The sequence below is a fragment of the Hypomesus transpacificus genome, chromosome 23 (assembly GCF_021917145.1).
Source record: "Hypomesus transpacificus isolate Combined female chromosome 23, fHypTra1, whole genome shotgun sequence".
In the NCBI taxonomy this organism is placed as follows: Eukaryota; Metazoa; Chordata; class Actinopteri; order Osmeriformes; family Osmeridae; genus Hypomesus; species Hypomesus transpacificus.
Genome location: NC_061082.1, coordinates 16,227,418 through 16,344,971, shown reverse-complemented (window position 1 = coordinate 16,344,971; position 117,554 = coordinate 16,227,418). Strand labels below are relative to the sequence as shown.

At 45.7% G+C, this 117,554-nt stretch overlaps 6 protein-coding genes across 13 annotated transcripts; 3 read left to right on the top strand and 3 right to left on the bottom strand.

Moving 5' to 3' along the window:
* Positions 1–18,439: 18,439 nt before the first annotated feature.
* On the bottom strand, positions 18,440–70,003 carry lmo7a (LIM domain 7a). Of its 8 annotated transcripts, none has more exons than XM_047047381.1 (31): positions 69,793–70,003; positions 69,435–69,535; positions 63,799–63,869; positions 62,020–62,089; positions 56,262–56,368; positions 44,592–44,622; positions 43,921–44,034; positions 42,035–42,248; positions 40,965–41,214; positions 34,972–35,001; positions 33,986–34,100; positions 32,928–33,073; positions 31,521–32,157; positions 30,412–30,723; positions 29,818–29,932; positions 29,049–29,210; positions 27,215–27,396; positions 26,987–27,050; positions 26,609–26,665; positions 25,364–25,389; positions 24,808–24,915; positions 24,211–24,303; positions 23,067–23,434; positions 22,744–22,800; positions 22,412–22,467; positions 22,057–22,215; positions 21,403–21,601; positions 20,803–21,120; positions 20,117–20,225; positions 19,355–19,457; positions 18,440–19,229 (listed from the first exon to the last, which is right to left on the bottom strand). In XM_047047381.1, exons 2-31 carry the CDS (start codon positions 69,504–69,506, stop codon positions 19,207–19,209), a joined length of 4,368 nt encoding a protein of 1,455 aa, XP_046903337.1. In that variant the 5' UTR covers positions 69,507–69,535; positions 69,793–70,003; the 3' UTR covers positions 18,440–19,206. The 8 variants fall into 8 exon arrangements, with proteins under 8 accessions (XP_046903337.1, XP_046903340.1, XP_046903339.1 ...); XM_047047384.1 differs by having other exon boundaries at positions 27,215–27,312; XM_047047383.1 differs by lacking the exon at positions 22,744–22,800 and having other exon boundaries at positions 69,793–70,002.
* Positions 70,004–70,275: 272 nt separating this feature from the next.
* On the bottom strand, positions 70,276–74,480 carry uchl3 (ubiquitin carboxyl-terminal esterase L3 (ubiquitin thiolesterase)). Its single transcript, XM_047046807.1, has 9 exons — positions 74,327–74,480; positions 74,063–74,074; positions 73,535–73,663; positions 73,224–73,380; positions 72,790–72,875; positions 72,535–72,582; positions 72,249–72,324; positions 71,879–71,937; positions 70,276–71,049 (listed from the first exon to the last, which is right to left on the bottom strand). Exons 1-9 carry the CDS (start codon positions 74,366–74,368, stop codon positions 70,966–70,968), a joined length of 693 nt encoding a protein of 230 aa, XP_046902763.1. The 5' UTR covers positions 74,369–74,480; the 3' UTR covers positions 70,276–70,965.
* A 6,048-nt stretch (positions 74,481–80,528) lies between these two features.
* Positions 80,529–83,179, top strand: LOC124485900. Its single transcript, XM_047047785.1, has 5 exons — positions 80,529–80,705; positions 80,830–80,866; positions 81,035–82,256; positions 82,507–83,128; positions 83,173–83,179. Exons 1-5 carry the CDS (start codon positions 80,695–80,697, stop codon positions 83,177–83,179), a joined length of 1,899 nt encoding a protein of 632 aa, XP_046903741.1. The 5' UTR covers positions 80,529–80,694.
* Positions 83,180–86,520: 3,341 nt separating this feature from the next.
* LOC124485897 lies at positions 86,521–92,341 on the top strand. The gene is made up of 11 exons (XM_047047783.1): positions 86,521–86,571; positions 86,914–87,009; positions 87,486–87,659; positions 87,799–87,850; positions 87,941–88,211; positions 88,336–88,372; positions 88,541–89,762; positions 90,013–90,817; positions 90,995–91,103; positions 91,861–91,957; positions 92,223–92,341. Exons 1-11 carry the CDS (start codon positions 86,521–86,523, stop codon positions 92,339–92,341), a joined length of 3,033 nt encoding a protein of 1,010 aa, XP_046903739.1.
* A 9,412-nt stretch (positions 92,342–101,753) lies between these two features.
* LOC124485893 lies at positions 101,754–103,964 on the bottom strand. Its single transcript, XM_047047779.1, has 6 exons — positions 103,764–103,964; positions 103,573–103,624; positions 103,212–103,482; positions 103,051–103,087; positions 101,823–102,882; positions 101,754–101,776 (listed from the first exon to the last, which is right to left on the bottom strand). Exons 1-6 carry the CDS (start codon positions 103,962–103,964, stop codon positions 101,754–101,756), a joined length of 1,644 nt encoding a protein of 547 aa, XP_046903735.1.
* A 5,160-nt stretch (positions 103,965–109,124) lies between these two features.
* On the top strand, positions 109,125–113,102 carry LOC124485389 (tripartite motif-containing protein 16-like). Its single transcript, XM_047046979.1, has 6 exons — positions 109,125–109,958; positions 110,835–110,930; positions 111,207–111,440; positions 111,765–111,924; positions 112,099–112,158; positions 112,286–113,102. Exons 1-6 carry the CDS (start codon positions 109,359–109,361, stop codon positions 112,810–112,812), a joined length of 1,677 nt encoding a protein of 558 aa, XP_046902935.1. The 5' UTR covers positions 109,125–109,358; the 3' UTR covers positions 112,813–113,102.
* Positions 113,103–117,554: the final 4,452 nt, after the last annotated feature.

Genomic DNA, 117,554 nt, shown 5'->3' with positions numbered 1-117,554 from the left:
TGATCCTTGTCAGTGTATCACTGTTGTTTGGTTGCAGAGTTAAAGGCCACAGACAGGAAGGAATACCTTTCCTCCCTGACTAGATGAGGACAACTGTGCAGAGCGTGACCAAAGCCTGCATCTCCTCTCAGATTGTTGACTCTGGGTGAAAAGTGACGGTGCTAGCTGGGTAAACATTTACAACAATTTTAAGATTCACAGTCGGTGCTGGGGGATGCGGTTTGAAAATCAAACTTTAAATAACATCCGCATTAAATGATCTGATTTATACACAGTGATGTGCCACTTGTGCCAAACATACAAATGTTTATTTGTCTCCACAAGGCACAAGTCAATTCAATTATTCAATTAGTGGAGACCCAATTACCGGTCTCTGCTTCCTCAAATGTCACACACAGCTCACTGTTCTGGATTTGATGGACCACATGCTGTTTACTGTTGTCAGATTACAATACTCTGGATTTTTGACTTAATACGATATTGTAATCATAACGCATTTGCTGAATAGACTCAGTTGAAGCAAAATGCTTGCTGTAATTCAGTGATCTGATTCTGCTTATAGAAGTCCCTGGCAGGAGCAAGCAACCTCATTTGTATATTGTCGTTTTCACATCCAGTGCTCTTGTGAAAACTTTGATTCAAACCTATCTTTGATAGAGGACAGACTGGTGACATTGAAGAACATACTTTGTTCTTTACACCAATATTTTACAATTTTTTTTGATAGAATGACAAAATGTAAAATTATTTTTTCAATTATGTGTATACATAGACACACACACTCATACTAACAAACAAGCACCATATAATCCACATTTAATAAAAGTCCCCCCCCACACTGCTCTAATACTGCCCAACTGCAATAATATAACAGTATCTCTTCACAGTAGCCTATAGCAAAACATGTAGCAAATGTAACTATGTGGCAAAACAATCATTCATATAGCCTCCTTAAAGTGCTAAACCTACAGTTTAGTGAAGACACTCCCTTATTGTTTTAACCATCTATTGCAAGGAAATGGTACCACTCCACCAAAGACAAATGTATTTTGGAGGGGAAAACTTCCTGTCTTGGAGCAACTAGCATAGCACAAGAACATACCGAGAACATAACAAGGCAGGAATACCACACTGGACATGAAATCCAATAAAAATAAGTGCGTAGCTTTTTCACAAGCAAAGTCACAGAGACCCACGGATTAGCATGTATAACCAGTCGAAAACCTTCAGAGAAGACAAGGAATGTAGAACTATGCAGGCTATAGCTGGAGACTGATTCAGATAGATGAAAATGCTTTTCACATAGCAAGTGAAGTCACAAAAAGTTTGCATTGCAGAGCATTACAACATTTTGTAATAGCGACAAAGACAGACAATATGGAGGTCTGGGGATGGGGGTGGGCGGCAGCAATTCCACAAAATATAGGTTCTTACTTTTACAGCCACATTTGCAATATATATACAGCTCTTTTTCTTTTCTTTCCAGAGGAAAGTCTTGAGTGAGCAACAGAAGGGTTCAACTTGCATTGGCCTTTTAAATTGAACCCTTCTGTTCCTCACTCAAAACTTTCCTTCTCAACTTTTTGAGAAAGGAAAGAAAAAGATGAAGTGGTCTCTTCATTTTTCCCATAGCTGTATATAAAACAACAGGGCATGATGTGTAAGCATGTGTGTCTGGGTCTGTGAATACATGCAGTGTGGATGTGCAGTGATTGCGTGGGTGATGTCAGCTGATGACATGACGTGCACAGCCTGAGTGCCATGCCTGAACTAGCTTTGCCTATTCAAACAAACGGATAGACAGACGGATAGACGGAAAGAAAACATGGGAGAAAAAAAACCTTTAATCCCTGGATGGCTCTTCTAGTGGCCTTAAATATAATCTTATAAAATGGTCCCATACATGTCCTCTGTCTCTCTGGGCCACTATAGAGAGAATTGACACAAAGTCCAATGTCCAAAGTTTGACTTGACAGAAATTAGGTCCATTAATTTGTTGTCTTTATTCAAAAGTAAATTGCTAGTAAATACCAAGGATCTGCGCTCAAATTGTACACAAAAGACTTTCAATTGAACTTCACAAACATGTCATGCCACAGTCAAAAGACTGTTTGCCACCATTCCAGCCACCCTCCCTAGTCTTTGGAGCCTGTGGAGCCTACCTCTTTGTGGCTCCTTCATCGCTCCTGTTCCTGAATAATAATTTGAAAAAAGTTAATTTTTTATTTAATAAAAGGGTTTGATCATTCATGTCTTGAGCAATGAAATATTAAAAGTGGGAGGCAGGGTAAGACAAGTGGCCGATAGCACTTTGAAATGCAGAGGTGCACTCACCTAAAATAGCCTCATTAAAATGATTCATCTGAAAGAATTAAACTTCTGCTATGATCACACCCCTGCTATGATTCCATGCTTTTTGACGTGGGCTTGCAACTCTGGGGCGTGATAGCATATCCATGCTGATGTCAATTACAGTTATAATTGGACACGTCTAGTAGTAGGCTTTTTGACTCCCTTCTAACAGTAAGTCATTAGAAGGACAAAGATTTTTTTTTTAAGAAGTTAGGAACTCAAAATAAGGCAGTTAGTTGATCAGGTCTCATATCATCAGCTGATCCTTACAGTGATTGTTCTAGGTCCTACAGAAAAAAGCTTCTTCTTTCAGCATAAACTCCTAGAGGTATATCTCTAAGCAGAATTGATGTTTCATCCCTGGAACAACCCAGACCAGGGGTGTCAAACTCTATTTCACAAAGGTTCACACTGGGAAATGAGAATCACATCAAGGGCCAGAAATATATAGTCAAATATCAAATCAAATATGTGTATGATACATTGTGACATGTCCCATATAGCCTTCTCACATACAATTTGGTACACATCATGCCGTAAAAAACTGGCCATGGTATTTTAGCAAGACTGACATTTGCAAATGCTTGCCAGTTGTCGGTGCATACAATGTTACAAACTATTAGCATACAGTTTTTCTCTCCCTGTAAATGACCTCCCACATTGTTTTTCCTCTGCTCTGATGAAACTTGCCTTTACAGCTCCATGACTTTGAGATTTGGCTTGAATAAACATATTTTACTGTATATATATGTGCATATATTGGATGCCTCTCTCCAGTTCGGTGACTTCCTGAAGCCTCTTTGTTTCCTTTCCATGTCTCCATATCTCTGCTGGTTTGTGGTTTCAAAATGACGATGCAAATTTGTGCCTATTCTTTGAAAATGGAAATGGTCTCATGGCAAATAAGACTCCGGGGCTTCTCTTTACACTCGGTAAAGAAGTACTCAGTCTCCCACCTGTCTTCAAGTTGTCTGCCTTCAAAGTCAACTTTCCTTTTTGTGCTATTCTGTTAGCTAACTTGCAGGTGCACTGGAGGTGCGCCCATCTGTTTTGTTTGGTGTTACTGTGCAGACCACAGCTAAGCTAGCTACAACTCGACGGGCAAAAATGTATTAAGAAGCTAAATTGATATGCGGCCCGGATAGAATTGTGCAAGGGGCCATTATTGGCCCATGGGCTTTGAGTTTGACATGTGATCTAGACTCTTGGTCATATTCAGTGCATTACTGATTCAATGATGTTGTGTACGTGGCTGGAAGCAGGCGTGCTGCTGTCTTCCCCCACCCCCACCAAGTGTCTTTAGAGCTCCAGAGGGGAGAGAGGAGGGGACTCTTTAATAAAGCCTCACCCCTGAAGGGAGCCCGGAAGTCAGTCTTTCCCCTCCAAAAAAGCCAGCTCCTTCTCCCCGGGGGTCATCCACATCCTCCACTCAGATAAGACCCCCCTCCTCTCTCTCCCATGGCTGAGCTTGCGGTGTGCAATCGGGACCCTAGCTGGTTGAACCTATGGGGTATCGATCAGGTGTTGATTAGGAAGAAGCTGCTCAAGAACAAGGGGATCAGAAGAGCTAAGAGGTCATGCTGCACCTGCTGAAGTACCCAGGATGATAAGGCTTCCATTGATTCTCCATCAAAATCAGTTCCTTGCTTGACGTCCCCAAATGCCAGTCACAGATGTCCTACTGTAAGCTGGTAGAGATTCTGCTTAACAACACAGGAAGCATACGAGGCCAATGGAAATGTAATTCCCATAAACATGAGGAAAATAATATATAATACAAATACAACACCTGCTGTTTTTTTAATACCGGTATCCAGGTGAAGACATCCACAACAAACAAATAATAAAATAAAATACAAATTGAATCATTACCACTACTTCTAATTTACATATAGATTCTCCAGAGTTTCAATAATCAGTCTGTTTTACTTCCTCAGCCTTTCTACTGTAACTCATTACTATCTGCTGAGCTTTCAGGGCAGCATCTCTCAACAATCTGCTAGCCTCATCTGGAGGATCCATCTGATTCAACTGTATCTGAAACACCATTAAAGTTTTACTGGCTCAACCTCAGAGACCCATGAAGCTGGCTGCTTTAGATCATCACAATGAATCAAGCTGCAGATGTATAAAGGCCTAAGCCCTCAGAAATCAATCGGTGGCTTAAAAGAAACAAATTAGTTCGGACCAAAATGCAGGCGAGAATGTTGGTGCAGCCACAGCCCTGCGGTGGGAAAGCTTTGAGACAGTTCATTCATCAGTCTCTCAGAGAGCAAAGCACAGCTGGCTATCCAGGATAAAAAGCCGTTCAGGAAATTAATTTGTGGGGAGTTGCAGAAATGTTATGACATTTTGATAGGAAGCCCGTGCAGGAAGGTGATCATTTGTCTAGTGGTGGCCTGAGTGATAGGACGATCCATGGAGCTGCATGGAAACACATCCTCTTATCTGTCAGAGGAAGCTTTTGGTTTCAGAGAAACCTTTTTAATAGAGACTTTGAGAGACTGACTCACTCCGTGAATCTCATTGGTGAAATGATCCAATACTGTTGTGGTAGCCATGGCAACAGTAAGCAGCAGACTACAGTTTTCGTCAATATGTAACAAGACAGGTACTACCGGAATGCAGGAGGTAGGTGCATTGGTCAAGTCATCGATATTAGAGTGGAATCTGGATTCGTTATTGTCATCATTTAGAGGTTACAATTAAGGATGCTGACCTGCTAATGGAGATTGTAAGGGAGAATGACATCTTTCAAGTGGCACTTTCAATTTCTCAACACACCATGCCTCTGTAATTATCATGCCCACGGTGTCAGGTAGAGCACTATGGCATGCAATGACATGCAGGACAAAATGGCCTTGATCAAGAGGTAGAAGGTAGGTACAGTACTTACTTCTGTGCATTAGTCTGACAATGTTAGCCCCTTTATGCCACACACAAGTTCTTTCCCCTTCAGCAAACACTGGAAAAAAAAGAGACAGATACTCTAGGAAATACACATTTGGGTGATGGAACATGGAAACTGCACACAACTCTATTGCCTAAGATTACTGTATATGTCAACTGCTAAACTGATCCACCTTTGTGGATCACTAACAATGGGAAGAAACAACACATACCAGTTTTTCTGTCGTCTTTTTCATTCTATTCTTTCCTGTCCATCCATTGCTCTCACTCAGTGGTGTGCTCTATGTGTGTCCTTCTCCCCTGCAAGAGAGCATGCAATCAAACTTGGAGAGAAGAGGAACTCTACAATGGCTCTACAACCACCTACAGGAGACACTCATGCCATTAGAAACGTAACAAGCCAAACATTTCAACAACCTATCTGTTATCTCGGCTCAGAGACTCACTCCTACTGTACACTCTCCGGCAGGTGGGAGGATTTAATGTCCAGATCAGAAACAGACCGTAATAATCAGTCAGGCTGTAGGTGGAAATCATTTGAAGGACATCTAAAGGTATGGCCTGCTGTTTGATCAGAGTAAACCACAGATACAGGACACACACGAGACACAGAGGACACAGATGCACATTGCATCTGCTCAGAAAAATACACGGTATTATGCAAAACTGCTCAGTTTGAGCCCCCTCAATAAAGCAGTGTGTGTCAGCTATAGTTTGGACCTGGTCCTCAAGATTCAAGTCTAGCCTGGTCCTAGCCTGTTACTCTTCAATGGGCAATCATGGGCAGTCTGTGACTTGGAATGTGCACACTGTATGCTCATCTGGGACGAACAGTAAGCTAAACTATGGAGGGGAAGAGGGAGCAGGGGAAAAGGGAACTCCCCCAGGGAGGTCTGTTTCAAAGTGAGCTCCACTCACTCTCCCCCCCCCCCGGCCTTCCAGTCATGTATGAATACAGTAGCAGCTGGCACAGCAGACACACATACGCCTGGCACTGAGGGGGCAAAGACCTTGAAAAGTTGAGGGAGCTCAACTCATTTGTAACCTTAACCATCCACCGTGCTTCAGTGGAAGCTGATCACAAGCAGTGTTTGAGTTTGTTCCATCAGCCAGAAACTGTTGAAGCAATTGTTTTCTTTTCCTGGGGTTAAAGAGACGACCTCCTTCCTTATGAACACTGTTTTCATAGTCCAAGTGGAAGAGGCTAGAATAATAGAATAATCCAGAATAATCAATTGTATTGATTAAGCACTTGGGGTCTTTGAGTCTTTGAGAGAGAACTACCCTCAGCCAGGTGTGAATACAGAATGTCGGTGCTGATGTATTGACAATCCGCTCAGACAAGACAGGGTGCATACATTACTGGAGAAAGAGCCAGGGTCATCATGCTCTGTTGCAGAGAAAATGACTGTAAATCGTCGCAAACAAAAGAGTGAACTCGCTTTGCCTCTCTAATGGTACAAATCAAAGAGAATAGCTGACACAGTTCCCAAAGGAAATAAGAGGCTCTATCAATACTGGTGTCCTCTTTACCTGAATACAGCCTGTCGAAGGGCCAGTCCATCTCTCTCTTCTAGATTTCTTTGCCTCAGCACTGATACATTTAGCATGCTGTACATGGTTTATACCATTGTGTTATGGAGACAGGCTTTTGGAAGGACGTGGTCATATCTCTGTTAGGGTGATGCAACTCAAGCTCAGAATGCAAATTAGTAAATTTCCAGCTCATGAAACACTCTGGTTCCATGCCAACTGATTGCTCTGCATTCAACCCTTTTCACATCAAATCCTTTATTCAGCGTATGTCCTCAATTAGTTTGACATGTGATACATTGGCTTCCATCTCATTCAGCCAGTCCACAGCTCGATCCAAAGCTCTTGGAAGGAGAAGAAAACCCATACCAAATGAACCTTCACCACCATCCTATTGGGTTCTGTTGTCTATGTACAATCTATTATCATTTAATGTGTCTCTCCATAAAACAACATTACTAATTTTACTGTATAAGTACAAGGTAACATTCAATTTGACTTCATGTAAAAGAAATTCTACAAAATGATCACTGACAATATGGATATATTGGACACAATACAAAATATGTAGACACTATCATTATAACTCCAGCCAATGTTAAACTAGCATTGCTGTCCACCATAATTCAGTTCACCATAATTCAGTTCTTCTGAAGAGCCGGTGGGACCGTGAGTGTAGGGAACTTTTATTTTGACTCACCTCTGTCACCTTTCTCCTGGGGTGACGTCACGAGAAGGGGCTGGGTTGGTTTCCAATTAGTTAAAGTCGGGACAGGCATGGAGATATATAGACCTTGGGTCCCTATGCCGGGAGCGTGCATTGCCGATTGTGGAGTGTAACCGTGTTCTGGAGTGGTGTCTGCAGTGACGCGGTAGCGTGGTATTGAGCGATGGATGCCGACAGGACCGCGTTGAGCGCCTCCTGATCAAGTGAATCAGTGCACCGATTATTTTACTGACAGCATATAGACGCCAGGTGCAAGACGCGCTCGGGTGCAGCGTTTAGACCCCGGAGAAGCTATAGCAGCACGCAGCTGTACAGCATTGTCGGCTGTTGTTCCCTTGTGTTTGGTTGTTTGCATGTATGTACGGGTGCTACTTTTAGAAGTTAAAGATATTAGTTTTTTCCCCTCTAGCCTGGGGGCCCAGTGGTATATCTGTGGTTAGGAGGATACTGTGAGCCACAGGTTAGAGGGTTTCCTTTTTTTGTTTGTTCTGTTTGTTTCGTATCTGTCTCCCCTGTGTCATTCCCCTCCATCAATACCCTGGGTATAAAATGGGCCCTAGCCTAGATTACAGTACGACCAGTTTTTCCTCTTTTTGTTCTGAACTCCGACATGGAGTGCAGTGTAACGCAGTGAAGCGTGAACCCCCTTTTTCTTAATGTGCCTAAGTGGTGCGCGTGCAGTGGTGTGGCCAATGAGCTGGTAGTGTGTGTGCCCTTCTTCACGTGTGGCATTGGAGCCTGGCCCCTGCTGGTCTGGGTGTTAGTGGCTCTGGACTCTTGCCCAATGGCTTGGCTATTCCCCATGAAATTCATTGAATGTATTGTCTATGTATTGTCCATGAATTGATCTCTGACAACCAAGTGACACCTTGTTTTAATGAGAACCATGAATAAAATTTATATTTTATATTTTTTTTCCAAAGAACCTGTGTTGGACTATTATTGGGACGGAGTTCTCCTTGTTCTTGCAGGGTAGCTCAAGGGGTGGCGTAGTCTAGTGGTAGGCCTAGCGAGGGCCACATGAGCATACCATGCTTGTTCATGGATAATTTGCTCCCCTAAAAAATGCAACGTCATGTGTGAGTCAAAATGATGATCAAAACGTGGAATACTTCAGTCCTGAGATAACACACATCCTGCCAAAATACACATCGATAGATAGGCAAATTTACAACAGTTCCTCATTGTCAGATTGACATGGCCTTTAAAGGCCTCCAAGGAGTGTTGCATGCCAAACGGCAGAAAAAGATTATATTAGATTTTGGAAATGTGTGTGAGTGTAGGTACAGGAGATACGATCTGATTGGTTCTCCTGTCTGATGACAAGGTCATGCTGTTATCACCTTACCATCCGCTGCAAGCCCTGTCTGTTAACATTTGTTTCCATGACAACAGGGGAGTTAACCAAAAAGTTGAAAAAAGCAGTTTCCGTTATTGTCAGGTCTACTTTACCTGCATACAGACTAGCTAACACAAAAGCCTTCACACACAGACAGTCTTTCTTTTTTGTCTGGAAAATTACATAAAATAAACAACATAATTTCAGTTTTCAAACTTGTAACCTTTCAAAACTTTTTTATTAGTATCTTGGAACATTATGTAAGCATTACGGAGACATAATCAAACAGACAAACTAAACGGCCATGCTTGTGTTAAGTGATTGGACCGGGCACGTCAGACTACAGATGTTTCAGTTTGAGGTTTGTGTTGATATCTAGAGGATTAGCGGCCCATATGGCTCTCCATTAGAGCAGATAACCTGACCACAGGGACAGTGAGCGACCTGCACTCACGCACACAGTCCCCAGCATACAGCACTTCTGTGTAGATCCCTGGAGAACCCAGGGAGACTAACACTAATGTGGTAGATCCACGTGGCCTCCTCTCACTGCTGTGCCTTGGTCTCCACTCTTATTGAGGCACACACATGCACACGTCAACCTCCAGACATACATTCTCACACCTTCCCACTCGCTCTATCTGGAAATTCTAATAGCTTTACTGCCAGGAAATGCTCAGTAAATATTGTCAAATATGATATGATATGTCTCTCCCTCTTGCTGTCACATGCACACACACACATGCACACAGCTGCTGTTTTATCCTTTATTCCACCTCCTTGTCTGTCCCTGCAATGGTGATATGACCTGGGCTTGCAGCCAGTAATGTTTTGGACGGGGACCAGAACAGAGGATTTACATAGTATTTGTGCATCTGAATCTCTTACAAGGATGATGGCAGCATTCTCCTGGCCTGAATGAGAGGAACGCCGTGGAAGAAATCGCAAAAATCATGAAAAAAAATCCTAATCAAGTCGTTTTTAACGAAGTAATCTTCAGCATTTCTCTTAAATGAACATCTGTGTCCAATGTATGAATTGCTCTACTAAAATGTATTCAGTTGTATCTCAATACATTGACAAAAGTGCTTTTCCAAGTATATAACCTTTCTGCAGTTTATTAACCTTCTTTAAATCAGATTTCTCAAATACAGCTTGCTTGTTCTAAGAAAACCGTTATTTACATTTACATTTATTCATTCAGCAGACGCTTTTGTCCAAAGCGACTTCCAAGAGAGAGCTTCACAAAGTGCATAGGTCACTGATAATAACAACAAGATAGCCCCACAGCATTGCGGGTAGTCAAAAACAAGAAGTACATATTGTGGACAACCAAAAAATAGTGCTAAAGGGAAGAAACCATAAGAGCATGTAGTTAAACAAGTTAAAATTACACAACATTGATCTCTAAGTGCAGGTGTACCTGTAGGAAAGCAATAAAAATAGGATTAACTAAAAAAAAAGAAGAATACAACAGTTTAAATCAGCTACCACTAACCAACAAGAGCAACAGTCTAAGCAAGAGTCATTGTGAACCTTGAGGAAACTAGCGTTGGATTCAGCAAACCATTCCTAAGTACCATTGTACTCCCGGAACAAGTGCGTCTTGAAGTTATCCCTTTCTTTGCTTCAATGTGGCAAAATTAGAAACTTCAAATTAGGTTTTTAGCAGCTGTCTGTATGTTGTTGTGAATTGTCTGAAGATGTTAGCCTTTTTTGGCCTGTGTGTGTGTGTGTACACAAAGAGAATATGTGTGTGTGTACACAGAGAGAATGTGTGTGTGTGTACACAAAGAGAATGTGTGTGTAAAGCCAGTGAGTCATGTTCTTGATGCTTGGTGCCATTCCCCCGCATGCGTTCCGAGTACCCGGTGTAAACATTGGAAACGTTAAAATGTTGAATCCGAGACATGAAACGAAGGACAGATTAAGATATGTCATCCTCCCTTTCAAGTCCTGCTGTGATACAATTCTAATTAGCAAGAGCAAATTTAGCTGGGGAGGGAGATGATCAAGCTAGCAGTCAGCGCGTCACACTTTCAGCAATATGTGTTAACAAGGACACTTGGTCTATTTATTCAGACACATAGCTAGTAGTGTTAGGTTGCTAAACTTCAACAAACTCACTAAGGTAACTGACAGCAATGCAGGGTAGAATGCAAAGAAGCACTGTAACTTGAACATGAACGACAATGTAAGTAACACAATGTAACCCTGTGAGTCACTGTAGCTGGGGGAACTAAACAGCCACTGACATGCCCCTGTGAGCAGTGAGCTGTCTGTCTGGTGAAAGTTAGTATGTATAATCATCTGCATATCCTCTCCCAATCTCTGCGGTGAGCAGTTCTGCTCTGCTGAGGGACAGGAATTGACACTACAGGGATTTTCACTTCCAGATTGGCTCTGGTCGGAAAGAACAGAATGACAGGCGTGTTTTCCACTGAGTACATGACCAGCAATGACAAGATCTATTTCTAGGTGGTGTATCATTTAACAGCTGTTCATCCTCTCCTGAAAACCCCTTCACATGAAAGAGAGATTGGGAGAATCAACTCAGAATCAGTATTCCAGTTCAGGCTCTGCCACCAGGGTGAGGGTAAGAATGAATGTAGAGCCTGAGAACTTGGTCCCTTGTCACCCCCAAGTGTGATAACCTACTGAAGTGTATCAGGGAGCTCCAGCTGCCTACTTAGCAATGCTATCATTCCTCAGCCATGCTCAGCTTCCAGCCCCTCCCTCATTTATTGTTACCCCCCTCCCACACATACTGTACAAACACAAGTGCATTGAAATGCTCAAGATATTGTTCCCGCCTGATGTCGGTGAGCGGACAAACAAAAACTGATTGGAATGCTAGCAAGCCGCGAGCAGGAAATGACATGTTGGTTTGTTTTGATTCCACTGTTCTGATTCCATCCCAGTCGTCTGAGTGAGGCTTCTTCTCCTCTCCGTTCCTTTATGAGTGTCTCCTCACTTTTACACATCTTTCCTTTCTTCCTTTGCCCTGTCTGGGTCCCACTTGTATTCTCCTTTCCAATCCTTTTGATTCATAAACCTGGATGAATATTGTTTCGTCTTTCTTTTTTTTTTACCAGACCAGACAGTCCCCTCCAGCTCTGCTGGGGCTGAAAAAGTATGTCCTTATTCTGAGAGAGCCCAGCATGAGCTGCCTCCTCCAACAAAAATGAGAGACGTGAAGGTGAGACCTGAAATGAAAAGGATGACCAGCGGAGTAGATAAGTGAATCCATAATGATCAGAAAAGTGGTCACAAAAAAGGCTCTTCACATCGCTCCTCACAGTGGAACAGAGAACTGTAGTTATGAGCACTTTTGTTTGCACTGTTCGCAGTTGTTGACAAGCAGATACCGAAACGTGTAGCTGAGGCTTTCAGAGAAAGATGATCAGTGTCTGTCATGTTCTGCTGTCTTATCTCCTCTGAACGGGCTTCAGCCTATTGGCTGCCTCGACAGGATTACCAGTTGGCCATCATAATGGGGTAGAATTAGAATCCAGATAAATTCTTGATTAGTTTCACAAAAGGTCACAATATATCTTCCTCTCTGAGAGGTTGGTGAGTTTCTGTGAGTTTGATTTCTCATTGGGGAATGTGAAAATGGCCTTTCAGTGCAGAATGTGACACCCAAATGACAGGGTGAACGCATACAGACATTAAAGATGTTCTACATGGACAACATAGCAGAAAAGGGATGCCAGAGGAAAGCTTTATTAAAATGTTTGTAAATACCTCTAAAGTAAGAAAATAGTCTGACACAATGTGGGGTTATAGCATCCTGCAGTGCAAAAGTTTTTCTTTACTTCTTTGGCAGAATAAAACAGTCAGCAGCATAAAACAGTCCTCTGAAATTATGCAATTTCATTAAACGCAATGTACATGCTGTTTAAATGGAACTTGCACAATTTAAAACCCATTTAGCACTTTTATCCTGATACTTAAAGTACTTGCAATCATGCTCTCCAACCACATAGCTCCTTAATCCAGCTGCTATGCTCATATTGAAGAGCCAGTGGAAGACAAACAAATTGTGCTTGCTAACCATGGCAACAGGTCTGGGGAGACTGGGGAGACGGGGACTAAATATAGAATCAATTCAGATTGCGGGTGAATTAGCTAGCTGACATCCAAACGTCTCTGAACAGGGAAAATGTGGTAAGTTTCTTTCAAGCTACAGTAGATTTTTTGACCAGGGGCCAGAGGGAATATTTCCCAGCAGAAGTCAGGCAGCACGTTCATTTGTTTTGGGAGAGTGGCTTTAAAGGGTGGCAGGGAAGACAAAATTGATAGGTTCTCAAAACTTTTGGACCCTACCTTTAACTATGAATTTATGATGGTCTACTCATGTTCGCTTGATTGTATGTATGGGACCTTGGTACTTCACAATCAAAAGTGTCTCATCTGACGGAAAGAGCTTGATAACACATAAAGAAGAAATAAACAACCTCTTTAAAATCCATTCCAAGATCAAAGCCTGACAACTGCTCCTACATTAAATGTAAACAGTGATGGATAGGTTTACAGCCCAACACAGCAACACTAGACTTTAAAACTGACAGGGAGCTCTCTTAACTATATATACTGTATATGTACTTGTGTCTAAGAGATCCATTCCTAAAAGAGAAAACCAACCATTCCCAAATGTATATGACTGTCCATTCATGCCATGCTAACTGTACACTGTACACCAAACCAGATGGAAGTCCCCTCAAAGCTTGTTGGGATGCTTTCCTCATTACCACAGTGCCCTCTACCTGTCCACCTGAAATACTGTCGGTACAGGCTGAGGAAGACTAAAGCACCCTAGAACACATCATGTGTCTCACAATTACGTTAGCAGGTAAGTCAAGAAATTAAATTATGATGCAAAACAACCACACATCCTGCTTCATTTGTAATTTCTTTGATTGGGAGCAAGTACAACTTGTTATAGACTATAAGAAGATTCCAAAAGCGTTAAGATATACTGCTATGGGTATTCATGTCTGCAAGTCCAACTGTGTGCAATCTCTCACAGGCCCACCAACAAGCCACACTGCCTCTATTAAAGCTCCATTCCAACGTGACATGTGAGGCACTGAACAAGTCCCCCAAAACATCCCATCAGCACTGGTCATGACCACAATATGTTATTAATCTCACATTGACAGTTGCGCTATGCTCAACTTGGTGCAACTCAGGCAGACCTAGTTTGTTTTTTAAGTGCCTAGGTCAAAAAAACCTCATGGGCCTCTGTAACAGCCAAGACACATTTTGAAGTTTTTAGTCTCTCAGAAATCAGGGTCTGTTTTGTGTCGGTTTTTCATGTTTGTCCACTGTTATGATCCTCTAGTTGGCTCATATTTACGTAGGGAGGGACAGGAGGGCATTGCAAAGGCTGACCACACAGGGTTTGTCCCAGGTAAGTTTCCATTCTATAATGTGTGCCTGCTCTATCAACCCAGTATGGGGACAGAGCAGCCATCTTGTCCATAGATGCTGGAAAAGCATTCGATCAAATAGAGTGGCCCTTTATTTTTGAATCACTTCAAAGACTTGGGTTTGGGAATTCCCTTAAGACGCTCTGTATAAGAGCGTCTGCTAAATGACTAAATGTTATGTGTCAAAATGTTGTATCTCTTCCCTACATCCTGTATCCTGACTTATAATGATAAATCTGGACTTAGTGATTTGCAGCCTGGGGTCAGATAGGGGGACACTGTCTCCTTACTCTTATATCACCCTAGAGCAGGGGCGTTGTCAGTCATGAAGCTCTACTGGGCACATCAGGCCCCTACGCATATCCCTTTTTTTTTCTTCCAAGCTTGCTGCGCACAAGAAGTGTGCAACATTATGCACTATAGAAACTCCCCTTGCGTAACCCCACTATCCCCTTGCGCAACCCCCACTATACAACAGTTCAAGGATGTAAGTTTGATATTGCATTTTTTTTTCATTAATTTGAGCGAAAATACATGTTTTATGTAATATTGATGTTATTATGTTTGACTTAAAATAGGATGATCGTTAAGCCTATTATTTAGAAACTTCTTTAGTTCCGTAATGTTTTCTTAGTCTACCTCAATTCTGACTTGCGTGCCGACACCCACAATCTGTGTGCGCGCTGCAGTGGCTAGCAAGCACAGAAGAGTGTGCGGACATGGAATTCTGCGGGCACGCATCACTTGGGTTTTCAGATATAAACTGATTTTATTTTACAAGCGTTGATTTGGATACTGCGTGTGTTTTTTCAGGGATTAACAACCCAAATGAATACACTGACTAATAGTAAATTGTTAAAACTCAAACTTTAGATTTTACAGGGGCACATAGGTTGCGACATGAACACAATTATTGATGTCATTATTTATTAATATTTAGGTAGGCTACATAAAATACAACCCTTTTTAATGCACTGCTGTAACAAGAAAGAACAGACTAAGAATGATCCAAGCGGTAGGCTTTTTTCACAGGCAGGCAGTCAAGGTACAAGCATAAATCGGTAACAGGATCTGTAACAAATAGGCCAAATCGGGACTCGGCATTGCGATTGCCCATACAGACAGGTGAGCAGGTTTTTAAATGGATGTGCTGGCTAGCTTGTTTAGTTGTAACTTGTTTAACTACATGCTCTTATGGTTCTTCCCTTTGGGACTTATTTGGTTTTCACAATGAATGCTTCATGTTTTGGCTACCCGCAATGTTGGGACTATCTCGTTGTTATGATCAGTGTGACATATATGCACTTTTGTTAAGCTCTCCCTTGGAAGTCGCTTTGGATAAAAGCGTCTGCTAAATGCATAAATGTAACATTTAATGTAGCTAACTAAGAGAAAGACAATTTTTAAGGTGGATTCTTCATTCAGTATAGCTGGAAGGTTGTTACAATTGGTGCTATGTAGACGACACAAACTCGCAACCGTAACAGTTTATAGCCTGTATAACAGGGATTTGATTTCCATTGCTTTAGGCATCATCAAACGAGGACTTGCTCTACAACCTTTCAATTGGCAGTTCACAAATACGTTTTTGGGGTATAGGCCTACTGTCATTTAGAAGCACATTTTTGAATCGCTTTTACAACTCACATACAACTAGGTGAGCAGTGCAGACTGCACATTGAATCAGCTTATTTCAAAGGGTTTTCTTTATAGGGGAAATCCTGGATACCTAACAGAAACATAATAAAAAGTGGATATTAGATTAGTGAATTTTGTAACATAAATTAATGTGTTTACTGATGCAAAAGCTCTGCCTGGACATTGCAAATGTGCACAAACTCCAATAAAACCACATCAACTAACTGTCATTGGTCGGGTTTCCCAGATTCGTTAAGAAGCTCCTAACGCTAAGATCTTCTTAAGAACGTTCTAAGAGCGTTCTAGAGAGCCCTTAGAACGTTCTTAAGACGCTCTTAGCGTTAAGAGCTTCTTAACGAATCTGGGAGACCCGGCCATTATCACCAGTTGCATCACGGGGATGGATAGCTACTGCATTAACTATAATTCCAGTACTCACACCATAAAATTGCTTTTTAGTCAAGTGTCCAATCACTTTTGGTCCCTTAAAAGAGGCTACATGTTAAAGAGCTGTCACTCCAAAACCCTGCCTTCAATTTGGATGTGAATACCCTGTGAATTCATTCTGAGAGACTGTACTTGTATTCATTATGTAACTGACTTGAATATGTTTTGGTAAACAGCCAAACATATTCAAGTCACAGTTACATAGTAGATACATATTTATATGCTATGCACCTTACTGTAGGTAACAAAGCCACTGAAAAAACGAATCACCAGCTGCATCACGGGCACAGCACTATCTATATATTTCCAAGAATCTGTGTGTGTGTGTCACCAACTTCCTAAACATTGACAGCAGTAGTTATGTCAAAGACAAAATCCCAACTGTGGAGAAACCATGCCAGACTTACCCAATCTACAAGCTCTTTGAGCTCCCTCAATACACACCATATCTCGCTTTGGATGTCTGTTTACTACTGTTACTCTGTATCCACTAACCACCTGAAAGAAGCTTGGTCCACTAAACTGAATTTTGAGGTGTCTGACGACATTTGAAATGAAGGTTTGTCTCAAATCCAAACTTGCCTGATTACTGGCAAACTGATTCAATTCAAAGTCATCCATGGACTACGAACAATGAACAATTGGAACTGATGCTGTGCATGGTAGCGGCAAAGACAATTATTCCAACAGATCAAGAAATCACCTACACCTCTTTGCTTTCAGAAATGGCTCAACGAAATGATCATAGTCATACAAATGGAGAGAAACTCACTCCAATATAAAGCAGCCAATAGATTTTTGACCATGTGGAATCCTTTCATTGACTGTCTCAAAGATAATTGTTAACTATGTTCTGTAGTGATGGAACCCTGTATTCTTGAGATGCTTGACTATGTCACTTATTAAATTGCTTGGAACTAAGTCATACCATAGATAGCTGTCTAGCAGCGTATCTTTCTCTTTTGTGTGTTTTCATTCGTATATTGTTGTATATTGTACATTTGTACTGAATATAAATATGAAAAAATAAAAGAACAATTTATTAATAAAACAACTTCTGAACATCAGTTTCTATTTACCTCAGACCTCTTTGTGACAGCCCATCACATGGTAAGTGTGTTGGTTCGCTACATAACTAACATTACCCACATCGATATTGATCAACAGCTCCCAAGCCATAACAGTAGCTAGGAACCATGAACGGTGCCAAAGAAATTGAAGCAGAAAAAGTTGTATCTAAAACTTGCCAAACCAAATTATATCTCACATTGTGTGGTACCCGTTCCATACCTAGTGTTATTAACAAAACAATGCTTCATGATGGGGGTGTATGCCCATGGTTAGGGGCTTGTTCCTTAAATAACTTACTTCTGCTAATAAAACTACAAATGTAAACACATCATTAGCCAACTTGAACAAACAGCACAAAGAATCAATCGACTGACAAACAGAAGATAGGAATGTATTTAAATGAGACAGACATGGAGACGATTGGTCGGAAGACGTCACGGTAATGATGATGGTTTATACTGATGAGCCAATCACAGACGGACACCTGGAATCAAATGAGAGTGATGGGAGAAACACACAACTATGAACACAGACAGAAATATATTGACACATAAACGTGGCCAACACAGTAGCTCTCTTCCAACTCATAATCCTTCTCAACACAAGAGAGAGAAAGACAGGCGGGGGAAGAGCTGAACAGCCTCCATCACGCTCTTGTGAATATCTGATATTTATGTAGATATTTCTTTAGACAACTGGAATGAGAGCCCATCGTGGAATAATCAAGTATAATGCATGCGTTGGATTTGAAATATGCATGACAAATTGGCTTTGGAGAATGTGGAGGAAGCAGGGTGTCTGAGACCCATTGAAATTCCACTTATCAGAACAGAGAGATCGAGACAAAGAGAGAATCACACAAACACAGAGAGACAGTGACAGACAGAACATGGTAGAGTGAGACTGCCAACAAAAAAATATTATGATTTGTATCATACAATGTAAAATTAAATGTTTGCCATTAACAAAAACTCAGACAGATGGGGGTCACAATTTGGTTGTTTTATTTACAAATGTTATTCAACAAAATGTACCTCTACGCCATACGGTAAATATATGATAGATTTCCTCTCTGGTAACAACAAAAACAACACCAACTGCTGCTCAAACGTGAAGGCATCATTCTATTAAGGAGAAAAACCAACTCCCACAATAAGCGCTCTTCAACCAACCACAAGTATTTAAATATCCTTAAATTCATTTGATCTACAATCTTTTCCCCAGTCACAAACGAGAAGGCACATTCATAAAAATGACGAGATAATCTTATAGTTTAACATAGGCGACCTGACTAGAGTGTGGATCTGGACAGCAGAAAGGAAGCTAGTGACAGATGAATGTGAAGAAGCAGGACTGTCCAGCCATTCTTGCATGACCCTACATGATAAGCGATCTCTCTGGGAGATTACAATGAATAATCTTATTGATGGGATCCGTATGTGTGTACAGCTCCATTCTAAAACGTTGACTACAACTCGCCGGTGCATGCACGTCCCTTATACTTTATACGAGTAGATTTGTAATACTTTGATATTATAAACAAGTTAACTTGATATCAATCTCACCCTGTCACACACAATGTAAAAACAAGGAATACGTTTCATTAAAGACATTCGGGCCATTGTTATTGTCAACGCAGGTACAGTATACCGCTGAGCTCAGTTCCTAGAGGTGGCCGGGCTTGTTGCCATGGCAGCAGTGACTATGGGTTGTCAGGACAAGTCTCTTCCTGGATGAGCTGCAGCCCGGGGAGGTCACATGGAGGTGGGCTGTCCAGCTGCATGGCCAGGACAAACCAGGGTGTCAGCACGGTGACTATCAACACCTCCTCACACGCACAGCCCAGACAGTCCATGTATATACAGTATATGGAGTCCAAAATGGACATGAATGCATACTCACTTTTGAAGCGCACGTAGCAGGAGTTACAGTAGAGTTGTTTGTTGCGTATTCTGACCTCTGCCCCTGCTTCTGATCCTCCCAGGTCGCACAGACAGTCAATACACTAAAGTGGTCATTAGGGACAGAAGGGACGGTGTGGGGGGGGGGAGGGGGGGGTACAGGAAAAGATTGTCGGAGTAGGGGGAGAGGGAAATAGAAGGCTCTGTTAGATCCTGGTACTACTATTTAGCCCCTCTCCCCTGGGACAGACCTGAGCAGCAGTTGGAAGGGTAGGCAGGGGGGTACGAGGTATACACATGGGAGGAGCCAGTGGGTAAACATCAGCTGCTGATTGACAGGCAGGGGGACCAATCGAATGAGAAACATTGACAGCTCAAGCCTTGACAGGCAGGAAGCACAAAGAGAAAGTTCCAACCCCAAGATGGAAGAGCCAATCCAATTCAAGCATGTACCACATGTCAGAAAGCAACAAGGTATTAGACTATATTGATTAGATAGATAGACTACATTGACCAGTTTGATTGTTTTGGCACAAATGTACAAATGTTAGTTTCAAGAACAATCGCAAAAGTGTTGTTAGACATTAGCAGAGTTATTCTGAAGCAGATTTGACAGAGAACCACTCTCAGGTTAGTACAGTGATGGAGGACCATGTTAGCATTGTGGCAGTCAGCCACGATTAGTTTGGAAGGGACAGGCCACGAAGGATGCCTTGTCTCCAATCAATGACAGGACAGTCTGGTATGACCCATGACCTCTCACCTTAAAGCAGCCCAAATGATAACAGAGCCCCAGGGACTCGATGATCATGGCTGCTCCTTTGCCCAGCGGTGAGTCACACAACGTACAGATTTTCTTGCCACTCACTGACCTGGGTTACAGAATGTAGACTTGGTGACTAGACAGCCTCACACACAGCTGCTGTACGCATGCACACACGCGCTTCATGTACACACACACACCCTCCACGCGCACACACATACACAATACACACAAACACACCACTATTGGTAATAAGGCATTGCCTGGAGGATAACCTTTTTCATTGGTTAAATGCATGAAGCTCGTGTTTTAAATGTAACAGCACTAGTCGAAGCAGCAGCAGCACAGCTGGATGGTTTGGAGTGTCTTTCCCCCAAACCGCATAAGTTTCCATTGGCACTTATTTGCTTTTCACAATGTATGCTTCATGTTTTGGCAACCCGCAATGTTATTGGGGCTATCCCGTTGTTTATGATCATTGACCTAGGCACTTTTTGTTAAGCTCTCTCTTGGAAGTCACTTTGGATAAAAGCGTCTGCTAAAAGAATACATGGAAATGGAAATCTAACCCTAACTCTACCTGCATTAGACCTTCAAAACACGATCAGGGGCCAACTTGTCACAACTCCATTTTGATTGTCTTTATGTGTTGGCACAAGCATCCCCGTCCTGTGATTGGACGTTACCTGCTGCGTTGCTGCTGGGAGGGCAGGTGATGCTCAGCCGGGGGCTCGGGAGACGTGGCGGGGGAGGTGGGGGAGGAGGAGCGCTGGGACCAGGAGGACGAGGGGTTCCCTCCGCCCACTCTCAGGGAGCTCATGGAGTAGGAGGAGGGCAAGGTGGCTGACCCGGGGCGAGCCCAGCCCCCAGCCCCCGCTCCTCCGCCACTGGCAGACATGGCGGAGTGGGGCCGGCTGTAGTTGGGGATGGAGGAGGTGCTTCCTGGGGTCCATGAGGAGCGCCAGGAGGAGCGGGGCGCGTCCAGGTTGTCCAGGGAATCGCCTCTGAGGATTCAAAACAGCGTAGATATGAATGCTAGGTTGATTTAAAAGCCGATTCAAAAATGGGGACCGAAACTAGATTCTCATTTGAACTCAACTTTTTATCTTCTCATCTGAACTCAGCATTCACAAACCAGGATATCTGAGGATATCTGAGCTCCAAACTTGAGGTATCTCTGCCATCCAAGCATCTTAGAGCAATTTATCTTTGGAACACACGGTTCCCTTAATCCCACCCAGACCTCACAGGCCAGCAGTGGTATGGCTGTACCCCAGGAGGCGTACCTGCGGATGGGGCCAGCCAGGTCAATAAGCTCCTTGCTGGTGGTGGTGCTGGTGGATCTCTGGCGGATCCAGCTGTTATCAGTCAGGAGCTGGGTCTTCTTTTTCATCTCCCGCAGGATCTGCTGTCGCTCGGCCTCCGCCTGAGACTGGTTGTCCCCTTTCTTCCCCCATGAGGCCTCAGCCAGCCCACTGCTGGTCACTGCAGCCAATGAGAGAAGAGGAAAATACCAATGAAACGGATGTGACAGTTGCTGTGGCCAATGAGAAGAGAGGACGTTAAATCGTTTCCTGTGTTGGAGCCTCTGGATGCAGAGATGAGAGATTAAATTTGGAGTGAAGAAGTATAGGGGGTTTGCTGGTCACTTTCATTTGACCAAAATACATCATTCAGAGCACGTCAATTGACAAATAGATTAGCCGACTGATTAGAAAGCAAGCCTTTTCATTGAAAGGGAGAGTGACCACTTGGATCGAACCATTGATCCATCCAGGTTCAATCACGACTCAATTCACGGTTCAATTTGACAAACTGCACAGCGGGCTGACTGATTGGTTGATGGGTCCCGTATTGACCAAGAATGGGAGGGGGGGGGGGGGGGGGGGGGGGGGGCGGGTTGCGGGGGTCTCGGGAGCCCCAGGGGGGCCGGAGCCAACCTCTCTCTGGCTCCCTGTATCTCATGGCGTTGAGGATGTCCCTCCTCTCCAGCTCCAGCTGGGACGCGGCCCTCTGGCCCTGGGCCCTCCTGTCCTGCTTGCGCCTCAGCTCCTCCTCCAGCAGCCTCTGGGCCATGCCCCCCGGACGGCCGGAGCGGCCTGGGACAAGCCCCGACACCAACACACTCTTCAACACTGAGCTACGTTACCGGTCTACACACACAGTCGTACGGCCCCATAGCCCAAACACGGCCTCTCTTGTTCACACTCATGCCTTTTCTTTCTCTCTCTCTCTTTACAATTGATCACAGCAGAGGGAGGGTAGTCATTGATGTTGTTATAGAAACAGGCTGACCTCTAGAATCGGCATGGTCCACATCGTCCAGGTGGGGTGTGGATTTGGACTTCACCCTGTCAACATCACAAACACTGACTCCTTTAATCATGTATTAACACAATTTATGTATGCAAATTGAATTGAATATCCATACACATAGTACATTTTCTGTATATAGAAAATATACACAGTGAAATCTTCATTTAAATGATGGACAATATGAGAGATCATTACTATGCATGTTGGGGTTACAGTAACTTCATTTGAGTGGTTTAGACTGGCATGGTTTAGAATGACAAACAGCGGCAGAATGAATAGAAAAACACACACAGACACACACACACACTGACCTGTCAGTCATGGACAGCTCAGGCTGGACCTGGGCATAACCATAGGAGTCACCTCCCCTGTGATGCAGCCAGAGGAGGATGCAGACAAGCACATGATGCAGACAAGACAGGCACACAGACAATATTAGACATTAGTGAAGGCAAGCAGGTAAGACACACAGGCAATCCATGCAAGCAGACAGACCAATTGTGAGTGTTACATACTGCGACACAGTCAACCGGGCATGTTTCAGTTCAGAGATGGAAGATGAGTAGATAGGTTAGAAGTGTCGACAGTGATTGACAGGGTGAGTCTCTGCTGAAACTCATGGTGTCACGCTGACCTCTGGTTCTCCTGGTCCCGCTCCCTGTCTTTACGCTGCTGTTCCTCCTGACGCCTCCTCTCCTCCTCCTGCCTCTTCCTCTGCCACCTCAGCTCCTCCTCCTCCTTCCTCCTCCTCTCCTCCTCCTCCTCCTGTTCTCGTCTCTTCCTTTCCTTCTGCAGGCGCTCCAGCTCTCTCTCCTCCGCCTCCCTCTTCCTCCTCTCCTCCTCCTGCCTCCTCCGCTCCTGCTCCTCCAGCCTGCTCCTCTCCTCCTCCAGAGCCCGAGCCTCCTCCTGCTCCTCCCAGGGGGGAGTCGTCTGGCTGGGGGGGGAGAGGGGAGAGTGAGGGCTGATGCTCCTGCTGTTCTCCACCTCCAGACTCGTCTGTGCCTAGAGGGGAGGAAGAGGAGGGAGAGAGGTAGAGGTAGAGAAACCAGGGGAGCGAGAGGGGGAGAACAAGGGAGAATGGGGGCACCAGGAGAGACCAGGGGGGAGGACCAGGGGGGAGGAGAGTGGGGAGGAGAGGGAGATGGAGGGGGAGGGAGAGAGAGAGAGAGAGAGAGAGAGAGGGAGAGAGGGAGAGAGAGAGAGAGAGAGAGAGGGGGGGGGGGAGAGAGAGAGGAAAGTAAGACAGAAAAAGGTGGATTGGAAGTGTGAAACACATCTTGACAGTCTTGTCAATGTGATTTCATGGCGTGATATCCAGCTCTCTCTCTGGCTGGAGGTTGAAACGTGGAAATATCCTTGACACATCTCAAGTAAATTCAATCCTAGCACAGATGGGGACAGATGACATTATACAACGATATCGTGGCCCCTTGAACAATCCCTTCCAATGAGTGCCTTGGGGGCAGACCTCCAGGTTTAATGTACAGTAGGTCAATCATCCTTTCAATTCAGCATCACTGTGCCATAATATAAGACAATTCTCAATTCTGCTGTCATCTGGCCTAGAAATGGAAATATGTGTGTTTGTGCCGAGCGTTGGTATGGTGTCTGGTGGAAGTGTGTGTGGGTGCTGTGTACTGTGTGTGGGGGTGCTGTGTGTGGGGGTGCTGTGTGCTGTGTGTGATGGTGCTGTGTGCTGTGTGCTGTGTGTGGGGGTGCTGTGTGCTGTGTGTGGGGGTGCTGTGTGTGTGGGGGTGCTGTGTGTGGGGGTGCCTCACCTCCTGCTGGTGTGTGCTGCCCTGATTCACAGCCTCTTGCTGGGCCCTACGCCATTCCTCTTCCAGCTTCTCCTGGTCTCGCTTATACTTCTCCTGCACACACACAGGCACACACACAGGCACAGACACACACACACACACACACAGGCACAGACACACACAAAGGCACACACACACAGCCACACACACACATTAGAGGTTTGACAGACTATTCTGTAGCTTATGCTAGAATTCTGGCATGCAGCAGTGTGAAGATGTTCAGACAGCAGCAGTAGTGGGGTTGGTAATGTGACTCTCTGACGCATGAAACATAGACAGCTCCAGGCAGGGCCCATCTGCTAGAGTTAAAACAACTAGACACACTTCAAGGAGTGTGTGTGTGTGTGTGTGCCTTGTTAGGACATTTGACCTTTTAGGTCTATCACACAGGAAGGAGAGAAAATAGCTTTGTATTATTTTGTCATTAATATTAGATGTCATTCATCGGAGGCCTTAGTAATAAAAAAAACTGCTACTTAAAAATAACCAGTGGCCCTTCTTGAATGGTTTGAGCTGTGGTTGGACAGTGTGTGACCCCAGGTCAGTTGGCAGCGGTACCTGCAGGAGGACCTCCTGTTCCCTTTGCCACTTCTCCTGCCTCCTGCGCTCCTCCTCTGGGTCCCAGGACCAGCGGCTGGAGGACGGAGCGATGGGGGGAACGGCCAGCTGGATGGAGGAGGGGAGGAGAACGAATGCCATGCAATCACAGAAGTGTACATCCACACCCGATTACATACACAACCGGGAATGCCTTCGACGGGGTGAGACGTTTTTCCGTCAAACGGGATCCCACGCATCGTGGTTAAAGTGAGCAGACTAGGCTTCACTGAAGAAGACAACCTCAGTTGTTTACCTTAATGTGATTTTGAACAACTGGGTTTGAGGAATGTCTCTTCCCTGTACTTGAGGGTAATTGTTCAGTCGGGAGCTAATAGCGCTGGACGGCAGCAGCAGTGAACAAGATAAACATGTCACTCTCAGTGGGGGGCTCTGTCTGGCCTGGGGGGTCGTCTTACAAGCTAACTTTACAACACTGCTCTTTAAGCTAGGTTTGACCTTTGTCAGGAAATAGGACTTTGAGGACTAGTTACTCGAGCAGGAGTTGGATACTTACATCGGATATTGCAGACTCGGATCCTCCTTTGAACGGAAAGCAGAAGGATGTCAACAACAGACCTGACAGGTTTAAACACAGATGTCGTTCACACACACACACACGCACGCACGTACACACGCATGCACACACTGACACACAACAACAAATTCAAAATTCAATAGGCAACACAGAAGTAGGCAAAACATGCAAACATACAAGTAAAATTGATTCGTTCACACAGCGCACACGTGCAGAACAGCAGGCAGTCAGACAAACACAACACCAGAGCGGAATTTGAGAGCGCAGCATGCGTAGGAAGACCGTGAGGGGCCAGTGTGAGAACCCTGGACACCGTGCCTACACACGTCACAAACCTCACTCAACACAACAACCACCTCAGACAGAATCAGGGATTCGGGGTTCAGCTGGCAAGGTCCTTGACCTGCTGGCAGGCCTCTGAATGACGTTGCCTCTACATTAGGCGTCATAGGTACAAGGACTGTGTTTGACACGATACCCAATTGACACAGACTTAATAATGATAACCAATCATGTTATTCAGGATGGTTTTGTACTTATTTACATTGTTGAAAGGGACTGGGATGTATTGACCTTAGCATTGTTATCAGCTAAATGGCTGCCTAGCAACGGGGCTTCTCAGCTGCGGTCTCATGCATCTGAGAGGGGACTATGTGCTTCAGGGGGCGACATGTCAGAGAGCCAGGGCCCAGCCGCTGAAGAGAGGTGTCACAGATCACAGCACAAGTTCAGCCACAAGTTTACCACAGAGATAGACCAGAGCACTGACGCTTGGAGCTACGCAGCCTGGGGGGGGAGGGGGAGGGGGGGGGGGAGGTGGCAAAGGCGAGGAGGAGGAGGAGAAGGGAGAGAGCATACAGGGGTTACTCCAACGCTGGTACAGTACACGGAACCCGACAGACCGAGGCAGCCCGGGGCCAGCGGCCTCTGTAGGCCGTGTGCATACAGGTCCTCATCTCAACCCTCCTCGTGTGTCACGGTTCGTTGAGCCGCTCTACCTCACTCTGGAGGGGAGGGGGGGGATTTGACCCACGCATCAACAAACCGTTATAGGGAGCCGAGGTTGGGATGAAAACTTGTATAACACGACAATCTTTTGAATACAGCAACAGGAAAGGCTGAAGAAGAGTGATTATGGAAGCATAGACAGATTAGGCCAATAACATCTCTCCACCAATCACCAATCACCTGGACACGGTCGAGGGTCTGTTTTTTTGGTTTTACCTTGTTCAAAAAACTCTGATCTCCGTTTTAAGTTTTTCAAAGAAATGGGTTCTGACTCTACGTGTGAGAAGGTGAAGACAAGAGGATAGGAGAAGGGGAGGTTAACACAGGGATGGAACAATTCTCACAGAGCTTACAACTTCAAATACCCCAGACGTGGACACATCAGGATCATTTCACACAATTCTTTGAAATAAGACTTAAAGGTCTCACTTATTATATCAAAAATATGACATTCCACAATACCATCAAAACGCCAACCCTCAACACCCAGATCAAAACCAAAGCCCATTTTTTATGCTCCCTGACAGCTAACAGGGTATTTGACAGCCTATGACGATGGTTGAGGTTAGTTTTTGATTTTGCTATGCTCTTTACCTTTGTTCCTCAGGGGCACAGGTTGGTCACGGAAACCGCCATTAACTCCATTGTAGGCCATGTCCTGATGGGGCAGAGCGTATAAAGTTCACTGAAGATGAATGGTGCATTCAAATGAACCAGTGAGAGAGTGCGTTGGATATGCATTGCTCTACAAACGGCAACCACACACTAGAACCGAGGCCTCCTTCACCACTTTGAATCTGTATATAACCGAGTGTCGCTCACAATGACTGGGTGGCTGGGGACCTCCTTGGCGTTGTGGGTGGATATAGAGGAGGTGAAGTCCAGACTGGTGGTGTTGACGGTGGTTTTGTCGGGGCCACCTACAAGTGGTGGATGATCCATACTGGTCAGATTGATGATCTTATGGCTTTTAAACGGCAGGGAAGGATGGTCTCTGTCCCAGTCTGTCCCGGACGTACGGCAAAAGAGTGGTGTGTGTGTGTGTGTGGGACAGAGATAGAGAGAGAGACAGACAGACAGAGAGAGCAGAGAGAGCAGAGAGAGAGAAAGACAACAGAGAGAGAGAGAGAGAGAGAGAGAGAGAGAGAGAGAGAGAGAGAGAGAGAGAGAGAGAGAGAGAGAGAGAGAGAGAGAGAGAGAGAGAGAGAGAGACAGACAGAGAGAGCAGAGAGAGAGAAAGACAACAGAGAGAGAGAGAGAGAGAGAGAGAGAGAGAGAGAGAGCAGAGAGAGAGAGAGAGACAGAGAGAGAGAGAGAGAGACAGAGAGAGTGTAGAGAGAGACAGAGAGAGCAGATAGAGAGAGAGCAGAGAGACCATTTGAGACCGAAAGAGAACAGAGAGAGGTGGAGAGCGAGAGAGACGGCATGTTTCGTATGCGTGTGGTTTGAGTGTGTGCGAAAGAGCACAGTATTAGGAGAGTTCAGAGTACATGTCTTCTGTACGACCGCAGTGCATAGTTGTAGAGTGGTTAAGCCGGAAGATGAGGAGGGGTTATGGTTATGTTTGTTACTCTAGAGGACAGAGAAGGACAGAGGAACCACCTTCCACAGCCATGCAAGACTAAACACTTTTGCAGAAACACATGCCACAGCTTCACCCTCTAGTCCACAAGGTTGCTGGGTACTATTTTTGGTCAATTTATTCCAAACTTGAAATGTACAGACAAGTTTACTGCTGAGTAAATAGGGATGAATGCATTTATTTGTGTTTTGGTGAAGTAGCATTGATACAACATTGGGTAATGTTGGTGGGCTGAAGGACTATATGACCCTGGGTTAGTTCTCCACGTAGTACACTCCCCATAAAGACACACAGGGGAACACACACACAGAGGAATAGACACACACAGAGAAGAACAGACACACACACACAAACTGAACAGACACACAGAGGAACAGACAAACACAGAGAAGAACAGACACACACACACAAACAAACTGAACAGACACACAGAGGAACAGACAAACACACACACACACACACACACACACACACACAGAGGAACAGACACACAGATCCACATGTACAGACAAACAGGCATGAATTAAGAAATTATGGAAAAGAGATGGGAAGAGAAATAGAGGCATCACAGAGACACAGACTAGCTACTGGACTCCCATTTCATCCCAAAAGAGAGAGAAAACAACTTGGGTGAGATATTCAGTTGGTCATTAAACTGTCTTGGGGATATTAGGTAACAATTCCACAACAGTTTACCGACCAATCCAAAGGTGTCACAACATCTTAACAAGCTGGCAACGATAAACAAAACTGGCACTCTTGAAAAACAACATTTAATTGACTCTCAATCTTTAATTTCTACCTCCCTGTCTCCCCCCCCCAACACACACACACTCTCTCTCTGTCTCTCTCTCTGTCTCTCTCTCTGTCTCTCTCTCTCTCTCTCTCTCTCTCTCTCTCTCTCTCTCTCTCTCTCTCTCTCTCTCTCTCTGTCTCTCTCTGTCTCTCTCTCTCTCTCTCTGTCTCTCTCTCTCTCTCTCTCTCTCTCTCTCTCTCTCTCTCTCTCTCTCTCTCTCTCTCTCTCTCTCTGTCTCTCTCGGTCTCACACACACACACTTGCCCCCCCCTACTCACGGTTCTTGCCGTGGCGTCGTAGGTCCAGCACCAGGCTGCCCTGCTGCAGGGCGTCCTCCAGGCTGCCCTTCCACTCAGGGTAGCTCATGTCTGACACCTTGTGGCCGCTCACCGCCAGCACCTCGTCGCCCACCTGCAGCTGGCACTGCTCCGCAGGGCTTCCTGGGGAGCACAGAGGGCAAACCGAGGGGGGGGGGGGGTGTCAGGGGTCAGGGGTCAAGGTAGGCGGAGAGGTGGAGCAAGCAGACGCCGTAAGGGGAGATGGTCAACCAGGTGGACAAAGTTGACTGGCCGACAGAACGCGTCGGTGACTTCTACACCAGGAAATCCCCCGCAAAGTAGATACATTGGACGAGTGTACATCTGGAGTCCAGTGTAGACACACACAGTAGGATAGAGACAAAGAAATCAAGATGGAGACAGTGAGAGAGACAGAGTTAGAGAGAGAGAGAGAGAGAGAGAGAGAGAGAGAGAGAGAGAGAGAGAAAGAGAGAGTGACATAGATAGAAAGAGAGAAAAGGCTAAGGCCCAGCAGATGTGACCCAGATAAAAGCTGTCCTACATTGGGCCAACATATTCTACACTGCTGCTGGCTCATTTGGAGAGAGACACGAGGGCTGCCATACCGAACACTCTGATAATCCTGCAAGATGGACCCAGGGCCTCTGTTATAGCTCGGTGTGGATGAGGAGTTCCAAATGAGACTGAATGCAATGACGGGGGATGACTGGATGAGGATTATCGGAGGATGGATGGATGAGGCCGTTACCTGTCTGGATGGATGTGATGTGGGCTCCAGTGGAGTCCCAGTCGGCATGGAAACCAAAGTCTCTGCTGCTGTTGGGCTTCTGGTTCAGACTGATGCGCATGTCGCAGAAACTCTCCTATGAACACACACACACAGACGCACGCATCTAGATTTCTATCATGGTTCATCCCACTCTAGTGACATTCCTCCACTATGTAGCTGTGTGTGTAATCCTAGCTCTAGTGTTTTCCGTCGTGGACAGGCTGGGTGGACGGTGTGTGTGTGTGTGCATGTCTGGTTGGTCCCGCTCCTGAGCTAAGGAATGGAGAAGCTTTGTTCTGTTGTATTAATCATTCATGGCTGTCAGACAAAGGGCCTGGTGTGGATCATCCAGGCAGGGTAGGGCTGGACTGTAAACACCATGGGAAAGCTACAAGAGCTTACTACTACTGCTACGACAACTAGGTAGGTTTCTGCCGTGCCGTGTCACACAATGCTCCGGTCAATGGCGGCTTTTGATGCCAAAGCTCCATAAATCATGATCCCATTCTGGCCGCGCGCCCCATCTTGATTCCAGGTTGTGTGTATGAGTGAATTACGACAACGATACAGTACCTGGTTGGCGTCCTTGGGGGGTGTAGGGCCGACTGGGACTGGAGTGGGAGACCCGGCCTTGGTCTGGGGGCCGGAGGGGTCCTTCGTGATCTGGGGAACCACGGGGGAAACACTCGGTATAGGGGTCCCACTCCTCTCCTCCTCCTCCTCCTCTTCCTCCTCCTCCTCCTCGTTGCTGCTCTGGGCTGAGCTGGAGCGCGCCTCGTCCTCAAAGGTCATGGCTTGGCCATAGCGGCCGAGGACGGGGATGGAGGGCGGAGGCTTGCTGGCGGTCTCCGGCTCGCCGTTCGCGCGCCTCAAAGACTCGTCCATCTGGGGGAGGGAGAGGCGGGATGGGACGAGGCACGCTGGATGACAGACAGGCCTCGCAGGAAACGTCCGCGACGCTCTTTGATTCGTTTTAATTCTATCTGGCTTTCATTTAGCACTCTATACAATGGAACGCGTTCCCTCTATGTTAGAAGTCAGAGAGAGTTTCAAAGGTAAAAAGCATTCCTGGGGGAAAAGTCTTGAGTAGCTGCAACAGTCTGGCTGCAGTGTAAAGTAGATGATGTAACCTCACAACGTCTAGACTTCACCCGCTTCACACTCTGACCGTGGAACAAACACTTAGCCACGAACGAGCGCCTCGATAATAAGCTCCAATTTGACCCCATCACTCTCCACGGCAACGGCACTAGACAGTTAAGTGCAGGCCGGGGCCGGCAGCTTTCTGTTGTGAATAGCAAGTAGTATTAAAAACACATCGGATTCATTCATTATTCACTCGGGATGAGCCTGTGAGGTGACTATGCTGAACTCAAGGAACTGAACAGTACTCTGCTGTCCAGGGGAGCATAGTCACAGCAGGCTAGCATCCTTTCCTGGCCTGGCCTCTAGACAACCTTCAACTACCTCGTTTTCTCGGAGACACGTACTGCATGCGGGAGAGTTGTGAGAGCAGTGGTTCCTAATAAAAGCCTCGATAAGCTCAATGTTGTAATAGACACCATCTTCACTAATGAGCAGATAGGAGACAGACAGGCAGATAGCCTGCCTGATTGTCCTACAGATACGCAGAAAGACAGAGAGACAGACAGGCAGAGCCGGTGGTGGGACCTGGTACTCACGGTGAAGGCTCGGGGCAGGGAAGCGATCCGGGTGGACTGCGTCCCGAAGGGCCGGGCCGTGACGACTGAGGTGAGGCGGGCGCTATCCGATCTCTGGTAGCTCCTGGGGAGAGAGGCGGAAACCCGAGACACCCCGGGAGGCATGCTGGAGCCAGGCTGGGGCGGCTCATCCAGGGGGCGAAAAGAGGGGGTCTCCTTGGCCTGCCTGCCCGCCCAGGGGAGCCTGGACGTGGGTGCTTGGATCAGAAGGCTGGGGGTTGGGGCCGAGGCGTCCTCCTCTGTGTCGACCGGGCTGCTGCTAATCTCCATAGTGGCTGGGGGCTTGGAAGGTTTAAAGATGGAGCTACGGCTGCTGGCGTTAGGAAGGTCCGCCGTGACCCCCTTGGGCACAGCGGGGGGCGAGATGGCCCTGTCGGGCTCCGGCCCGGGGGACGGGGGGTCCTCCCTCGGAGGGGGCGCGGAGCGCGCAGTGGGGCGGCCCTCGGCTGCGTACGGGGTGTCGATGGTGTAGCTCCTGGTGGGGAGAGTACGGGTCCGAGGAACAGGAACAGGGGCCGGCTCCTCAAACACGTCCAGGTCCAGAGAGGTCAGGGAGCTGAGACGACTGCTGAGAGAACTCTTGGTGTCCCGGTTCTCCCTGGGTGGAGGGGGGGGGGGGTTGAAAGGAAGGGTGAGGAAGAGAGATAGATATGGGGGTGGGGGGATGGGAGAAGAGTGAGGGATATTACAGAGGGAGGAGTAGAGATGGGCGAGAGGGGGAGAGGTTAAAAAGCAGTGACAGGAGTGGGGGGGGGTGAAGGCAGAGTGGAGAGAAACAGAAAGAAAGGAGAGAGGGGAGCAGGGACCGCACGTTGAAAGGGGTAGGAGGAAAGCGGGACGGCACAGAAAAGCAAAAGAAAGAGAGAGGGGGGGAGGCAGGATCCAAGCCACTATTACGTTACATTTTCACACTGACAAAAGAGACAATTAGAGAGACTTGGAGATCATTCCCAGGTGGGTCACCAGCAATCTGGCCTCACTAGTCTGACTCTCACCAGGCTGCTGTACAAAGTCACATCCTCATTGACAGGTATTCACTGGAGCAGCTAATATATACGTGAATATATATGAACGAAAATAATAAGTAAATGTGCTAATCCTCTTGCCACAAGTGTGACTGAAAGGTATAATGTGTTGATTACAATATACCAAGGTTTATCAGGTGTTCTCCAAGCAAGTCATTTGGCATTAGGGATAAAAACATTGTCGGTGTCATTCAAACACCGCGTCAATAAAAGGAAGTGAATATCTGTGTGTGTCCTCGCCTACAGATGTAGTAAATAGGCTAGACAGATGACTGTACCTTTTGCTAAAAGCAGACCAGGTGCCTCCTGACTAACACTGCATGTGTGTGTGAGTCCTCCTCACCTCTCCTCCTGCATCTCTCTGAAGGTCTTGGACCTCCTGCTGCTGACCCCAGTCAGGGTGGACTGCTCGACTTCCTCTCTCTCCTCCTTCTTCTTCACGATGTCAGAGTTCACGCTACGCCGGCGGTTCTTCCATTTGGTGAGGTCCTGCGGAGAAACCAGCCAAGGTCAACCAGAGAGGCAGCCATCTTAAAAACTCCTCTCCACTCTGTCCATCTCTAACATGGAGGAGAGGGGGGATTCTGGAACACAGGATGGTCAATTGCAGAATGAAGTAAATGGAGTAGAAAAGAGAGAGGGGGGGGGGGGGGGGAGAGAGAGAGAGAGGGGCGAGAGAGCAATACATTTGAAGGTGTCCTATTTGTGTGTGTTTGGCTCCTCCCAGCTCAGGTCTCTTGTGCATTGGGGTCCATGTGTGACCTAAATGCTGCTTTAAGAATCCGTCACTTTGCACTGCAAACAGTGAAATACCACTAGCGAACACACACACACACACAGAGCTATTCAACTACCAACAGGTGGATATTAACTCACATGTTTGTGAAAATGAAAACTAATTTACCTGGCAATTTGAGTTCAGCAGGGTTCCTCAATGCGATGACATCTCTTGGTCATCATTACAACTCACTGAGTCTTGGTGATTGGTGTCACCATTCAGTTATTACATCATGTCTATTGATCTTACTGCACATTTTGTCCAGATCCTCAACCAGCCCACCCCCTAGCTAGAGGCCTCTGTGGGTCTGACACCAGTATTTGTCCTCTCTGGTCCTTTCTTTTCACAACTAGAACCAGCTCTCCTTTTTCAAGTGGCCACAGGCACAGAACGAACTAGAAAAACAGCTCTCACAACATCATCCATGAACTCTATAATATGGAGTTATGGTTCCTTGATACATGGATGTCTAATCTCTAGCATGTGCATTCCTGAGTGTTTTTACATAGGGATGACCCCGTTTTTTTTTAAATCTCTCGTAGTTACTACAACCCCTGCACCCTAAGGACATCAGCACTACTTGAGTGAGTGTGTGTTTGGGTGGCTGTGCATGCAATACTCACATCCTGCCACTGGTCTTCGCTCTCCTTCACCTGCTCACGAAATTTCTGCAGCTCCTCGTAGCGCACTTGTCTTACACTGGCTGGGTCCACCGTTATGTCACTCATCGATTTACTCCTGAAGACGGGTGGACACACAGAGGAGGAGTTAGGAGACAGACTGGGGTCAATCCCGGTCCAATACTATAACTGAGCTACCTTAAATGAACATGAAACAGCACCAACAGGCTAGCTGGTACTGCGTGAATTACAATTACAGCACGAACAATGACAATGCTTTGTGCACACGAGGCAAAGGACACTGGCGTAACAACAAAAGTCGGATTAGTAAAACAATTTAGAAACTAGTTAGCTTACCAGGTGTTAGTAAACCAGGATAACACACATACCCAAGTTAACCACACGTGTAATGTCCACACAAGCTCATTCAAGCAGGCAACGTAAAGCAGTTTATTCACCGGTTAGGGACAACGTGTTTTGATATGGTATACTCTCCTGCCGTTCCATCCAGCACATGCACACAGTGAAGCCACTCAAAAGCATTTGGGCGTGGCCTTGTATTCATCCGAGTTTACTCACCTGCTTCAGAGGCTAACTCTACTGCACTACTGGGTCATTTGCTTCCTGAGTCAGGCTATGCTGTGGCTACAGTACAACTACATCGTCATACAAGCCAGTGGGCCGTACAGTATGTTTGGGAAGGATGACCAAGCGTTATTGTTATTGTGTGCGGTGCAGCAACACTTTGTTGCTCTGTCAATAGTCCTTTGTGGAGAGCTGTCCCACCCCCCTATTTTGCCTGGCTCCGTGCCAGACAATTCACAGCTATGCCCGGTGTCAGCGTTTAACAGCCAGCCAGAGAGAGAGACAGAGAGAGAGATATGGTGAGACAGAGAGAGGGGCAGGAATACAAAAGCAGTGGGGTGCAGCCGCAGCCGGGTGGAGCAAATGGGAACATGAAACATTCCTCGGACTGCACGTCAACTCACCCTTCACTAGCATCGGGCTTACGGAGAGCTCTAGGGAACCAGAGAGAACGATAGACAGGGCAGACCTCAATCAATACTGCACAACACCACAGAATATCTTGATGATTACTGTGAGGTTGCACACTTTTGGTACTGTTCGACTGGCTTCATTGTGGTCGCAAACTAAACGAAGCACAACCCAAAGCATCTCTGTATAATATCTTCATATGAAGTACAGGAAAAACTGTGTTTGAAGAAGCCCTGTGGTGGGGTGTTATACAGTATTAAACAGTTGGGCCACATAGTAATGGCCTATTTAAAAGTTCATTGAAATGAGTAGGTCATGGTTGAGCACAAGCTCCATTGCTGATCCACCCAGACAGTAAAAGCCCACCAGCAAGTCAGATGGTTTTTGCCCTTTTATTTGAAGACGGGGTTGGAAGAGCTCATTCTGTAAGGCCTCTGTATCAACTTTCCGTGATGGCTGGAGGTGTGTGTGTGTGTGTGTAAGTGAGAGTGTGAGACCGACACAGAGAGAGCGGGAGGGAGGGAATCACTTTAACAACAGTCCCTTTTCTAGAGTCAATGGGATGATGTCACTGGAAACTTCATCCCTCCACGTGTGAAGGATTTAAACCCACATTTAAATGGACCCTGTGTGTGTGTGTGTGTGTGTGCGTGTGTGTGCATGGGTGTGTGTGTGTGTACACAGAAAAGGAAAAAGTGTTTCATGATTGCCCAGATTACCAGGCAACAACTTATCATCCAATCCTCACTGTGCTGTGAAATATGGAAAACACACAAACCCTCGGCCTGTCAGCGACCTGTTAACGCTGGACTCTCGGAAGGCGGGCCCTGGGTTGTGTACCGAGTGGCTGACAGACCTAAACCTTCCTGCACCAGCGTCCTCACAGCCCTGAGGATCCCATGCAAGTAGGAGTCCCTAAAGTGAGTAGTACTACCACGTAGCTCAAACCCTTATGTAGGTTGCCACAGTAATTACAGGCCAGCTGTGGTTGCTACAGTGCAGGTGCTTAATGTAGGTGGCTCCTGCTATGTTTAAATTAAGTCATATCTGTTACACTCCATCACAACCACAATCAGTCTGGGGAGGTTTTTATTATGCGACGGATGTTGTACAAGCAGAAAACTTTTAAAAATAAAACAAAAAACTAAACAAATGCAGCTGAATCCTATATTAAAAATACCTGGTTATTAATGCTAAAGGCATTTTGGTAATTGCCATCGACAACAGTTTTCATGCAGTTTATTAATAAATAACACTTCAATAGAAATAGCAGCAGGAAGACAATCATTTGACCACCAAGCAGAATTGTTTCTATCTGGGGTCTTGTATAGTTAAAGGTTTCAGAGTAATGCTACCAAAATGTTGGCGGTTGGTTACTACTGTGTGAAGGCAAAGTTTTCCCACTTTACCTCATTTGAAAACAATCTGCCGCAAATGCCCCAAATCTGATGTAACAATAGATATTTCAAACAAGCAGCAATTCCGATAAACCCATAACAACGTTTGGTGACAGCTCCATGTCCTTTACTGGGATGTAGGGTGGACTTGTCCAGTTAGGATGAAAGGCACCTGGTTTGTTCAGAGGAGAGAGTGCTTCGTTGTAAAGCGAGATTCCCTCGAGTGAGACTATAGATAGCATCTTCCCGTGGCACATCAACATGCAGCATACAGGTCGGTCACTTCAACACTCTTCTGACGCTTTGGCTCTGCGAACCAAAAGACACTTGTGTGCTTTCAGGCTAAAAAGAAGGCAGTCAGAACGGAGATGGAAAATAAAACCAACACAACTAACACAAGGTAGAGTTTCGATGATAAGATAGCTAGCAAGCCAGGCTGCCAGTTGTACCCTGGTCTCTAGGAGTTAAGGAAGGCTAACCTCTCCACAAGTAGCCTCTTCCTAAACCTCTGCCTGCTCGCCTCTCGGATTTCTTGCATCTTTTGCAGGTCCCCCTCGCTACAGGAAGTGGGCACTGACGGAGTCATCTGATTGGCTGACTTGGCTAGGGGTGACCCCTGACCCTGGGCCCCGACGCCAAACTTCCTGAGCAACATGTCGTCTGTTTTCGGTCTCTCCTTCCTCTCGTTTTGATCTTCGGACGCTGCTTCCTGGTTCAAAGGGCACGGGGGGCACAGCAGTCGAGCCTGCAAGGAGGGGGGCAGGGCCCAGGGCTCCGGGACGTGGAGAGGCATGTAGCGCTCAGGGTCTCCAGATAGGGGGCGCTGTGCCTGCTGGGGGTTGACCTTGCGGTACACGACATCATCTCTCTGGATGTCGGGCAAACGGGGTCTCCTGCTGTCGCCGGGGCGAGAAGGCTGGGTAACGATGTTGACCTCTGGCTCGGGGGAACAGGCTCGGCTCTTACACACACTCGTTTTTATCAGAGCGAGTTCCGAGTTGGAGTGGAAGGCCAGGGTCCTCCTGGCAAACATGTCGTCGTTCTCCAGGTCGGGGAGGACGGTGTCTCCCACCTCCCAGGGTTCGGGGGCCTCCAGGGGGTCCTGGCGTCCCAGCAGAGCCCTCCGCTCTCCTCTGACCAGCCTGGGGCCCGAGGAGGGGTCCACTCTGGGGAACACCAGAGGGGCGCGCTCTAGCAGCGGAGTGGGTGGTTTAGGAGTCTGCTGGGGGGCAGTGTGTGGATGTGCGTGAGGACTGCAGGGTTTGGGCGGCAGGAAAGAGGAGGAGGAAAGAGAGGAAGGAAGGTGGAGATGAGTGCATGCAAGTGAACCGGAGAAGTACAGAGAACTAGAAAAGTAGGAAAAGGTTTTTTGAAAAGGATAGCAAAATAGTGTTTTTATGCTGTCTTGTTTGAAAAATGCATCAAATGGGAGGGGGGGGGGGGGGCGCACTCAAACAGGAAGATTCAGCATATATGTCTCTTAAATAAATATAGTCCAGTGCTCAACTACATTATGTACTAAATATGACTAGGCTAGAAAAAAGCCAAGTAAATACACATAATCCTTAAGCAACAAGCAGCTTTTTGGTGCATGTTAGGGCGGTGTTAATAGCATGGCCACGTGACGTCACCATTAGTATGTCAGGGAGTGGCTGATTGGAGCATCCCTCCTATGACGTCAGGAGGTTCTAGAACCCTCCAGCCACGTCAGTCGAGCGGCTGTATCGACCTTTGAGCTGCCGGGCGGGCAGAGCCTTGCGGTGCGTGGGGGTGAGGGAGGGAGGGGCCAGTGGCGGGGGGAGGAGGAGCAGAGGACAGCCAGGGACTGACATCGCACTCAGAGTCGTCTGAGGAGGAGCCTGACTTCTTTGTACTGCGGCCGTGGAGGAGAGGGAGGGAGGGAGGAGGGAGGAACAGGAAAGAAAGAGAGAGAAAGAGAGAGAGAGAGAGAGGGAGAGAGAGAGGGGGAGGGAGGGAGAGAACAATGAAGAAAGAAATAGGGAGAAAAAGGAAGAATGGGAGAGAAAATTAGGGAGAGACAGATGGTTGGATACAGAGAGTGTAAGAGAAAAAGAGAGGAGAGAGAATCAGTGGTCAGACAGGTAGAAACACCTCAGAGAAAAGCAGTTCCCAGAAGAACAGACCCAACTGACCCACTACAGATTTAGAAACGACAACAGAATAACATGCATCGACCCAGAACCAGAGGCAACCACTAAAGAGAGTAGGTTAGTCTATTGGTAAGCAGAATTATACATAGTGTAATAGAATGAAATGGCTAACCAGTTACAGAGGGGACCTAAGTTAGCTAGAAGCGTGTGACTGTCAGCTCCAGTGTAAGAAGGAGCGGATGGGTGAGTGTGTGTCTGTCTGTGTGTGTGTGTCTGTGTGTGTAGTTCAGTCCTCAGCCAGGGTGCCGGTCCACACACCTGAAGCCCTGCATCTTCCTGTACCAGGGCCGCCTCTGGGAGCCCAGTTTGATCTTCTGGATGTGCATGTCCTCCTCGGGGGTCCAGAACTTGGGCAAGAACTTATTGTAGGGCGCGCTGGCGACGGGCTGGGGCGACAGGCCCACCTTGCGGGCGTACAGGTCGTCCTGGACGGGGTCGGCGTAGCCGTCTTCGTCCTCGTCCTCGGAATCGTCCCACAGCTGTCGGAGGAGGCTGTCCGCCGACGCGGGGCGCCCGTGGTCCAGCCGTGCCGAGGCGTGGCGCGGCGCGCACAACGCCGAGCTGCTGCTGCTGCTCGTGAGAGACGGCCAATCAAATCACTCGAGAGAACAGGAACGGGAGGGCGTGCACAAACCAATCGCAAGCCGGGGAGCATCTCGCGATTGTTCTTTGAGCGCAGGCAGTCTCCGGGGAGAGCAGAGCGACACATTAGGACACACCGTCATATCAGATCGAATCAACATCGGAAAGAAGCAAACAGCTCGGGCATTCAAAAAAAAGGACACTGCAGACCAAACCAAACAGAGGTGAGCAAACAAAAACAAGCATGGTAGCCCCAAAGAAGACCAACCAAAGAGCCCAGAGAGGAGTCCAGGTTTGTTAGAAGCATCACGCTGGTGAAGGCCCGAGGGGCCTTGCACGTCATGGGTTACGCTCAACGTCACACCAAGCAACAGAGGGAGGACAGAAGCACGCTTGTTCGTCACGCCTTCCTCTGTTGCTGTGTCTCTGTCATTCTCTCGCCAGGCAGCAGGCTTATCACAAAGCTCTCTCCTTCTTCCGCTCCGCAGGCCTGACCTGAGGAAGGTTGATGTGTGACCAGGGGGGGTGCCGGAGCTTGCGGACACCCTGGGCCAAGTGCCTCCTCCTCCTCCGACCCTACCGCCCGAGATCCCCGCTCCCCCCTCCGGGAGGCCGATGGGCACTGCAAAATTTGTGGGCGGGGCGGGGGAGGGGCTGTGGAAACGCCGGCTGGCGAGGTCGTCCAGCACCAGGTCTGGGTCGGGCCGCTCGGCGTCCGAGTCGCTGCCGCTCTCGTACTCGTACGCCCGCTGAGGGTGGGCGTCCGGGGGCAGCCCGTTGCCCCAGAGGTCGGCGCTCGGCCCGGTCTCACTGAGAGCGGTGGAATACCACGGGTTCGCGGTCACAGATGAACGCAATCGCAAACGTCACAAACACACACACACACACGATGGGGGAAAAAACAACCGGCGTGTACGTGACCGTACCCCAAACACACATGGCCGACAGACAGTGGGAGGAAGAGAGAAAGTGTGTGAGGAGAAAACCGGGTAGGAGTTAGGCAGACAGTATTATCACGACTCTGATGAAGTCTCCTTCCATGAGGTAGACAATGCTTCTACTGGCGGAAGTTCCCAAAGAACGTGTGACAAGGTGTTCATGCGGGTAGAAAGGATAGAACATGTTGGAATCACCATGGTTTGGATCCAACCATCCTGGCCGGCGGGAACTGTCTTTTCTCTTGTAGAGCTTTAGCTAGCATAATCTGAGCTCTACACTTTTGAATACGCCGCTAAGATTGTCCACAGGATTTTGACACTACTACTGCAAAGACAGTTGTGTGGTTCTGGAGGTGTTTGTGTGTTGTATACAGGTGTGTGTGTGTACAGGTGTGTGCGTGTACAGGTGTGTGCGTGTGTCTGTGTTGTATACAGGTGTGTGTGTGTTGTATACATGCGTCTGTGTTGTATACAGGCGTGTGTGTGTACAGGTGTGTGTGTTATATACAGGCGTGTGTGCGTGTGTACAGGTGTGTGTGTTATATACAGGCTTGTGTGTGTGTGTACAGGTGTGCGTGTTATATACAGGCGTGTGTGTGTGCCAGGTGTGTGTGTTGTATACAGGCATGTGTGTGTTATATACAGGCGTGTGTGTGTTATATACAGGCGTGTGTGTGTGTGTTTACAGGTGTGTGTGTTATATACAGGCGTGTGTATGTGTGTGTACAGGTGTGTGTGTTGTGTACAGGCGTGTGTGTGTTATATACAGGCGTGTGTGTGTGTACAGGTGTGTGTGTTGTATACAGGCGTGTGTGTGTTATATACAGGCATGTGTGTGTGTGTGTACAGGTGTGTGTGTGTACAGGTGTGCGTGTTGTATACAGGCGTGTGTGTGTACCTGGTGAAGGTGCCGTCCTCCTCTGTATACTGGGGGCCCACCCAGCTCCTGCGGTTGTCTTCCTGGCGCTCGGCCCGTTTCTTACGCAGCGGGGCGGGGACGTAGCCCGAGGACTTGTCCTTGGTAGGCAGGAACTGGTTGAACTGGGTGGCTGACTTGGGCGTGACCACCAGCGAGCGGCGGTAATGGAGGGGGTCCTTGCTGTCGGCCATCTTGAAGAGGGAATCGACTTCGGCGTCACTGCAACAACCTGGAGGAGGGGGAGGAGAAGCCCTCTGTGACACTGCTTGGACATAGGACGATACAAATAAACTGTTATTTGAAAGGGGAGGGAGGTAAGGTTGAAGAGCATGTGAGAAGGAAGGAGGCGGGGGGAAATGGAGAGGGAGAAGGGGATGGGAGAGCATGTGAGGAGTAACAGGACGGGAGGGGAGAGGGAGACGCAAAAAGAGATGGGAGAGCATCAGTTGAGTAAAGGGAGACGGGGGAAGGAGAGTGGAGTTATGGAGGGACAGAGAGAGGGAGATGTGAGGTGAGGGTGGGGCAGTAGCAGAGAGGCGTGGGACTGGAGGCCTCAACATGACAGCGCTGTGTGGAAGCTCCTGGAATGTCTCCCACGAGGGGTACAGCCTCTCACTAATTACACTGACCCGCTCTGCCCCTGCCCTCGAAAAACAAGCAACAAAACAATATTCTCCAGCTCTGGTTGACAAACACCTATGAAGCATGTTTTGTTCACGTTTATCAAGATGAAGTTAATATAAAGTTATAACAAAAGGCCACTAGATGGAGATAGGCATGAGTACACAAACTGATGCAGAATTCCATTCGTTTTCACAAAATATATAGTCACACACACCACACACGCACACACCACACACGCACCACACACACACACACTCGGACCAAACGCACCAGAACCAAACCAAAACACAAAGTAATCCATTGACAGTAGTGCATGTTTGAGCGCTATTGTCTGTGTGCATGTTCACCAGAGTGCGCCGATGCGCGCGGAACTTGTGCATAAGGGTGTGTGTGTGTGTGTGTGTGTGTGTGTGTTCCGCCCCTACCCTCGCTGCCGCCTTTCAGAGTGGTGTCAGATGAGATACTGGGGGGTCGCGAGCCCTCAGAGTCGAGACTGTCCAAGGAGTTCTCCCTCCTGTGTTGCCGTCCTCCTCCTCTCAGGTAGAACAGGTCCTCTCTCTCACAGTACCAGCCGTCTCCGAAACCACTGTCTCTCACACTGCTGCTGCCACCGCTCTGGCCCACAGAGTCCTCTAGTGCCTGAGACACACACACACGCACACACACAAACACTAGTGAGGTTAATCAATAGAGATTCAGTCATTCGGCTCCTATGGACTGTAACGCACACACACGTGGGTACGTGTACGTGTAACAGGTTGCGTTGCCCGTCAGTGTCGCTTCCTCCCCATAATTCCCCGTGCTGGTACTCGAACTCGGGTCCTCGGACTCGCAAAGGTTCCCACCGCCTTTACAAACACTGCTCTAACCAGCTGCGCCACCAAAAAGCCTGCTCTTCAATGTTGCGGTAGGGTGGAATTTATACTGAGGATTGAGTTATACCAATTCAAGTGGGTTGCATAGGCGCGCACACACACAGAAACTAATGAGGTGTGTGTGTGTGTTTTGTGTGAGTGAGAGTGAATCTGATAAATTGACTATCAACATGTCTGTTCGTGTGAATTCTAGTATTGTCATGTCGTGCATTCCTTCAGCCACTGTACACAAACAAACACACACCTGCTGCCTATAGCCGGAAAATAATGTGTGCAAGTATCTGTTGAACATGCAGATCCCACAGCTCTCACGTCCAACCACAGTTCAGTCAAGACAATCACGTATTAGATTTGAGCATTTATTGTTACATGACATGGACATGTAGATTTGACTTTGGCGGAGTGGATGATCTAAGGGAAGCACTCCCTGCCTCCTCGATGCAACACATACATACATGACATATGAGGCAGGGAGCAATAGAGATATAATCCCCCTGTTGGATAGATACACAGACAGCATGGGGGAGAAGGGGACGGTGGAGGGTGGCAGCAGCACTGATCATACAACGACCGGGGTGAGTGTGTGCATATCCGCGCGTCTTTTAAAGACGCCTTATCGGACGTGGCCCAATGGATATGCGCTGCTACATGGGTGTGGTAGTGGGTGGAGTAAGGAAGGTGGAGTAAGACCCCTTACGTCCCCGATAACGCGCGCTGCCCGATTGCCCTGCCAGAACTAGCTGCGCTCATGAGCCCATCAGCCAGCTCTAAGACATACCCTGTCAGATGTACCGTAAGAGCCAATGGGATGCAGGGTGAGCAACAGTGCTCCTCGTGAACCCGGCCTGTCTCTGACTCAAACATGGGGCCGGTGCACACATGAACCTGGGACGTGTTGCAACTTAACCCGTCTTTGTCCCAAGTCCTCTCGCCTGACTGTAGACAAAGTGTAAATGAAGCTGCCAATTCAGCATTGGCACGACGTGGATGTTGGGACGGGAGTGGTGTGTGTGCTAGTAAAGAAGGGCCTGTTTTGAAGCTTGTACTGACACTGTACCCCCCCCCCCACCCCCCCACCCCCACCCCCCAGGAGATTAAAATAGCCAAGTCAGACAATCCGATCATGACTTAATGTGTATACTATAGCTGCTGCCTAACTGGTGAGTATCTCAGGGGCCTCTCGGCCAATCCGGTTACATCGTTGACATACCAGGAAGGATAGAGAAATGTAATGGGTGGGGGTTGTTAAAGGGTTTCATTTATACCCGTTTACACAGATTACAATAAACATGTTCACAGTTAGCTACAATTGGGTCAAATAACAAGGTGAGGGTGCACCCATGTGTGTGTGCGTGTGTGAGAGAGTCAGTGTGTATGCACAGAAGTATGTATGAATGTCTTTTTGTACAGATGTGTGTCAGTGTAAGTGTGCTTACCTTAGAAAGTGCTATGCCAAGTAATCCCTCAAAAGCCTTTAGGTTTAGGTAAGGTCCATGATAGAAAGGGTCGTTGTGTGCAGTCCTGCCAAGCCAGTACAGGGTGATCAACACCTGAGAGGAACCAGGTAAAGCAAAACATCAGACACCCTTCAACAACACAGCTCCTTAACACAGCTGAAGAGCAGCATGTTACAGGGGAAATGAATTACAATTCCAAATAAAAGTCCTTAACAATGTTAACAAGCCTTTAAAACTCCATTTAAGTTGACTGGTTAGTACGGGTTTGTGGGCTTGGATGCTGTTGACCGGTGTGTTTGTATGTATTGGTCTTTGTTCCCCGTCTCCATCCAGAACATTCTACTCTACTGCTGCTGTGTTCACTGCTACATATTAATGTAACACACAGGGCAAATACAAACACTGCAAACATCCGGTACAAAACCACCACTTAATGTAAACAGCTTTATCCATGTAAATAATGCTCAAACTATAATGATGTGGACACACACAGACTGTGAAGTAGTATCAAGACCTGTGTCCACAGAAAACCATACAACAACCATTTGTTTTCACATGGATCCTTCAGACTTGAGCGAACACAATGAAGGGTAGTGGGCTATGGCGGCCGATTTCACCTTTCCAAATAAAAGCGTAACTTTTCCACTCACATTTTTCAGTCTCCTGCTGGTCTCTTGACGTCTGTGAGGGAAAAGAGAACAGAGGGGTGAGGTGTGTGTGTGTGGTTTATCCCTCACAGCCTAGGAAAATGACAATAAAAGAATGGAGGGCATGTTAAGGTCTGTGAAAGAGCTGGAAACTGACAGCACAATCCAGGCTACTGCCAGGATACCCCAGAATCCTCTCTCACACAGAGCATCACAAAGGCTGAGGTCACACACACACACACACACACAACCACACAACCACAACCACACACACAAACTCACTAGGTCATTGGCTCTATCGATTATTTAGTAAGATGGCTGACATTGAGCATCTCACAGTTCTCAGACAGACCTGGCAGGTTCACCTGGAGAACATTCCAGTGCTGCCAGTGTCTCTCTCTCCATGAGAGGAGAGCCTGTTATATTTATGATGGTTTACAATTGAAAACATCCATAAAATGACTTGGTGTCTGAAGGTTAAAGATTTAAAAAAGACTTCCTCTAGACCAATCATTCATAACCAGTACAGTAGGAATCTAAAACAGATTGGAAGCAGGTTGCAGTTTCGAATGTTTGAACCCTCCCAGGGGTTCTGTAAGAAAATAAATGACCTCCACTCATTTTGTCAGGTCTTTCTGCTGTTGTGAAACTAGACTACACACACACACACACACACTTCATATGTCACCTAGGCAAAGGGCAGTGTACCTGCGTGTTTGAACAGGACTTTAAAGCACTGATAAAGGCAGCATGTTAGCATGATAACTACAGTGACAAGACAGATATACAGCCTTGTTCTTCAACCCTGCCTGTCCTGTCCGTGCTGCACATTCCACTCCTCATGCTGTAACACAATCGCCCCATATGCACACCTCTACCCATAAGCCTTTGCTCCGGTGTCCTTTAGCCCTTCCCCAGCATGCAATGCGTCTGGTGCAGCTGGTAGCACCTGCTGAAATTCTTGCGAACATTCCATTCTGACACCCTATCGCCATGCCAACCTCCCTCCTGCCAATCGATCCGGGGCCTGTTCCATAAAAGCCGCTCAAAAGAGCTGGGATTAGTCCCAAACCTGACTTGAATTAACCTAACAAGTCAGTCGGGTCTAAAGCAGTTCCAAAAAGGAACCTATTCTAGTTCACGCAATACGACTAATTCAAGTCAGATTCAAGAAGTCACGATAATTGTAGGTGCACCCTATTCTTAAGCAACCCGAGAGTTAGAACATGGATCATATCGATCCACCACGGCAAAACGCAATGCTCACAACCACTGACTTCTTCCCGAAAGAACGTTTTAAGCCGCATGCTATGACAGCTCATCCACCACTTTATCAAAATAAAATGACACGCCATGATTGTCATGAACGATAGGCTACGTTAGTCGAGGTATTTTTTTTATTGACCTTCTTCATTGATTTAAAAAACATACACCCTCTAAACACATCTAAATTTACTTTTTAGGGGCCAAGCAGCAGCAAAGCTGCTGTGGCAAGTATTGGAATTGTTAGTTTTTTTATGATTATACTTAGGACTAGGAGTCTATGGCAGGCCATATAACCGATTGGTGCGAAGTTTTGAAATTTGGCACGCTGATTGGGAACGGTCTCCTGATTATTGTCACCAACTTTCATGTCGACCACTGAAGCACTATAGCGCCACCCAGGGGTCAAAGTTGGAGGTGTGTTTACATTTACATTTAAATGTTGTGATTTAGCAGACGCTCTTATCCAGAGCAACTTACAGCAAGTACAGGGACATTCCCCCCGAGGCAAGTAGGGTGAAGTGCCTTGCCCAAGGACACATCGTCATTGGGCACGGCTGGGAATCAGCCACCTGACTCCCCTGTGGCGTAAGCCCATTACATTTGAACCGTAAGACCGTTTTTCTTAAGTGAAGCATCATTATAAACTATTTTGACAAAGAGCATGCCAAAGCGGATGTAAGGCCTCGTCTCTGCGACGGTTTACCGTATGGGGACGAAACTTTGGAAATGTCATCTAATCAATTTCCTACAACAATCACCTTGATATGTCAAAATATGACAGATTTTCATACAGCTGTTTATACTTGGGTCAAATCTGACAACGCTAGCTACTGGAGAAACGTTTATTTTTATTTTTTATAAAGTAACCGAACACAGCATTTCCCAGCAGTGAGAATAGCTCACTGGGATAAGACAGGTTCCTTTGAAACACAAGGTTGTAGGATCGAATCCAGCCACAGTCATCAAGCATGTCGTGATAACGGATTATCTGTTCAGCGAAGCCCAGTATGCCACAGTAACTGTCTAGCAGTATAATCATAATGATGACGTATTGTTCTCAGAGGATTTATACTTATGAAATCTAGCCAGCGCATCGGATTTCTTGCATCAGAAATTCTGAACGGTTTGACCCAAAATCCCAAGATTGGGGTTTACGCCGAGTCGTAAAATATTACGCTTTCCCACGTCTGCCAGTTCGGATTTTGTCTCAAAATAACATATATAGCTAACGCATCGGCTCATCGTTAGAAAAATCGGTATACGTCTTTTGCGAAAAGCCGTGAAGGTAATAAAAAGTTTTGGGGTAGCGGCACCGCGTTGCCAAAAAGTATAATGCGATTTCCAAAAAGCTAATATTTTTCCATATCGGATGCTGCTTGGCCCATTCATTGCTGCTTGCAGCTATATTTTGACATTGTTTTCAATAAATACTATTAACCAATACATTATCCAGTAGCTTATTTTTTTTACATGTTGTTTTTGTCTGGAAAATGGAGGATATATGTATGGATTTAGGTTTGTTTTGTAATTGTAGGCTACTGTTAACTATTATGTAGCTACGATAATTATACTTGAATAATCTAGATTGAGATATGTAGAATCAGCCTAAATATTTCATATCACAAAATACCATATTCATTCATATAAGTTCAAAGTAGGCTGTGTAGGTTTGTTCTTTTATTTAAGTAGATTTTCTATAAATGTACATATTGAACTGATAGTGGTAACAAAATAAAAGGCATCACGCCAGAAAGTATGTGGTGAATCATCGTTACCTCGTAGGGTCAGTGTTACAGGAAGGTCTGGTGAAACAACAACACGTGCTAAGGCTGACAGTGACCAGGCTAGTTTCGCAGCATAAGTTGCCATAGTAACGGAGTTCGAACTACGTTGAGCTGGCTATATGGAACCGAATGAACTGGAAATAAATCGGACTAATTGACATAAGCCTGGTTTATTCGGTAAACTTTCATGGCGATTAAAACCCTGTCTGATTCTGATTATTCTGATAAACTCGCTTTATGGAACAGGGCCCAGGGCCTGATGCCAGCAGGTGCAAACGTGAGATAAAACAAACAAATTGGAAAGTGAATTATAGACTTCATGGGAATTGAAGAGGTCTGTCCTTAACCACTGATCATTTAACAATAATTAAAGGTTACAGCCAATGATTACTTTATTACTTTTATACTGTTTGGAATGCTCTGAATATAATTAACAATGTTTGAACTATACTCTACTATATTAACGCATGAGAACATGGAACGTCAGGGCCATTTCTAGGCGCCCTATCTAAAGCCTAAACAAAAGCTATCTAGCATGCAGTGTCCTCTTTCTGTGCCTGCAAAGGCTATGTTGATTATCACCCCCCTGACCTTTCTTGTGAGAGTAAAAACAAATAATTGGGACACTATTTAACTGCCCTTCATTCCTGTATTCACTGTCCAGTCCTTTGAGATGCTCAACTTGAGTGTATCAGACACTTGTACCTTATAGATCTATAATAAATAAGTTGATTTTGTTTAACTTGTGCTTGGCGATTCACTTCATTGACTTGGTACTTTGACAGCAATTGGGTACTATCAAATACATCTTCAGTATTTATAATAGAGATATAAATAAACCTTCAATTGTGAGGTTTGAGTCTGAACTGTGCCTGTAATAAATAGCTTCAAATATTCCTCCAGATGCTATGAGTCATGTTCTCAAGGCTGTTTGATCTCAACATCTGAAGTTTTGAGGACTGAAGTTGTATGTTCGCACAGCGCTCATTTGTGTGACGTCACCACGGCCAGAGCTCTCACCGACATGCGTCATTTCACACCAGGCCGACTGAGTGCGCTGGCGAACACGAGGTGAAAAGGGCGTCCGCCCGTTTGGCGTCTCTTCCGATTTATTATTCCCATAAAAAAAGGTGGTGGAAGGATAGATGGATGGTGGGAGGAGTCAGGACATTCTCTTTCCTCTCCCTCTCTCTTTTTAGTGCGGCCTGGAACAAAATAAGTCACAAAGTCTACATTTATAGAGGGGCTGCTGTATAGCGGGCGAGGGAGCATGAGTGAACAAAACAGAGGAGAGAGCGAGAGAGAGACAGACTATTTCTGTCCTAAGTACCACAGGCCTTATGGTTGGGTAACGCTCACTTCTGAGTGACTGGTAGTGCTGCTGGCGAGCAGGGGCACACAGAGGGTCTATTCTCTTGGCCTCAGAGCCCCCTGCGCTGTGCTGCAGCTTGCATAAGCTGAGCCCTCATTTGAAGCCAGGCAATCAGACACATCTCTGGGAGCATTACCGTGTGGACGTGTGGCGTAGGACCAAAGGTTGTTCTCAGTCTGGTTCCGATACGTGCTGATCTGAAGGCTATGGGTGGTAAATGCTGATGGTTCTCACGCAGAGACACTGGCATGAGGAGACGGGTGGGGCGTTCAGAGAGTTCGCCTGTCGTTTGTCTCATCCCACACACGATGGGGGAAAGAGCTGCTGCAGTCATCATGTGAAGACGATGGGGACAAAGCACAGTCTACTGGGATTCTTTATTTAGCGCTTCATTCCGCGTTAGCATTAGCATGCCCTTCATTCCGCATTAGCATATTGAGGGTGTTTTTAAGGTTAAAAAAAGCCCTGAGGGAGAAAGCTGCGGATGTGTGAATACAGTTTAGTAAATATATAGCTGTCAGTATTGTATGAGGGTTACCTGCTCTGCAAAAACTCTAGACTACGGTGGTCATTACAGTAGCTTAGTTGTCTGTCTGCACTACAATTATGTGGCCAAATAGCAGTTAGATGACTTAACTCGCCTATCTTGCACAATAATCCTCAAACAGTCCCTCTGCATACAGTCAAGAAAATCATCAATCTCAACCAAGTACAAAGGTTCCATAAATAATCTTCCCAAATCCCCATGGAGCACCTGGCCTGTACCATGGTAACCTGCCTGCACCTGTGCACACTGGCATTTAGTAGGCCTTGGATGATGCCCAGCCAGACACAGCACACCTAGAACAATAGAGCTAGAACTAGCCTATAGCTAGAACTGAAGACGTCTACAGAAATGAGGCGATCGAACCATTACAACTAAAACGGGGACAGGAGAGCTAACAGTAGAACATAATCAACTAGAACAGAGTTAGAACTATACAATTATTAGGGGTGGGGGAAAAGAAATTGATTCACATTGGAATCGCGATTCAGTCTGCTAGCGATTCAGATCGATTCACAAATGTATGTGAATAGATTTTTTGGGTGATTTTAAAAAATAAACCTTGGAAAAATCGTGAATCGATTTTTCGTTTGAATCGTGTCCTCAAGAATCGATTCGAATTGTGAGGTACCAAAAGATTCCCACCCCTAACAATTATAGTAATCCAACATTACTACTTACATCACACTTACTGTATGTATGAAGCCACATTTGAGCCATTAGTCCTTACTATGGCAAATGAGCCCACCCCAGCCAGTCCTGCGTAGCCTACCTGATCAGACACCAGAGGCGTTGGAACAAGGAGCAGGGTGGACCGGGTAGGTCAGGTCCTGGGACTGTCCCAGCAGCACTACACAGCCCACAGACAGAAACAAGACCCTGGCCAACAAGCTCCAAAAGCCTGTAATGGGTTTGCAAGCATACCTGAGCAATGCGAAATGCCACATGGAATGTCCCAACGTCAACGTTCCTCCCGACTTAGTATGTCACACTTCTCCAGGCCCCGTCACACAGCATCAGTCAACCATTATGAGGAAGAGGAGAAGATATCCCTCCACGCGACATGCTGTTGTCACACACACACAAGAACGCACAGCAGATCTAGAGGCTGATCAGCTGTGTGTGTGAAGGTTGGAACCACTGAGATAGGATTGTGTACTTGTACTTATCAGAGACACCACAATACAGCTACTGTGAGGGGGACAGACTGGCAACTGTCTCTCCCTTCTGTCAGCAAGTCAGCCAGCAAAACGGTCAGAAAGCCAACCACAAAGGCTAGCATTTCTTTCTGTAGCCTAAGCATGATGCCGGGTTGAGCTGAAAAAAACTGTCAGCAGTGCCAGCCTGCAGGACAACTGACAGTCAGCCTTCAATATCAGTCAGACAGAAAAAAAACAGTCACCCGTAACGGTCAGCCAGCAGGTCTGCCAAATGGAGAGCAAGAAGCGCAAATGCCTTGTGTTTCCAGTTTACAGCCTGGGCAGTAACCATGGAGGGAGCGCTGGAGACTTTATTGACCAGTCACCATCATCACTCATTTGGTTTCACAATCTCCTCACAGTTCACACACTGGTGTTCATGTGGAGCAAACCTTTAGCTATTTGAGAATGTGTTGTCTAGGTTTTTTTTAAGACACTCCCTCAGATCCCCATTTCCATGCATGTGAAGGGTGGCGTTACCTTGTCAGAAAGTTGAAAGCTCTAGTTTCACAGGACCGCTCCTAGTGCCATTGTTAAGGTCGAGTTGTTAGAATTCCTCGAGGGCCAAAGGGTTTGCTCTACCCCCTGCTGTTCCCTTTTTGAGTAAAGAGTGCCAGCCGCGTCAATAATTTGCTCTGCAAAAATGTGTCTGGAAATGAGACTTTGGAGCTTTGGCCCATGTTAGAGACTAGAGACTGAAAACAGTCCAGTCCATCTCAAATACAGTCTAGTCTGATAACAGTCCAGTCCATCTCAAATACAGTCTAGTCTGATAACAGTCCAGTCCATCTCAAATGCAGTCTAGTCTGATAACAGTCCAGTCCATCTCAAATGCAGACTAGTCTGATAACAGTCCAGTCCATCTCAAATGCAGTCTAGTCTGATAACAATCCAGTCCATCTCAACTGCAGACTAGTCTGATAACAGTCCAGTCCATCTCAAATGCAGACTAGTCTGATAACAGTCCAGTGCATCTCAAATGCAGTCTAGTCTGACAACAGTCCAGTCCATCTCAAATGCAGAGACTAGAGGCTGCTCACCTGCGACATGCCGGGCATAACACAATTATGGATGCACTTTCAATTATATCTGTCTTATCTCTTATATATCTTGAGGCTATGTGAACCCTTTTTAAGAATACAAAATGTTGAAATTCATAAAGGGGGTGGTATCAGTTCTGAATAGGCATAATGTTTTCCTTTCTCAAGATTGTTTTGTGGATGATGAATAAAGGTTGTGAACGATGATAAGGGTTACAATATCAAGCTTCAATCAATATCAACTCTTGACTCCATACTTTTATGTGATTCAGAACTTTAGCATTGGTGTTGTTTATCGCCAAAAGCTAGAAATCCACCACAAGTAAAGCCCCGTTAACCGGGATTACAGCCTGGATCCTAAACAGGTAGACTTTTTACCAACACTTTACATTCAAGTTAAATTAACTACCAGAGCAAGACCTACAGTAAAAACATTATAGGTACATATAAATGTAATTAAATGGTATTAAGTGTTTGTGGTGTACTAAAGAGTAAAAAGGCACAATATGGGGTAAGGATGTAAGTGGATGTTGTCCTTATTATGTTGTAAAGGGGCAGATGATGGTTGTATTACCAAACCAAGATTAATGTCAACTTCTATGGAAAGCTTAACCTCCCCCAAGGGATGTGAAATAAGTGTAACTACATAATATATTAGTAGTTACTTATATAGTATATAATAGTATAACAGTCGTTCCCACGTAACTACAATGTTGTTTCTATAGCCATTGTTATGTAGTACATGGGGTAGTCAATGTAACTAATGTAAATTTGTTGCAGTCTATTTACCACAGCCAAATACACTGGAAGAGGTGTGGGCTGATGATTCAGTATGAATTCTAGAATGTTTTAAGTTCTAATAAACAGTTCAAATAAAGCCCTTTATCTGGAAGAATAGTAAGCTGGCAGGGTTGTAAAGGGTGATTCAAAAGCAGTAAGACTTGAATATATTATTTGTCAGCTGTGAGTGGACTGATGAATAAAGTCCAGAGTAAGCAGTAAATCACTATTCATTTATGGAATTTGATTTATTATGGTTTCTGTGACGCCCTAGAGAATATTTAACCTATTGTGTCCATTGTTTTAGCATTGTACAATGAAGCTGGTTACACCTACTAGGGCGGTGGAGGTGAAAGGAACCTTCCAGAAGTTTCTAACAGTCCTATGGGCACAGTCATCTTCACTCTGCAACCTTATGACTCCCTTTCATTCTTTCTATTTCCGTCTTTTCCTGTCAATCTCTATATGTCTGTTCATCTTTCGATCCTTGGTCTCTCCCCTCTTCCTGTCTGTTTCTCTCTGTCATTATCGCCCTGGGGCGTTTGTGAGGCTGAGCAGTGATCAACAGACACTTGTTGGTATCATCGCTCTCTTTGACGCTCTCTTTAGGTATCATCTCAAACTCAACCTCTCCCTCCTGATACTTCATGACAATTTTGACTTAGAGAGAATGTTGAGGGAGACTGAGAAGTAAAATAGCCATGAACACCAGATTGGGGGCAGGGGGGGTACCACCAATACTCTATCAACGCCCAGAGCTCAAAGGTCAAACTGAACTCCATATACCGTATATGGTTGTTGAGAAAACATGCTGCCTGCCTGTGAATCACACTTCTGATACAGGCCATACACTTCCCAGAAAAAGTTGCAACAGTGTGATCATTGTAAAAATGCTTTTAAACCAAGGTGGCAAAGCTACAATATACTGCTCCGTACTAAGCCAGAGTCTGTGATGTGGCCAATATCGAACCAGCTGTGAGTTAGCGGCAGGAGAAATCAAATCAACCGTAATTCCAGAGGCCTGCTTTACCTCAAACCAGCGCCCCACCTAACCTCGAGGCTGCCTTCCGACATCACAAATAGGCGTTATATTATTAACCACAATGTCATTAAGCGTTCCTTGACGACTCTGCCCAGTATCGAGGACGGGTTGAACTAGACGATCCGGCTCCCCGGCCTAATGCAGCATACCGAGCACATGAGAAGAGGTCTGTAATGATGGTACATCTGCTGGGAGCGGACAGGCAGGGCACAGCACCTGTCAGACTGGCTTTGGAGTTGGGGTGGGGAGGTCGGACGCACATTAGAAACACAGGCAGATGAGTCCTGGACAGGAGAATCCACCCCCCCCCCCCCCCCCCCCATCAAATCAACTTAACATTTATTTGTGTAGCCCTTTTTACAAGCAATGTCACAGAGAATCTTGTTTACCGGGCCGTTTGCTGTTAGGCTGAGCAGTGGTGACCAGACACAAAGCTGAAAATCAGCCCTGAGGAACTGGGGCTGATCACAGCATGATGCTGCATCTCTTCAGGTCACTCCCTGTGCACGCTGCTCAAAGCCTGTCCAACCCACCTCAACTCTCTCTTTATCCCACACACACAAACAAACACACACAAACACACACAAGTGTGACCTGGCCTGTCCTAGGAGACAGAGAGAGAGAGAGAGACAGAGAGAGAGAGAGAGAGAGAGTTGACACATTCTAAAAAAAGCCTCACTCCCATGAGTGCTGTCACCATGCCAGTCCATCCAATGTCAAAGAGTGACCCCCAACCCCCAACCCTCTCAGGTCCTAATTATAGGCCACCCAAGCCACCCTGGAGAGAGTCTGGGGGCAGGGTGCACAAATGGAACACAACCACATAGCAGTCATGGTGATAACCATTTGTTTACAGGGGCCTGCTATGGAACAGTGTGTCAGGCGTGAAGATAAGGGGGGGGGGGGGGGGGGCGGGGTCTCTGGGTTTCTTATTGTTTCTAATAGAAAATTCCTTGGAAGTGGAAATGTTTCGGCCAATAAAGATGATTCTGATTCTTTCCCTTTTAGCCAGAGTGCCTACCTGTCTGCTACACAGAACGAACACCTTAAATCCCCTAATTGCTCTAGATTTCCCTACACTCTGTCACTTTGTCTTGTTGCTATGGCGGTTGAGAGGGTGTGCCATGGTAACAGACAGCCAGAGCTTGCTTCATTGTTGTGTGTAAACGTTTAAGTGTGTGCACGTACCTGTATGTGTACGCATGTGTGGGTGTTTGTATTAGAGAATTTGGGTACATGAACTCAGCCAGGGTGGATCCTGCTATAAAAATGGAGGTTGCAACACTTGGAGGTTGTAACACCTTATCATAAGGAGTGGTGGATATATCACATACTTGGATCCTTAGACCATGCTAAATGACGCATTTCTATGACAGACAAAGAGAGAGGAGGGAGAGAGAGACAAAGAGAGAGAGGGAGAGAGAGAGAGAGACAGAGACAGAGAGAGAGAGACAGAGAGAGAGAGCGAGAGAGAAACAGAGACAGAGAGGGAGAAAGAGAGAGTATGGTTCGTGCTCCAGCATCTCACTCTTGTTCAGTCTTGCGGCAACACTGAACGCACCTCCCTGGAGAGAGCTCTACTGTGTCCTGCTCCTGAACCGTGAGGGGCCGGCCGGCCCAGCATTGTGTCCCTGTGTTTACTGCCGGTGCGCTCTGAGAGCTCAGGCCTCTGTACAGAGCTGCCATGTTGAACATGTCAGTGCGGATGGGGTGTGTTCACCGAGAGCAACAGTCCTGCCCTTACCTGGCTGTCTCCCAGAGACACACCTGTGTGAAAACTGAACAGGTTATTCCACATACCGTGTGCACCCCGGTCCACCACACACAGCTGACGGGGACGAGACAAAAACACAGAAACTATAAACACCGCCGTGTCGTGGCTAGTTATCTCACATCTCACACACGGTCACACATGCACACTGCACTCTCCCACAAACACATCCACACCAGAAATGTCACGCCCTGTAGCACAAAACCCTCACCCAGTCTGCCCATCACTGCCAGGGAACAGGCCTTCTCTCCTCCACAGCAATTGGATAGGTTGCGATTTGGCTATCAAAACCAGAAGCCAGGGACCTGAAGCCTGTTCCATGTTCTAGACTGAGGCAGGGGTTATTATGACTGTCCACCGCTAGAGCTCCATCAGGTCACAGTGGCCTTGCTCTTCCTCTTTTTCCATCTTCCACCGAGTGACTCTAAAGCAGTCTGAAGCGTCCCTGTACACCCCTCCCTGTGATCATCCACAACAGGTGCACTCGTTTCTGACCCTCGCAGGAGTCAAGACTCCCAATGCCGATACTTCTCTGCAATAGCAACAGAACATGTCTAAATGCTGACCCCCAGTCCTCAACCTCTACCATGCACGCAGTACAGTATGGGAAGCCACGTGCTTGGGGAAAAATAGTAAAAGTTAAATTTAAACCTGGGGGCGTTGGAAGGACAAGGTTGTCTTTGTACTGGTCTACACAGACATGGAATGGGGCTTCATAGTCAATATGAGGTGCTGGCAGAGTTGTTATAGAGACAGTTAAGTTAAGTTTCCCACATCACTCCTTCACATCGGTTCTTGTTCCACCTGATTGGTAACGATGCCATTCAGATGTAACTGTCATTTGGATCTAGATTTTGGGGGTACTGAGGACTTACTTGATGGTGACTCTGCTGGACAGGTCTTGGAGGTCTCCGGGGTGAAAAAGTTGCGCTTCCTTTAGTCCCAGCTTCCCGCAAGCCCTCAGGAAGACATTCAGGTTGTCCTGTCACAGGAAAACAAATGAACCGTTCAGAGAGAGAGAGAAGGGTTGTCCACCTTCAGTCAAAGTATAGTCACTCTCAACTCCTCTGGCAGAGTCACAGTCCACAACTCACTGCATCCAAAGTTCACAGCGCTGGGAAACTGAGAAGGGGCGGGAAGAGCGTGTGTGTGTGTGTGCGTGCGTGTGGCTAATAAAAAGGGACACAATCCTCATACACACTCATATGGGTAGGGCTGCGTGACAGAGGGGACTGAACGCTCTAAAACGACCTGAGGGAGTGTGTGGGGGGCGGGGACAGAACCCAAATGAGGTAGAATGACATCAGTGCTAACCACAGGCCTGCCTCTCCAACCAAACATGGCCTGGGTGGGCTGGACCCAAATGGGGAGGAAGTACGCTGCCTGGCTCGCACACTCTCACTCCCCCGCACACCCTAAAACTGTCCTTTACCGTCTGTCACCCTTCCTTTCTCTCTCTCTCCCAGGCCCCTGCCCCCTCTCCCCCGACATACACACACACAAACACACCACTCCCTGCCTAGCCCAGTATTGGAGAACACCTGTGGAATTTGCAGGGTGGTTTATTTTGGAAACCGTGGTTGCCACGAAACAAGAGGCTGGTATGACAGAAACCTACAACTATTTCCCTCCAGCAAGTGAGTTGGACGCATGAGAAGAATGAATATTGCGTCGTCCAAGGATCATATATTCCTTGCTTGGCATAGTTGCACTGATCTTCCCAGAATTCGCTGTCACTCCCACGCTTTTACAGTCGTGGCCAAAAGTATTGGCAGTAATAAAGTTAGTGTTTTGCAGTTCAAGTTTTTTCTATGTTTCTATGGAATACTGGAAAACAATAATTCTAAATTCCATTGGTTTTAAAAGATTAACTTTTTTAAAGATCTGCTCTTAAAATCCAATCAGAATGACAGAGTGATTTCACCTGACTAGAACTAGTTCACACTTTCCCATGTGCTGATGATTTGATTTGATTAAATTATGTTAGCCAGTCATTTTATGCCAGGGCCCAAATACTGTGAAATGGGGGGTTTTGTGATACATTTCATTTTGGGGGGGCCAATTAAGCTTTTATTTAAAATCCATCTAATCACTCTGCACAATAATTGAATAACAATGTGAATCAACACCACAACAACTGAAGCAGCAAACTTTGTAAACACAAAATGCATGTCAGTGCAAATACTGAGGGCCGCGACTGGACATGCATGAGTACGCCCACAGATGTGTGGCAGTTGTAAAATAATTGTAATCCAAAAATACACTTTACATTTGCATCTTGTATGACACTACAAAACATGCTGCCTGTACCAGAAGAACTACAGAATGGTGCATCATGCTTACTCTCTGGAGGCTAGTTTGTCCATCTGCATGACACATTGGGGCCGTGCACACACCAACACATCTCTATGTAATGACACATGGGTTTCAACATGGCTGAGATAATTAGAGGGTAGCTGTGTCTATATTTAACAGCTAACATGGCCATTAACAGATGGCAGGATAGAACTGACCTCTCTTATCCTGACAGTTTCTCAGGCCGACAGCCTTGCTTGGGTCTGGGGCAGTTTAGTGACACCCCCTCCCTCCCAACCCACTGTCTTCCTGTGTGTGTGTGTGTGGGGGGGGGGGGAGGGGGGTTGGTGCAACTTGTACACTGTTAATCTACTATGGTAGTCAGGGTTATTGTGCTTTATATAGTTTCATCAACTTTTTATATGATTTATACTTTTTATATGATTGTTGCTAAACGTTATAACATCACATTTATATGGACCAAGATGATGTTGACATAATCGGCCCACAAATATCTGTTCCAACCCGGGTCAGATTTTCAGAAATATAAGAATGAGTTGGAGTAAATGTGTGTTCGGACCCTAGGTCTGTTTAACAGTGAACCTCTAACAGGTGAAAGTACCTGTATAAACATAATACAAAAAGTAGGTTAATCAAATGAGTTGATAAACTGTGATAAGCTACTCCTGAGCTAACCCCTTACGCTTTTAAATTCCTGTATTATATACTTATGACATAATTCATGGATGTAAATTCCTAAGTGTCACCTACCTTTACAGTGCCCAGTCAATAACAACTGCCATAAAGGTATGTGGAGTTAGTTGCTGTATCGCATAGGATAGGTGAGCAAACAACATGTACGCAAATCCACCTCTGTACCTTTCTAACAGGTATGTGCCCAGAGATTTAGTGGACATCTTTATCGCACTCTCTCGCAATAATTCTTGTGAGCTTATGTCATGTGAACCGTCTTTCCGTAGAACACATCAATCAGTTCGGCTCTGAAAATGAAAATAACACAGTCGTGACCATGTCTACTTTATTCCGTAAACCTAATAACATAAGTCATCGGGGTCACGCCTATTCTACTCATTATAACAGTCAGTCAGAGGCCCAGTCAGTGTGTGAGCATGCTGTAGATAATGGTCCAGATGGAATGTCCAGTTAGCTTTGTAGGGGCTGCTTGTAATCCTGGTAAAAATGCTCAACCCGCCCTGATGTTAATCCTCCTGACACGACCATCGGGATCAGACTAAGAAAGTTCTCACACAAACACATGGGATGGGAAGGCTCTGTTTGTCACACATCAGGAGGGGACTGGATGGTTGATGCCTCAGTGAGGCTGTGTTTGACTCAGGACCACCCTTACTTGTCCAGGAGAGGACATCTGGTGAGAACGAGCTCGCAAAGCTACAGTGTCAGGATGAAGAGAATACAACAAGAAAATAAATATATAAATGTCCGCTCAAATTGAGTTCACATTATTAGGATATCCATTTCAAATCTTCTGTCGGGGTAAACTTTGGAGGCAGTCTGCGACATTGCGAGATGTTTAGTTCTCATAATGGGTCACGGAAATCTCTGGTTTGGTCACTGGCGTCTGTAACAAACACTGTAAACACTGTAACAAGCTATGTTCAGGCAGCTTTCGTAGCCCACAAAGGCTCCATGTACGTTAAAATAAACGCAGAGGCCCCCGGTGTTTATCTATTTCCACCTTGTGTTTCATACAGATTGTGATACGCTCACAGAAGGGTATATTATGCAGCAGGAACATCCAGCACTCATGTCAATTACAGAGTATTTACAGTTGGAGCTGAGGCCTATGGAGTCATCTCTAAGTGCAGCCCCTCCAGCCCTCAACCCAAAGGGCCCTACTCTCAAGTGGTTGGGGCCCCTGCCACAAAGCCACAGGCCCTCCTTTCCAAACTGGTGGAAACGGAGCTGGAGCGATCTTGGGATCCAAACCCACAACCCTGGTGAGCCATGACAGAGATGGAACTGGGAGGGATAAATTGACATGGGAAATATTCCAATGTATACGTCTGAAACCCAAAAATGGATCCCCAGGAATCTAGAGGCTATGTGGATAAATATGAACATAGATTGTTTTTTCTTTTTTTCTTTCAATTTCTCCCTCCATTTAACATCCTTTGGTTTGGCCATAGTCTGAACCTGGCATAAATTTACAGTGGCAAAATGATTCGGAAAATCGAAGCTGATAGGACAGACCTGACTGTAATGGCAATGCGTTTGTCATTCTTGAGCTTTAACAAGGTGCGCTTGTAAAGAGGTTTTTGTTCAGACAAGACTAAATTACTTCCAAAGTCAGAAACAAGAGAGCTACTGTACCATTCCTCGTGTTCTCTGTGCTATGCTGCAATCACACGAGAAGTTTACCCCGCCAGAACAAAAACTATTTTCCCACCTCATTCTTCTCCGGGAACGTTTAGAGAATTGCTCCACAGAACATGCCTCAAGTCAAACACAGAGGGAGGAGGGAGACAGAGTGAGGGAGGGAGGGAGAGAGATAAAAGAAAAAATATGAGGAAGAGAAAAGGGGACAGAGATTCTCTATTTGCAGACAAAGAAACAAGACAGAACACTAACTATTTATATAAAACAGACACAGGCCACAACAGACCATAAGTTGCATATTATTTGTCTAGAGCTTTTCTTCTCTGGCCTACAGCTCTGGGGCCACAAAAAATATTGTCAAGCTCACACAGAAAACACACACACAAACACACTTTCTTACACAAAGACCAGTTTACAATCAGGTGGTTTCAGGTTTGAGGTCCAAATCTCTCGGAAATGCCACAGCCTGACTGCTACTGATCAAGAAGATACTTATCCCCATTACCTCAGCAGGTGATCATTTACCCAAATGGGGTAATGAGCCCCAAAACAAGAAAGCTGGCTGGGGTCCATGTTCTGACACAGCTTACCAGGGGGGCCTGCTCTGAAACTAACTCAAGTGTTTGCAGGGGGGGGGGGGGGGGGTTACAAAGGACTATAGGGCCTGGCTGTAACATACTTGCTTTTTGGCTCACTGGTGTTGCAGTTTAGGGGCATGGGAGTTGGCATTGTGTTATGTTAGCAGGCTCTGCATGGGTTGTACCATGTGAAGGAGTTCTCCCCTCCCAAATAGAGGTGTTTGGGTCCATAGCCCGTCTTTTCCAAAATGTTTTTCTCAGATAGGCTACCGATAGCTGGGCCGGGCAGCCCTACCGTAACGATATGCGTCAGGGAGGATGGATGGGAGGAAGAGGCCAGGAGGGGCTGAAAAAGCCAGGTAAAAAAAAAAACAAAGGCATTGGAGGAGGATTCTGCCAAATGTTCCAAGCTTACCGATTCATTTTCAAGAGGATAAACTAACTGGTATGGAGAGCTATAGGCCAAATGATTAGCATTAGCAACGTAATTATTCAGCTAATATCTTTGTAGCGTTGTCAACCTGTTCGCAAGCAAAATATGACATTTAATTATTAGCCTCTTGGTATACCAAAAAAAAAAGAGTGGGCCGGTCTTGGGCCTGAAAACAAAATAATGTATTTAATTAAAATATTTGCCTTTTTGTATCACCCAATATATGATACAAAAAGAAAAGAGTGGTCTGGTCTTGGGCCTGAAACTCCCGGTCTGAAAAGTGGCCCCACTCCGGCCTTGCATTTAACTAAAGCTTAAGAAAAACCTAAAAACAACACTACTTGTGACAAAGCCAAATTAATCTCTGTCATCAGCAAAATATTGTTCTAAGCTGATGCCATTAACGGCTTTAGTCAACAAATACCAAATTATGCCGGGGAATACTTCTCTCACTCATCTTTGTCTCGAAAGACACAAAACTAATTACAGGTATTTACTCAAAGCTCATCTTGCTACCGGCTGTACCTATTCAGTAAAGAAAATCCCTTTGCACAGTACAGAGACAAGCTTTGTTGAGAAGCCAATTTTGATTGAACGACGACTTGAACGTGGCAGGCAGACGTCCTATTTGCTGAGCGTTTCGATGTGCCTGCTGGCCTTTCCAGAAGCTCTGCAGTCAAGCTGCTTATTAATGAAGATGGATATGCAGAGAGACAAGCCACTGAAGCAGACACCTTGCAACCACCCCCACCCCCCCCCCCACACACACACACCTCCCCACTTGGAGTGAGGTTAGAAAAACACAAAGACAGATGGGATAGTTTCAGTGCACTGCCAGTGAGGGATATTAGTGCATGTCCTTTTGTCAATCAATAACGACAAGGTAACCCAAGTTCAACAATCAGAGTCAAGTTATGAGGAAAAACCTAATGTACTAGATAGAAGAAATGGAAGGAACAGAGGACTCACCAGTCCAGCAATGGGTGTGGAGAGCCTGTTCACCCTCTTGATGATACCTGGCTTGATCCTGTTGACGAGACTAAAGAAAGAGCAAGAGAGAAAGTGTGTGAGAGAGAGAGGAGGGTGAGAGTCAGCTGCTAGGCTTGGGGGTCTGGAAAGCAGGGAGAGAAGTAACACAAACGGCCGCATAGGTCTCTCCTGTGTTTATGACTTCCTCTGATGGTGGCCACCTGGCTCCGGTTTGGTAAATGGCCACGGAGCTGAGAGGTAAACATGCTGGTCTCTCTCTGCTGCTGAGGAAACACGCACTCTAAAATGCCTCTTAGAAAAGCCCCGTCCAGACAAACACCAACCTTCTACGCACTCATCCTCCCTCAAGTCTGCACATGTCCACTGTTTATATATGTCCATTTCTCTGACACAATATGATGTTTGTAGGGACACATATTTCTCACACACACACACATACTGTATATGACAAACGCTCCACCCATGAGCCATGCCCAGTCTGACCCACTCTGTTCCAGAACATTCTCCTGTTAGGGAATACAAATATAAATCGGATGCACTAATACATCCTGGTCCCTTTTCTTGACAGAAATGGACATAGATATGCCTACAAGACCATCAGGTGGCTGATGGTCACAAACGGGGATTGTGTGAAAAGAATTATGGAGAGTAAGAACCTGAATCCACAGAGGCTGAAATGGTAGCACACAACATACAGATTAAAGACATCAAGGCGGCCCTCCTCCATATCTAGCAGGCTGGGTTCCACATGTCAGCGCTATATTATATTTATAAATGTTTTGATGTCACTTGCCTGAGGGCTTTGGTGGTAATTACTTTTGCGGGCATTCGCCTATCAAGTAGGAAGCAGCATTATGGCGAAATGGTCCCTGTTTTACCGTGCTGTGGTGCCATGCCCTGGTCGTTTGACACCGCTAATCTAGCTCTTCATCATGTTGCCCTCCAATATCTTCAAACATCGTAAATTCCTGACATTATTTTTGTAACAAGTAAACAACTCAAGAAGTTCATAGCATTGACTGCCTGTGTATTGTCTCCGAGACATAAGGGGGGGGGGTCCTACCAACATACCCATTATCTAGTTGTTATGCAAAAGTTGCTGCGCTCTGTTTATCTCACAGGCGGCTTTCTGAGAACAAACACTGACAGACAGAACGTCTGTCCTCCCAGGGGAGATAAAGAGAGAAGTCAGGACTGGAGCGTTTGAGGGGATTCTGCATGGGTCTGTCTTAATTACGACACCCTGCTGAGTCATTGAAAGGACCACGCCAATTCAAGAGTGCTGTCCATGCATGCACGTATACACACACACCCCAAAAGTCCTCCATAATCTGTATACTTAACAACTCATTTTACCTTTTTCACCCTTTCTTATCTGTGTTTATACCTGCTCTGTCTTTATGCTATCCATTGTGCTTTAACAGTGATTCCAGTTACAACACAACTCAACACTCAATTTAATGAAAAGTCAAGATGATCCACTACCCTCTCCCCCATCACATCTGTCCAACAGACAAGCCCTTTGGAAACAGATCAGAGCATTCATCAAAAAACATAACAGAGATAGCAAAGGTCAGAATGTTCAGCTTGCTCAAAAGCTTACCATGGTTAGCTAACAAACAAGCCACATGGGGTTCAGAGATTCAGCCCTGGGAGATATCAGTAACACTTACAGAACGGCGGAGGTCTGGAGAGCGGGGCAGGACTCCCGATGAATGAGAGGGCTGAACAGAGAGGTGCCCGGGAAAGACTACTTACTCACACAACAGCACTCCATTCTCCAGCGCAGATCGGAAGTTGTTGCTCCCGAATGTTTTCTTGGTTACCGCCTGTAAACGGGGGAGGACAAAAAAAAAAACTGTTCAGAAGCAGGGAGGGAGGGGGGGGTATAGCAACAAAGTGAGGTAACGGGGTGGTTGGTGGAGGTGGGGGAGGCTGAAGAAGAAAGGTAGGATGTTAAGAACAGTAGAGGAGGAAGTGGGTGTTTTTTCCTCCAGTGTCTCCACACCGCTTCACGGGAATGAGGCAGAGTTCCTCATACTGGAGCTGGGAGAGGTCTGTGAGCAAGTACTGAGGCTGGGCTTGCATCTCCTGGAGCACAGAGTAAACAAGAGGACGGGGGGGGGGGGGGGGGGGGGGGGGGGGGTTGCTAGGAAGAGGCTGGAGCCAGGGCACAGCAACCAGGGACAGGCATGGGGTTAGGAGAGCATCTGGGAGGGGAGGAGAGAGGAGGGCACAGCTTCATGGTCACCAACCATGGTAATCATAGAAAGACGAGACATTATTCGAGTGAAAACATTCCTGTACCAACGGGTGAGCTTGCAAAACAAAGCAAAAACACCCTAGACAACACTTCCATTTGTGCCATGTTTATATCCTTGACTAACCCACAACAATAGTAATTGTGATTGCAACAACAACAACAACGCAGACAACAATGCAATAACACAATGAGGACGGACTGGGACTTTACGAGTTGTTATTTCCGTCTAGATTTCACAAGATCAACGCTTCTGGACCTCTTAATCCAACTGTCATTTGACTTGGTGCCCATTTGAACATACTCAAACATCCTGTTGGCACATTGCCCTCTTTAGTGAGACACACACGAGCACACGTGCACACATGTGCGCACACACACACCACACAGGCTGAAAGGCCAAACCCAGATCTGCCATGGAGGCCGGACTAGTAGGAGAGTTCTTGTCTTGTTCTTGTAGAGAAATTCTTGTCCCATTCTCCGTAAAGTGAAACTTCAAAGGCCCATCAGTGAAATACCAACACGGTTAGAACGTGATTGACAGGTGGACATACTCTGTTATTTTCTACCTGGGTCCTGTTTCACACAAATCACACACTTGAAACTCGCTATTTAAACATTTTAATATTTTCAGTAAGTATGTGATTTCATAGGTATCAGTAAATTAGTTATTGTTATGTCTTAACCGTCAATCTACATGATTCGTATCATATTATTCATCGCACATTTGATACGTTAAGCCATGTAGTATTTACAATGGATGAATCTTGCATGTCAACTAAGAATGAAATTGGATTCTAGTGGAATTCATTTAGGACAGACCAAGTTGTGATACTGACAGCCATTCACATTACACAGTAAGCAAATCATCCGCTGTTATGGGAAAGTTAACTTCAATGATACATTGGACACTGAACACACACACACACACATATCTCTCTTTCTCTTATTGGTGTTGACATATGAAATCCTGACCCCTGCTGTTGTATGAGAGAACACCTTATGTAATCGTTTTTTAATTTATTTATCCACTCCCAAATCCATTCCTTCATTCATAATTACACTGTTTACCCCACCTTCTTTCTAATTCTCTCCTATCCTCACTCTTTCTCCCCATCGCCTTCAATTTCCCGCACACACTGATGTGAATTACGTGTTTTGTGTCAATATTGTTTCATCCAAAGTACTGGCAACAACAGTTAATCAAAGACTTGGCATCACAGCCTTAGCCTTCAGCTTACTGTGCAACATAAGTGGGCTAATTAATGCTGAGTACCCACCCTGGCACTATTTGTCCTGGAATACACCTGGGCCTGCCCGGTTACAAGATAATTTCCTCTTTAGTGCTTTAACTCTGATTCTTAAAGTCATGTACTCTAGCAAGGACCCCGCCCAGGCCCAAGTTTGGTGAGAGTTGAGGTATGCTGTAGGGGATTAGAGCTGGTCTGACACGGCAGGTTCAACAGAGGGCAGGCCAGGCTGGAGACAAACAGAAGAACTGGCTACAGACTCTAAGTCCCTCCTGTTAAACGCTTCTGAGAAACACTGCTCATTTGAAGTGCTGAGGCTACACATTCAATAACAAGACTGCGACTGTAATAATGGTTTCCCCCTGACGTATGCTGGGTAAATCACAGAAATCACCATCCTTAGAAATACATGTCTGGAACAGGGTCTGGAACAGGTCGGAGTCTTCAAATTCAAGGAAACTAAAGGGGGTGGGGGGTTGAGAGAGAAGCGCAAGAGAGAGAGAAAAGAGCAAGAGGGGGAGAGAGAGTGGAGAGAGAGAGAGAGTGGAGAGAGAGAGAGCGAGAGAGAGAGAGAGAGGACTACAAACCATTGTTCATTCATACAGAGCTCTGAGGCATCTCAGCATTGGAGGTTTGTTTGGACATGGAATAGCAGCCCGCCGCTAATTGTTCTGAAAAGCTTCCCTCCCTCTGCAGAGGAAACGCAGGAGGCTTATGGGGGTAAGACAGCCTAGCACCGATCCTAATAAGAGAGATGTGCTCGCAACGTTCATCGACGTACTCTTTCCAGGTATTACTCCCATTGAGATGTAAATGCTCATGACGTCGGTGAACTTAAGTTTGGCAGTTCAGCCAAGCAGAAGCTCATACAGGGCTCGTATAGCGTGGGCAGAGGGCAGCGCCGGCCAGCCCTAATGTGGGTGACGGGGGTCACAACACGGGCATCCGCGGGGCGAGGCAGCATATCCGACGGCTGCGCTCCACATGATTACGTCTGAAAGCGTGCGCCCCGGTTCGCTGCCCACTGGCCCGTCCTGACAGTCCGCACACAGAACGCCAGGGTAATGACATTGCGAAGAGGTCGGATCTGACACACAGCTTGCTGTGTGAAAAAAGGATGGCAACAAGAACAATGGCGGCAGCAGCCGAAGATAAAGACCATTAGTGAGGACACTGATAACTGGTTATTCTGATAACAGCCTGGTCAATGTGGGAATGGAGAAAGTGAGAGAAAAAAGAGAGTTGATACATCCTTAAGTGTTGGAGATGATTCAGTACAGGAGGCATTGAAATAATAGATGAACTCATCAAAAACCCACGGTAACACAACGCTATTCAATGTCAGCTACATTCTGCCAAACAAGCTTCTGCTTGCTTACAAAAGGTTACATCTTGTCTCACATTAGGTTACTTAAAAGTAACCAAAGCCAGACAACCTTAAAGCTACTTAGAAGGAAGATAATTAAATCAATATAGGCTCCTATGCGTCACCCTACCATTTAAACAGGTAACCTCAGCTTTGAGGGTTTCTTATGAACACAATCTTACCTCAATATCTGGTTCAGGACTCTTCAATGTTTTATTAAAGATTTCAATGAAGGTTTAAACCATATCCATCTCTTTCTCGGATGCTAAACAAGGTTAATAAAATCTGATGAAAACATTTTGATTATGGAAAAGACGACGGGAGCAGCAGCAGTGCTGTAGGACAGGATTGACCTTTGACCGGATCATTAGCTAGCGTGCAGAGCAGCCTAACACCAAGAGAATGGAAACAATTGTTCTCTGAGGTATTTTAAATATCCTGGCAAAGACCTCTCAAAACACTCATACTACGAAGAGGCAGGTCACCCAAATGCACCCGTCAATCAAGTCTTAGCAGTTACGGTCCATTTCATTTCACTATACAATGGTCAGGAAATTGCTCATGAGCAGCTAAGCAGTAGCCTGCTTACCTAAAAATGCTGCCATTATAGCCTACTGTTATGTCAATTCTACAAAACTGATTAACTATTGAAGTTCTACATATGCTGCCTGTTTGTTTAAATTAACATTGAATGGGTGCACAGGCACACAAACACACACAGGCCCTTGTTTCTATTGATAATGGTGAACTGTGTGTGAGTGTGTGTTTGAGCAAGAGTTATCCAACTTCCAATTCAGAGGCTCATTAACAAGGCACCTCCAGTATTGGGGATGGGGCCCGGGCCAGAGTTTAGAGAGCTGTCAACCAGCCAGCACTGAGGGGGGCACCTAGGGCTACTCTCACAGCCATGGAACCCAACCCAGGAATGTGTCCATGTGACAAACTCCAGACCATTTAGTCTACTTTTAACACCCTTATCACACACAAACACACACACACACACACCTCTGTTAAAGGCCCTGGAACCCAGCAACCTGTTAATCATTCTGTAGCAGACCCCATGGCGAAACAAGTTCCCTTTGTAGGGCGATATTTAGCAGTGTCTATTCCCCTACCAGTTGCCTTGGCCCCTCTGCTCCTAGTCTTGCCTCAGCCACAAATGGTATAGCTCTGGTCCATAATCTGGCCTGAGTTTACCAGGGTGGGGTTCAGTTCTGAACTGAACCCAGCTCTTGGTCCCACTACTGCCCCCTGCCTTTAATACCAACCAACACTGACAACCCAGCCTCCCCCCTAGCAAAGTCCACAAGCCCAGCCAACCGACCACAATGGCTCAGTGTGCGTGTGCGAGAGACGCTGATGTCACATTGCAAGCATTCAGATTCACCCCTCATGAAATAAGAACAATATTTGTTTAGTTACAGTCCGTGCACCAGCTCTGTAGCGTCCCGCTGGGAAGGGAATTCAACAGGGCAAGGAATCTACACGGACGCTCCTTAAAAAAAAAAAAGATGGAAAGTTTGACCTTTTGCGGAAGGAACGCTGTTTTGAAATTACAGTGTGGTATGCTACTAGACACTCAGTAGTTCCTTTGGACTGATAAAGGTTAATGACAGAGCATCTTTCAAGAAATGAGTAGCTGTAAAGCTCTCTTTTGGAAGTCGCTTTGGATAAAAGTGTCTGCTAAATGCATAAATGTAAAAATATGGGGCAAAAAGAAAAAAAGAAAAAGAAACAACTGTATAAAAAAACATTGTTTTCATCATCTTACTGCAAAACAGAGATTGGGACAAACTATTTTATGCCCAGACAGCAAGTAATATAAACGAAGAGATGTCTGTATATCAAAGATATTGGTATAGGAAAAATAACTGCAATTGTCTATGCATGGTGCCATTTCTTTAAAAATATCTATATTGCAGATTAAAGCAATTTATGATGTTGCCCCGGGGTCTGTCATAAAAGTGAAGTTAATTTAAGAGTATTACGTTATGCAAAGCATCAGTTGTTAATTTTAGGACAAATCTTTAATCTCCTACTTTGAAACTCCAAGCTCTTAAACATCCCTCGAAATATTTACAAAGGTAGTGAACAGGTCTAGACAAGATTTGGAGAATGGAGCGTACATTGAGAGGTGGAAGGGATAAATAGTTTATTAAAGCGAATGTATTGTAGCTGGCATAGCATTGGATATCAAACATTATGTAAGGACAAAGTTGATTACATTAAATACGCGTTAGAACACAGTTATACGAACATGCAATAGCTTGTTTTCAGCTAACTTGTTCTACTACAGAACATTGACAAATGTCTAAGCAACAATTGGCGAAACAAGAACCTGCGAGTCAGTTTACACCTCGAGGCTCCCTTGGATACATTTTACAGATCAATATTTAAGCAGTAGACCTAGGCTTTGTTGCTACAACTGATTGTTCCAATAACACACTTTTCACAAGGTCCGAATACTAATTCAGTAATATTTACAAAAGTTGGCCAACATAAAGTCGTCGTTTCTTACCTCAATCCATCTCTGCGATTCAGAGAAAGCATCTTCACAGCTGACAGCAGATTGCTCGCGCCACTCCATCATCAGCCAACTTAATCCAAGCGTGCGAGACTCTTACGTCAATAAAACAAACGTGTTACTTTTGTCAGTGAAAGTGTCAAATACTTTTCCTCCAATTAAAACAAATGCATCTCAATAACTCGACTTTCATCAGGAGTGTAAAGATTTGCGTTATGCGTGTTACCTCCAAATCAGCCTAAATAAACAATTACACCATTATATATTTGAATTATTCACCAATTAGCCAACTCCCTTTGGGTGTATGAATGAAATGAGTAACAAACTCGAGTTCGTTTGTTGCCAAATTTACCTGTTGTTCCAACTCGTGTCCCGAACCACACACCTTGTCCAAACCACGATGCTATCGTTCACAAAATAGTTAAACGATCAAACACATTATCTGGATTCGGTACGAGTGAAAAACTAGGTTCCCAGACGGAGAGAGCATTTACAATCCGTAGCTTCAGTTAGTGAAGTATAAATACAACTTTCTCTTTTCCCCTTCTTACAATGGAATCGATCGCCCAGATTACGCTTTAGTTTCTTTGCGCTCTGACGCCACTCAGTGGCGAATCTGGCATGACCTGGACGTCATGTCCAGTTCATTGCGGTGGGTAAAATTTAACACAGCCATCATGTGACTCAAAGCGCACTGAGAGAAGGGCCATGCTAGTCAGACAACAAATGTGCCAACTAAATCGAGATTTTGGCACTGACCCTAAAATCAAAATAAGGAAAAACAAAAGTGTAACAACTAAAAAACTTCTGCTTTACTGTTTGAAATGTTGAACATTTTGGTATACAACACTTTATTAAAGTATACTAACGGCCCAAACTTTTACTTTTTATTTTTGACATTGATGTCTAATTGCTTTTACAAAAGGACAGCACCATGTCAGTTTATGGAGGTCTTACAAGCTTTTATGTTTACCTTTATCTTACAACGTTCCTAAATCCTTCAATAGTAGTTATCTATTCATTGTCATGGTACAGTAACCCCAGACTATTTTGGGCATAATGCTATGACAAACACACATTAGATTTACTTTTCATCTTGAAAAAGTCTATCAAAATATTTGCAATTAGACTGCCCAAAAACTATGCAGGGCTGTAATTTTCCCATTTAAAGATGGATTACAACAATACTGTGAGATTGTAATTAAACACTACCATAGGAAACCATGACCTTTTAGTTTGATGCTTTCAAACACACTCCCAAAATGTTTTAGTTGCATTACAACATTATTTTAATCTGACAATATATACAGGAATTAGCCTACAAATACAGCCAATTTTAGTAAGAAAAGGTAAACTTGATATTCTTTTCTTTTTAACCATTTATCTCCATTCCACAGGCTAACCTACCCAATACAAATGCTATAGTGTATAACAAATTCAGCACTTCAGAATGATTGGCAGTTGTTGTATCTTTGCATCCCTTACAGGGCTGGTCAGTAGAGTGTCATTTGTGTGGGTTGCAGCTTCATGCTTTTGAAAGGGCCACAACAGTGAAGCGCAGCTCTTCCGGGTTTCTGGCCATGAACACCTTGCACACCTCAGTGGCATCCTGCAGGAGAGGGGAAAACAAAGACATCCTTAAATCTAGAATAGAGAATTGACACAACAGGGGTTACTATCAGCATGGCAGAAATTAGGTTGCTGTGAACATTTGTCTTGGACACTTATGAACATATGAAACGGTTGGCATGGACTACGTTTACATGGCCAAATATTCTGTTTTTTGCAATCAGTCTGAAAAAGGAAATATTCCTACTTAGATTTACATTTAGTCATTTAGCAGACGCTCTTATCCAGAGCGACTTACAGTAAGCACAGGGACATTTTCCCCGAGGCAAGCAGGGTAAACTGCCTTGCCCAAGGACACAACGTAATTTGCCACGGCCAGGAATCGAACCAACAACCTTCTGATTAATAGCCCGACTCCCTAACCGCTCAGCCATCCCCCCTACTTGTCTGTTTCCATGCCGAATGAAAATAAATGTTATACTAATATTCCAGTTTACATGCAGCCAAGCATACTCCGATTAACTAGTTGGTTTGTACAACAAAAAGACCTGACCACAGGGCAGTTATCACAAACTGCAGTAAAATCCCCAATTGAGATGCATATATCAAACGCACTGTATACATGTCAAAACTAAATAATGCTCCTAGAACCTGATTAATATTGAGGTATCCCATGGCAGTACTGAATTCAGAAATATTGTCATATTCTGAATAATAGTGGAATATAAGTCTGCATGTAAACATATTCAACGTCGCCATATAACCGCACATAACTGTCAAGTACAAAAGGACAGTTATGTTTAATAAGAACAGGGGGGAAAGGGTCCATCCCACTAAGGAACATAGAAATTGGGAAGGAAGTATTTTACCTTTAGGAAGGTATCTTCTGAGGTGTTGCTATGAGCAATAGGAAAGGGCTTGCGACCATCTACAGAGCAAAGGAGATAAGATAATATGAACTTCAAAGTCCTGGAAAAAAATTGCTTCAACCACCCTTTACATAAGGCTGACTGAATTTTATATCTTACTTATTGTTTAGCTCTTGAGTATTATATTGTTTTATTTTGTTTATACATTATACGTCTTTTAAGTCAGATCCATATATGTTAATTTATGCACCTTCCTGCCACAGTAAATTATGTGTTTGTGTAAACTTACGTGGCAATAAAAACTATTCTGATTCTGAATGCTTGAATAGATTGTATGGTAGAGGTAAGAGATGTTGCACTATTCACTTACCAAGCTCATATAAATGTCCTCCAACATTCACAAAAGCGATGAAGTGCAGATCAACTTTTTCATCTATGCTTGGGGCCTGGAAAAACCAACACAAATAAGAGTGGCATCTTATTGTGTGTGGATCTTACTATATGTGCAAATGACCTTCCAGCACCTTCCATCTCTCATTAGATTCGATTAGATTAAACTTTCCCATGGGATATTCAGGTATCACGAGCCCCAGTCAAATGTACATCAAAAAGGGTCAATGCGGTAATAATGTTTGAAAAAATCCCCTCTCGTTTACCTCCGTCTGTCCTTCCTGTGCACTGGATTCGTGAGTGACTCGGATACTCTGTAAAAACACATGGCTAGAGAATGAGTAATAAATAAATAATTAGCAGACTCCTTTCATCTGGATGTGACATTTTTGAAACCCATTGACAATCCTTCTTTCCATCTCTAAACATTATAATGTCTGTACTGAGAATTCACAACACAAGAATAGCTAAATAACAACTTTACATGACAGCACTCCTGACCAGTGTACATCGTCCTATACCTCATCTTTCTCCAGAAAGATAGCTTTGTCCTCTGGGCTCAACTTGGAAGACTGCTCCAGGAACTTCTTCAGTGGGCTGTCGGGCTCTGAGGAAAGAGGATACAAATATGTTTTCTTGTGTACGTTAGAGATAAATATATATTATTATAATATATATTATAATATAAAATATATTGTATAAATTGTACGATATTAACTTCAGTGCTGGTCTACTATTTATTATATAGCCACCTATGATACATAATGCACTGACAGAGGGAAGAGGAAACAAGACAAAGAGAGACGTTACCACCAACTATTCAAAAGTTTAATACTTTTGCCCATTCACTTGACATTGCAGTCATTTTGTCAGAGCTTTATTGAGATACCAAGAAGCTATTTGCAATTCAACTTACCATCCTACAAAGAAAGACTCTCTATTGCCAAGCACTCACCAAATTCCAGGCATGACTGGTTGTTGGCCACAGCATGAATTAACCCTATTGTTCCACAAGCATTGCCGATGGTCTGCTTCATGAAGTACACATTTGTGGAGACCTCCTGGCCCTGGGCTTTAATCCTTGCCTCCTCCTCCAACCTGAACGACTCGTACTAAGAAAGATTGAAGATAGATGTACTGTCAACACTCTGGGGTTGTGTGTGTTGTCTTTCAGACTTTGTTTCCAACATAGTGATGGTGGAACTCATTCAAGCAAGTCATGCTTCAGATATTATCCCACAAAAATGTTGTAATGAGTCATTTTACCTTCTCTGTCACAGGAAAGAGGAGGAGAACTGCACAGACAGGTTGAGGAACCATGCTCAGCAGCTCGGGGTCCATCCCATACACATCTCCAAACTGCCAGCTTGGGACCAAACCCAACTGTCCCAAAAACTGTAACGTGAAAGATTTAAAAGAGTCAAATTACTCTTCAGTTTCAAACTAGCCTTTGCTTGTAGACATAAGGTCACTATTTGAGAATCCCCAATCCTGCTTTTTATCCACATAGCACCCAACCTTATTCACTGTTTAGAGTTCATGATACCTGTTACATAGATAGCCTTCTTTTCTTTTTTTTACACAAAACAGTAGAGTATCTAACCAGTTACTTAATTCCACTAACTGCGACCGTATCTAAATTCCATATGGTTATGTCCAGACTCTGCTTTAGCCTATAACTTGCTACAGAGAGTGCTAGCTGTACTGTAGTAGGTGTTCCAATTGTAATACTCTCCCGGACGTTCTCCGTGTTGAACAATTAATTTAAGAAGGTATTTCAATATCAGGACTCACTTGATTCATCACCTGAAAAGAAAACAAGTACATTGTTAGCCCGTTTCGTTGGATTTTGTTCTTTTAGCTTGTAAACCATAAAGTAGATATCCTAACTAGATAGCATACACAATAGTGAGTCAGAGCTATCTAGCATGTAGCTAGCTAGCATGTTGCTAACTAGGCTAGCCATTTGCGAATGAATGAATTGCGTTAAGCCGCTATCTATCTAACATAATAGTTGCTACTTAAACCAAAAACTTTGCATGTGTAAAAAATACTTACATCTGGGTTTGCCTCGAGTGGCAACCAGCGTTGACCGTCCATTTTGGCAATATTATATTAATCTTAGCAGACCCTTCAACTTATTCTAACCACTCGCCTCCAGTTTGACAGCTGTTTAGGTTTCGCTTCCGGGATTCGTTAGCGGATAAACCACGTAGCCTACATTTGAAGGAAAGTTGTTCCGTAACTTCGTACGTTACGTACGTTTTAAATCTTGTTTTGACATTTCCATGAAACACATACTTCAAACAAAAACACTAAGAATATATATAGCTTGGCCAGTTTAATTTCCCATAAGGTACAGAACCGACATCCCCATGCTCTACCACTGGGCTATACCCATCCCCATGCTCTACCACTGAGCTATATGCCCATCCACATGCTCTACCTCTGAGCTATCTACCACTGAGCTACATCCATCCCCTCTCCTAAACCATAACTGCTCCTTCTGTCCTTCAGGATATCAAAGATACACCATGAACGTGGTGAAGCGTCTGTTTAAGATCCAGAACGTCAACGCCAGCACCATCAGGACCGTCATGGTGGCACACTGCCGTCACCAAGGTACCCCAGACTTCCTCCTGGACTACGAGGCCCAGTCCCAGTCCCGCTCCGCCCCCCTGCTGTTCGACCTGGGTACCCCACAACAGCAAGGAGGAGGGGCGTCCCAGGGAGGTGAGGAGGCGTCTGGCGCACCCCTCCACCCCAGGGATGGAGCATGTCATCCAGGTAGGAGGGTGAGAGAGGAGAGGAAAGGGAGGGACCATGGACGGTTAGGGAGACAAACTGCTTGTTTACATTGCTAGTAGGAACTTCAATTGTTTCATGTTTACATCTTGTGTTCTCTGCTTCTACAGTCTGCATGTTGGAGAAACCTGAAAACTGTGCGGGCCAGACCCATCAGCCGGGCCATCTTGGCCTCCTGCTCCAACTCATAGCTGCCAGTGGACCCGTCTGTCATCAGCCCCTCTCCCCCGGGGAGAGGGAGAACAAGACCTACCTGCTGTTCACCACCAGCAGCCTCGCAGCCTCACCTCCTCCCCCCACCAGTTAGGATGTGGCAATTTTGAAATGTCTTTACTTCTAAAAGCATTTTTTCTTTACTTTTAACTTTAATTTACTTACTTATTACTTTTGATCGTTTTGTAATATAAAGTTAAATACCCTTTGACACTGTCAGAAACTGTATAAATATACCCTTGAACATATAGTGCATGTTGTAAAAAAGTGTATTGTGTGTGTACCCTAAATCCCAGTTTAGTACCCAAAAACCATTCCAATGAAAACCATTTCAATGACCTCTCCTTTGTCCCCCCAGTGGCACAGAGGACATAACACGGCTACACCCTGGCCAATGGGAAGCCTGGACCCAGTTCGACCAGACTGAGAGGGGAGCCTGGACCCAGTGAGACCAGACTGAGAGGGGGGGAGAGAGAGAGGGGAGCCTGGACCCAGTGAGACCAGACTGAGAGGGGGGGAGAGAGAGAGGGGCCTGGACCCAGTTCGACCAGACTGAGAGGGGAGTCTGGACCCAGTGAGACCGGAGGGGGGAGGGGAGAAGGAGGAGGGGGGGACAGAGAGGACGAAGGAAGAGAAAGAGAGAGGATAGAGGGGAGGGAAAGGAGGGGGAGAAGCAAAGAGAGAGAAGGAGGGAGGTAGGAGGGATAAGGATAGAGAAAGGTGCTCATGTCATTCCGTCAATGGGAAAACCAAGTTAAACGACACAGGTCGGAAAGGGGGCGGGGGGGAGAGGGGGAGTCTGAGGGAGAGATAGACAGAGGGAGACAGGGACAGGTGCTTCTCTCCCGTGGGTGACACACTCCAGGAATTTTGGTGTTGTGGTCAACAAGTGCCCAGTTTAAGCTAGAACTCTTACAACTGTGAGATGTGGTGACTTAGCATCAGGAAGGACATGGGATGTAATTACCCTGTTACAGACACATGGGGGCGCCGTGAGGCTTTTCTACAGTCACCCTACTGGCTGAATCTGAATCAGAATGGGTTTTATTCGCCATGAAAGTTTGCACAGACAAGGAATTTGCTTTGGTAGGAAGGTGCATACATTAAACATATAGGAATCTTACATTTAAATATGAGGACTAACCATACTAAGGGTACATGACCAGCAATACTAAGTGGAATTACAATTCAAGTAAAATATACAATAAAATATAAAATAAAATATAAATTGCCGTAATTTACAAAACAAAAATGGTACAAGATACAATTGTGCGATGCAGTGCAAAAAGCAACGTGTTTTAAGGACATTAAGTCATAAAGTCAGCATGAACCCTTGGCCTTGTTGAAGTGGCCAACAGCGGAACGGAAGAAACTGCGGTCCATCAGGTATTGGTCCTGATGGACCGCAGCCTTCTGCCGGAGGGGAGTGACTGAAACAGGGAGTGTCCAGGGTGGGAGGAGTTGGCCACAATTTTCCTCGCTCGCCTCAAGGTTCTCGAGGTGTGCAGGTCCTCGAATGTAGGCAAATTGAAGCCAATCACCTTCTCAGCAGTGTGGATGATACGCTGCAGTCTGCTCTTGTCCTTGGCAGTGGCAGCAGCGTACCAGATGGTGATGGAGGAGGTGAGGATGGATTCAATGATGGCTGTGTAGAAGTGCACCATCATTGTCTTTGGCATGTTGAATTTCTTCAGCTGCCGTATGAAGTACATCCTCTGTTGTGCTTTCTTGGTGAGGGAACTGAACATCAGCTCCCTCACCAATCCCCCTGGGAGAGGATAGTGCAGGAAGCGGAAGGACTCCACAGGTCACCAGGTTGGCCGCTTGCCTGTAATCAGACTCATCTCCACCAGAGATGAGCCCAATGAGGGTGGTGTCGTCCGCAAACTTCAGGAGTTTGACGGACGGATGACTGGAGGTGCAGCTGTTGGTGTACAGGGAGAACAGCAGAGGAGAAAGGACGCAGCCCTGAGGTGATCCGGTGCTGACGGACTGGGAGTCAAAGACTTGTGTTGCCAGCTTAACACATTGCTTCCTGTCAGACAGGATTTCCACCTGCAGGTGGAATCAGGCACGTTCAGCTGAGAGAGCTTGTCCTGAAGCAGGGCGGGGATGATGGTATTGAAAGCAGAGCTGAAGTAGAGTGAAGTGGAGGGCCATGTTAACTGCGTCGTCCACAGACCTATTGGCTCTAAAAGGCAAACTGCAGGGAAGGGGGCCTAGTTCTGTCTAGGTCTGACACTAGTTCATTCACAGTATGTACAATGAATTAACTATGATTCCCTACACACAAGTAAAACTATGATCAACTATGATACATCATTTGTTCATTTCAAGGAAAATTAAGGCCATGAGGAAAGCCATGTACAGTAACATATATCACCTTATTTCTTGTGTATCTTTCTTTTAAGGCTTTGAAACCATGCATGCACGTAAGCACCAGTGTTTACAGTGTATCTTATCTCATGTTGTTTTTATATGTTAGAATGTGTTTGCGGGTCAGTAAGGCCATGATGGGAGAGCTTTGGAGAGGTTAGAGGTCAGACTGCTCTCAAAGAGAATATCGATCCTTTTCACTTTGTTTCAAATCACAGATTCTGCCTGAGACAGCTTAAACTGCCATGTTTGTCTGATTAATATTAAACTCAAATACCCAGAACTGTGGGTGGTTTTAAGTGATTTCATAGCCCTTCGTCTGAACATTTCTTAAGTGAAACCGATACATGTATGAACTTTGCTGTAGTTTCCCCTTTATTTTGTTGTCAAGGTCAGATTAACATGAGGTAAGAGTGTGACTCAAACAAGCAAGTTCACAAACAAGTTGACATAAGGACTTGTTGCTTAGCAGTATGGTTGAAGATGTTTTAGAAACTTCCACATTGGGGTTTGTAAGCTCCAGAATCCACTGAACACAACCATCCACAGTCCATCGGAGAGTCATGGTTCATGGTCATGGTTTGTCCTTTTATATTTGCTGGGACTGTTTCTTGAGTTCTTTCAGTGCTGATTCTGGGGTAATCTGTCTCCAGCTGTGAGGGATTTCACTAGAGGAGAAATGGGAGCGGAGGTTGCGCCGTAAAGTTACGATGGGAGGGGAGTCAGGGCTCTACGCCAATCTTTTAACCAAGGACTACATGTGCACAAAGACATTTCGGAACACAGTGTTTTTCCCTTCATATGCGCCCTCAATTATAATGTGATAACCAATTAAATGCGCTGATGAGATTGGCATGCAACCTGTGCATGTTAAACGTGCGTGTATTAATAAAGCTTCAGTCATTTTATTTTGACAGCAAAGCTGATTCCTCACTGTGTGGTTGGCGTGAAAGTAGCATATACGCTTGTCATTTAGCATTTAGCAGACGCTCTTATCCAGAGCGACTTACAGTAGTAGTTGGATAGCCCTGGGTACAGGACGCACAACTCACACTGTTTACAATTTCCCTACCAATTTAGTTGAAAAACGTTAGTTTATTTAAACTTGCAATCGCACTTTTCTGTCGCATTGCTTTAGGAGAGACACCGCACAGTCTGGACATTATGACGCATACAGAGAATTGTGACACACTTTAGCAAATGATAATAACTCATCCTAAGAAGTAAAATATGTCAGTGATGGAGGAAAATGCTTCGTATGCAAAGAGTCAAGAAACTTTTCATTTTATAGAAGTGATTTCTTAATTTGTCATCCTTACCAAATGTGTAAACATGGATGACATCTCAAAACATAAAATATTAGAATTGAGGAGTAAACAGAAGGTAAGGCTGGCCATCTTGAAGTAGCTACAATTGTTTAAACGATTCAAAAACGAAAATATTTGGTTCTCTAGATTATTGAGAATCATTTCTTTATTTATTGCGAGTCTAAAAGTTGTGTTTGACACTGACCTAACCTAGTCATATTTCATAATTCCAAGTTATATTTCTTCATCAAAAGATAACGAAAGTTCTGTTCAAGGCACCTCTCTCTCTCTTGTCGTGTTTCACTGCTAATTGTAACCTCAATTCCACCTACCGCACCTTGTTTGTTTGTGTGCATGTGTGTTTACATGGTGTGTGTGTGTCAAGCCTGCGTGTCTCCGTGACACAACTGCATCCCAGTTGCCCCTGCCACCCTGTTGGTCAGAGCCTGGACTGAAGTTTCCTCCCCTGCAGCCCCGGGACAGGAAGTCCCCAGAACAGCAGGACCCCCTCCAGGTAAGAACAGCTGCCTGTAGAAACTCAACACATTTGATAATATATTCATTAGGCACACTCATTTGATCCAAAATGACACGCTAATAGTATTTGCATAAAGTAGGTGCAGCAGATAATCAAGAATCAGAAGTGTAGTGTAGTTGAACAGTATTCCAGTGGTTACAGCCAGGGAATGGCATCTGATTTTGACCAGATAGTGTAACATTAACATCAATACAATATGATATCATTCTGATAAAAGTGTTAGTGCTTTGGAAAAACATGCCTCACCCATGTGGCACAGAATGACCAATTTAAGAGTTTAATCTGTGCCTGTGGGACTTATCAGAGCTTCTTCTGATCGTGAGCAGTTTTACTCTATGGACCAGTAGGTTGGGAGAGGAAGTTGAGGAAGCATACAATACTAGTCTCTCGTTTTGGTGATGAAACATCCGCCTTTGCCATTAATAATGTTGTTGCCTCCTCAATGCACTAAGGCCGGCCGCAAGACCAAGGCTGGCAGGAAGGCTGCAGGATCGGACAAAGCTGGAGGGGCTAACAAGGGACCCCAGGCAGAGTCCTGGAGGGTTGATGTGGGCACTGGAGGCTGTATGCCAGCTGCTGAACAAGGTTCACACCTGGCCCGGAAACTGGCAGGACCAGGCAGGATGGTGAGTAAAAGGCCCTCATCCCCTCACTGGGTACTACAGACACCAACTACTCCCCTCAACTCAATCTACCTCCACGTCTCCAACAACTCTGATAACTTCTCTATCACGATGCCTTGCTAAGCGTTTGTCTTGCCTGCAGGGGATTGGTGGTGCATGTGTGAAGATGCCTCCCATGTCCCAGACCAGCTACTGTGAGTATTGGTTTATTAATGTATCAAGAGTACAACATTCATGATTGAATGATCACTTTCTATCAAGAGAGGGATCCACCAATCACACCGTGACTCTCCTCTACATGTAGGTGTTCTTCCACCAATAAGACCGTCAGCCTCTGTGCCATTCAGCCCAGAGGAACCCAAGATCCTAAAGTGCAGGTCCACACCAGATGATGGGGAGAGAACCAACTTCTCTCTACCTCCACCTTTATCTCCACCCACATCACCTCCGTCTCCACCTCTGACTACACGCCGACCTCAGGCTCAGTCTCCACCGTCTTCTCCTCCCACCCTGGATGACCCAGTGACCCGGGAGACCACGCCCCAGCCTCTGTTTGAAGCTATTATGTCCCATTCGTAAGTGTCCCTGTTAACGTCCTCTTTAGGCTACTGCCCTGATGAACACAATGTTACAATGTGTCGTTAGTTGTCATTGTACTGTAGAGAGAGTGTGACAAATGCGTTGTTGTTCTTGTTACAGTCAGTGGAGACTCATCAAAACGGTCCTGTTGAGAAAGGTAGATAAGATGTTTATTTTCTAACCTAATATTTTTTACTCAGCTTGACAATAACTATGTGTATCTGTACTGCGATTTAACTTCCTCCCCCTTTTTTTTACGCTGCCTTTCTCTCCTCTCTCTCCATGCCCTTTTCTCTATCTCTCTATCTTGCTGTCTCTCTCTCAGAACAAGAACATAGCTGAGCTGGAGAAGCATTTAGAGGAGATGATGGAGTGGGTTCTCCATGTGGTCAATGAGGGAGTGCTGCCCGCCATGGCCCTTTACCAGGTCCATCACATCAGCCAAGACCCGATGTCGGCCGCTTCCTCCCACAGCAACTGTGTCTCCATGTCGGCCTCTTCTCAGGGCTCAGACCAACCGGACATCCTCCAGGGTGTTCTAAGAAGCAGGAGGAGCAGCAGCAGTACCCAGGGAGGGCTGCTGGGAAACATGGTCCAGGAAAGGGAGGAGAAGGAGGCTTGCACACCCTCGTGTCAGGAAAGCCTCCCTCTCTACACCCAGCAGAAGGAGTGCAGCTCTGCCAGCAAGGAGGAGCAGGAGGAAGAGAACCTGCAGAAGGAGGTGACCTCTCCTTTCTTCTCTAAGTCAGCCACCAGGAGCCCTAGTCCCAGGAGTGAGGCAAACAGTGTTGCTAGTTGCCACGACCTTAACCTCACTGCCCAAAAAATGCTAGACACTGTTGTGCAGATGGCACACTCGGCCTCCAGATCAGTCACTGATGACGAAGACTGCGAAAGTGACGATGGCTCCTCCGTCTCGTCCTTCGACCAGGCCGAGTATGACCTGGACCGCCTGCTGGTGTCCCAAAGCACGGGTACGAGGGTGTTGCAGGCGAGGATCGACTGCTTCTCAGAGGAGCTGATTATTCACCTATATCATCTGCTCCCGGAGACACAGATGGGACGATTTCCCTCGTCATGCCGCTGTCACTACCAGCCCAACGTCCAGTGCCTGGAGGCAAAGCAGTGCTTGGATTGGGAGCTCTTCAGTCCTCTGATGTACAACTTCCTCCACTTGGCATTCAAACAGCTGATGGAGAACTTCCTTGGCCTGGTCATCTTTCTTCCGGACGAACGTGTCCCGATGAACGATCACCTCAAATGGTTGTGGAAGGAGGACAGGGCCGACTCCGACAGCAATGCATCCATAGACGACAGTGACAGCAGCGACTCGTGTCTGGACTGGTCCATCAAGTTTACGCCGGGCCCCAGCCAAGGGATTGTTGGTCGAAACATCTCACAGAGTAGGCTGCGGCCATCTTCCTCTGCCAGCCAGGACCAGAGGGGGGCACTAGAGGCCATATCTGAGGTGTTAACCGTAAAGATGGGAGATGTCCTTCACTTTACCTGCAATGACCCAGAAAAAGCCATGGCCATAGTCAACAAAGGTAGAGACTTTTTTTACTCAATCACTATTTTGGCCCCCGAAGGGAATTCAGGTGTTCGGGCAACTAGTAACACTGTATAACTAGAGTTGTAAGTGTTACAGTACTGCTGAATGACAGTGTAGGTATAGTTAATAACTATATTATTAATGTTAGCGATCAAAGTCAATCACTGTTTAAAGAAAAGTATAGGTAATAGCTATAATAATAATAATAGGATACTTAAAAGTGTGAGTGTGTTTTGTTGTGCTAGGCCTTGATGCTGAGGCCATGGCCAGGCTGGCGGATCTCCTTCGCAGCTCCTCTTCTGAAGCCACTGACCAGGAAGGGACAATAGGAAGTCCCAACCCAGAGTTGAGTTTAGGCTTCACCAACCAGGAAGTTTGCCAGTCGGAGAAGGCTGACATCATCATTTCCTGGTTGCCCCCAAGGCCCTCTGAGACCCCCTCCCTCCAGCCTGGGGAGGTTCTGATCCAGGAGAAGGTTTGGACAACCTCCGGGCCCAGTGCCCTGCACCACCAGACCCTGCGGGACTTCCTGCACGGGCTGATGGTACACCTAGCCCTCCAGGAGTCCCCGTCGACCACCAGCGCCCCCACCCCCTCGAAGCTAGAGGCTACTCTCCTTCAGAAAGTGGGATGGATTCTTTGGACCCAAGACGGGATCAGCCTCACCCTGGATCACCAGCCCCAGAGCCCGTTCTTCAGTGGCACAGACGCCTTTGAGGCCATGTTGGAGGCGGGCTACGCTAAGCTGTCACTCAGCTCTAACAGTAGCAGGGCCCTGCTCCGCTCTGCTCGCCACGGAGAAGCGGGAGCCATTTGCTGCCTGGCCCAGACCATCGCCACGGTGATCTGCCGCCACGCCGAGGACTGGCGCGCTCCTGCTGTGTCGGATGTTACCGTCCGTTTTGAAACAGGTTGTGAGGGGAAGGAGAATGCTCAGGACTCTGCTGGCTTGGAAAAGGCCAATGGAAGCTCCAGCTTAAGAACAAATGTGAGGATAGATGACGGATCTGAGCTCTCTGACGATAGCTCCTCATCCGCCTCCACCTCCCGGTTCTGCCACTCCTCCTCTTCCTCCACCTCTGACTTATCCTCCTTCACCTCCCGGTTTTGTCACTCCTCCTCTTCCTCCACCTCGGATTTATCCTCCTCTTCGCACTCCCAAACGTCCATCAGCTCCTCCATCTCCAGGAGCTCCATGGCTTTGGACCCCTGCCCAGATGGGGACAATCTGGACCATCTAAGAAAGACCAAACCCTCCAGACTCCAAAGATGGTTCACCTTGGTAAGCTGAAAACAACTCCACACACACTGGCACTGGGTAGACATGACCTGAACGCAGTCTAGGACAAGAAAGGGTTCAAAGTATGCATTTGAAGAATACATTATGTATGAGTAGAAAACAGTAGATGTAGTTATTTAGCAGATTTCTTTATTCAAAGCCACACACACAGAGGATTTGAACCTCTTGACATCTTGTTCCACAGCCAAATGCTCTACCACATAGCTACACCCATCCCACCACATTAGATATATAGTTACAGTTAATGTAGTTCAGTCAAGACACTCACGTATTACATTTGAGCATTTATTGATAACCATAGACATGGAAATAGGTTTGACTTTGGCAGTGTATGTATCTAGGAGACCCAGTCCCTACCTTAGCGAGCAGCATTAGCGAGCAACATACATACATAGAATATGAGGCAGGGAGCAAATAGAGATATAATCCCCCTGATGGATAGAACATACAGACGACAAGGGGGAGAAGGGGAGGGTGGAGGTTGGCAGCAGCACAGATCATACAGCAACCGGGGGTGAGTGTGTGTGTGTATCTGCGCAGCCTTTGAATGCCGCCTAATCGGACGTAGCTCAATGGGCTTGAGCAGGCTAACACAGGTGTAGTTAATGAGTGGATGACGTGCGCTGCCAGAGTGCCATGCCTGAACTAGACTTTGCTCATTTATTTCCTGTCAACGTAATGTAAAACACTTAATAATTTTAAGGAACTATGTTTGTCTTTGGTCTCACTTCCATCCCAGATGAGAAAGAAGACCAATGCTGTCACCAAGGTCACACAGAGTGCTGCTGCCAAAGGACAGAAGAAGACTAACTCAGTTACTCCCCTCAACTGTGGAAGTGAGATCATGATATATTGTCATGATATATTGTCAGATCATTTTTGTTCATTAAGACTTTCCCACTTTAGTTGGCTCTCCCACCATTTCACACACACACACACACACACACACACACACACACACACACACACACACACACACACACACACACACACACACACACACACACACACACACACACACACACACACACTCCTACTCTTTTCAAGTAAATGGACAGTGCTGGTTATGTGTGACATCATCTCCTGTTGTGTGATGGTGTTCCCTGTCCATGCCCAGATCCTGCCGAGTCCTCCAGCGTAGAGAAACAGAAGAAGAAGTCCATTAAAGGATTCTTCCGCAGGATCTCTGCAGCTCTTTCCAAGGCGTTCTGTTGTAGCTGCGAGATTCACCAGTAGAGGCAGCCGCTTGCTTCCTGACCTGACTTTGGAGACAGAGAGGATCTGTCACTTCAACAACCACCGCAGCCATTTCCCACTCTGAAATGCATAACAGAGCTATTCATAATTTTTGTAATAATAAATATTTCCCTTGTAATTGCTAAGCTGTTTGTGTTTAGGTTTGTGACATCTCCATATCAGGACTGCAGCCATACAGAGGCAAATTATTGTGTGTCACAATAATAGTACACAGACACTTTACTTCTGTATAAAGCTGAAGGTGAAGAAACGTTTTAAATAAAGTCACATATTACAATTTCATTAACATATCCATGAAGATACATATACATTTGTCTCAATGTCCTCATGTATGCTTCAGAAAATAACATTGATAACAGATAACCTCATGAGAACTGGGACTTAGGAAGTAGAATAGCTGATCACTGTGCCCCACACCGAGTAGTGCTCCAGATGTCGACGTAGTGTGATGATGTCATACTGTTTCTGAAGCTGTGCTGTCAGCACTGGACCTGATGACCAGGTCATCTCTGTCTCTACGTTGCCTCTGCTCTCTCTCTTCTCTGTGCTCTCCATGTTCCCCTGTCTCTATGGGTTCCCCTCGGTCTTCCTGCGGTCTGGTGGGTTGCATCTCCAGCTCTGTGCTGAACTGGGCCAGGGTGGCATAAGGGAACTGCTATTGCTCAGTAGTCTGAACCATACCACCCCTAGGGATATGAAATGTGAGGAAGAGGGGGGACAGAGAGGATGGGATATGAGAGACAGTCAAATGGAGACAGAGGGACGGAGAAGCATTTGCTAACGAAGGGGGAACAATTGGTAGGGGTGGGGGTGGTGGTGTTTGGAAGGGGTGCAGGGTGCTCGATTACCTGTCCAGATGTAAACAGCATACAAATCTTGGTATGTCTACCTAGTGTCTTAAATTGTTGACAACTGATACAGCTGGTGATGAAGCAACCAGTTCTACCAATGCCTGGCACTGGAGAGGGGCAGGAGACCACAACTGGTTAACATACACAGATGGACACACACCCACACTCAACCTAAACTGGAACTTACCTGCAGTGGACAATGATTGATCCAGGGCTGTGTGGGAGGGACTTTTGGTTGTCCTCCACCAATCGCAGCAGAGGGGCTGAACATTCTCGGGTCTGGTGGTCATGCCAAATGGAGTAACAGTAATGCGCTCTCAATTATAACGTGAAAAACCAATGAGATCCGCTGATGAGATTGACATGCAACCCGTGCATGTAATGTGCCTGTGTCAATAAAGCTTCACTCTTTATATTTGAACAGCAAAGCTGATTCTTCACTGTGTGTGGTTAACGGGAAAGTAGCATTCACGTTTATTCATTTAGGATTTAGCAGACGCTCTTATCCAGAGCGACTTACAGTATGGTAGTTGGATAGCCCTGGGTAAAGGACGTAGAATCGCTGTACAACTCACACTGTTAACTATTTCCCTACCAATTTAGTTGAAAAACTAGTTTATTTAAACTTGCAATCGCACTTTTCTGTCGCATTGCTTTAGGAGAGACACCGCACAGTCTGGACATTATGACGCATACAGAGAATTGTGACGCACTTTAGCAAATCATAATAACTCATCCTAAGAAGTGAAATATGTCAGTGATGAAGGAAAATGCTTCGTATGCAAAGTCAAGAAACTTTCCATTTTATAGAAGTGATTTCTTAATTTGTCATCCTTACCAAATGTGTAAACATGGATGACATCTCAAAACATAAAATATTAGAATTGAGGAGTAAACAGAAGGTAAGGCTGGCCATCTTGAAGTAGCTACAATTGTTTGAACGATTCAAACACGAAAATATTTGGTTCTCTAGATTATTGAGAATCATTTCTTTATTTATTGCGAGTCTAAAAGTTGTGTTTGACACTGACCTAACCTAGTCATATTTCATAATTCCAAGTTATATTTCTTCATCAAAAGATAACGAAAGTTCTGTTCAAGGCACCTCTCTCTCTCTTGTCGTGTTTCACTGCTAATTGTAACCTCAATTCCACCTACCGCACCTTGTTTGTTTGTGTGCATGTGTGTTTACATGGTGTGTGTGTGTCAAGCCTGCGTGTCTCCGTGACACAACTGCATCCCAGTTGCCCCTGCCACCCTGTTGGTCAGAGCCTGGACTGAAGTTTCCTCCCCTGCAGCCCCGGGACAGGAAGTCCCCAGAACAGCAGGACCCCCTCCAGGTAAGAACAGCTGCCTGTAGAAACTCAACACATTTGATAATATATTCATTAGGCACACTCATTTGATCCAAAATGACACGCTAATAGTATTTGCATAAAGTAGGTGCAGCAGATAATCAAGAATCAGAAGTGTAGTGTAGTTGAACAGTATTCCAGTGGTTACAGCCAGGGAATGGCATCTGATTTTGACCAGATAGTGTAACATTAACATCAATACAATATGATATCATTCTGATAAAAGTGTTAGTGCTTTGGAAAAACATGCCTCACCCATGTGGCACAGAATGACCAATTTAAGAGTTTAATCTGTGCCTGTGGGACTTATCAGAGCTTCTTCTGATCGAGAGCAGTTTCACTCTATAGACCAGTAGGTTGGGAGAGGAAGTTGAGGAAGCATACAATACAAGTCTGTCGTTTTGGTGATGAAACATCCGCCTTTGCCATTAATAATGTTGTTGCCTCCTCAATGCACTAAGGCCGGCCGCAAGACCAAGGCTGGCAGGAAGGCTGCAGGATCGGACAAAGCTGGAGGGGCTGACAAGGGACCCCAGGCAGAGTCCTGGAGGGTTGATGTGGGCACTGGAGGCTGTATGCCAGCTGCTGAACAAGGTTCACACCTGGCCTGGAAACTGGCAGGACCAGGCAGGATGGTGAGTAAAAGGCCCTCATCCCTTCACTGGGTACTACAGACACCAACTACTCCCCTCAACTCAATCTACCTCCACGTCTCCAACAACTCTGATAACTTCTCTATCACGATGCCTTGCTAAGTGTTTGTCTTGCCTGCAGGGGATTGGTGGTGCATGTGTGAAGATGCCTCCCATGTCCCAGACCAGCTACTGTGAGTATTGGTTTATTAATGTATCAAGAGTACAACATTCATGATTGAATGATCACTTTATATCACACTGTAACTCTCCTCTACATGTAGGTGTTCTTCCACCAATAAGACCGTCAGCCTCTGTGCCATTCAGCCCAGAGGAACCCAAGACCCTAAAGTGCAGGTCCACACCAGATGATGGGGAGAGAACCAACTTCTCTCTACCTCCACCTTTATCTCCACCCACATCACCTCCGTCTCCACCTCTGACTACACGCCGACCTCAGGCTCAGTCTCCACCGTCTTCTCCTCCCACCCTGGATGACCCAGTGACCCGGGAGACCACGCCCCAGCCTCTGTTTGAAGCTATTATGTCCCATTCGTAAGTGTCCCTGTTAACGTCCTCTTTAGGCTACTGCCCTGATGAACACAATGTTACAATGTGTCGTTAGTTGTCATTGTACTGTAGAGAGAGTGTGACAAATGCGTTGTTGTTCTTGTTACAGTCAGTGGAGACTCATCAAAACGGTCCTGTTGAGAAAGGTAGATAAGATGTTTATTTTCTAACTTAATATTTTTTACTCAGCTTGACAATAACTATGTGTATCTGTACTGCGATTTAACTTCCTCCCCCTTTTTTTTACGCTGTCTTTCTCTCCTCTCTCTCCATGCCCTTTTCTCTATCTCTCTATCTTGCTGTCTCTCTCTCAGAACAAGAACATAGCTGAGCTGGAGAAGCATTTAGAGGAGATGATGGAGTGGGTTCTCCATGTGGTCAATGAGGGAGTGCTGCCCGCCATGGCCCTTTACCAGGTCCATCACATCAGCCAAGACCCGATGTCGGCCGCTTCCTCCCACAGCAACTGTGTCTCCATGTCGGCCTCTTCTCAGGGCTCAGACCAACCGGACATCCTCCAGGGTGTTCTAAGAAGCAGGAGGAGCAGCAGCAGTACCCAGGGAGGGCTGCTGGGAAACATGGTCCAGGAAAGGGAGGAGAAGGAGGCTTGCACACCCTCGTGTCAGGAAAGCCTCCCTCTCTACACCCAGCAGAAGGAGTGCAGCTCTGCCAGCAAGGAGGAGCAGGAGGAAGAGAACCTGCAGAAGGAGGTGACCTCTCCTTTCTTCTCTAAGTCAGCCACCAGGAGCCCTAGTCCCAGGAGTGAGGCAAACAGTGTTGCTAGTTGCCACGACCTTAACCTCACTGCCCAAAAAATGCTAGACACTGTTGTGCAGATGGCACACTCGGCCTCCAGATCAGTCACTGATGACGAAGACTGCGAAAGTGACGATGGCTCCTCCGTCTCGTCCTTCGACCAGGCCGAGTATGACCTGGACCGCCTGCTGGTGTCCCAAAGCACGGGTACGAGGGTGTTGCAGGCGAGGATCGACTGCTTCTCAGAGGAGCTGATTATTCACCTATATCATCTGCTCCCGGAGACACAGATGGGACGATTTCCCTCGTCATGCCGCTGTCACTACCAGCCCAACGTCCAGTGCCTGGAGGCAAAGCAGTGCTTGGATTGGGAGCTCTTCAGTCCTCTGATGTACAACTTCCTCCACTTGGCATTCAAACAGCTGATGGAGAACTTCCTTGGCCTGGTCATCTTTCTTCCGGACGAACGTGTCCCGATGAACGATCACCTCAAATGGTTGTGGAAGGAGGACAGGGCCGACTCCGACAGCAATGCATCCATAGACGACAGTGACAGCAGCGACTCGTGTCTGGACTGGTCCATCAAGTTTACGCCGGGCCCCAGCCAAGGGATTGTTGGTCGAAACATCTCACAGAGTAGGCTGCGGCCATCTTCCTCTGCCAGCCAGGACCAGAGGGGGGCACTAGAGGCCATATCTGAGGTGTTAACCGTAAAGATGGGAGATGTCCTTCACTTTACCTGCAATGACCCAGAAAAAGCCATGGCCATAGTCAACAAAGGTAGAGACTTTTTTTACTCAATCACTATTTTGGCCCCCGAAGGGAATTCAGGTGTTCGGGCAACTAGTAACACTGTATAACTAGAGTTGTAAGTGTTACAGTACTGCTGAATGACAGTGTAGGTATAGTTAATAACTATATTATTAATGTTAGCGATCAAAGTCAATCACTGTTTAAAGAAAAGTATAGTTAATAGCTATAATAATAATAATAGGATACTTAAAAGTGTGAGTGTGTTTTGTTGTGCTAGGCCTTGATGCTGAGGCCATGGCCAGGCTGGCGGATCTCCTTCGCAGCTCCTCTTCTGAAGCCACTGACCAGGAAGGGACAATAGGAAGTCCCAACCCAGAGTTGAGTTTAGGCTTCACCAACCAGGAAGTTTGCCAGTCGGAGAAGGCTGACATCATCATTTCCTGGTTGCCCCCAAGGCCCTCTGAGACCCCCTCCCTCCAGCCTGGGGAGGTTCTGATCCAGGAGAAGGTTTGGACAACCTCCGGGCCCAGTGCCCTGCACCACCAGACCCTGCGGGACTTCCTGCACGGGCTGATGGTACACCTAGCCCTCCAGGAGTCCCCGTCGACCACCAGCGCCCCCACCCCCTCGAAGCTAGAGGCTACTCTCCTTCAGAAAGTGGGATGGATTCTTTGGACCCAAGACGGGATCAGCCTCACCCTGGATCACCAGCCCCAGAGCCCGTTCTTCAGTGGCACAGACGCCTTTGAGGCCATGTTGGAGGCGGGCTACGCTAAGCTGTCACTCAGCTCTAACAGTAGCAGGGCCCTGCTCCGCTCTGCTCGCCACGGAGAAGCGGGAGCCATTTGCTGCCTGGCCCAGACCATCGCCACGGTGATCTGCCGCCACGCCGAGGACTGGCGCGCTCCTGCTGTGTCGGATGTTACCGTCCGTTTTGAAACAGGTTGTGAGGGGAAGGAGAATGCTCAGGACTCTGCTGGCTTGGAAAAGGCCAATGGAAGCTCCAGCTTAAGAACAAATGTGAGGATAGATGACGGATCTGAGCTCTCTGACGATAGCTCCTCATCCGCCTCCACCTCCCGGTTCTGCCACTCCTCCTCTTCCTCCACCTCTGACTTATCCTCCTCCACCTCCCGGTTCTGCCACTCCTCCTCTTCCTCCACCTCTGACTTATCCTCCTTCACCTCTCGGTTTTGTCACTCCTCCTCTTCCTCCACCTCGGATTTATCCTCCTCTTCGCACTCCCAAACCTCCATCAGCTCCTCCATCTCCAGGAGCTCCATGGCTTTGGACCCCTGCCCAGATGGGGACAATCTGGACCATCTAAGAAAGACCAAACCCTCCGGCCTCCAAAGATGGTTCACCTTGGTAAGCTGAAAACAACTCCACACACACTGGCACTGGGTAGACATGACCTGAACGCAGTCTAGGACAAGAAAGGGTTCAAAGTATGCATTTGAAGAATACATTATGTATGAGTAGAAAACAGTAGATGTAGTTATTTAGCAGATTTCTTTATTCAAAGCCACACACACAGAGGATTTGAACCTCTTGACATCTTGTTCCACAGCCAAATGCTCTACCACATAGCTACACCCATCCCACCACATTAGATATATAGTTACAGTTAATGTAGTTCAGTCAAGACACTCACGTATTACATTTGAGCATTTATTGATAACCATAGACATGGAAATAGGTTTGACTTTGGCAGTGTATGTATCTAGGAGACCCAGTCCCTACCTTAGCGAGCAGCATTAGCGAGCAACATACATACATAGAATATGAGGCAGGGAGCAAATAGAGATATAATCCCCCTGATGGATAGAACATACAGACGACAAGGGGGAGAAGGGGAGGGTGGAGGTTGGCAGTAGCACAGATCATACAGCAACCGGGGGTGAGTGTGTGTGTGTATCTGCGCAGCCTTTGAATGCCGCCTAATCGGACGTAGCTCAATGGGCTTGAGCAGGCTAACACAGGTGTAGTTAATGAGTGGATGACGTGCGCTGCCAGAGTGCCATGCCTGAACTAGACTTTGCTCATTTATTTCCTGTCAACGTAATGTAAAACACTTAATAATTTTAAGGAACTATGTTTGTCTTTGGTCTCACTTCCATCCCAGATGAGAAAGAAGACCAATGCTGTCACCAAGGTCACACAGAGTGCTGCTGCCAAAGGACAGAAGAAGACTAACTCAGTTACTCCCCTCAACTGTGGAAGTGAGATCATGATATATTGTCATGATATATTGTCAGATCATTTTTGTTCATTAAGACTTTCCCACTTTAGTTGGCTCTCCCACCATTTCACAAACACACACACACACACACACACACACACACACACACACACACACACACACACACACACACACACACACACACACACACACACACACTCATACTCTTTTCAAGTAAATAGACAGTGCCAGTTATGTGTGACATCATCTCCTGTTGTGTGATGGTGTTCCCTGTCCATGCCCAGATCCTGCCGAGTCCTCCAGCGTAGAGAAACAGAAGAAGAAGTCCATTAAAGGATTCTTCCGCAGGATCTCTGCAGCTCTTTCCAAGGCGTTCTGTTGTAGCTGCGAGATTCACCAGTAGAGGCAGCCGCTTGCTTCCTGACCTGACTTCGGAGACGGAGAGGATCTGTCACTTCAACAACCACCGTAGCCATTTCCCACTCTGAAATACATAACAGAGCTATTCATAATTTTTGTAATAATAAATATTTCCCTTGTAATTGCTAAGCTGTTTGTGTTTAGGCTTGTGACATCTCCACATCAGGCTAATTATTGTGTATCACAATAATAGTATACATACATTTTACGAGGGGGTCCGAGGGCTGAGGGGGTCAGATGGCTGAGCGGTTAAGGAGTCGGGCTATTAATCAGAAGGTTGTTGGTTCGATTCCCAGCCGTGCGGAATGACATGTCCTTGGGCAAGGCACTTCACCCTACTTGTCTCAGGGAGAATGTCCCTGTACTTATTGTAAGTCGCTCTGGATAAGAGCGTCTGCTAAATGTAAATGTACTTATGTATAAAACTGAAGGTGAAGAAATGTTTTAAATAATGTCACATATTACAATTTAATTAACATATCCATGAGGATACATATACCTTTGTCTCAATGTCCTCATGTAAGCTTCAGAAAATAACATTGATAACAGATAACCTTATGAGAACTGGGACTTAGGAAGTAGAATAGCTGATCACTGTGCCCCACACCGAGTAGTGCTCCAGATGTCGGCGTAGTGTGATGATGTCATACTGTTTCTGAAGCAGTGCTGTCAGCACTGGACCTGATGACCAGGTCATCTCTGTCTCTACGTTGCCTCTGCTCTCTCTCTTCTCTGTGAGATGTGTACAAACTTTTGCAAAGGAGCAAACTCAGTCACAATTTGTTCAGATTTCCTCTGTAAACAGCTGGAACCAGCAATCAAACAGCAAACAAATCAGAAAAACAGTCTTTAGATTAATGATTCATTAATGTGTAACAACCCAGCCTTTAATGTAAACAGATTCAATCTTGACAATCACATACTGGTGCATCTTGCCAAAGAGCGAAGCTTTGACGACTATGAGGACTACATTAACGAAGCAAATACGTATTTTGAAAGATTCATCCAAGGAGAGGTGGAGACATCTCCGGCTCTCAGCACCTTAACACAAACGGAACTGTTTATGTCACGAGCAGTGTCCATTGAAAAGAAACCAATAATTGTTCTTTTGACTTCTGCAGCACATCTGTAAGCAGTGATGATAAGTTCAGCTATCATGGTAGTTATATGGCCTACAAGACATACAGAGATGCTGGTGAACTATATAGTCAATGGAGCATCACTGCAGAGGGTAGCAATCAGTGTTACTGGAAATGGTTCCTTTGTGCACTTCAGTTTTAATGGGAGAATAAGAACAGATTAAAATTAGCTGGTTTAGGTGAAATCCAGGGGCGGATGTAGAGATTTTCATTCGGGGTGGCAGAAGGAAGTTGTTGGGTGGCCTCCCGGAGGCGAATCAAACCCAGAGTAGGGGGGTACAGTACTCCCTATGGTAAATGATTAGGCAAGAATATTGTAGTTTAAATTAAACAGTAACATTAATATTATTTATTGAAATGTTCTGTAATGTACAAATAATATTTTTCCATGGGAAGATTGAGATTCATGTTGTTTTATTGTAACTTGTTTCACTACATGCTCTTATGCTTCTTCCCTTTGGGACTGTTTTTTCACAATGTATGCTTCCTGTTTTGGCTACCCGCAATGTTTGGGCCATCTCGTTGTTATGATCAGTGACCTATGCACTTTGTAAGTCTCTCTTGGAAGTCGCTTTGGATAAAAGCGTCTGCTAAATGAATAAATGTAAATGTAAACTAACGATGTGTTGTAATGTTTGGGTACATGTGCTACTCACTATTGAGATAGAAGTGTTTATAACTGCTGTTGTTTAAGTGATCAGTTCATAGTTGTCTCTCTGCTACTTTGAACTCCTGCTGGTGGTTATAATGACCTGAACAGCTGAATAAAGACATGTGAAGCTGAAAGACATCTCTCATTATTTAGACTGTAGAAGAAGGATGTGTGCTTCTAACACATCTATACTCTTTAGTCTATCTCTCTGTATCCATCTCTTTCTCTCCATCTCTCTTCCTCTCTTTATCCCTCTATCTCTTCATCTCTCTATTTCCATCTCATCCTTCATCTCTCAATGCAATGTTGCACTTTCCCCACTTAATGGCAGTGCAATCACAGGTTAACTCGACTGGATTGATTTCTCTTTGGAAATCCAATATCTGAAAATTGAATTGAATGAAAATATGCATGCATGCCTTTCTTTGTAGCCCTTTTACCGTTCTGGTGGCACCTGGTGTTTTAAATATGAAACTGCATCTCGAGTGTTTGTATCATTAGGTAAGTTCGACATGGACTGTGGCTGAATGAAACGACCAGCGAGAGTAGCCGCTTGCAGTCGGGGAGGAGTTAAAAACAGCTATGTGAAGTTGGACATTCCAGCTTCTCGTGGTTTGCTGCGTTGATGTCAGTCATGGCCGATCAAGGGCTGTTTGCTTACTTTATTTATAATTAAACTTAACCTTTCCGTTAGTGAAGAGACGGACTTCTTCGACACATTTTCTATTCAATTGAACTATTTGGTCCGGATTTGAGCATTGGCGAAACTGAAGGTGTCAGAATAATTACAAAACACGCGTCAAAGTAGTCGTGTGTGTGTCTGGCCAATCATTAAATAGCTACTTCACCAACTTCACGGAGCTGTTTTTAACTCCTCCCCGACTGCAAGCGGCTACTCTCGCCGGTCGTTTCATCACCTATTGACTTAAAAGTTTTTTATCCACGGTTACTTGAGCTTTAAATCAATGTAGTTTGTCATACGTAAAGTGAAGTTTCCTTACGTTTTAACATTTGAGACCTAATGTATTTAAAGGTCAAAGCTATGTTGCTGTCCACTTATGAAGGTAAGTGCTAGCTTTTGACGTTGTATCCACGATTTGCAACTTTGTGCTTGGGTTTAAACTAATTTCGGTACTAGCTAGCTCGATTGTGTTGTTAGCTAGATTAAGTGTTTGTCTTTATTAATGGGAATATTTTAGTACGTTGTGGAAAGCGTATGTAATATGATTTAATGTTATGTAGATGCACATCTTCTGAGTCTCAAACTACTTATTCCAGTTTTGTGAACTTAAATATGATCGCCCTCGTGGCAGCATAAAGATAGCTGTGTTCTGTATTGTTGCTCATAAACGTTCCGTCATTTCTTTTTCTATGTTGTAACTATCTGTTTTTAAATTGAAAATGAGACAGATGCAATATAGTATAATAATATTATTGGTTTTAAAACATTGTAATTCCAATCCAGTCATTTTATTGTTAATTGACATGTAATGCTTATTATAGGCTATTATTATTTTGAAGAAAACCAAATTACTATGAGGAGTTGTATGCCAGAGATTACGTGTTTATCCAGTAAAAGAGAAATTGGAGAAACATACACCTCTCACCAAATGATCAACATTACATATGCAAAGTGGACCATATGACAGACAAAAGAGTTCCTTCATGTGAAAGGTGAGTTCTCATTGGAACTGTTTCTTCCAGATTCCCTACTGGCCAATTATACTTGATCATGGGCGGAGACTAGACAGAGAAGACACCTTAAGGCTCCAAAGAGACTACAGAGACTCAACCAGAGAGACTACAGAAACTTGAGCAGAGAGACTCAACCAGAGAGAAACTCAACCAGAAACAGCAGTAACCAGACAGAGGATCAACTAGAGAGAAAATATCTTCCAGAGACTAGATACAGGATCCAGAGAGAGCTGAATTATGAAGACACCTCACTGTGATATATGTGGGAAGAGCTTTGCCATATCCAATAACCTTAAAAAGCACATGAAGATCCACACTGGAGAGAAGCCCTACAGCTGTGACCTTTGTGATAAAACCTTTAGCCAAGCTGCAAATGTCAAAGTTCACCGTAGGATCCACACTGGAGAGAAGCCCTACAGCTGTGACCTCTGTGGTAAATCATTTAGACACTCTGGCAATTTCAAAGTTCACTGCAAGATCCACACTGGAAAGACCCTCTACAGCTGTGACCTCTGTCTTAAAACCTTAAGCAGTGGTAACAGTTTAAAAGTTCACCGCAGAATCCACACTGGAGAGAAACCCTACAGCTGTGACCTCTGTGATAAAACCTTTAGCCATGCTAACAGTTTCAAAATTCACCGCAGAATCCACACTGGAGAGAGACGCTACAGCTGTGACCTCTGTGGTAAAACCTTTAGCCAAGCTAACGATTTCACAATTCACCACAGAATCCACACTGGAGAGAAGCCTTACAGCTGTGACCTCTGTGATAAAGCCTTTAGCAGTGGTAACGGTCTAACAGTTCACCGCAGAGTCCACACTGGAGAGAAGCCCTACAGCTGTGACCTCTGTGATAAAACCTTTAGCCATGCCAACAGTTTCACAGTACACCGCAGAACCCACACTGGAGAGAAGCCCTACAGCTGTGACCTCTGTGATAAAGCCTTTAGCAGTGGTAACAGTTTAACGGTTCACCGCAGAATCCACACTGGAGAGAAGCACTACTGTGACCTTTGTGGTAAAACCTTTAGCAGTGGTAGCGGTTTCACAGTTCACAGCATGATCCACACTGGAGAGAAGCCCTACAGCTGTGACCTCTGTGACTATTCAGGTAAAACAAGAAGCCATCTGAAGTGTCACCTGCGTGTCCACAGTAGAAAAACCCCAAAGCAGTGATGTCTGGGGCCAAACTGTCCCAGTAGTAGTAGTACTGTATAGCCTCGTTTGTTGCATATTTCTGTGAAACTTGCTAAATAAACATTAGCTAGCTACACTGTGTACCCTCAAAGCTAAATATCTATTACTTGTTTGGCGAATTTGATGGTGGAAAAGAGTTAAACCCTTTTAATTATAGAGGGCTAGTTCTTGGTGGTGGGGGGGGGGGGGGGGGGGAGTCTTGGTTTTTCCACTTATCACCAGAATGGTCATCACTTTTAAACAAAATGTTTTTTTTATTGCCCACATAATTATGTATATACTTGTAATAAAAGTGGTTGAAAAAGAAGTACGAACTGAGAATATTATTGTAAAAAAAAAAAAGCACTTTGAAATCTTCTTGATAAAGGATGATTTTCCTAAAATAATCACACATACTTTTATGAAATTAGAAAGCCTTTCTCTTCAATATGATATAAACAGGGCAAGTGTATGATTTAATACGAAAATGAATGAAAATAAGAATGCATAACTTTCATTAGGGTTTGGTACCTAAACCCAGTTCCACTATGGAACCGGTTCCTACGCAACAGGTAGGAATCGGACCGGATTAGAATGCACATTTCGGTTCCTCACTCGGTTTTATTTAATGTGTTGACTAAAATATTTTCCCTCTGTCGCTCCAAAACTAACATAGAAATATCACACTTTCTCTGTAGTCTACCATCAGATAGCTACTGTAAATGTAGGCTAATTTCAAAATGCCCTATCTGCCCTCTGGACCTCAGTCGTTCCAGGACTTTCTGTGTGGAGTTTACATGTTCTCCCCGAGCCTGCGTGGCTTTCCTCCGGGTACTCCGGTTTCTCCCACCATCATAAAGACATTGCATCGTATGAATGTTGGTGAATGAATGTTGGTTGTGGTCGGAGGGCGCTGATTGCAACTTATATTTTACTTTATTGTATATTTTATTTTAAATTGTATTCCACTTAGTATTGCTAGTTTATGTATCCTTAGTATAGTTAGACCATATATCTAAATGTAAGATTCCTATATGTTTATTGTATGCACCTTCCTGCCAAAGCAAATTCCTTGTCTGTGCAAACTTTCATGGCGAATAAATCCCATTCTGATTCTGATTGGTAGCCACACTTCTGTCAGTCTGTCCCAGGGCAGCTGTGGCTACAGTTGTAGCTTACCACCACCTGTATGACTTAAAAACACAGTACCAACTGATGGAACAGTTAGCGCTTGTCACCAGTCTTTCAGGGGAATGCATGAACAGTTAACATGCCCGATCTAAGAGTCCAACATGTGTGAAGCTGCAGCAAACCAAAAGACAAGTAGGCGGGTCGTCCTACAAGCACAGCGATTGGCAAAGTGCTGATTCGTTGATCCTAAAAAAGTCATGGCATCAAGTGTAACCGGTGTAGTCTGCGTTGATTTATGGTGTGTGTGAGAGCCACTATTTGATAACACCCCCCGTCCCCCCTCCAACAATCCCCCATTTCTCCCTTCCTCTCTCCTTCCACTCTCTCTGCCCTCACCTCATCCCTCATTCTACCCTTTCTCCCCTGCACTCTTCTGCTTCTCCCTCCCTCCTGCTCTCCTCTTCCTTGTCTTCCTCTTTGATAAAAGAATAAGAAATACACCCCCCTTGCATTCAAACACACCTATGTGTGGGCAAAGATGTGTGAGCAGATGAGACCACTTAGGATCAATAAGAATGGTGCACAATGTTAATTGCGAAGCAGTCATTGGGAAACGGTCAACATTCTCAACACGAACTTGACCAAACTATATGTATCTAAAAACTTTAGAAAAGCTAGTGTTTTATCTCATTTTTATACTGAAGTACTGCAGTAAAGTGGCAGTATACTAATAATATGACACAAAATAATTGGAGATGTCATAACCCTAAACACAAACAGCTTAGCGATTACAAGGGAGATATAAACTAAATGCAAATGTTTTTAATGTATATATTAATACAAAAAGTATTAATAGCTCCGTTATGCATTTCAGAGTGGGAAATGGCTGCGGTGGTTGTTGAAGTGACAGATCCTCTCCGTCTCCAAAGTCAGGTCAGGAAGCAAGCGGCTGCCTCTACTGGTGAATCTCGCAGCTACAACAGAACGCCTTGGAAAGAGCTGCAGAGATCCTGCGGAAGAATCCTTTAATGGACTTCTTCTTCTGTTTCTTCATGCTGGAGGACTCGGTAGGATCTGGGCATGGACAGGGAACACCATCACACAACAGGAGATGATGTCACACATAACCAGCACTAAACATTTACTTGAAAAGAGTATGAGTGTGTGTGTGTGTGTGCGTGTGTGTGTGTGTGCGTGCGTGCGTGTGTGTGTGTGTGTGTGTGTGTGAAATGGTGGGAGAGCCAACTTAAGTGGGAAAGCCTAAGTGAACAAAAATGATCTGACAATATATCATGACAATATATAATGATCTCACTTCCACAGTTGAGGGGAGTAACTGAGTTAGTCTTCTTCTGTCCTTTGGCAGCAGCACTCTGTGTGACCTTGGTGACAGCATTGGTCTTCTTTCTCATCTGGGATGGAAGTGAGACCAAAGACAAACATAGTTCCTTAAAATTATTAAGTGTTTTACATTACGTTGACAGGAAATAAATGAGCAAAGTCTAGTTCAGGCATGGCACTCTGGCAGCGGGCGTCATCCACTCATTAACTACACCTGTGTTAGCCTGCTCAAGCCCATTGAGCTACGTCCGATTAGGCGGCATTCAAAGGCTGCGCAGATACACACACACACTCACCCCCGGTTGCTGTATGATCTGTGCTGCTGCCAACCTCCACCCTCCCCTTCTCCCCCTTGTCGTCTGTATGTTCTATCCATCAGGGGGATTATATCTCTATTTGCTCCCTGCCTCATATTCTATGTATGTATGTTGCTCGCTAATGCTGCTCGCTAAGGTAGGGACTGGGTCTCCTAGATACATACACTGCCAAAGTCAAACCTATTTCCATGTCTATGGTTATCAATAAATGCTCAAATGTAATACGTGAGTGTCTTGACTGAACTACATTAACTGTAACTATATATCTAATGTGGTGGGATGGGTGTAGCTATGTGGTAGAGCATTTGGCTGTGGAACAAGATGTCAAGAGGTTCAAATCCTCTGTGTGTGTGGCTTTGAATAAAGAAATCTGCTAAATAACTACATCTACTGTTTTCTACTCATACATAATGTATTCTTCAAATGCATACTTTGAACCCTTTCTTGTCCTAGACTGCGTTCAGGTCATGTCTACCCAGTGCCAGTGTGTGTGGAGTTGTTTTCAGCTTACCAAGGTGAACCATCTTTGGAGGCCGGAGGGTTTGGTCTTTCTTAGATGGTCCAGATTGTCCCCATCTGGGCAGGGGTCCAAAGCCATGGAGCTCCTGGAGATGGAGGAGCTGATGGAGGTTTGGGAGTGCGAAGAGGAGGATAAATCCGAGGTGGAGGAAGAGGAGGAGTGACAAAACCGAGAGGTGAAGGAGGATAAGTCAGAGGTGGAGGAAGAGGAGGAGTGGCAGAACCGGGAGGTGGAGGAGGATAAGTCAGAGGTGGAGGAAGAGGAGGAGTGGCAGAACCGGGAGGTGGAGGCAGATGAGGAGCTATCGTCAGAGAGCTCAGATCCGTCATCTATCCTCACATTTGTTCTTAAGCTGGAGCTTCCATTGGCCTTTTCCAAGCCAGCAGAGTCCTGAGCATTCTCCTTCCCCTCACAACCTGTTTCAAAACGGACGGTAACATCCGACACAGCAGGAGCGCGCCAGTCCTCGGCGTGGCGGCAGATCACCGTGGCGATGGTCTGGGCCAGGCAGCAAATGGCTCCCGCTTCTCCGTGGCGAGCAGAGCGGAGCAGGGCCCTGCTACTGTTAGAGCTGAGTGACAGCTTAGCGTAGCCCGCCTCCAACATGGCCTCAAAGGCGTCTGTGCCACTGAAGAACGGGCTCTGGGGCTGGTGATCCAGGGTGAGGCTGATCCCGTCTTGGGTCCAAAGAATCCATCCCACTTCCTGAAGGAGAGTAGCCTCTAGCTTCGAGGGGGTGGGGGCGCTGGTGGTCGACGGGGACTCCTGGAGGGCTAGGTGTACCATCAGCCCGTGCAGGAAGTCCCGCAGGGTCTGGTGGTGCAGGGCACTGGGCCCGGAGGTTGTCCAAACCTTCTCCTGGATCAGAACCTCCCCAGGCTGGAGGGAGGGGGTCTCAGAGGGCCTTGGGGGCAACCAGGAAATGATGATGTCAGCCTTCTCCGACTGGCAAACTTCCTGGTTGGTGAAACCTAAACTCAACTCTGGGTTGGGACTTCCTGTTGTCCCTTCCTGGTCAGTGGCTTCAGAAGAGGAGCTGCGAAGGAGATCCGCCAGCCTGGCCATGGCCTCAGCATCAAGGCCTAGCACAACAAAACACACTCACACTTTTAAGTATCCTATTATTATTATTATAGCTATTACCTATACTTTTCTTTAAACAGTGATTGACTTTGATCGCTAACATTAATAATATAGTTATTAACTATACCTACACTGTCATTCAGCAGTACTGTAACACTTACAACTCTAGTTATACAGTGTTACTAGTTGCCCGAACACCTGAATTCCCTTCGGGGTCAAAATAATGATTGAGTAAAAAAAGTCTCTACCTTTGTTGACTATGGCCATGGCTTTTTCTGGGTCATTGCAGGTAAAGTGAAGGACATCTCCCATCTTTACGGTTAACACCTCAGATATGGCCTCTAGTGCCCCCCTCTGGTCCTGGCTGGCAGAGGAAGATGGCCGCAGCCTACTCTGTGAGATGTTTCGACCAACAATCCCTTGGCTGGGGCCCGGCGTAAACTTGATGGACCAGTCCAGACACGAGTCGCTGCTGTCACTGTCGTCTATGGATGCATTGCTGTCGGAGTCGGCCCTGTCCTCCTTCCACAACCATTTGAGGTGATCGTTCATCGGGACACGTTCGTCCGGAAGAAAGATGACCAGGCCAAGGAAGTTCTCCATCAGCTGTTTGAATGCCAAGTGGAGGAAGTTGTACATCAGAGGACTGAAGAGCTCCCAATCCAAGCACTGCTTTGCTTCCAGGCACTGGACGTTGGGCTGGTAGTGACAGCGGCATGACGAGGGAAATCGTCCCATCTGTGTCTCCGGGAGCAGATGATATAGGTGAATAATCAGCTCCTCTGAGAAGCAGTCGATCCTCGCCTGCAACACCCTCGTACCCGTGCTTTGGGACACCAGCAGGCGGTCCAGGTCATACTCGGCCTGGTCGAAGGACGAGACGGAGGAGCCATCGTCACTTTCGCAGTCTTCGTCATCAGTGACTGATCTGGAGGCCGAGTGTGCCATCTGCACAACAGTGTCTAGCATTTTTTGGGCAGTGAGGTTAAGGTCGTGGCAACTAGCAACACTGTTTGCCTCACTCCTGGGACTAGGGCTCCTGGTGGCTGACTTAGAGAAGAAAGGAGAGGTCACCTCCTTCTGCAGGTTCTCTTCCTCCTGCTCCTCCTTGCTGGCAGAGCTGCACTCCTTCTGCTGGGTGTAGAGAGGGAGGCTTTCCTGACACGAGGGTGTGCAAGCCTCCTTCTCCTCCCTTTCCTGGACCATGTTTCCCAGCAGCCCTCCCTGGGTACTGCTGCTGCTCCTCCTGCTTCTTAGAACACCCTGGAGGATGTCCGGTTGGTCTGAGCCCTGAGAAGAGGCCGACATGGAGACACAGTTGCTGTGGGAGGAAGCGGCCGACATCGGGTCTTGGCTGATGTGATGGACCTGGTAAAGGGCCATGGCGGGCAGCACTCCCTCATTGACCACATGGAGAACCCACTCCATCATCTCCTCTAAATGCTTCTCCAGCTCAGCTATGTTCTTGTTCTGAGAGAGAGACAGCAAGATAGAGAGATAGAGAAAAGGGCATGGAGAGAGAGGAGAGAAAGACAGCGTAAAAAAAAGGGGGAGGAAGTTAAATCGCAGTACAGATACACATAGTTATTGTCAAGCTGAGTAAAAAATATTAAGTTAGAAAATAAACATCTTATCTACCTTTCTCAACAGGACCGTTTTGATGAGTCTCCACTGACTGTAACAAGAACAACAACGCATTTGTCACACTCTCTCTACAGTACAATGACAACTAACGACACATTGTAACATTGTGTTCATCAGGGCAGTAGCCTAAAGAGGACGTTAACAGGGACACTTACGAATGGGACATAATAGCTTCAAACAGAGGCTGGGGCGTGGTCTCCCGGGTCACTGGGTCATCCAGGGTGGGAGGAGAAGACGGTGGAGACTGAGCCTGAGGTCGGCGTGTAGTCAGAGGTGGAGACGGAGGTGATGTGGGTGGAGATGAAGGTGGAGGTAGAGAGAAGTTGGTTCTCTCCCCATCATCTGGTGTGGACCTGCACTTTAGGGTCTTGGGTTCCTCTGGGCTGAATGGCACAGAGGCTGACGGTCTTATTGGTGGAAGAACACCTACATGTAGAGGAGAGTTACAGTGTGATAGAAAGTGATCATTCAATCATGAATGTTGTACTCTTGATACATTAATAAACCAATACTCACAGTAGCTGGTCTGGGACATGGGAGGCATCTTCACACATGCACCACCAATCCCCTGCAGGCAAGACAAACACTTAGCAAGGCATCGTGATAGAGAAGTTATCAGAGTTGTTGGAGACGTGGAGGTAGATTGAGTTGAGGGGAGTAGTTGGTGTCTGTAGTACCCAGTGAAGGGATGAGGGCCTTTTACTCACCATCCTGCCTGGTCCTGCCAGTTTCCAGGCCAGGTGTGAACCTTGTTCAGCAGCTGGCATACAGCCTCCAGTGCCCACATCAACCCTCCAGGACTCTGCCTGGGGTCCCTTGTCAGCCCCTCCAGCTTTGTCCGATCCTGCAGCCTTCCTGCCAGCCTTGGTCTTGCGGCCGGCCTTAGTGCATTGAGGAGGCAACAACATTATTAATGGCAAAGGCGGATGTTTCATCACCAAAACGACAGACTTGTATTGTATGCTTCCTCAACTTCCTCTCCCAACCTACTGGTCTATAGAGTGAAACTGCTCACGATCAGAAGAAGCTCTGATAAGTCCCACAGGCACAGATTAAACTCTTAAATTGGTCATTCTGTGCCACATGGGTGAGGCATGTTTTTCCAAAGCACTAACACTTTTATCAGAATGATATCATATTGTATTGATGTTAATGTTACACTATCTGGTCAAAATCAGATGCCATTCCCTGACTGTAACCACTGGAATACTGTTCAACTACACTACACTTCTGATTCTTGATTATCTGCTGCACCTACTTTATGCAAATACTATTAGCGTGTCATTTTGGATCAAATGAGTGTGCCTAATGAATATATTATCAAATGTGTTGAGTTTCTACAGGCAGCTGTTCTTACCTGGAGGAGGTCCTGCTGTTCTGGGGACTTCCTGTCCCGGGGCTGCAGGGGAGGAAACTTCAGTCCAGGCTCTGACCAACAGGGTGGCAGGGGCAACTGGGATGCAGTTGTGTCACGGAGACACGCAGGCTTGACACACACACACCATGTAAACACACATGCACACAAACAAACAAGGTGCGGTAGGTGGAATTGAGGTTACAATTAGCAGTGAAACACGACAAGAGAGAGAGAGGTGCCTTGAACAGAACTTTTGTTATCTTTTGATGAAGAAATATAACTTGGAATTATGAAATATGACTAGGTTAGGTCAGTGTCAAACACAACTTTTAGACTCAAAATAAATAAAGAAATGATTCTCAATAATCTACAGAACCAAATATTTTCGTGTTTGAATCGTTGTAGCTACTTCAAGATGGCCAGCCTTACCTTCTGTTTACTCCTCAATTTTAGTATTTTATGTTTTGAGATGTCCTCCATGTTTTCACATTTGGTAAGGATGACAAATTAAGAAATCACTTCTATAAAATGAAAAGTTTCTTGACTCGTTGCATACGAAGCATTTTCCTTCATCACTGACATATTTCACTTCTTAGGATGAGTTATTATCATCTGGTAAAGTGCGTCACAATCTCTGTATGCGTCATAATGTCCAGACTGTGCGGTGTCTCTCCTAAAGCAATGCGACAGAAAAGTGCGATTGTAAGTTTAAATAAACTAAAGTTTTTCAGCTAAATTGGTAGGGAAATTGTTAAAAGTGTGAGTTGTACGTCCTGTACCCAGGGCTATCCAACTACTATACTGTAAGTCGCTCTGGATAAGAGCGTCTGCTAAATGCTAAATTACTAAGTGTAAATGCTACTTTCACGCTAATCACACAGTGAGGAATCAGCTTTGCTGTCAAAATAAAAAGAGTAAAGCTTTATTAATACACGCACGTTTACATGCACGGGTTGCATGCCAATCTCATCAGCGCATTTAATTGGTTATCACATTATAATTGAGAGCGCATATGAAGGGAAAATCACTGTGTTCCGAAATTTCTTTGTGTGCTCCTAAATGTTTTCATTTAGGAGCACATGTAGTCCTTGGTTAAAACATTAGCGTAGAGCCCTTCCCCTCGTAACTTTACGGCGCAACCTCCGCTCCCTATCCTCCCCCTCCCATTTCTCCTCTATTGTAACATCCTCCCTCCCATTGACAACTTCTCGTCCCACCCCACTAACACTGCCACCGACCCCTTGATAACCACTTTAACTGCATCCAAGGGCGTAGGTTTGGTCTCAGACTTGGTGGGGACATCCACCCATCCACCCATCTACACCACCCCCCCCCCCCCCCCCCCCCCCCCCCCCCCCCCCCCCCGGAGCGCAAATCGAGATGCCGTTCTGTACTATCCCTAAAGAGCTAATAAATAATATAATTAATAAATAATCCATGCTTGAATAGATATGATTGGCTGAGCATCCTAAAACAAACATCAATGCTGATCACTCCAAATAAATTGTCAATTTTACTAATTAGAACCTCACCTGAAGCCCTGATGCTGTTTCCTCAGCCTGCTCTACATCTGGAGTGTTTTCATGCCGTCTTTCCTGCATACAAAATTGTTCATTCATTTTGTAGCTGGCTAGCAAGTTTAACCCTACTACCATATTGTATACAGTGTTATTTGGACATTAATAATCAAATAATGATTCATTATATTTGAATAACCAACAGTGTTAACTTATTCACATTGCCAACTGGTTTTTCCAGCACCTGTCTAGCAATGCAGTGACAGTCCATCAACTGTGAATTCGTCCTAGGCTAGACTTCTAACCTTGGTTGAAAGATTAGCTACAGAAGCTAGGCTTAGCTGTAACATTATCCTGGGTAACATATAATATCACCAGTTAATACCTTTTCCACAGTAGAATCTGCATTTGAAAGCCTGGTCACTACCACTGCTAGTGTGGCTAGTTATAGCCTGACTTACACTCTGCTTTTTGAAAAAACCCTTTCTTCTTCTTGGGTGGAGGCATATCTGATCTACAAAGCACAAAGAGGGGCAAACATGTACATGCTGAAGGGCAAAGAGGATCGTTGTTATGATCAGTGACTTATGCACCTTTGTAAAGCCCTCTCTTGGAAGTCGCTTTGGATAAAAGCGTCTGCTAAATGCATAAAAATAAAAAAAACATTTAAAAAAATTTGGGGTGGCAGTATTTTTTTGGATCCGCCACTGGCTGAGAGGAGATGGCGCAAGTCCAAAGACGGTCTGGACCTTGATTATTATCACTCCCTCCTTAAATCCTTCTCTTCTCATATAACTGGTGCTAAAACCCTCTACCTCTGCTTCAAACTCCCACACATTTTTTTCTACCTTCTCCACCCTTTTTATCCTACCTCCCCCACCCTCTCCCTCCACCCTGACAGCAGACGACTTCTCCTCCTTCTTTGAGAAAAAAGTCACCAACATTAGCAGTCGGTTCCCTAAACCCACCTTTCCTACCCTCTCACCCTCCATGACTGACCCAACTAAATGTCTAAACTCTTTCTCTCCCCCGTCCGAGGCAGAGATCTCTGACCTCATTCTCTCTCATCGCCCCACCTCCTGTCCCCTTGATCCTATCCCCTACCCTCTCTTTCAAACCATCTCCCCCTCCATCATAACTTGTCTTTTCCATGTCCTAAACTCCTCTCTTACCTCCGGCACCCTTCCCTCTGCCTTCAAACAGGCCAGAGTTACCCCTCTACTCAAAAAACCTTCCCTTAACCCTGCACATATTACAAAAAGCTCCAAAAACCATTCTGAGCTCAAATGATGGCCAAAAATGTTCGCATTGAGTGTAGAATTCCCTATCTTGCATTACATCAAACCCATACGTCCTAGGTTTGGGCTCTAATGTTTACAATGTCTGGCTCCGTGACTGATTAACATTCAGATCATTAAGCAGTCTAAAAACTTTTTCTTAGCGGAAATCATAATAAAAAAATACAATATCCATTTGAAAGTCATGTGCTGCTAACAATTATATGGTGCAAGGTCTGGGTAAGAGGCCTGTTGTTCCGGGGATGTACTATTTAGTTAGATGGTCCGCAAGTTTTTATTTATTGGCTAAGTGGTCCTTGTTCGGAAAAAGTTTGAGAAACACTGCTCTTGTGGTTAGTGGTAACCGATTAACATTTTTGTACTCGCTGTGATAAATTGTTTTTATTGTTGCTTGTTTTTCTACAGGTACACTTGCACTTATAGCGGTTCATGTTGTTTAATTGTAACTTGTTTAACTACATGCTCTTATGGTTCTTCCCTTTGGCACTTATTTTGGTTGTTCACAATATGTGCTTCATGTTTTGGCTACTCGCGATGTTTTGTTGTTGATCTTGTTGTTATTATTAGTGACCTTCGCACTTTGTAAAGCTCTCTCTTGGAAGTCGCTTTGGATAAAAGCGTCTGCTAAATGAATACATTTAAATGTAAATGTAAAGGTGTGGGGGGGAGGGATTAGCCCGGATTTGGCCTACCTAGGAGTAGGAGAAGGGGGAGTGATATCACTGTCTGCATATGCTGATGATGTGTGTGTGCTCCTTAGGATCCAGGGGGATGCTAAGATTGTGAAGAAGGACTTAGAGCAGTATGAGAGGGCCTCCTCAGCAAAGGTCAACTGGGGGAAGAGCAAGGGTTAGGGTTAGGCTTTTTCTCATGGGAAGATGGGGGGCATCAGTGAAGCCCAGGCTGCCGCGGGGGCTTCAGTAGGGCAGAGCAGGCTTGTAGATTTTAGGGGTGTGCTTGGGGTCCAATGCTTATCAGGGGCTGACTGGGAAGGGGTGTGGACAAGGTGGTTGCCAAGTTGTCTAGCTGGAGATGGTTGTTGCCACTAATGTCCTTCAGGGGGAGAATGTTGGTTGGGAACAATCTGGCCGCCTCCACCCTCTGGCCTTTGAGTGAACTGGAACCTCCGGACGGCTTGCTTCAGGAGCTGCAGAAGACTTTGGTGGGGGGGTTTTCGGGTCAGCATTGGATCCGGGCCCCAGTGCTCTACCTGCCAGTGCAAGAGGGGGGTCAGGGCTTGGTGGATTTGAGATGTCGAGTCGATGCTTTCCGGTTACAAGCTGCCCAGAGGTTACTGATGCATCCAGAAGTGAGGTCGAGGGGTGTTGCGTGGACCCTTTTTTAGGAGGGCGGGGGGGCTCAACTATGAGAGACACATGCTCACCTTTCCTGGGAAGGTGGACTTGGCGGAGCTAACTCCTTTTTACCGGTCTATGATACTGGCGTGGCAAAAGATTGACAATAGCAAGGGGGCCTGTCCTCAACAGGGGCGTGGGTGTGGCAGGAGCCACTTTTTCCACAACTTGCTCTTTAAAATAGGGCTGTTTCAGTCCCTGAGACATGCGCAGTACAATAGTGTTCCTGTTTGGGGCTTTTAGACTTTAGTTGTGGGAAGAGGGAGGGATTTCCTGGTTCTGTCAGGGGGTGGAGTTTCGGGGGGTGGAGAGAAGGGAGAGAGAGAGTGAGTATGTGAGAGAGAGTGGAGGAAGAGAAAACTGCTTGTGTGAGACAGAGAGTATGGAGGGAGAGAGATTGCAGAGAAAAAGAGACATTTATTCTCCTCAGACAGAGAGTGTGTTTGGGTTCATTGTGAGCTGACTGGGAGCAGAGGAGACAGGCTGGTTGGAAACAGGAAGTGTCTTACTCTCTCTCTATCTCTATGTATCTCCACCCACAGCTCCACCCCCCTCTCACTGTTTATCGATCTCTCACTCTCTCTCTCTCTGCTTATCTCTCTCTTCTCTCCACCACCAGCTAAACTCCACCCTCTGACAGAACCAGGAAATCAATCCTTCTCCCACAACAGTTGTTATTCTGGAGAAACGAAACTCATCATTCTTTCTTTCGCTCCCTCTCCCTCTCCACTTGTGTTTGTGTGTGAGAGATAGCGACCGTCACTACTACTCCAGCATGGCCCAGCAGGCAATTGTGCTGGACCAGGACCAGTTCTCCTGTTCCATCTGTTTGGACCTTTTAAAGGATCCTGTCACCCTCGCCTGTGGCCACAGCTACTGTAGCAGCTGTACCGAGGGCTACTGGGACCAGGTTGAGCAGAAGGGAATCTACAGCTGCCCCCAGTGCAGACAGAGCTTCACTCTGAGGCCTGCTCTGAAAAGGAACAACATGCTGGCTGAGGTGGTGGAGAAGCTGAAGGAGAGGGGAGGAGCCCAGGCCGCCCCCTCTGAGCTGACCAGTCCAGCTGGGCCAGGAGAGGTGACCTGTGACCTCTGCACTGGGCCAGGGAATGAGAGAGCCCTCAAGTCCTGTCTGGTGTGTTTGTTGTCCTACTGCCAGACTCACCTCCAGCCCCACTACCAGGTTCCTAAGATGAAGAATCATATGCTGGTGGAAGCCACGTCTGGACTGCAGGAGATGATCTGCTCCAGTCATGACAAGCTACTGGAGGTCTTCTGTCGGACAGACCAGCAGTGTATCTGCATACTGTGTACCATGGATGAACATAAAGGCCATGACACGGTGTTAGCCAAAGCTGAGAGGAAGGAGAATCAGGTAAGACCAGAGCTGTTTTAGTAATCTCAGTCTCATCTCAGAATTGACCACATATTTAGTCTGCCTTTGATCAGTCTCGGTCTTAGAACTCGGGAACTTCGGGCCGCTACAATATTTTAAGATTGGTCAAGCCCACAACTGTGGAAATATCACTGAACTACATGTGAGTGGGAAAGTGGAGACGGGTGAAGCTGTCTGACTGACTGGGAGTCGTCAGCCAAACCGTCTGTAATAGGCTTTCGTTACCCTAACCACAAAGAGTTTATCAGCTGAACAGTGTCCGGTATACAACACACCACAGTGTGTACATTCTACAACACAATATCCAATATAATAATTGATTTTAGAACTTCTACTGCAGATCACGTTACCACAACTATTAAAGGACAGGTTGTGGATCGTGTGGAGAGTTACAAATACCTAGGTATATAGTCATTGATTCCAAACTGAAATTTGATTTGAATTGTGAAATGGTCTGTAAGAAAGGTCATCAGCGTTGGAGTTGCCTTAGGAAGCTTGCCAAATTTCACATTGACAGACACATTCTTTCATTGTTTTATTTTTCTTTTATTTAATCTATTATGCAATTTTGCTCCAAGTGTGAAGTTAGCCAAGCTAGCAAGCCAATGTTAGCATTCTGCCTCTGTACCAAAACTGGTAAGAAATCTCTTCACCCCTCACACAAAGCTACATTCTCTTGTCTTGTGATAAACAAAAACGAGACAGACCACATTAAGCTATGTAGCTAATGGCTGTACTGGACATGTTTAGCAGCTGTGTTCAGTGTTGGTGTTCAGTGTGTTCTGACAGAGGTCCACTCCACCAAAGTCCTCTACTGTAACTCCTACTGTTGTTGTCATGCATGTTGTTCTCCAGGACAAGCTGATCCAGAGTCAGCAGGAAGTCCAGCAGAGAGTCCAGCAGAGAGAGAAGGAGCTGAAGGAGCTTCAACAGGCTGTGGAGTCTTTCAAGGTCAGCATCAGGATCTCCACTATTGTAGCTGTGCTACTGGGAGACACCTGGATAGGACAGGTGGACTCTTAGGCAGACTGGTGTCACTAGAGGGTCATCTTGACTGATTTTTCTCAATCTTTTTTGTTGTTGTCTTTCCCTCTCTCTTTCTCTCTCTCCTCTCTCCTCTCTCCTCCTTCCCCTCTATCCCTCTCTTCTCCCCCCACCTCTCCTTTCCCCTCCCCTCTCACCTTCTCTCTCCCCTTTCTCCTTCTCTTCCTCCCCCTCTCTCTCCAGCGCTCTGGCCAGGCAGCAGTGGAGGACAGTGAGAGGATCTTCACTGAGCTGATCCTCTCCATTGTGAGAAGGCGCTGTGAGGTGAAGGATCTGATCATAGCCCAACAGGGGGCAGCAGTGAGTCAGGCTGAAGTACTGCTGGAGAGACTGGAGCAGGAGATAGCTGAGCTGAGGAGGAGAGACGCTGAGCTGGAGAAGCTCTCACACACAAAGGACAACATCCACTTCCTCCGGGTAACTGGACTACCCTGGCAGCTCAGATGTGAAGCTACTCTCACTGTCTGGTCATCTATATAAGATCTCTGCTCAAACCTGTGAATAGTGTGTGTGTTACTTTATGTCATTTTGTGCATGGTGTTTGTCTATGTTTGTGTGTAATTTCCTGTCTGTCTCAACATATGTATCTTTTCCCCTCCCTTTTCTCTCCCTCCTCTTTCTTTATCTCCCCCTCTTATCTCCCCCTCCTCTCCCCCCTCTCTCTCCCACACGCTCTCTCTCCCACACGCTCTCTCTCTTTCTCCCCCCAACTCTCCCCTCCTCCCCCCTCCCTGTCTCCAGAACTACCAGTCTCTCTGCAGTATCAGTGTATCTTCAGATGTCCCCAGCATCTCTGTTCCTCCTCTTCAGTACTTCAAACATGTGACTGAGGTGGTCTCTAAGCTGAGAAACAAACTAGAGGAGCTGATCCAGAGCGTGTGCTCCAACATCTCCACCACAGGTGAGCTGGTTAGACACAGCAGGTCTGGAGGAACAGCACATGAAGCCTCATGGACAAACATCATGTGATAGGACAGACACCTGTCACATAAGCACATGCTTGTATCAACTTGATAACGTAGTGTATGTGTGTGTTTGTGTGTGTGTCTGTATATCTGTGTGTGTGTGTCTCCAGTCTCCACAGTGGATGTGTTCCTGCCTCCAGAGCCCAAGACCAGAGCAGACCTCTTACGATGTGAGTCTCTGAAGTGTCCAGGTCTCTCTCCACTGACACGTGTTGAATGATGAATTAACAGCTTTAACATGGGGACACATGAATGGATGTGTTATTAACTCTGATCTGGTCTCTGCTCTGCTCCCAGATTCCTGTAAGCTCACACTGGACCCAAACACAGCATATACAGCCCTCTCTCTGTCTAAGGGGAACAGGAAGGTCACACGTCTAATGCAGCAGCAGCCATATCCTGACCATCCAAAGAGGTTCACCAGGCTTTGTCAGGTGCTGTGTAGAGAGGCTCTGTCTGGACGCTGTTACTGGGAAGTGGAGTGGAGAGGTGGGCGTGTTGCCATAGCAGTGTCACATAAAGACATCAGCAGAACAAACGTTAACGATGGCTTTGGTCACAATAACAAGTCCTGGAGGTTACTGTGCTCTAGTGATGGTTACACGCTCAGACATAACATAGTTGTTACTGCAGTATCAGGCCCTCAGTCCTGCAGAGTAGGAGTGTACCTGGATCACAAGGCAGGTACTCTGTCCTTCTACAGTGTCGTCTCTGACTCAGTTAACCTCCTCCACAGAGTCCAGACCACCTTCACCCAAACACTCTACCCTGGGTTTGGGATGGGTAACGATGGTACCAGTGCAGAGATTATGAAGCTGTGGTAGAGGGTCTTGTAGAGGAGTGATACCTTCATACAATCATACACAACCCTGTCATTGTTTTAGTTGGTTTATAATCATAGTTTTTTTAGTTGTATCATTTCTGCTATTTCACCTTGATGATTGTATATGATCATTTAGTCTCGGCACTACTGGACAATAGAAATCACTGTCTACTTGCTGTCCTGCTACTCGGTAAATAGAGTTTTAACTGTAAGTCGGGACTGCACCCGACTACATCAAGTCTCTCCTGCAGCCTTATGCCCCCACCTGCCACCTACGGTCTTCTTCAGACAACCGCGCCTGGTGTTCCCACCGCTCAAGACCGCCCGGTCCCAACACAAGCTTTTCTCCTGCCTGGCCCCCCAATGGTGGAATCAACTCCCCACCTCCATCAGAGACACTGACTGTCTCTCCACCTTCAAGAAAAGGCTCAAGACGCATTTGTTCTGGGAGTACAACGGTACTTTAGAATGGTTTGCTTGACCCGATGTTAGTTTCCTCAAGGATCACAATGACTCTTGCTTAGAGACTTGTTATTCTTGGGGTTAGTGGTAACTGATTTATATTTTTGTACTCGCTGTGATACATTTGTTTTTATTGTTGCTTGTTTTTCTACAGGTACACTTGCACTTATAGCGGTACATGTTGTTTAATTGTAACTTGTTTAACTACATGCTCTTGTGGTTCTTCCCTTTGGCACTTATTTTGGTTGTTCACAATTTGTGCTTCGTGTTTTGGCTACTCGCAATGTTTTGGGGCTATCTTGTTGTTATTATCAGTGACCTATGCACTTTGTAAGTCTCTCTCTTGGAAGTCGCTTTGGATAAAAGCGTCTGCTAAAAAAATAAATGTAAATGTAAACTAACGATGTGTTGTAATGTTTGGGTACATGTGCTACTCACTATTGAGATGGAAGTGTTTTATAACTGCTGTTGTTTAAGTGATCAGTTCATAGTTGTCTCTCTGCTACTTTGAACTCCTGCTGGTGGTTATAATGACCTGAACAGCTGAATAAAGACATGTGAAGCTGAAAGACATCTCTCATTATTTAGACTGTAGAAGAAGGATGTGTGCTTCTAACACATCTATAGTCTTTAGTCTATCTCTCTGTATCCATCTCTTTCTCTCCATCTCTCTTCCTCTGTTTATCCCTCTATCTCTTCATCTCTCTATTTCCATCTCATCCTTCATCTCTCAATGCAATGTTGCACTTTCCCCACTTAATGGCAGTGCAATCACAGGTTAACTCGACTGGATTGATTTCTCTCTCGAAATCCAATTTCTGAAAATTGAATTGAATGAAAATATGCATGTATGCCTTTCTTTGTAGCCCTTTTACCGTTCTGGTGCCACCTGGTGTTTTAAATAAGAAACTGCATCTCGAGTGTTTGTATCATTAGGTAATTTCGACATGGACTATGGCTGCATGAAACGACCAGCGAGAGTAGCCGCTTGCAGTCGGGGAGGAGTTAAAAACAGCTATGTGAAGTTGGACATTCCAGCTTCTCGTGGTTTGCTGCGTTGATGTCAGTCATGGCCGATCAAGGGCTGTTTGCTTACTTTATTTATAATTAAACTTAATCTTTCCGTTAGTGAAGAGACGGACTTCTTCGACACATTTTCTATTCAATTGAACTATTTGGTCCGGATTTGAGCATTGGCGATACGGAAGGTGTGAGAATAATTACAAAACACGCGTCAAAGTAGTCGTGTGTGTGTCTGGCCAATCATTTAATTGCTACTTCACCAACTTCACGGAGCTGTTTTTAACTCCTCCCCGCCTGCAAGCGGCTACTCTCGCCGGTCGTTTCATCACTTGACTTAAAAGTTTTTTATCCACGGTTACTTGAGCTTTAAATCAATGTAGTTTGTCATACGTAAAGTGAAGTTTCCTTACGTTTTAACATTTGATACCTAATGTATTTAAAGGTCAAAGCTATGTTGCTGTCCACTTATGAAGGTAAGTGCTAGCTTTTGACGTTGTATCCACGATTTGCAACTTTGTGCTTGGGTTTAAACTAATTTCGGTACTAGCTAGCTCGATTGTGTTGTTAGCTAGATTAAGTGTTTGTCTTTATTAATGGGAATATTTTAGTACGTTGTGGAAAGCGTATTTAATATGATTTAATGTTATGTAGATGCACATCTTCTGAGTCTCAAACTACTTATTCCAGTTTTGTGAACTTAAATATGATCGCCCTCGTGGCAGCATAAAGATAGCTGTGTTCTGTATTGTTGCTCATAAACGTTCCGTCATTTCTTTTTCTATGTTGTAACTATCTGTTTTTAAATTGAAAATGAGACAGATGCAATATAGTATAATAATATTATTGGTTTTAAAACATTGTAATTCCAATCCAGTCATTTTATTGTTAATTGACATGTAATGCTTATTATAGGCTATTATTATTTTGAAGAAAACCAAATTACTATGAGGAGTTGTATGCCAGAGATTACGTGTTTATCCAGTAAAAGAGAAATTGGAGAAACATACACCTCTCACCAAATGATCAACATTACATATGCAAAGTGGACAATATGACAGACAAGAGTTCCTTCATGTGAAAGGTGAGTTCTCATTGGAACTGTTTCTTCCAGATTCCCTACTGGCCAATTATACTTGATCATGGGCGGAGACTAGACAGAGAAGACACCTTAAGGCTCCAAAGAGACTACAGAGACTCAACTAGAGAGACTACAGAAACTTGAGCAGAGAGACTCAACCAGAGAGAAACTCAACCAGAAACAGCAGTAACCAGACAGAGGATCAACTAGAGAGAAAACATCTTCCAGAGACTAGATACAGGATCCAGAGAGAGCTGAATTATGAAGACACCTCACTGTGATATATATGGGAAGAGCTTTGCCATATCCAATAACCTTAAAAAGCACATGAAGATCCACACTGGAGAGAAGCCCTACAGCTGTGACCTTTGTGATAAAACCTTTAGCCAAGCTGCAAATGTCAAAGTTCACCGTAGGATCCACACTGGAGAGAAGCCCTACAGCTGTGACCTCTGTGGTAAAACCTTTAGACACTCTGGCAATTTCAAAGTTCACTGCAAGATCCACACTGGAGAGACTCCCTACAGCTGTGACCTCTGTCATAAAACCTTAGGCAGTGGTAACAGTTTAAAAGTTCACCGCAGAATCCACACTGGAGAGAAACCCTACAGCTGTGACCTCTGTGGTAAAACCTTTAGCCAGGCTAACGATTTCACAATTCACCACAGAATCCACACTGGAGAGAAGCCCTACAGCTGTGACCTCTGTCATAAAACCTTTAGCAGTGGTAATGGTCTAACAGTTCACCGCAGAGTCCACACTGGAGAGAAGCCTTACAGCTGTGACCTCTGTGATAAAACCTTTAGCCATGCCAACAGTTTCACAGTACACAGCAGAACCCACACTGGAGAGAAGCCCTACAGCTGTGACCTCTGTGATAAAGCCTTTAGCAGTGGTAACAGTTTAACGGTTCACCGCAGAATCCACAGGGGAGAGAAGCACTACTGTGACCTTTGTGGTAAAACCTTTAGCAGTGGTAGCGGTTTCACAGTTCACAGCATGATCCACACTGGAGAGAAGCCCTACAGCTGTGACCTCTGTGACTATTCAGCTAAAACAAGAAGCCATCTAAAGTGTCACCTGCGTGTCCACAATAGAAAAACCCCAAAGCAGTGATGTCTGGGGCCAAACTGTCCCAGTAGTAGTACTGTATAGCCTCGTTTGTTGCATATTTCTGTGAAACTTGCTAAATAAACATTAGCTAGCTACACTGTGTACCCTCAAAGCTAAATATCTATTACTTGTTTGGCCAATTTGATGGTGGAAAAAGTTAAACCCTTTTAGTTATGGAGTGGAATATAGCTAGATAGCGCTAGTTCTTGGTGGTGGGGGGGGGGGGGGGGGGGGGGGGGATTCTGGTTTTTCCACTTATCACCAGAATGGTCATCACTTTTAAACAAAATATGTTTTTTTATTGCCCACATAATTATGTATATACTTGTAATAAAAGTGGTTGAAAAAGAAGTATGAACTGAGAATATTATTGTAAAAAAAAAAGCACTTTGAAATCTTCTTGATAAAGGATGATTTTCCTAAAATAATCACACATACATTTATGTAATTAGAAAGCCTTTCTCTTCAATATGATATAAACAGGGCAAGTGTATGATTTAATACGAAAATTAATGAAAATAAGAATGCATAACTTTCATTAGGGTTTGGTACCTAAACCCAGTTCCACTATGGAACCGGTTCCTACGCAACAGGTAGGAATCGGACCGGATTAGAATGCACATTTCGGTTCCTCATTCGGTTTTATTTAATGTGTCGACTAAAATATTTTCCCTCTGTCGCTCCAAAACTGACATAGAAATATCACACTTTCTCTGTAGTCTACCATTAGATAGCTACTGTAAATGTAGGCTAATTTCAAAATGCCCTATCTGCCCTCTGGACCTCAGTCGTTCCAGGACTTTCTGTGTGGAGTTTACATGTTCTGCCCGAGCCTGCGTGGCTTTCCTCCGGGTACTCCGGTTTCTCCCACCAACATAAAGACATTGCATCGTATGAATGTTGGTGAATGAATGTTGGTTGTGGTCGGAGGGCGCTGATTGCAACTTATATTTTACTTTATTGTATATTTTATTTTAAATTGTATTCCACTTAGTATTGCTAGTTTATGTATCCTTAGTATAGTTAGACCATATATCTAAATGTAAGATTCCTATATGTTTATTGTA

Bases quoted from the DNA above. Each gene is read 5' to 3' on its own strand.
- uchl3 (XM_047046807.1), bottom strand. From the start codon at position 74,368: ATGGACGGTCAACGCTGGTTGCCACTCGAGGCAAACCCAGAT. The intron at 72,325-72,534 runs GTAAACGAGAGG...TGGTTTTTCCAG, and splicing joins CACAGGAAGGACAGACGGAG to GCCCCAAGCATAGATGAAAA. The intron at 71,938-72,248 runs GTAAGTGAATAG...TTTGCTCTGTAG, and splicing joins AGGACATTTATATGAGCTTG to ATGGTCGCAAGCCCTTTCCT.
- LOC124485897 (XM_047047783.1), top strand. From the start codon at position 86,521: ATGGATGACATCTCAAAACATAAAATATTAGAATTGAGGAGTAAACAG. The intron at 87,660-87,798 runs GTGAGTAAAAGG...TCTTGCCTGCAG, and splicing joins TGGCAGGACCAGGCAGGATG to GGGATTGGTGGTGCATGTGT. The intron at 91,958-92,222 runs GTGAGATCATGA...GTCCATGCCCAG, and splicing joins TACTCCCCTCAACTGTGGAA to ATCCTGCCGAGTCCTCCAGC.
- LOC124485893 (XM_047047779.1), bottom strand. From the start codon at position 103,964: ATGTTGTTGCCTCCTCAATGCACTAAGGCCGGCCGCAAGACCAAGGCT. The intron at 103,625-103,763 runs GTGAGTAAAAGG...TCTTGCCTGCAG, and splicing joins TGGCAGGACCAGGCAGGATG to GGGATTGGTGGTGCATGTGT. The intron at 103,088-103,211 runs GTAAGTGTCCCT...TTCTTGTTACAG, and splicing joins GAAGCTATTATGTCCCATTC to TCAGTGGAGACTCATCAAAA.
- lmo7a (XM_047047381.1), bottom strand. From the start codon at position 69,506: ATGATGGAGTGGCGCGAGCAATCTGCTGTCAGCTGTGAAGATGCTTTC. The intron at 29,933-30,411 runs GTACTGTATCGT...GTGTGTTCATAG, and splicing joins CCCCCAAGGACGCCAACCAG to GAGAGTTTCTGCGACATGCG. The intron at 27,051-27,214 runs GTGAGCGACACT...CTGCCCCATCAG, and splicing joins TCCCCAGCCACCCAGTCATT to GACATGGCCTACAATGGAGT.
- LOC124485389 (XM_047046979.1), top strand. From the start codon at position 109,359: ATGGCCCAGCAGGCAATTGTGCTGGACCAGGACCAGTTCTCCTGTTCC. The intron at 111,441-111,764 runs GTAACTGGACTA...CCCTGTCTCCAG, and splicing joins ACAACATCCACTTCCTCCGG to AACTACCAGTCTCTCTGCAG. The intron at 112,159-112,285 runs GTGAGTCTCTGA...CTCTGCTCCCAG, and splicing joins CAGAGCAGACCTCTTACGAT to ATTCCTGTAAGCTCACACTG.
- LOC124485900 (XM_047047785.1), top strand. The intron at 80,867-81,034 runs GTAGATAAGATG...TCTCTCTCTCAG, and splicing joins AAACGGTCCTGTTGAGAAAG to AACAAGAACATAGCTGAGCT. The intron at 82,257-82,506 runs GTAGAGACTTTT...TTGTTGTGCTAG, and splicing joins CATGGCCATAGTCAACAAAG to GCCTTGATGCTGAGGCCATG.